General features: G+C 32.9%; 4 protein-coding genes across 8 annotated transcripts; 1 reads left to right on the top strand and 3 right to left on the bottom strand.

The window, feature by feature from the left end:
• Positions 1–9039: 9039 nt before the first annotated feature.
• LOC132751932 (NACHT domain- and WD repeat-containing protein 1-like) lies at positions 9040–20078 on the bottom strand. Its single transcript, XM_060742150.1, has 10 exons — positions 19988–20078; positions 17533–17601; positions 16718–16782; positions 16084–16133; positions 14945–14985; positions 14383–14505; positions 13890–14092; positions 10563–10733; positions 9725–9911; positions 9040–9221 (listed from the first exon to the last, which is right to left on the bottom strand). Exons 2-10 carry the CDS (start codon positions 17558–17560, stop codon positions 9040–9042), a joined length of 1050 nt encoding a protein of 349 aa, XP_060598133.1. The 5' UTR covers positions 17561–17601; positions 19988–20078.
• A 36-nt stretch (positions 20079–20114) lies between these two features.
• LOC132751930 (mitochondrial dicarboxylate carrier-like) lies at positions 20115–37353 on the top strand. The gene is made up of 8 exons (XM_060742149.1): positions 20115–20302; positions 29115–29231; positions 29640–29800; positions 30368–30409; positions 31388–31613; positions 32540–32554; positions 33088–33144; positions 34908–37353. The coding sequence occupies exons 1-8, from the start codon at positions 20198–20200 to the stop codon at positions 35007–35009; spliced, it is 825 nt and encodes a 274-aa protein (XP_060598132.1). The 5' UTR covers positions 20115–20197; the 3' UTR covers positions 35010–37353.
• Positions 25413–28682, bottom strand: LOC132751937 (homeobox-like protein HDP1). Its single transcript, XM_060742160.1, has 4 exons — positions 28666–28682; positions 26547–26690; positions 25802–25950; positions 25413–25444 (listed from the first exon to the last, which is right to left on the bottom strand). The coding sequence occupies exons 1-4, from the start codon at positions 28680–28682 to the stop codon at positions 25413–25415; spliced, it is 342 nt and encodes a 113-aa protein (XP_060598143.1).
• A 6392-nt stretch (positions 37354–43745) lies between the features above and the next one.
• On the bottom strand, positions 43746–125039 carry LOC132751936 (polycystin-1-like). 5 transcript variants are annotated; one of them, XM_060742157.1, is made up of 51 exons: positions 124820–125039; positions 118379–118788; positions 110694–110765; positions 109730–109801; positions 108197–108265; positions 104275–104346; positions 103334–103405; positions 95698–95769; positions 91387–91458; positions 90962–91033; positions 90463–90534; positions 89555–89626; positions 88906–88974; positions 88288–88451; positions 87830–87970; positions 83281–83442; positions 81714–81860; positions 81139–81264; positions 80267–80344; positions 71786–72445; positions 71040–71204; positions 70062–70256; positions 69515–69716; positions 68630–68838; positions 67964–68101; positions 67389–67520; positions 60482–65730; positions 59842–59997; positions 58775–59400; positions 58110–58404; positions 56620–57644; positions 55148–55394; positions 54558–54753; positions 54031–54339; positions 53430–53755; positions 52952–53107; positions 52169–52450; positions 51785–51915; positions 51176–51340; positions 50768–50859; positions 50256–50494; positions 49640–49753; positions 49214–49455; positions 48702–48832; positions 48248–48419; positions 47661–47964; positions 47170–47457; positions 46520–46654; positions 45805–46122; positions 45365–45559; positions 43746–45173 (listed from the first exon to the last, which is right to left on the bottom strand). In XM_060742157.1, the coding sequence occupies exons 2-51, from the start codon at positions 118666–118668 to the stop codon at positions 44730–44732; spliced, it is 15432 nt and encodes a 5143-aa protein (XP_060598140.1). In that variant the 5' UTR covers positions 118669–118788; positions 124820–125039; the 3' UTR covers positions 43746–44729. The 5 variants fall into 5 exon arrangements, with proteins under 5 accessions (XP_060598140.1, XP_060598138.1, XP_060598139.1 ...); XM_060742155.1 differs by lacking the exon at positions 80267–80344 and adding an exon at positions 76116–76196; XM_060742156.1 differs by lacking the exons at positions 80267–80344; positions 124820–125039 and adding exons at positions 76116–76196; positions 124582–124716.
• Between the last annotated feature and the right edge of the window lie 4900 nt (positions 125040–129939).

Raw genomic sequence — 129939 nt, 5'->3', positions numbered from 1 at the left:
GAAAAAGGGAAAATATGAAAAATAGGCCCTTTTACTGTCTGTCATGCTTAGAAATATGGAAAATAAATATGCAAATTCTTACTTTTTATTACTTGAACAGAAAAAACCACCAAACCTTAAAAAAGCAAAAAAAACTAAAACCAAACTGAAAAAAAATTTTTGGGGTAAGAAGTCAAAATTTTTATTTAAAACCTTCTTTATTTTTATATTGTTACAATATTTAGACAAACAGCAAACAAAAAAATACATAAACCATAGAAACTACCCAAACTTAAATATCAGCTACATTTTGTATATGTTACACCAAAAAAAATAATTTAAGAGGAATATATGCCAAACTTAATGAACTTTAATACCTAAGGATAGAAACAAAAAACCCTTATAGAGAATGAACTATGATTATACAAGACCTATAACTTTAATACATAGTCATGCTAGGGTAATATCAGTACAGTCTCACCAGGACAGTCAGTTTTGCCTAGCGACAGTACAATCTTCAACAGTCTAACTAGTGTAGATATCAGTACAGTCTCACCAGGACAGTCAGCGTTTGCCTAGTGAAGTACAATCTCAACAGTCAGCGCTAGGGTAGATATCAGTACAGTCTCACCAGACAGTCAGGTTTGCCTAGTGACAGTAGAATCTCCACACGAGTCAGGGATAGGTAGGATATCAGTACAGTCTCACCAGACAGTCAGGTTTGCCTAGTGACAGACAATCTCAACCAGTCAGGCGATAGGGTAGATATCAGTACAGTCTCACCAGACAGTCAGGTTGCCTAGCGACAGTACAGGTCTCAACAGTCAGGCTAGCGTTGATATCAGCAGACAGTCAGGTTTGCCTAGTGACAGTACAATCTCAACAGTCAGGCTAACGTAGATATCAGTACAGTTTCACCAGACAGTCAGGTTTGCCTAGGGACAGTACAATCTCAGCATTCAGGCTAGCGTAGATATCAGTACAGTATCACCAGACAGTCAGGTTTGCCTAGCGACAGTACAAATCTCAACAGTCAGGCTAGCGTAGATATCAGTACAGTTTTCACCAGACAGTCAGGTTTGCTAGCGACAGTACAATCTCAGCATTCAGGTCTAGCGTAGATATCAGTACAGTCTCACCAGACAGTCAGGTTTGCCTAGCGACAGTACAATCTTCACCAACAGTCAGGTTTGCACAGTCAGGCTAGCGTAGATATCAGTACAGTCTCACCAGACAGTCAGGTTTGCCTAGCGACAGTACAATCTCATGCAGTCAGGCTAGCGTAGATATCAGTACAGTCTCACCAGACAGTCAGGTTTGCCTAGCGACTGTACAATCTCAACAGTCATTGCTAGGTTAATATCAGTACAGTCTCACCAGACAGTCAGGTTTGCCCTAGCGACAGTACAATCTCAACAGTCAGGCTAGCGTAGATATCAGTACAGTCTCACCAGACAGTCAGTTTGCCTAGCGACAAGTACAATCTCATCAGTCAGGCTAGCGTTAGATATCAGTACAGTCTCACCAGACAGTCAGTTTGCCTAGCGACAGTACAATCTCAACGGTCATGCTAGGGTAGATATCAGTACAGCTCACAAGACAGTCAGGTTTGCCTAGCGGACAGTACAATCTCAACGGTCATGCTAGGGTAGATATCATCGTACAGTTCTCACCAGATAGTCAGGTTTGCCTTAGCAACTGTACAATCTCAACAGTCAGGCTAGCATAGATATCAGTACAGTCTCAGAAGACAGTCAGGTTTGCCTAGCGACAGTACAATCTCAGCATTCAGGCTAGCGTTAGATATCAGTACAGTCTCACCAGACAGTCAGGTTTGCCTAGCGACAGTACAATCTCAGCATTCCCAGGCTAGGGTAGATATCAGTACAGTCTCACCAGACAGTCAGGTTTGCCTAGCGACAATACAATCTCAACAGTCAGGCTAGCGTAGATATCAGTACAGTTTCACCAGACAGTCAGGTTTGCCTAGCGACAGTACAATCTCAGCATTCAGGCTAGCGTAGATATCAGTACAGTCTCACCAGACAGTCAGGTTTGCCTAGCGACAGTACAAATCTCAACGGTCATGCTAGGGTAGATATCAGTACAGTCTCACCAGACAGTCCAGGTTTGCCTAGCGACAGTACAATCTCAACAGTCAGGCTAGCGTTAGATATCAGTACAGTCTCACCAGACAGTCAGTGTTTGCCCTAGCGACAGTACCAATCTCAACGGTCATGCTAGGGTAGATATCAGTACAGTCCTCACCAGACAGTCAGGTTTTGCGTTATAGTGACAGTACAATCTCAACAGTCAGGCTAGCGTAGATATCAGTACAGTCTCACCAGACAGTCAGGTTTGCCTAGCAACAGTACAATCTCAACAGTCAGGCTAGCATAGATATCAGTACAGTCTCACCAGACAGTTCAGGTTTGCCTAGCAACAGTACAATCTCAACAGTCATGTTAGCGTAGATATCAGTACAGTCTCACCAGACAGTCAGGTTTGCGTAGTGACAGTACAATCTCAACAGTCATGTTAGCGTAGATATCAGTACAGTCTCACCAGACAGTCAGGTTGCGTAGTGACAGTACAATCTCAACAGTTCAGGCTAGCGTAGATATCAGTACAGTCTCACCAGACAGTCAGGTTTGCCTAGCAACAGTACAATCTCAACAGTCATGCTAGCATAGATATCAGTACAGTCTCACCAGATAGTCAGGTTGCCTAGCAACAGTACAATCTCAACGGTCATGCTAGGGTAGATATCAGTACAGTCTCCCCAGACAGTCAGGTTTGCCTAGCGACAGTACAATCTCAACGGTCATGCTAGCGTAGATATCAGTACAGTCTCACCAGACAGTCAGGTTTGCCTAGCAACAGTACAATCTCAACAGTAGGCTAGCATAGATATCAGTACAGTCTCACCAGACAGTCAGGTTTGCCTAGCAACAGTACAATCTCAACAATCATGTTAGCGTAGATATCAGTACAGTCTCACCAGACAGTCAGGTTTGCCTAGCGACAGTACAATCTCAACAGTCAGGCTAGGGTAGATATCAGTACAGTCTCACCAGACAGTCAGGTTTGCTTAGCAACAGTACAATCTCAACAGTCAGGCTTAGCATAGATATCAGTACAGTCTCACCAGACAGTCAGGTTTGCCTAGCGACAGTACAATCCCTCAACAGTCAGGCTAGGGTAGATATCAGTACAGTCTCACCAGACAGTCAGGTTTGCCTAGCGGACAGTACAATCTCAACAGTCAGGCTAGCGTAGATATCAGTACAGTCTCACCAGACAGTCAGGTTTGCCTAGCGACAGTACAATCTCAACAGTCAGGCTAGCGTAGATATCAGTACAGTCTCACCAGACAGTCAGGTTTGCCTAGCGACAGTACAATCTCAACAGTCATGTTAGCGTAGATATCAGTACAGTCTCACCAGACAGTCAGGTTTGCCTAGCAACAGTACAATCTCAACAGTCAGGCTAGCATAGATATCAGTACAGTCTCACCAGACAGTCAGGTTTGCCTAGCAACAGTACAATCTCAAACAGTCATGTTAGCGTAGATATCAGTACAGTCTCACCAGACAGTCAGGTTTGCCTAGCTACAGTACAATCTCAACAGTCTAACTAGCGTAGATAACAGTACAGTCTCACCAGACAGTCAGGTTTGCCTAGCGACAGTACAATCTCAACAGTCTAACTAGCGTAGATAACAGTACAGTCTCACCAGATAGTCAGGTTTGCCTAGTGACAGTACAATCTCAACAGTCAGGCTAGCGTAGATATCAGTACAGTCTCACCAGACAGTCAGGTTTGCCTAGCAACAGTACAATCTCAACAGTCATGTTAGCGTAGATATCAGTACAGTCTCACCAGATAGTCAGGTTTGCCTAGTGACAGTACAATCTCAACAGTCAGGCTAGCGTAGATATCAGTACAGTCTCACCAGACAGTCAGGTTGCCTAGCGACAGTACAATCTCAACAGTCTAACTAGCGTAGATAACAGTACAGTCTCACCAGATAGTCAGGTTTTGCCTAGTGACAGTACATTCTCAACAGTCAGGCTAGCGTAGATATCAGTACAGTCTCACCAGACAGTCAGGTTTGCCTAGCAACAGTACAATCTCAACAGTCATGTTAGCGTAGATATCAGTACAGTCTCACCAGACAGTCAGGTTTGCCTAGCAACAGTACAATCTCAACAGTCAGGCTAGCGTAGATATCAGTACAGTCTCACCAGACAGTCAGGTTTGCGTAGTGACAGTACAATCTCAACAGTCAGGCTAGCGTAGATATCAGTACAGTCTCACCAGACAGTCAGGTTTGCCTAGCGACAGTACAAATCTCAACAGTCTAACTAGCGTAGATATCAGTACAGTCTCACCAGACAGTCAGGTTTGCCTAGCGACAGTACCAATCTCAACAGTCAGGCTAGCGTAGATATCAGTACAGTCTCACCAGACAGTCAGGTTTGCCTAGTGACAGTACAATCTCAACAGTCAGACTAGGGTAGATATCAGTACAGTCTCACCAGACAGTCAGGTTTGCCTAGCGACAGTACAATCTCAACGGTCATGCTAGGGTAGATATCAGTACAGTCTCACCAGACAGTCAGGTTTGCCTAGCAACAGTACAATCTCAACAGTCATGTTAGCGTAGATATCAGTACAGTCTCACCAGACAGTCAGGTTTGCCTAGCGACAGTAACAATCTAAACAGTCATGCTAGGGTAGATATCAGTACAGTCTCACCAGACAGTCAGGTTTGCCTAGCGACAGTACAATCTCAACAGTCTAACTAGCGTAGATAACAGTACAGTCTCACCAGATAGTCAGGTTTTTGCCTAGTGACAGTACAATCTCAACAGTCAGACTAGCGTAGATATCAGTACAGTCTCACCAGACAGTCAGGTTTGCCTAGCGACAGTACAATCTCAGCATTCAGGCTAGCGTAGATATCAGTACAGTCTCACCAGACAGTCAGGTTTGCTAGCGACAGTACAATCTCAAACAGTCTAACTAGCGTAGATAACAGTACAGTCTCACCAGATAGTCAGGTTTGCCTAGTGACAGTACAATCTCAACAGTCAGACTAGCGTAGATATCAGTACAGTCTCACCAGACAGTCAGGTTTGCCTAGCAACAGTACAATCTCAGCATTCAGGCTAGCGTAGATATCAGTACAGTCTCACCAGACAGTCAGGTTTGCCTAGCGACAGTACAATCTCAACAGTCTAACTAGCGTAGATAACAGTACAGTCTCACCAGATAGTCAGGTTTGCCTAGTGACAGTACAATCTCAACAGTCAGACTAGCGTAGATATCAGTACAGTCTCACCAGACAGTCAGGTTTGCCTAGCAACAGTACAATCTCAGCATTCAGGCTAGCGTAGATATCAGTACAGTCTCACCAGACAGTCAGGTTTGCCTAGCGACAGTACAATCTCAACAGTCAGGCTAGCGTAGATATCAGTACAGTCTCACCAGACAGTCAGATTTGCCTAGCGACAGTACAATCTCAACGGTCATGCTAGGGTAGATATCAGTACAGTCTCACCAGACAGTCAGGTTTGCCTAGTGACAGTACAATCTCAACAGTCAGGCTAGCGTAGATATCAGTACAGTCTCACCAGACAGTCAGGTTTGCCTAGCGACAGTACAATCTCAACAGTCAGGCTAGCGTAGATATCAGTACAGTCTCACCAGACAGTCAGGTTTGCCTAGCGACAGTACAATCTCAACAGTCATGCTAGGGTAGATATCAGTACAGTCTCACCAGACAGTCAGGTTTGCCTAGTGACAGTACAATCTCAACAGTCAGACTAGGGTAGATATCAGTACAGTCTCACCAGACAGTCAGGTTTGCCTAGCGACAGTACAATCTCAACAGTCAGGCTAGCGTAGATATCAGTACAGTCTCACCAGACAGTCAGGTTTGCCTAGCGACAGTACAATCTCAGCATTCAGGCTAGCGTAGATATCAGTACAGTCTCACCAGACAGTCAGGTTTGCCTAGCGACAGTACAATCTCAACAGTCTAACTAGCGTAGATAACAGTACAGTCTCACCAGACAGTCAGGTTTGCCTAGCGACAGTACAATCTCAACAGTCTAACTAGCGTAGATAACAGTACAGTCTCACCAGACAGTCAGGTTTGCCTAGTGACAGTACAATCTCAACAGTCAGGCTAGCATAGATATCAGTACAGTCTCACCAGATAGTCAGGTTTGCCTAGCAACAGTACAATCTCAACAGTCAGGCTAGCGTAGATATCAGTACAGTCTCACCAGATAGTCAGGTTTGCCTAGCGACAGTACAATCTCAACAGTCTAACTAGCGTAGATAACAGTACAGTCTCACCAGACAAAAGAGCATGACAAGCATGCAGGCTAGTCTGCACATCAGTAGTGACAGACCAGATTTTTTACTGCTTGATATTAGAATTTTGACTTGAAATTCCTTTTACTACTTATACATGTACACCAATGGAAAAATTTAAAGCAGGAAAATTGACTTCTATTACAAAACTGTAGCTAGGTAATGGCCATCTGAATCTAGTAAGTTCCAATAATAATTTAACAATAAACAAATGCTATTCTTATATGGTAACATTTAATCTAAGAAAAATAAACTATGAAAAGCCTTGAGTTATTTATTTCAAGATCATGTCAAGCCTTAATATTGATGGTTTTATAAACTGTGACTTTACTTCTAACAATATTTGAAGTTTCTACAAGAAAAAAATCAAAGATATTCTTTCTAGAAACTAGAAATGTGTCATCATGCCATGGATGCCCCCCCGCATGCAGCCAAAATTTCAGATAGTGCATTAATTATTTTTTTCATTTTAAGTTCAAAGCCCTTAAAACTTTTCAATGTTAACAGAAACCATTTTCATACAATGTTCAAGGCACTGAAATAATTCAGTCTTAACCTTTTAAAAATAGCATATTGCATATTTGTAGCCAAAATAATGGCTAAAAGTATGAGTTCTGAAACTGAAAGTTCAAAATTTTTCCAACATTCAGGAAAGATAAGTTTGTCTAAAATCATTGAACTACGACCAAATTCAAACTTAAACTGCTTATTCCTAAGATGTATCTATATTATTTTCAAAAAGAAAGGGACATAACTCTGCCAAAAAATCATCAAACCATGACCAAATTCCAACTTGACCTGCCCATTCTTTTGACATATCCATATGTCAAATTTAAGTTGAATATGTAACACTGTTGGGTAGATAATGAACAGACACTGTAAATTTCATATTATTTTCAAAGTGAAAGGGGCATTACTCTGCCAAAAATCATTGAACCATGACCAAATTCGAACTTAGCCTGGGCATTCCAAAAACATATCCATATGTCAAATTTGAGTTGAATGTGTTGTACCATTGGGGAGATAATAAATGGAAACTGAAAATTTCATATTATTTTCAAAGTAAAAGGGGCATAACTCTGCCAAAAATCATTGAACCATGACCAAATTTGACCTTGACCTGTATTTTCTCATGACATATCCATATGTCAAGTTTGAGTTGAATGTGTTGTACCGTTGGGGAGATAATGAACGGAAACTGAAAATTTTATATTATTTTCAAAGTAAAAGGGGCATAACTCTGCCAAAAATCATCGAACCATGACCAAATTCGAACTTGACCTCTATTTTCTCATGACATATCCATATGTCAAGTTTGAGTTGAATGTGTTGTACCGTTGGGGAGATGATGAACGGAAACTGAAATTTCATATTATTTTCAAAGTAAAAGGGGCATAACTCTGCCAAAAATCATCAAACCATGACCAAATTCGAACTTGACCTGTATTTTCTTATGACATATCCATATGTCAAATTTGAGTTGAATGTGTGCAACCGTTCTTAAGATTATGAACGGAAACTGATGATGACGGAATGACAGAATGACTGAAGGATGGAAGGACGGAAGGATGGAAGGACGGAAGGACGGAATGACGGAACAGGGTAACACTATATGCCCCGGCCATTACATGGCGGGGGCATAAAAATAGAAGAGGAGGTGTTTATGAAGGTAAGGGTGGGTGGGGAAAGGTTTGGATGAAAGTATACTATAGAAATATCTAAATGAATGGGTGGTGATACTAAGTAATGTCACACATAAAGTTAGAGATACGATACTACTGACTTACTTGGTCTGTCTTTTGAAATAAATATGAAAACAAAACATTGTTGTTAGTACAGTAACTTTATTCTGAATATTGATTTAAAAATAAACCAATAATTTGAGATGATAGCTAATCATTTGCATGACAATTGTTCACAGGGGAAATACAAGTCATTTCCTTTTGGGGTACATTAATTCTGTTAATGGAATTTATTAAGCCTTGCTACTTATATTTATTGCTGTAATGGAATTTATTTAGCCTTGCTACTAATTGCTGTAATGGAATTTATTTAGCCTAGCTACTAATTGCTGTAATGGAATTTATTAAGCTTTGCTACTGATTGCTGTAATGTAATTTATTACACCTTGCTACTAATTGCTGTAATGGAATTTATTAAGCCTTGCTACTAATTGTGTAATGGAATTTATTAAGCCTTGCTACTAATTGCTGAAATGGAATTTATTAGGCCTTGCTACTAATTGCTGTAATGGAATTTATTAAGCCTTGCTACTAATTGCTGAAATGGAATTTATTAGGCCTTGCTACTAATTGCTGTAATGGAATTTATTAAGCCTTGCTACTAATTGCTGTAATGGAATTTATTAAGCCTTACTACTAATTGTGTAATGGAATTTATTAAGCCTTGCTACTAATTGCTGAAATGGAATTTATTAGGCCTTGCTACTAATTGCTGTAATGGAATTTATTAAGCCTTGCTACTAATTGCTGTAATGGAATTTATTAAACCTTGCTGCTAATTACTGTAGTGGAATTTATTTGCTACTTATTGCTGTAATTAAATTTATTGATTCTAGCTACTCATTATTGCAATGGAATTTATAAAAGTCTTGCTATTAAATGCAGTTTTTACTGAACACAATGTACTTTCACTACAGTAGCATACCATAATCTAAGTTAATTCTGTACAATATATAACTACCTTATCTGTTTTAATGACATCTATAAACCTTGGAATATCTTTGAGTTGTAGGGATGCATCACTTAGTATTTTGAATCTTCTTTTATATACCAGACAATGTTTGTCAACATCTAGTGCTTTTAGTATACCATCTTGAATCTCACATTCTGTCACTGGAAAAACAACAAAATATACTCCTATTGATACATGTACTGTGTATCAATACCTTAGGATCTACATGATTTGGTGTTAATATCTTAAATTTAAATTCTAAGCTAGGGTAGTGAAGCTATAAGGGTAAAATTTAATTGCCTGTGTCAATTTTCTTGAAGTGTGAAGTATTTTATTTTGAGCGTTTTTATTTAAATCAGGAGGCATTCCTCTATGAGTAATATATTCCCCCCTCTTTTTATCCTCCCCAGCCCCTGCTATGATACTGAAAATTCTTTAACTTATCTTTTTATGTTTGAAATTCTTAAAAAAACTGTTCAGACATGCAATATTATTGTTCTTATATTCTTTATTGCAATAAAATAACATAAGAGTGAAAAAATAAAATTAAAGTCTACATTATTGTAGAAAAATTTTCCTTTCAGCTTATTTGAAAGTTTTTTCCCCTCATATGGCTAAGCCCCCTTTCTCCAAAAAGTGAAACACTGTCTTGTTATGAGCATACCTGATAAGAAATACTGATGTTTTTCCTCAGCCGTCATTTTCCCATCATTGAATGCTGAGTCAGCAGATTTCCTGAGAATGTTCTGTAATGCTTCAAATGTATTCCACCAATCAGCAGTGTCCTTTATCCGGGGCTCCTCACATCCAGGTGAAAAATCAGCAAAAAATGTATACTTTGATCTGATTGGCTAAAATTAATAACACTTTTATTGATTAACATGTATATGCATATATCATTCATATCAACAAGACACCTATCAGTCCTATCCCAAAGATTAAACTTGGAAAACTGTAAGTAAAAACGTCTTTCATATATTTTATAACTCTTGGTCATGTAGTTATATTGAGTCATTTAATGATGAACAAAACAGCAAAATGTAACAAAATTTTCAACACCTTGCATTAGATTTTTTTTACACTTACACTTTAAAGGTGAGAGGTGACAAGATTTACTGGCAGAACATCCAGAGTTCCCATTACTATTTATGGTATGAGAATGTACCAAAGATTGCAAAACCTACATTGTGTAACCCAGCTCAACAGCACTCTCACTTGCATTAGTAATTTTCTTTTGGGAATCAAACTTACAAAATGATGACTGATGTTTAAAGTCAATCATTAAATCTAAAAGTCACGAATTACGTACATTGGGTTTGTCATTTTATACAAAAGCTGCATAATTGTAAATGATGCCTCATACATTAAAATAATACAGAAAAAGGCTTATTGATCCAAAAATTATTCTTCAATCCTAAAATTTTACATGTTCCATTTTTAACCTAGTATGGCCCAGTCAAGAATAGAATCTTTTTGATTGTCTTGCCATAAAATAACAATACCTGAAGCATGTACATATTTGGAACAGCATTCTCGTCTAGTTTATACCATTCCTCTAGAAGTTGTCTATTCTCCAAGTTCAGCTTGGCTGCCTCATACCTCAACCTCTCAAATGTTTTAACATTTAATTCTACTGGTATAGGACGGAAACCATAACGATCCCCAGACAAAACCTGACAATATGAAAAAAAGATGTTTTTAAACAACTAGATGATATTTATACAAGAGGGCCATGATGGCCCTGAGTCGCTCACCAGAAACAACTGGCTGCTTTTCAGTGTTGGAATGTCAATATATTCTAATATTAAATTTGAGCATAGAATATGTTTAAACAATAATTTGAAGAAATGCCATGACCTGGGGCATTTAAGCTTTAGCTTAAACGGGGCTAATCAAATTAATATGAGCAAACTTGATAAAAGACTACCAAAGAATGCTACATAGTTTGGTGATCATCTATCAATTATTTCAGTAGGAAATGATGTTCGAAGGTTTTTTTCTATTTTTAGTTTTAATGGCCCCTAAAAGAGGCTAATCAAATTAATATAAGCAAACTTGATAAAAGAGTACCAAAGAATGCTACAGACAAAGTTTGGTGATCATCCATCAATTGGTTCTGAAATAGAAGATGTTTAAAGGTTTTTCTATTTTTAGCTTTAGCGGCCCCTTAAAGGAACCAATCAAATTAATGTGGGTAAACTTGATAAAAGACTACACAAGAATGCTACAGACAAAGTTTGGTGATCATCCATTTATGAGTTCTGTAGGAGAAGATGTTTAAACATATTTCTATTTTTAATTTCAATGGCCCCTAAAAGGGGCCAACCAAATTAATGTGACAGACTTGATAAAAGACTACCCAAGAATGCTACAAACAAAGTTTGGTGATCATCCATCAATTGGTTCTGAAGTAGAAGATGTTTAAAGGTTTTTCTATTTTTAGCTTTAGCAGCCCCTGAAAGGGGCCAATCAAATTAATGTGAGCAAACTTGATAAAAAATTACCCAAAAATGCTACAGATAAAGTTGGGTGATCATCCATCAATTAGTTCTTTAGCAATAACGTTTAAATGTATATCTATTTTTAATTTTAGCGGCCCCTAAAAGGGGCCAATCAAATTAATATGAGCAAATTTGATAAAATACTACCCAAGAATGCTACAGACAAAGTTTGGTGATCATCCATCAATTAGTTCTGTAGGAGAAGACATTTAAAGGTTTTTCTATTTTTAGCCCTAGAGACCCCTTAAAGGGGCCAATCAAATTCATATGACCAAACTTGATAAAAGACTACCCAAGAATGCTACAGACAAAGTTTGGTGATCATCCATCAATTAGTTCTGCAGAAGAAGATATCTAAAGATTTTTCTATTTTTAGCTATAGAGACCCCTAAAATGGGCTATTCAAATTAATATGAGCAAACTTGATCAAAGACTACCCAAGAATGCTACAGACAAAGTTTGGTGATCATCCATCAATTAGTTCTGTAGAATTGGACATTTAAAGGTATTTCTATTTTAAGCTTTTGTGGCCCCTAAAAGGGGCCAATCAAATTAATATTAGCAAACTTGATAAAAGACTACACAAGAATGCTACAGACAAAGTTTGGTGATCATCCATCGATTAGTTCTCTAGAAATAGACATTTTAAGGTATTTCTATTTTAAGCTTTAGCGGCCCCTAAAAGGGGCTAATCAAATTAATATGAGCAAAAATGATAAAACATTACCCTAGAATGCTACAGACAAAGTTTGGTGATCATCAATCAATTAGTTCTCTAGAAATAGACATTTAATGGTATTTCTATTTTTAGCTTTTGCGGCCCCAAAAAGGGGCCAATCAAAATAATATTAACAAACTTGATAAAAGACTACCTAAGAATGCTACAGACAAAGTTTGGTGATCATCCATCAATTAGTTCTCTAGAAATAGACATTAAACGGTATTTCTATTTTTAGCTTTAGTGGCCCCTAAAAGGGGCCAATCAAATTAATATGAGCAAACTTGATAAAACACTACCCAAGAATGCTACAGACAATGTTTGGTGGTCATCAATCAATTAGTTCTGTAGGAGAAGACGTTTAAAGGTTTTTCTATTTTTAGCCCTAGAGACCCCTAAAAGGGGCCAATCAAAATAATATGAGCAAACTTGATAAAAGACTACCTAAGAATGCTACAGACAAAGTTTGGTGATAATCCATCAATTAGTTCTGTAGGAGAAGATGTTTAAAGGTTTTTCTATTTTTAGCCCTAGAGACCCCTAAAAGGGGCCAATCAAATTAATATGAGCAAACTTGATAAAAGACTACCCGAGAATGCTACAGACAAAGTTAATGCTACAGACAAAGTTTGGTGATCATCCATCTATTAGTTCTGTAGAAGAAGATGTTTAAAGGTTTTTCTATTTTTAGCTCTGCTGACCCCTTAAAGGGGCCAATTGGAATGACATGAGCAAATTCCAGTGTGACTGTCACAAGGATGCTACAGACCAAATCTGAAGTAAATCTGTTAAGTAGTTTCAGAGAAGAAGAAGATTGTTGACGCATGACGACGGACGATGGACGCCAGAGCATTCCCCTTTGATACTAATAGCTCACCCTGAGCCTTCGGCTCTGGTGAGCTAAAAAGAGAAAGTTTATGTAACATTCGCACATCTTAAACTGACGTGATCATTGTTGATGGTTGTACTCAGGTGCCTGTTTGTGCCTAAAATAATGCACTGATGGGCACCCGAGGTCTTCCTCCACAAGTAAATCTAGAACGTAGCCATATGACCTATACTGTGTCGGTGTGACATAAAACCCAATCAAACTAACAAAACATACAGACCTGATCATGATACATGTATATAAATCCGTCAGACTCACAATGGAAATCTCAAAGAAGAATAACTCTACCACAAAAAGAATTAACTCATGCAGACTACATTCAAACAGTTATTTTTCAAATTGAAATTAGCAGAGTACAAGTTCTGTTGCTTCTCTGTCTAAGTTCAGACTTAAATCAGAATCTCAAAGAAACAAGCAGCTGTGCAAAAGCTAGATGGATGTTTTTGTTAAATAATAAAAAGGAGTAACATACATCAAAATTGCAACAAAAACAAACCAGTTAATAGCATTTCTTCATTTGTGAAGCTTCATTCATAAAAAATTAGTTGAATATTTGTGAATAAAATGACAAAAAAAATCAATACAAATCTATCTTATAACAGAAATATATGAACTTCTACTGTTGTTTTCATATACTTTTTCAACAAGCTGTTTATAGTTTATTGCACATATACTGATAAGAAATCTGTGTTTAAAATATCAGTAAAGGTTTGAAATATACCACAAAGTTTGGCCCAACTGATGTTTTTTGACAATTTGCTACTTCAAGTAAACACAACTTCTCTACAGAGTGATCATTGATGCTGTCCTCCGTAACACCCCATCTCATGTCCACAACCTGAAAGTCAAGGCCAACCGAAGCGCAGTAATCACGCAGGTGGGGATATGCCTCTCGTACCAATGTGTTCCTCTCTGCACGCATATCTGTTAGTGAAGAACAATGTAGCCATATAACTGACAAATATCATTGTGATTTGAGGGATAAATTTCTAATGCAGCCTAGAATTGAATTCTTTCATGTGAAGTAGCTATTCAGACAACATTGAGAAACTTTGTCTATAGCTAGCTGGCAAATGTAGAGCTTAGCAAAATTATGACCATGGATTTGAGGCTGATATAGCTCACCTCCGAGTGTAACTTGATAAATTGATAAAAATCATTAACAGTATAAGGAAGCTGGTGCTAGACCTCATAAAATTTGGTTTTAACCTTACCTGAAAATGTTGAGCTGAGAAAAATCTTGACCATAGTTTTAGGCAAGGGAGGTAAATCTTTCAAATCACCATGTAGCATCACGTTAAACTTGCGCGTTGCATCTTGGGAATATTTTGGCTTTTCTAAAAAATCAGAATATTTAGTTAACATAATTATCTAGCTGTAAATAGTAGGAGTCAAACATCAAAATTTTACACCACATAATGAGCTGTGACAAAAAATTTATGCACTTGATGATTTATTCCTGGTAACAATTAAGATGAGGTGTTGAGACATGGCAGGGTCAAGTAACATCTAATTGAGAAATTTTGGAAACAAATATTCATTATAAAGATTTTTTTTTTAAAAATATGCTTTTTTACAGTTTAATTTCATCTTACAATAAATACAAATTTGAATCAGGTAATTTTTGTAATCTGTAATCATTTTCCTTTGCTTTATCCAAAATGAGTTCATTTCCTTGCATGTCAACACTTATTTTTGTAATCTATATTATTTATGAGTGGATAGAAAAAATGTTGAATGTTTTCGAGTTATACAGAAAACTTTTTTTCATCATACCTTTCTTAACATTACTGCGGTAATTTTTATCCTTCTCACTCCTGTTAACATAAAATAATAGGATTCATATTAGTGATATATTACACATGTATATTACCAAAGGGGTCCTACACTCTCAGTCTTAGATATGTTCATATACAAAAAATGTATATTGTAAGTAACCTGCACAAGCAATTTAAGAAAAAATAGTTGTGAGGTTATTTGAAAGGTTACTTACTCTGTACATGAGTGTATCAGACACCTTTGGTATATATCTATGTTGTTGCATATTGCATGTTTAATTACTGCCGGTAAAAAATACCTTTCTTATTTATTAGGACGGCATTAACCAATAAAAATGCACTGAACCATTTAATAATAATCAATTTCATGAAAACATTAAGATAGAGTAGAAATTGGCCAACACAACATAGCCAGGTAAGATTACACTAGAGTATAGACTGGCCAACACAACATAGCCAGGTTAGACTACACTACAATATAGACTGGCCAACACAACATAGCCAGGATAGACTGCACTAGAGCACAGACTGACCAACACAACATAGCCAGGATAGACTGCACTAGAGTACAGACTGACCAACACAACATAGCCAGGACAGACTGCACTAGAGTACAGACTGACTGACACAACATAGTCAGGATAGACTGCACTAGAGTACAGACTGACTAACACAACATAGTCAGGATAGACTGCACTAGAGTACAGACTGACTAACACAACATAGCCAGGATAGACTGCACTAGAGTACAGACTGGCCAACACAACATAGTCAGGATAGACTGCACTAGAGTACAGACTGACCAACACAACATAGCCAGGATAGACTGCACTAGAGTACAGACTGACCAACACAACATAGCCAGGATAGATTGCACAAGAGTACAGACTGACCAACACAACATAGCCAAGTCAGACTACACTAGAGTACAGATTGGCCAACACAACATAGCCAGGTCAGACTTCACTAGAGTATAGATTGGCCGACACAACATAGTCAGGTCAGACTGCACTAAAGTAGAGATTGGCCAACACAACATAACCAGATCAGAATGCACTAGAGTACAGGCTGGTCTAGCTCATGTTGATGGCATTAGTCTGCTATTATAGCCAGCAATATTTGAAGAACTAAACTTACACCACCAATGCTGCTCCTTTTGTCTTGAATTTTTGCTTTGGTTTAGCATCCTGAAATATATTCAATATTGTGAATGTATATATAGCTTTGTTTACACAAGTTAAAGCTGCATGCCTCTCGATGAGCCAAAAACTTAAGACTAGGATTTAAAGAAAAAGTTAAATGATTCAAGCTTTAAAAATATTTTACATGTTATGTGTGATTAATGTCAAATTTTGCAGTACATGTATTTATTTCATATTTCTACTGCAGGACTAATGCACTGTATAGGCTATTTTTGCATATTTTGAACTCTTTTTGCCAACCTATGTGGATTTAAAGTGACTTTTGCAATGCGTAAATGGATGTCCACTTTACAATATTTTACTTGTAAAACATTTTACAAAAATCATGACAATTAGCCGGAGGCATGCTGCTTTAACCACTTATTCAGGACAATAACATAACAGATACAAACAAGCATGATTTACCAACAAAGTAAAATATTATGTACACAATGTATTTATCAAGGCCTGGTGAGCAAATGATAAAAAGTTGTAATTTTCAAGCATTGACCAATTTGAAGATAACTATAACAGTATCAGTATAGGTTAGTTATAACAAACCAAAATAAAAAATGACAAAGAAAACATACCTTAATAAGTTTATCCCCAGACTTCAGCTGAAATGATGAGGCTCTCTGACCACTCATTCTCTTGCCTGCCAATTAATATCAAAATAATGAAACAAATCACAAAAATATCAACAGAAATTCGTCCTTAGACAGCACACTTGACTATTCTCAGTGCATTGTTTTAAAATGTAAAATGAATGTGTTATGTAAAGAAAGTATAAATAAACGGCCTTTAATGTGGTTCCACAATAAAAGAAGACCATTGTGCTTGACAGTAAGGAAAGGGGCATAACTCTGAAAAAAAGGTAAGCCATGGACCTGTGCCCATGATGTTAGTTAATCATAGTAAACAATGTCTAAAGTTTCAACCTTTTCCCTACAGTAGTTTTGGAGATACCAACTTGTACAAAAAAAAATAACCAAAGATGACGCCTTCAAAATTAATAGCCAAGTTTTGTGTAATTTTCTTTGATTTTCAATTTGTACTCGAATTTGCAGATAATGTAAATTTAAATGAATGAATTTACACACTTGACCCTTGATAAGTTGATTCATATTTTGTTTTCATTTACTTATTTTGGTATAAGATCATTTTTTGCAAAAGAGAAAAAAACTTTTACTTATACTATATACAATTTGTTTTATTTCTCCAGTTTCAGTTATTTGCATTTGAAGCTATTTTCTGCTTTTTTACAATATTTATCAATGGCAATGCTTAAAGTTGTTCAAAATAAATAATAAAAAGTAGAATGTTAGCATTATTTATTAATTTTTTTATTTATGTTCTCATTAAACGACCAGATTACTTATTTACAATTAGAGCTAAATGAACTTACCTGAGGTTTTAGAGCTTAATGAAGACATCTTGAATCTAACTTATCACACAGCTCCCATTCATTCAAACTCTAAAGAATAAATTTATGAAAAACATAAGAGACAGACACAAGATATGATGACAGGTCTGTCCTTAAAAAGCAAATATCAGAGTTGATCACACTTTAAAGTAAATTGTTATGTATTGACACTATGTTATTTTCAATGAAGTGATTTATTTGGATTAATATGTTCATGCATGTTATAATAAAAAAAAATTTATTTACAAAGTAATTTTGAAATAATTTTAAAAATATGGCAAAATAATATATTTTTCAAAAATAAATCTTCTCTTTTGTAAGCAGGATTCTTTTGGTGATTGCATGTTTTGTTTGAAAATGGCCATTCAAAATTTGCTCAAGCTAAATAAAAGTCCATAATGATCTTATAATAACCTTATTACCGTAATAAATTTCCATTGTTTTTCAATTTAATAGAAGTTAATGTTCTTATTTTTTAAATTTCATTTCTATCACCATTACTGTAAACTAATCTAAACCAGTCACTCACCTATGCAAAAAGGAAGTGGCTAGTCGTACGGGCCCGTACGGCTAGCCAAAAGTTCTAGCCGTACGTGAGTCACGTACGACTAGCCAGGACTCGCTGTATTGTCTAGCCGTACGGCACTTTTCAAAATTATATAGAAGTCGACCATGCATATGTTATTTTGTGCCTCATGATTATGATTTGTTGTTTTATTTGACTGAAAGATGTTTTTTTGTTAATTAAGCACATGGATCGAATAAATAATGATCGGAGTGAAATAAATAAATAAATACATAGAACATTGAAAAAAAAAAAACGGTGAAAAGCAAAAATAATTGTATAATTTTCAAATACAGTAGATAAATATCGAACATAAAAGCACAAACAATTAATAAGCCATAAATAAAGCCTACCCAGGGACTGACAATAGAATTTTAAAATGCGTTTCACGGAACATGCAAACTTTCCTTAATGATGGACAAACTTCTATACCGTCGGTATTAAATTAACGCAAATATCAGAGCCTAACATTGATTTTTTTTTTCATTTTAAAGGTGTCGAAAATTAAACTTTATGAAACAAAAAAGGATTATTATCAAAATTTTGTAAACTATTTCAATTTATGTGATTTAACTGCGACCTAACGCTATTTTTTTCTCGATGTCTTGAAATGATAAAAATCGATATTCGTACTTCTTTTACTGTAGCCAACAAGGCGATTAATCTCTATTTCAAGTAAATATACGAAGACAATTACTATTTCATGGTTAAAATCCTCGCTTAAAGTCACGAAAAAACATATATGTATAATTTCGACTTCTATATAAATTTGAAAAGTGCCGTACGGCTAGACAATACAGTGTGTCCTGGCTAGTCGTACGTGACTCACGTACGGCTAGAACTTTTGGCTAGCCGTACGGGCCCGTACGGCTAGCCACTTCCATGCAAAAAAAACATTACAAACATAAGATACACAAATGACTATATATTAATCATTTATCTTGAGTTAAATTCTTTTGTTTTGAAATCACTGCTTCCTTGTTCTTACCCATAGGCTACATGATAAAATCTCAATTGAGTGGCTTTTTCTACTGACTATTTACTTATATCCAGTTGCCACCCCTGTTTTTTAGTACATGTACCAATATCCTTAATGTGACCATAAATCAAATGTTTATGTTTCCCATGAAAACATTTTAACTGGAATATGTACAGTATTACTGACTTGCACATTATCGAGGCATCCTTAAAACTGATGAAATCAGCCTTTTGGAATCCAGAAATGTATCTAGTATGCAGCGCTGATTTACCTATGTCAGATTAAATACTATAAAAATACGAGCTTAATCATTTGTAATCATATAAAACTTGCACTGTGTAAATTCAAAACATAATTCCAACAACCACTAAGTAAGTTAGTTTTTGTTATGTCAGAATTAGTTCCATTTAATCAATTGTGCAACTTTGTTGGTAGACAAGTTTAAATCCGTTAATGCCGACTAACAAATACTAAGTTTAACCTATACTGGCATAGTTTATTGCTCTAAACCTAGCTAGGTTAAGGATAATTTTCCAATTCTAATTTCTATACTCAGTACACTCATTTTATCTTCAGCTAAATATTTTCACATGATTGATGACAACAACTGAACAACACTGTCACATCAAGAGTTAAAACTGTGAAATAAGAAATTCCACTTAAAAATATTCAAATGTTCCATTCAGGTAACTGATTTAGATCAATAATACCAATTAAAGAGTGCAAAGTAAGGTGAAGGCCAAATTCACAATTAACCAAACTTCATTTGATGCGCTTACAGACAGTTATTCCGTCAATAATTTTCTAAGTAATACATTGCATTATTAGACTGGATAAGTTAACAAGAAATACAACAGACTGACTATCATATCCGTATGACAGTGAAATGTTACCTCAAAAACTAAAACTAAATATAATCCATCAGCCTATTTTCAGTAAATGCTTGGTTAGCAACCCGGAACAGGGGAGATAACAAGCACCTGTTAAAAGTCTGGATCGTCAAGCGCTTAATTCAAGATCACGTAACTCTGTCGACCTTCACCTTTTGAAAGTTTTGACCCTGTAGTATACTTCATAGTAAACAAATAAGTGAACGGGAAGAAATGACAGAAAAAGTTGATAAAACCAAGAGGATAGGAAGATGGTATTTCGGTGGTGTCGCCAGTGCCATGGCAGCTTGCTGTACCCATCCATTAGATTTGCTGAAGGTATGTCAACTACATGTGTACATGTCATGTATCATATGCACACATATATACATGTAGGCCTACTGTAGAAGTACTCAAACTTTTACATCAGTGAGAGTGTAGATGTTTCCGTCTATCCAAGAAATTAAAGAAATCTAGGGGTGAATTTCCTTTTGTCTTTGTTTTTAAGGGACCAGGCCAGGTCCTCTATCACTCACAAATTTTAGTTGTGTTTTAGGCAATGCTAGATCTAGCTACAGAGACTTCAGCTAGTACTGCTACATGTAGACCTGTTACTGCCGCACAACGTCAAAAAAATGACATATTAAGTTATGGAAGCCAGAACAAGATATTGTGGTAATATATTGTACTGTGCATCCTCTGAGAACGATTGTCACGGTTCAGAACTGTTCACTATTTAGCGGAGAAAATGTGTAAGCGGCCGGATAGCTCAGTCAGTAGAGCCGCGGTATGGTATTCCGAGGGCCCCGGGTTCGAGTCCCGGTCAGGCTGCACTTTTTTCTCACCCTGTGACATTTGGTGCCCAAGGGGGGACCGTGACTGTACATAAAGCTCAGAGTTTAATTTACATTGCTCTGCAACTCTGTGAAATTCATGGACAAATTTCAATATAGCAGGGGAGTATGTCATGGTTCAGAACTGTTCACTATTTAGGGGAGAAGATGTGTAAGCGGCTGGATAGCTCAGTCGGTAGAGCCGCGGTAAGGTATTCTGAGGGCCCCGGGTTTGAGTCCCGGTCAGGCTGCACTTTTTTCTCACCCTGTGACATTTGGTGCCCAAGGGGGGGACTGTGACTGTACATAAAGCTCAGAGTTTAATTTACATTGCTCTGCAACTCTGTGAAATTCGTGGACAAATTTCAATATAGCAGGGGAGTATGTCACGGTTCAGAACTGTTCACTATTTAGGGCGGAAGATGTGTAAGTGGCCAGATAGCTCAGTTGGTAGAGCCGCAGTACGGTATTCCGAGGGTCCCAGGTTCGAGTCCCGGTCAGGCTGCACATTTTTTTTCACCCTGTGACACGATGGTCAGTGCTGGGTTTCAAAAGAAGTGTATAATTTTTTTTATAAGACATGAATCGTCTGTACTACATAAACAATTTGATTCAACCAATGATATTCTTTGAACAAATATATTTATAGACAGTGACATATCCATCATATTTATAATAAGCACAAGCAAGAGATTTAATCATTTATGTGGTTAATGTGTAATACTAGTCAATTGTAGTTCTGGCCCCTCATCCTTGAAATTCACGCTTTCTCTCGGGTTAGGACTCAGGAGGGCAGTGGTTACAGTTCACTTGTGTTAGGACTCAGGAGGGCAGTGGTTACAGTTCACTTGTGCATATTCGATTGGCAAAAATCAAATTGATGGTTGTGGCTTGGCCAAGTGTATGTAAATGAAACTTTACACTCATTGCTTAGTACTGGTTGGTTCCAGGAATGGATTCAACAGTGTTTTACAGTTTATAAATATGCTTACCCTCATACTCTGTAAGGTCACCGTCCTCAGCTTCAGTCAGGACATCAGCAGCTGGTCCTCAGGTACAAGTTCTGTTCTCTGTTATTTTTAGCCATCCCAAGTTCTTTAAACCTTCTACCAATGCCCTATGCCTTCTCTATGACATGCACATATATAGATAGTTGAAAGTTTTGGGTTAACCTACTGTATTTGTATTATGAATTTGTCATATTTTATTGGAACTGTTCATTATTAGATTGAGGGATTGATAATTTAAAATGCTAACACTAAGCAGCAAACAATTAAACCCTGATAAGTTGATAACACAACACAAATATGATAGCTTGCCTGACCTGATCAGATTACACAAATGTGATAGCTTACCTGACCTGATCAAATTACACAAATGTGATAGCTTACCTGGCTTGATCAGTTTACACAAATGTGAAAGCTTGTCTGACCTGATCAAATTACTTAAATTCATAGCTTACCTGACCTGATCAGATTTATCATTACACAAATGTGAAAGCTTGCCTTGATCAAATCACACAAATGTGATAGCTTGCCTGACCTGATCAGATTACACAAATGTGATAGCTTACCTGACCTGATCAGATTACACAAATATGATAGATTGCCTGACCTGATCAGATTACACAAATGTGAAAGCTTGCCTGACCTGATCAAATTACACAAATGTGATAGCTTACCTGACCTGATCAGAGTACACAAATGTGAAAGCTTACCTGACCTGATCAGATTACACAAAATTAATGTGATAGCTTACCTGACCTAATCAGATTACACAAATGTGATAGCTTACCTGACCTGATCAGATTACACAAATATGATAGCTTACCTGACCTGATCAGATTACTCAAATATGATAGCTTACCTGACCTGATCAAATTACACAAATATGATAGCTTACCTGACCTGATCAGATTACACAAATATGATAGCTTACCTGACCTGATCAAATTACACAAATATGATAGCTTGCCTGCCCTGATCAGATAACCAAATGAGATAGCTTACCTGACTTGATCAGATTACACAAATGTGATAGCTTGCCTGACCTTATCAGATTACACAAATGTGTTTGTTTCCCCAACTAATGTGATAGATTGCCTGACCTGATCAGATTACACAAATGTGAAAGCTTGCCTGACCTGATCAGATAACCAAATGTGATAGCTTACCTGACTTGATCAGATTACACAAATGTGATAGCTTGCCTGACCTTATCAGATTACACAAATGTGAAAGCTTACCTGACCTGATCAGATAACCAAATGTGATAAGCTTACCTGACTTGATCAGATTACACAAATGTGATAGCTTGCCTGACCTTATCAGATTACACAAATGTGTTTGTTTCCCCAACTTATGTGATAGCTTGCCTGACCTGATCACATTACACAAATGTGATAGCTTACCTGACCTGATCAGATTACACAAATGTGAAAGCTTGCCTGACCTGATCAGATAACCAAATGTGATAGCTTACCTGACTTGATCAGATTACACAAATGTGATAGCTTGCCTGACCTTATCAGATTACACAAATTTGTTTGTTTCCCCAACTAATGTGATAGCTTGCCTGACCTGATCAGATTACACAAATGTGATAGTTTACCTGACCTGATCAGATTACACAAATGTGATAGCTTACCTGACCTGATCAGATTACTCAAATGTGATAGCTTACCTGACCTGATCAGATTACACAAATGTGATAGCTTACCTGACCTGATCAGATTACTCAAATGTGATAGCTTACCTGACCTGATCAGATTACTCAAATGTGATAGCTTACCTGACCTAATCAGATTACACAAATATGATAGCTTACCTGACCTGATCAGATTACACAATTGTGATAGCTTACCTGACCTAATCAGATCACAAAAATGTGATAGCTTACCTGACCTGATCAAATTACACAAATATGATAGCTTACCTGACCTGATCAGATTACACAAATATGATAGCTTACCTGACCTGATCAGATTACACAAATGTGATAGCTTACCTGACCTAATCAGATTACACAAATGTGATAGATTGCCTGACCTGATCAGAGTACACAAATGTGATAGCTTACCTGATCTGATTAGCTTACCTGACCTGATCAGATTACACAAATATGATAGCTTACCTGACCTGATCAGATTACACAAATGTGATAGCTTACCTGACCTGATCAGATTACACAAATGTGATAGCTTACCTGACCTAATCAGATTACACAAATATGATAGCTTACCTGACCTGATCAAATTACACAAATGTGATAGCTTACCTTACCTGATCAAATTACACAAATGTGATAGCTTACCTGACCTGATCAGATTACACAAATGTGATAGCTTACCTGACCTGATCAGATTACACAAATGTGATATCTTACCTGACCTAATCAGATTACACAAATATGATAGCTTACCTGACCTGATCAAATTACACAAATGTGATAGCTTACCTTACCTGATCAAATTACACAAATGTGATAGCTTACCTGACCTGATCAAATTACACAAATGTGATAGCTTACCTGACCTAATCAGATCACACAAATGTGATAGCTTACCTGACCTGATCAAATTACACAAATATGATAGCTTACCTGACCTGATCAGATTACACAAATATGATAGCTTACCTGACCTGATCAGATTACACAAATATGATAGCTTACCTGACCTGATCAGATTACACAAATGTGATAGCTTACCTGACCTAATCAGATTACACAAATGTGATAGATTGCCTGACCTGATCAGAGTACACAAATGTGATAGCTTACCTGATCTGATTAGCTTACCTGACCTAATCAGATTACACAAATGTGATAGCTTACCTGACCTGATCAGATTACTCAAATGTGATAGCTTACCTGACCTAATCAGATTACACAAATGTGATATCTTACCTGACCTAATCAGATTACACAAATATGATAGCTTACCTGACCTAATCAGATTACACAAATGTGATAGGTTGCCTGACCTGATCAGAGTACACAAATGTGATAGCTTACCTGACCTGATCAGATTACACAAATGTGATAGCTTACCTGACCTGATCAGATTACACAATGTGATAGCTTACCTGACCTGATCTGTTTACACAAATGTGATAGCTTACCTGACCTGATCAGATTACTCAAATGTGATAGCTTACCTGACCTGATCAGATTACTCAAATGTGATAGCTTACCTGACCTAATCAGATTACACAAATATGATAGCTTACCTGACCTGATCAGATTACACAATTGTGATAGCTTACCTGACCTAATCAGATCACAAAAATGTGATAGCTTACCTGACCTGATCAAATTACACAAATATGATAGCTTACCTGACCTGATCAGATTACACAAATATGATAGCTTACCTGACCTGATCAGATTACACAAATGTGATAGCTTACCTGACCTAATCAGATTACACAAATGTGATAGATTGCCTGACCTGATCAGAGTACACAAATGTGATAGCTTACCTGATCTGATTAGCTTACCTGACCTGATCAGATTACACAAATATGATAGCTTACCTGACCTGATCAGATTACACAAATGTGATAGCTTACCTGACCTGATCAGATTACACAAATGTGATAGCTTACCTAAGCTGATCAGATTGCACAAATGTGATAGCTTGCCTGACCTGATCAAATTACACAAATGTTATAGCTTAACTAAGCTGATCAAATTACACAAATGTGATAGATTGCCTGACCTGATTAGATTACACAAATGTGATAGATTGCCTGGCCTGATCAGATTACACAAATGTGATAGCTTACCTGACCAGATCAAATTACACGAATGTTATAGCTTACCTGACCTGATCAAATTACACAAATGTGATAGCTTACCTTACCTGATCAAATTACACAAATGTGATAGCTTACCTGACCTGATCAAATTACACAAATGTGATAGCTTACCTGACCTAATCAGATCACACACAAATGTGATAGCTTACCTGACCTGATCAAATTACACAAATATGATAGCTTACCTGACCTGATCAGATTACACAAATATGATAGCTTACCTGACCTGATCAGATTACACAAATATGATAGCTTACCTGACCTGATCAGATTACACAAATGTGATAGCTTACCTGACCTAATCAGATTACACAAATGTGATAGATTGCCTGACCTGATCAGAGTACACAAAATGTGATAGCTTACCTGATCTGATTAGCTTACCTGACCTAATCAGATTACACAAATGTGATAGCTTACCTGACCTGATCAGATTACTCAAATGTGATAGCTTACCTGACCTAATCAGATTACACAAATGTGATATCTTACCTGACCTAATCAGATTACACAAATATGATAGCTTTACCTGACCTAATCAGATTACACAAATGTGATAGGTTGCCTGACCTGATCAGAGTACACAAATGTGATAGCTTACCTGACCTGATCAGATTACACAAATGTGATAGCTTACCTGACCTGATCAGATTACACAAATGTGAAAGCTTAGCTAACTTGATCAAAAAACACAAATGTGATAGCTTACCTGACCTGATCAGATTACACAAATGTGATAGCTTACCTGACCTGATCAGATTACACAAATGTGATAGCTTGCCTGACCTGATCAAATTACACAACTATAATAGCATTCCTGACCTGATCAAATAACACAATTATAATAGCTTTCCTGACCTGATCAGATTACACAAATATAATAGCTTTCCTGACCTGATCAGATTACACAAATGTGATAGCTTAACTGACCTGATCAGATTACACAAATGTGATAGCTTGCCTGACCTGATCAGATTACACAAATGTGATAGCTTGCCTGACCTGATCAGATTACACAAATGTGATAGTTTACCTGACCTGATCAGATTACACAAATGTGATAGCTTACCTGACCTGATCAGTTTACACAAATGTTATAGCTTACCTGACCTGATCAGATAACACAAATGTGATAGCTTGTCTGACCTGATCAGATTACACAAATGTGATAGCATTCCTGACCTGATCAAATTACACAATTATAATAGCTAGCCTGACCTGATGAGATTACACAAATGTGATAGCTTACCTAAGCTGATCAGATTGCACAAATGTGATAGCTTGCCTGACCTGATCAAATTACACAAATGTTTATAGCTTGCCTAGCTTGCCTGATCAGATTACACAAATGTGATAGATTGCCTGACCTGATCAGATTACACAAATGTGATAGCTTACCTGACCTGATCAGATTACACAAATGTGATAGCTTACCTAACCTTATCAGATTACACAAATGTAATAGATTGCCAGACCTGATCAGATTTACACAAATGTGATAGCTTACCTGACCTGATCAGATTACACAAATATGATAGCTTACCTGACCTAATCAGATTACACAAATGTGATAGCTTACCTGACCTGATCAGAGTACACAAATATGATAGCTCACCTGACCTGATCAGACTACACAAAATGTGATAGCTTACCTGACCTGATCAGTTTACACAAATGTGATAGCTTACCTGACCTGATCAGATTACACAAATGTGATAGCTTACCTGACCTGATCAGAGTACACAAATATGATAGCTCACCTGACCTGATCAGACTACACAAAATGTGATAGCTTACCTGACCTGATCAGTTTACACAAATGTGATAGCTTACCTGACCTGATAAGATTACACAAATGTGATAGCTTACCTGACCTGATCAGATTACACAAATGTGATAGCTTACCTGACCTGATCAGTTTACACAAATGTGATAGCTTACCTGACCTGATAAGATTACACAAATATGATAGCTCACCTGACCTGATTAGTTTACACAAATGTGATAGCTTACCTGACCTGATCAGATTACACAAATATGATAGCTTACCTGGCTTGATCAGATTACACAAATGTGATAGCTTACCTGACCTGATCAGTTTACACAAAATGTGATAGCTTACCTGACCTTATAAGATTACACAAATATGATAGCTCACCTGACCTGATCAGACTACACAAAATGTGATAGCTTACCTGACCTGATAAGATTGTACAAATGTTATAGATTGCCTTGGTTACATTTGTCAGAGTTGAAAAATAGTTGTGAACTTTAAGTATAGAAAAGTTAATATCTGTGCAATAGTAGAATTTATCTCTATCATTTATACCATTTTCTCTTTAACAACAATTTAAGAAGGAAACATATTAATCTGGAGATTAAATGCATCCTTTTGACATTTTATAAAAGTTATTTTGCATTGTCATATTTCTATCCCATTCATTTCTACATCTAAAATTAGTTTATCATTAGAGATAGTAACCTAATTTCTGATGACATAATTTAAACCAGGTTACTCTGTAAGTTGAAGAACTGGGATATGCTAGAGATAACTGAATATATAACCTTGAGGAAAATGTTATCTTAAACTGTAAATATTGATGTTTGCAGTAAAAATTATGTAGATAAATAAAGTGTCTCTTAAACATCTTTGATCTTTGTGCCATGTCATAACAAAACCAACATAATGGGTTTGCGACCAGCATGGATCCAGACCAGCCTGCGCATCCGCGCAGTCTGATCAGGATCCATACTGTTTGCTATCAGTGTCTCTACTTGTTATAGGGTTTGTAAGCGAACAGTATGGATCCTGATCAGACTGAGCAGATGTGCAGGCTGGTCTGGATCCATGCAGGTCACAAACCCATTATGTTGGTTTTGTCATGACGCGGCTCATTTCTTTTTTTTCCCCTAAGTTTGATTGCATGTGATATACTCATCCTTAATCTTGTTAAATGTTATACATGTAAAAGGAATTGTTGAGTTTGGATATGAAGAAAATTTATAATTGGTCATCAGCTTGCCAAGAGTGTTGTCCCTTTAAAGTTACACAGTCAATGTAACCATTCTCAAGTTGTTGATTGGACAAGGATTCTCTACACTTAGTGTCACTGTGACATTGACCTTTGTCCTAATGACCTCAAAATCAATTGGGGTCATCTACTGGCAATGGTTAATGTCACTACCAATTTTCATAAAACACCTTTGCTTCTCAGTTTAGTGACTGGAAAAGGATTTTCCACAAAGTAGCAAATTTGACCTTTGACTAATGACCTCAAAATCAATAGGGGCCTTTCTACTGGCCATGCCCATCCTCCCTACAAAGTTTAATAAAGACAGCACACCTAAAATATTTAACATGTTATTGAGTAGCCTATCAATGTGGTTAATGGCTGGCCGTACTAACAATGGCCAAACCAAAGTACATGTACAACCAAAATTAACTTTAGGTTTGTAATAAAAGTTTTTTATAATCATGTACATTATGATATATACCAGGTACACATGCAGACACAGCAAGGTCAGATCAGTATATTTACGATGGCTAAAAAGTTATATGGCTCAGATGGTGTGCTAGGATTTTATAATGGTCTCTCAGCCTCAGTTATGAGACAGGTAGGCATGGCTTGATAAAAAGTTGTAACACTGTTTCTTACTGTTCTATTATTTTTTTATTGAGGATTCCCATATTGAAATATTATATTGGCTGTTAAATCACTTTAATCTATCACGGTCAATTCTCAAAATTCAAGAAACTTGACTATTGATTTTATTTTTTGATTTCATTTTAACATATTAAAACCTGATAAATAATATTGTCCTAAATGACCTTGACCATCCGGGTCAGAAAAATTGAACAAAATTTAACATAATTTTCTTTTTTTTTTACTCTTCCGGACTTTGTTTTTACATATTGAAATATGACCTTGCTTCATAAATGAACTTGACCTTTAAGGTCAAATTTGAATGTTTAAGAAATTTGATTTAAATTATCTCCATGTATGTAATAGAACACTATTTCAGTTAACTTATTCGATGACAAGATTTGCCGTGTATGATATTGGTCGTAAAGCTCTCACTAAAGATGGCAGAAACATGCCGTTTTACGAGAAAGTGTTGTTAGCAGGAACTGCCGGTGCCATGGGGGGATTTGTAGGTACCCCACCAGATATGGTCAATGTTAGGTATGTTTTATATTTACAATCTTCACCTGACTATCAAGACCTTCCTGATTACAGATGGTTTTAATTTATGTATTTAACCCTTACCTTGCTGGTGGCTTCAGGTTCTACAATTGTGACCAGTGCAGACCAAGATCAGCCGGCACATTCATGCTGTCTACACTGTTCACTGTTTGCTCATTACATATTTTGAGCTTTCCTTAAAGATAATGAATTGTACTATTAAAATCCATAATTATGCTTATTGAAATCCTCCTATAAATCTTTGAGACATTTATCACTAATCACGAGAAGGGTGTCCATAGCCGAGTGGTTAAGGTCATTGACTTCAAACCAATTGCCTATCACGGCTATAGGTGCCAGGGTCTTCAGATTTTTTCCATTTAGAAAAAGCTATCAACTCTAGGAAATGTGGGGGTTTTCTAATCGGGTGCTTTTGCCCTGAAAAAAATTTCAAGGGGCATTCAGGTTTTTCCCCCCAAAGTAAATAAAAACTTTGCTTTTGTGTTAAATAAACCCCAAACCCAAAAAAAACAAAAACAAAAAACAAAAACGGAGTATATTTTGTAGGATGCAGAATGATGTAAAGCTGCCACCAGAGCAACGAAGAAAGTAAGTTTATGTTTGTGTCAGCAGTTTTGATATTTAAGCTAAGAAATTTCATGATAACATGTGTTGTCTGTTGTGTAAGTATCTGAGAATACAATATGTGCTGAATGATGAACGTTAGATTTAGTGTACAGTCATAATTGCTCAATTGGCATATCTTCTTTACCCTACGACATTGTCTCACAGAAGTGCTACGAATACACTGAAAAATACACTGTATCACTATAAAAATAAGTTTGTTAAACTTTGTTTTAATTGATTGTTATGTAGGGTTTTAAACCATACTTAGTTATAATGTAGTAAAATATAGAATTGATATTGTTGGGAAATACTAAACCAATTGAAAGAATTTATTTGTGATTCTCAATATTGTTGATAATGACATAGCTGATGGTTCAGTTCAAGTTGCATGCCTCTGAACCCAGCAATTCTTGGTTTATTCTCTACTAGGATCATGAAAATACTTGCACACATGGCACCGGTACTTGTCAGTCCAGAATGTGAACTTTCAAATGGTTAATACAACTTGTAAAGTTTTGACATGAAAAAGTAAGAAGAGAAAAAGGTTGTTATCATATAAAAGTACCTGAAAAATGTACTGCAATGTATGCATATGTTTATTACCCATGCCATTTTTGTGACTGTAAAAATGGTATTGCATGGCCGTGCATATATTTTGATGTAAAGTCATTTGCGTTATAAAAACGTAGTGTTATGAAACACAACATGTAAGCATTACACTTTAGGCACGTCAACAAAAAAGATTTGTTTGCACTTTAAACAGTCTTCATTTTGGGTATGTGATAAATAGAATATTATTTTTGGGTAAGTTCATTACTAAATTTATCAGACTCGTTGAATAAAATAATATTTTACTCGCCAGAGACTCGTATAATATAATTTTATTCAACTTGTTCAATAAATTCAGTATTGAACTAACACTCATTCAATATCCTCTATTTCTTGTTGTTGTTATTTCAGTTACAAGCATGCTGTAGATGGATTGTATAGAGTATTTAAGGAAGAAGGTCCAGTGAAAATGTTTAACGGGGCTACGATGGCCACTAGTCGTGCTGTTCTTGTTACTGTTGGACAGATTGCTTTCTATGACCAGATAAAAGGAACGTTACTGGGAACTTCATTCTTTAAAAAAGACAACGAAATTTTACATTTTACCTCAAGTTTCTGTGCTGTGAGTCTTATGTTATTTTTTGGGGATTTACCACCCTAAATTTTAAATTCTTTCAAATTTTGAAAAAACCATAAACAAATTTTAAATTTTCAATACAGATAAAAAAGTAATTTTTTTTAAAATTCCTTTTAAAATTAAGAAATTTTTTTTAAAAAAAAAAAATTTTAAATTATGGGTGTCAAGGGAAAAAGTAAACCTTTTAAAAAACCGTAAAATTTTTTTTAATCGTTTCCAATTTTTAAAAAAACTTTTTTTTCCAACTTAAAATTTGTTTCCAAAAAGATTTTTTAAAACTTTTTACTAAAATAATTCAAACTTGAAAGGGGCTTTTTTGTTCGTATATTCATAAAAACAAAAAAATACATTTTAGTACAACTTAAATCAAACATTAATACCTTTTGTAAATGGTTTTTAAAAACAAATTTAATTTTTAACCCCTTGCAATAAACCTTTTTAAACTTAAGAATTTTTTAAGGTTTTTTTTAAAAAAACCCTACCCCGTTAAAAAAAAATGAAACCCCCAATAATTTTTAAAATAAAATTTGAAATGTTTTTTTTAAAAATTATTCAAAATTAAGAAAAATTTAATATTGTTTTAAATTTAAAAGACAAACTGCAAGTTTATTTTTGGTCTTAGTCAAATTTATGTTTTTTTACCCCAATTTGTTAATATATCTTAAGAAATCTCAAACTTTTAGAATTTTTGGGGGAAATTTAAAATATTCATGAAGAATATAATGGCACAAAGTGTTGGACTTGGGTCCAGGTAAAAAAAATTTGTAAAATAGCAGAATATGGGGAATTATCTTAGAAATCCAAACTTTAAAATTAAATGTTTTCAATTTAATTGCATTTAAAACTATAATTAAAGTTATATGTTAAGGGTGGTAAAAAAGTATTTACAAAATGCCACTTGTTAAGAAGACCCATGAATGCCCCAGCCTGGTAAATATAAGGTAAGTTATCATGAGAATTATGTAATTTTAATAGAGCTCCACTTAGGTCCAATAGCCTGAAAACATAAATTATTTAATTCTTACATAGAACTTGTGTATTTAAAATGAACAAAGATGATAAAGAAAAATTCTCAGATTCAAGAAGAAAAAGCTACCTTACACAAGATATTCCAGTTTTTTAAACAGGTAAATGATGAAATCACCAGTCATTTTTTTTTAAGATACAAGTCAAAACATTACTAAGTACATAATTATGTATAATCGGAGTATATGTATTTAAGCATCAATACCAGAAGTGAATCTTGGTTTGCATTCTTATAACCATATTCTGTTATTACTAATTCTGTAGGAAAATTTTAGGATAAAACTTTGGATTCTCATATTTGTAACAGTGTGACTTTTTGACCTTGTGAAAGCTGGATAAGAGTTGATACAATATGAAAAGTCTTAGATAGTTAATTATTTAAAAGGTTATCTTCTGCTCCCTGATTTTGTGTACACTTTTATTTACAAAATATTAATATATATTACAGAATATTCTAGCATGTGCTGTAGATATAGGGAAAAATGGACCTCTAGGATTTTTCAAGGTATGTAGATGGATATATTTATATATATATTTTAAACTACTTGCTCTGCATGAGTTTTGCTTATGCTTTAGTTTTCTTTGTAATTAATATATAGCATATTAAATTTAGCTTACTTGTTTTTTTTCTCTGTTTAAATAAAATATTATTTGGTATTGACTGCACTGTTTTCTATGATTAACATACCACATACATTTGAGTCTATGCTTAGTATTTCACTGAACTGAATGTTTAACTTTCTCTTTTATTTCTTAATGTTGTTGCAATTGATTTTGTACCCTTCCTTAACTTGGGTTGGACCTCATTTATTTTGTTTGTTTGCAGGGTTTCATGCCAGCATTTATTAGGCTTGGGCCTCATACCATTCTCATATTCATGTTCTTAGAACAGATCAGATTTCATTTTGGTGATGACCCCAAACCTTGAATGTGGTTTCACCTCTTAAATCACTATGAAGAATGTGTGTTATATATGGCATAAAGTGATTATTCTTATTATCTCCCCTTTTTTGTACTGCTCCACAAATTGGTCACATAATATCACTATCCATCCCTTCTCTTCACAATATACTCTTTCCCCTGTACCCCCCCCCCACTTTCTTTTCTTACTCATGAGTTACTTATTCCCTTATAGACTTGTTTCATACACACAACTCCTTTTAGTGTAAAATAGTTAAAACTTCATGACCTTATAATCTATTATAGCTATATACCATTATATCACTATTGGTTGTGTGATTAACTTTGTATCACCTATCCCTTACTCCTTAATCATACTGGCAACATTTAGTTTAGAATGATTTTTCTAAATGAAATTTAAAAAAAAGAAGCTTAGAATCAGCCCATTTAAAATCTGTGATGGAATTTATTATAGATTATGAAAAAAAACGCTATCACACTCTTTAAGTTAAATGCACTTTAATACAATGACAGCTTTGAGACCATTTTCGTTAAATAAGTATATGCATTAGGAGCACAATGGGCATGGCATGCTAGTGTTCAGGTTATACATAGGCTACAAAAAAATAAACATTTAAACAAAGTAACTGCTTAAAATAATTAAACCAATTAATCATATTATTATAGTTATATTATAGTGTATTTGTTAAAGTTGACTGATATGATGTTTATTCAGACCTATTAAAGTGAAATCATTTAACCTTAAAGCTTTCTTCACACTTAAGTTTAAATAAATGATGTTAAACTAAATACTTCTGTTACTAATAATGAAAATATTACAGCCTCTGATTTTATTTATTTTTAAAAAAAAAAACAACAACAACAAAAAACAAAAAACTTTTGAAATACATGTATTGTCCAATGTTTCAGCTTGATATTTTGTACCTAAGGTATTTTTCAGTTGTATTTTTACACACTTTCATTCTCTTTTAAAAGTTGAATTAATAAATTTCAATTTCACAGTTTGTAGTTATTTGTTGTTCAGCAAATGTTACAGTGTATTTCCTCGTTGATTTTGCTTTTATGCATTTTATTAAGAGAAATGAGCTTCTAAAACTTAAATAGAAATTATTTAATATTATAAAAAGTAAATTGTTGAATAACAAGGAATAATTAGTCTTTTAAATATCTGTGAACAGGGTCTTTCAAATTTGAAAGACCCTGGAGTGAATGAGTTAAATTTTGATATTTTGATAAGTATTTTTTTATGAAAAATGAAAAATAAATTTCCTAAATTTCTGAAAAACTTGATTTTCAATGATGTTGCTATGGAAACATTTTGATAACAGTTTATTTGTATTATTTCAGGGATTCTTGCCAGCTTTTGTTCGACTTGGACCGCATACAATATTGACATTCATGTTCCTGGAGCAGATTAGAATGAACTTTGGTGATGACCCAAAACAATAATTAGACAGTGTTACCATAGCAACACGATTTTCTTAGCAACAGAATTTAGAATTTTGTAACTTAGCCCATCTCTATTTGAATTCTGTAATGTTTTAGGATATAGGCACATAATGGAAATAAGTTATTTTTGCAGTTAAAGATAGTGTAATTTTCTACTTCATTTCGAAACAGTTAAGGCCCCTTTCTATTAAGTCATTTTGTAGTGCAATAATTTAAAAAATCTTGCATCAACTTTCGGCAATATGCCAGAAATGAAACGGAGAGGGGTCTATATTCTCTTTATATACAATTGTAGAAATTTTATTGTTATAATATAAAAGGGTAATTGTTAGAATTTTAGATAATGTAAATTATGTTCAAAAGATATGTTTTTTGTTCAGGACTGATAATGTTGTCAATTTATAGTACAGGTTTTGGACGTTTTATTTGTATGGTGTTGCTGTAAGAAATTTGTTGTGTGAAAATCAACAGTTATGATCACCTTTGTTTTAAGTTTTGAACATTTCAAACTGCCGTTTAAAAATTTATTGTATTGTAGGATAGGTTACCTATATGTTCTTTTTCTAGTTATCTGTGTAAGAGCGTCTTGGTTTTGTTAAAACTGAAAGTTTTGTAAGGTACATATACCATTAGAATATTGGGCTTTGTAAACTCAGGGACTGAAAAACTAGTTTGCAAGAGAAAATTCAAAATCATTATCATTACATTGTGCTACATTAATAGATAACTGTTTTGTGCTGTACCAAATACAATCTTTTGATAGGCAGGTGTATTGCATAAACTGTTAATAGGAGAAGAAAATGTTAAAATAAGAAGAAAGACGTATTTTAAAGTGTTTCATGTAGTCAGTGGACTGATGGGAATTTCATGAAAATTGATGATAAGGAACATAGTAGAAATTTTTGATAGTTACAGCGAAAAACCTACACATCTAAAATTTCAATAAAAAGGTTTGTTCTTTTAGATTTTAAGTTTCAAAAAAGTCGGTTCTATTTCAAATTATTAAAGTTTTAATGAAAAGGGCTGTTATTGTCAATAAAAAAGCCATTTATTTTGAATATACAAAATGTATACAGTTTAATGAAAAGGTGTTTATTTTGAAGATTTTAAGTTTCAATAAAAAGCATGTTTTATTTTTTTAATATTTCAATCTTCAGTAAAAAAATGTGTTTTTTTTTATGTTATTGTTATATATCAGAATATCAGTCCTGTATTTTGATTGAAATATTTTAAGATTGTATTTGATCAGTTATTGATGTGTATAGGGTATTTATATATACATTGTTGCTTCTTTAACAACATTCCTTGTCACGGAAATTTGGTGCAGAAAAGATGTTTTGCTTTATGGCTTATAACCGTTCATGTAAAATTTTTGTAAAAAAAAATAAAAAAGTGTTTTATGTTTAACATGTAATGCAGTTGTTTATCTGATTTGTACATTAGTTTTGAAAATGTTTTATCAAAGTAAGCAGAGCTTTCAAAGTTTGAATTTCTAATTAATGACTTTATTGTCTGTTTGAAACAAAGAAATATATTCAAACTTTAAAACATATTTCAGTTTTCTCATGTTTTTGTTTTTAAATTTTGAATTTTGTCAGAAATTTTACAGCGCTTTTTTTTAGGATTTTTTAATGAATTCATTTGTGTGATTTGCAAGTTTGTTATAAACACATTTTATATGTGGCATTGATTTTATGTTAACATATTATATAACACATCATTTACACACCATTTTACATGTTTTTCTTACACAATGTTATAGCATATAAATCTGTTATCATTTGTCTAATATTGTAGTGGTAAGATGAGCCGCGTCACGACAAAACCAACATAGTGCGTTTGCGACCAGCATGGATCCAGACCAGTCTGCGCATCCACGCAGTCTGATCAGGATCCATGCTGTTCGCTTACCAACCCTATTACAAGTAGAGAATCTGATAGCGGACAGCATGGATCCTGATCAGACTGCGCGGATGCGCAGGCTGGTCTGGATCCATGCTGGTCGCAAACACACTATGTTGGTTTTGTCATGACACGGCTCATATATTTTTGTCTTGTTGCAAGTTACAAAGTGGTAGTTTTATATAAGTATAGCACTGTTGTTTTAATTTGAATTTTAACATTACATTATGTTTTATACAGAAACAGGCTCATGTCAGCATGAAGGTTTGAAAAAGAGACTTAGATATTTAAATGCTTAATAATTTGTTTGCCCTTTTAAATCAATTACTTACAGATTGTAATGAAACTTGGTAAAAATAATCACTACACAGAAGGTTTCTAAGGTACTCTGCAGAATTTAATGAAGAACATTAACATACTTGGTGTCTGTCACATCAGATTTCTTTATTTATAGTATTCATAATTTGAGGGTTTAGAGCATAACTAGTCCATTTTTATATAGAAATAGAAGCAGATAGATCAGTTTCGCTCTAAACCCTCGAAAATTTATTTATGTACACAGCTGTAACAAATATTATGAAATAATTTTAGTTTTGAATAATGGAGGCATGGGTGCAGTTAAACGAATTTGTTCTAAAAGTATTATGTTATATGGCTTAAAATGACTGTAGCTACTTAGCTGCTTATACTGAACCATATAACTTTTCACACACACAATTGTAACTACACAACAAAACAAGGCAAGAAAATAAGATCATATTTAAAAACTTAATTTTTTTTTTTTAGACATTTTAAATGCTGATGAACATGTGCCATGTTTATTGTATTTTATTGCTCAGCTGGACTGTTTTAAAGTTGTTGTTAGTGTTTTAGATAATAGTTTGAATGATGTGAGGAAAACATGGAGAGTGTGAGGAGTGTCTGGAATCATGACAGGATGTTACATGAGTGTCAGTGTTGTCTATTTTTATGATGATGATGATGAAAGTGTCATATTGATCTCAGTACTCTAGCCAGCCCAAAGTATATCAATTAATTATAAGCCAAAGTCTCTACAAAATGAGTAACCAGAGCTTTTCTGACTGAAGTTAATTTTCTCCTTAGATTATTTGGACTTGACCTTTCACAATAATTTAGTCATTGTAATATGGCTCAATCAACCTGATTTTATTGTCTCAAAAATATATGGTTTGCTGATTTTCATCACTTATATCTCACCACACCCCTGCGGGTTTGAGTCCTGCTGTTGATGTTGAATTCTTATGTTAGTCATTCACATTGAATTCATATGATGTAGCTATTCATATTGAGTTTTTGTCATGTGGCTATTTAGTTGAATTCTTGATATGTACGGTAGCTATCCACATTGAATTTATGTGATTATTTGTCTAGCTATAGAAGGTCAGCATTGTTTTTTTTATAATAACATCAAACATTTTCTATTCTTTGAAATGCCATTATGAAAAGAAAGATAATTTTAGCATGTAAATTATTTGTAAGATAAGACTTAAATATTTTGTAATTACTTTCTCTGGCTTTTGGACATGTAATTTTATCTTGCCATAATTGATGAGATGTAATTATATGTAGACTGTCCTTGGTAATAGCCCATTACCTTGTTAAGTTGTTAAGTTTAGCCAATCACCACATTATGTTGAGCCAATTATCTCTTCAAAGATTTAAAACATTTTTTTATTAAGCTACATAATCAAGGTTTATACACAAGGTCTGCATATATGTTAGTACAAATGTAATGGGGAAATGAAATACTTCATTTTAGACAAGGTGAACCTGTGCTTTATGTTTTAAAAGTATGAAATTATTTTATGTATACCTTTTTTCAATTTGTCTTATTATGTGTATGGTTTTAATTCAATTAAAGCTGTGTTATGTGTAAATGGACTAATTGTATGTAATAAAGATTAATTTATAAACATTGTAATCTGTTAAAATTATATTTTAGCTATAGAATATAATGTATTAATGCCATGTACATTATGAGCAATAAAGAAGTTTATGTACATGTTGTTTGAGCAAGACCTTTTTCAACTGAATATTATTACCAATCTAAAAATTATTTTGTCCATTATTGAATATATCCCCTGCTCTTGTTGAAAATCCAAAATGGCTTGATGATGACGCTGTCATTTTGTATTACAGTAATTTTGATATTCTTTCATAAAAGTAATCCAGTTAGAATTGAGACATAATAAGCCTAAATTAAATTGTCATACCTAAATATATTTCGATTATTTTCTTACGTCTGTGACAAAAAAGGTAAGTCAGACATTGACCTGCTTATATACTGGGACATATAACAGAGTAAGCAACTAGCAACTAGGTTAAAGTACTTACGTTAACATTCAAATTTGGACCCATTTGATCCACAAGTGTAGTGTTAATATCATATATTGATATGATTATAACAAAAAACCACCTTCGTTGATCATTTTTCAGAACATCGTGTAAGAACCATTCAGATACAAAAGGACTATAATATCTTGAACCAGTTGGGTAGGGTTATATTTCTCTTATTTTACAACATTTACTACAGACAAAGAAATATCAATTTACAATGGTCAACATGACAAAATGGTTGCATATGTGGCTTATTGGAAGAAAAGATAACATGGTGCTAATCCCCAGTTGCTTGTCAGATTATAATATGTCCCAGAATATTGTAAAACTAGATAGGGTCATCATAGATGTGCCATAAAGTATTTTGAAATGGGCAAGATAAAAACCTAAAAGGTCATTTAAGAATGTCAGACGTTTCACTCCCAAGACATTTCACTATTGAGACGTTTCACTCCCAAGACGGTTCACACCTAGACGTTTCACTCCCATTTTGTCAATTGTATGGACGTTTCACTCCCAATTTTTTAGATGTTTTTATTAAGAAAATTTATTTTCATTATGAAGGGGAAATTCAATTTAATGATTCATTTTGTTGAATTTGAGAGTATTGTTTAGAAGAATTTATGAATTTGAAGAATGATTATAAAAGTATAATTTTTCTGAAATATAACAGAATGTGTAATTAATCATAATCTATACAGTATAGTATCAGCTCAGAAAAGTGAATTTTGTTCCGTTTAAACAGTGTTTTGAAGAATTCCTGTTAATTATTATGAGTAAAAATGTTGGTTTCAATACGGAAATTATCAATTTATTGAACAGTAGCCATTAAACAAACTTAGATAATTGTGGTGTTAACAGTAATCTCATCACCTAGTTAGTTGTATAAACACTGAGACCATCAATTAACAGTTTGACATGACCATTAAATTAGTTGTATAAACATTGCACTTTAGCATCAACAGTTATTAATTAGTTGTTTATTGGACCATTGAACTATTTTTAGGCAATGTTCAGCCAATTAAAACCAAAGTCATGGAAACAGAAACTCCTCCATAAGTTAATTAGTTTATGTTGTAAATTATAACAAAAATAAAATAATATTTGATCAGATAATCATATTTAATATATTATGTAAGATTATCTGCAGAATTTTTTTTTTATATTGAATTGATATAAAAATATACTTAATGCAAAGAAAATCACTTATAAATTATTATCATTAACATCTTTAGAGAACTGCAACTTTCATACAATTATATCCGGTCATATATGCATATCCTTCCCTAAATAAGAATAAATATCTGAAAAGATATCATATAATCAAGTAAAATATAAAATAATAAAACTTTAAAAATTATAACATACAAACTTTCATTTTTTCGTAAAATTAAGGTCTATTGTAGTATATCATAAGTTTCAAAATAATTTTGGTATAAAATGGGAGTGAAATGTCTTCAAGACGTTTCACTCCCATTTGGGAGTGAAACGTCTTGGTGTGAACCGTCTCAATAGTGAAACGTCTGTCTACCGTCATTTAACATGTCACAATGTTGCAGGCTAAATTTCATTGTTTCTGGCTGCAGCATGTAAAATCTCAATAAACGAATAAAGGAAATACTATTCTAATTTGTGGACCATAAGTTCCCATAAGACTCAGTATGTATATTATATTTTTGTTGACATGATGAATGGGGGGGAAATAAATCAACTAAGTCAGTTTTGAAGGCAAGCAGCTGATTTATGTTTCTTGCAGTGGCGTTAAATTGTGTCAATTCTTTGTTTTAATTGAAATACCAGGAGGAATAATTTCAACAGATAAGTAAAAGGGGAGCGCTGACCTAGTGGTTAAGGTGTCTGCCTCTCAACCCAGAGACCATGGGTTCGAGCCTTACTCTGGTCACAACAATATTTCTTCATATGACACCGGTACTGGTTGGATCCAGGAACTGGACTCGAAAAAGATTAATATAAGTTGCAGGAACTTATTTCACAATCGAGCTTAAATAAATATGTTTAAACCAACAGATAAGTAACACATTTGTGGTACTTTGAGATGTTTTTATTCAGTCAAAATGCAAACATAATGCATGACCATCGTCTAATGGACTGTATCCAAGGTGTTCAACAAGATACCATAGTAACAAACAAGATTTGTCATGTACATCTACAATGTTGTTTCAAAAAAATGTATAGCGGTAAAAAATATTCACTTGATTATTAACCTTTAATAAAAAAAGAAACAAAATAAGTAGTTATAATTATGATGAATATTTTGAATTGAAATTGTCTGAAAGTTAATGGATGTCCTGACAGCAAAAGTTTTGTCACTATGGTAACATGAATAAATAAAATATCTTGAAAATATATCTCCAATATTTACAATATTTCTTCTAAAATATTTTTAACAAGTTTCAATGGTTACTGATTAAAATACATAATAATAATTATAACAATAACAATAGTCTATGGACGGATTTTTATAAAAATTAGTAAAAATTGTGAAATTTTCAAGTACAACATAGTATTTGATGGGCGGATTTTTTTTTATATATATATATAAAATTACCATGGACATATCCATAAACCTTTGTGTACTGTACTCAGGTACTCTATAGACACAATGAGTACATGGTACATAAATTTAGCAACAAAATTTTATTAATTGTTGATCTTTTGTGTTGAAAAATATTATACAAAACTTTAAAAAAAATTTCGAAAAAAAAAATTGAGTTCACTAGATGTTACAACACTTATAATATACAAAATAATACTGTATGGTATAACCAGTGGATATAAGTGTAATATGCTATATAATACTCCCATCATTAGACCAATAGATGATTTATATACGAGCCGCGTCATGACAAAACCAACATAGTGGGTTTGCGACCAGCATGGATCCAGACCAGCCTGCACATCCATGCAGTCTGATCAGGATCCATGCTGTTCGCTTACCAACTCTATTACATGTAGAGAAACTGATAGCGAACAGCATGGATCCTGGTCAGACTGCACGGAGGCGCAGGCTGGTCTGGATCCATGATGGTGGCAAATGCATTATGTTTGTTTTGTCGTGACGCGGCTCAATTATTATATGAGATGCGTCAGGCAAAAAGGTTCAAGTTGGATGTAAATTGATGCCAGTGTTAATTGTTAATTGCCAGCTTGATGCAAATAGATACCAGTTGGATTGTAAATTTATTCAATTTGGATTTTGTTGTATTAATATATATATAATAATTATTCATATGTATCAAGCTTTGACATCAAATTTTTTTTTTTCCTTTTTAATAAAAATGAAATAAAATACCAACAGATCATTAATGGTTAAAATGTATAAAAATGATATACAAGAGGTCATTACATGCAATTGATACTTTTCCTGCTACATCAAAAATAATTAATTGCATAGTAAAAAGATAGTTTAACTAAACTTATAAGTAAAAAAAAAGTTTAATCTTTTTTTTTGTATTTTGGCGTTAAACATGTTTGAGCGTTCCTATAAAAGTCCTGGCATTTTAGAAAGTAGTCCTAACCTTTACACAAAAGAAAATTTTTTCAAGCTTCCTACTCAATCCGTAAATTTTATTTTATGTAATTTATTATGTAAATGTGTGGTTTATCAATAAAATATTGTTTAAACTAAAAGAAAATTTTCTTTTTTTTTTTTTTATCAAATTTACATCTGAGATAAAAGTATAAGGGTTTACCCCTGAAATAACAAGTAACCAAGAAATAATTTTCAAATCAATTACAAAATAATGTTAGTTTAGGTGATAGAAATAAACCCCAGAAAATAATAATAAATCAAAAATATTTTGGTGCAAAATTAAAAATATATAAGTTATACTAGGAAAGTTATTTGTTAGGGAAAAAAAAATGTATTACTTACATGTACGTTGAAAATATATGTACGTTTATGTAAATTATTAATACCTACATCCAAGAGAAAGAAACAAATTCTATTCTACATTGTCAACTTTGGCTTGTTACCCAGGCAACCTTTTGTGTTGAGCTATTTACAGCACAAAAAAATAAAAATGTTAAAAAAAAACAAAAATGAAGGAAATTTTGTGATTGTAAACGTATTGAACTGTTTATGTTACAATGATATGTTTTTGTAAACAGATATGTGAGATTATATAAAAACAACTACTTAGTAGTAAAGGATTTATAAAGTTAATTATATCCATTGTGGAATATAAGAAAATATACAAATATTTGTGGGAAAAAATACAAGAGATAGTACAGTTACATTTCACTTTAAAAAAAAAAAAACAGAAGGATTTCACTTGAAATGATTTATAAACACAAGGTATTCGGTTTATAACACAAAATTTTAATGCTTCTTGAAGAAAATATCAAACTCTTTGTAAAGTGCCTTTCTGATTTTAAATAAAAGAATATCTAATTAATAATGGGTAACATAAAAAGTTGATAGTAAACTGTTTTGATGTTATTATTATATATATATTTTGTATGGAAAATAATGTAGATATACATCGAAAAATGTTTCCTTGAAGTTTCAGATATGTTATAATATTTTGTACAAGGCACTAAAATATATCAGTAATAATAAATAATATAAAATATACAAAATGAGCTAAAACAATAGTATACAGCACAGCACCAGGGGGCAGCACATATGGAGACAATATTTTAAATTTATAATTCAGTTTAGCATACACTGTAATGGTGATTTGGTTAATATTGGTTATATTTAGCACTTCTGGAATTCATATTACATGGTTATCATGAGACTAGCAAATTACATACCCCCACAACATTTTAGCCAATGATATTGCATGTTACAAAGTTGTTATGGTAACAAGATGTAACAGACAATTCCATTGGGTATTTCTGCTACTCCTCATCCTTATGAAATGCACACATAGAATTGCCTATATTGGGACATGAACAATAGTAAAACAATAAAAGTGAGCACTAATTGAAAATTGACAACAATAAAAAAGAAACATGAGAAAATCCATGAGAGAAAAATAAAATAACAACATATCATCTTGGCACATAAAAGTATCACAATAAACTGCCATACAAAAAGAATTTTATGAATCCTTCTACACATGTAAATGGTTTAACAAGACAGTAACAAAATAAACTTCTATCACATATAAAATAGTATCAGCAGTAAGTTAAGACACAGTGTAATATTACATGCACTTTGGAATGTTTTTCTAAATAACTATGAACTAAACCATCTATCAGGAAGCTGTCCACTATGTTAGCTTGTTTCACAAAAGTGCGAGTCTTTTTTCTCACATATACCTCCTCATACAGTCGATGAAAGACATTGAATTACTTTATTTGGCATTCTAGTAAATCACATTTCTATGGACAACAACTCTGTTTCTAGTTACTATAAGAGTGATGTCCCTTAAATCTTTTTACACTAATATTTTATTACAGTTAAGACTGACCATGAATGTGATTTGCAGCTCATTTGTTCCAAGCTGATTTTGATGGCTTAATGCTTCTGAAAAATGTTTGTAATTTGGACTTGTCATTGGAAGACGCACGCCTCTTTGACGTCGAGGCTGGCTCTACACGAACACCTTGATCACTTAACGGCCGTCGACCCTGCGCACCATTACCGTCATCTGCAGGGGTCGAGGCTGCAGTCCGAATCTGAGCACCTGACACTGTCGCAGGTGCCTTTCTATCCTGATTGTCTTTTGAGGCTCCAGGCCTCTTTAAAATTGATTGTCTTAGCTTTGAATCTCCTAGAGGAGGTTTATCAGAAGTTGATGGCTGGTTCTGCCAGCTTAATAGTTCTTTATGTTGCCGCTCAATCTCATTTATACGGCACTTCCAATTCAAATTCTTCATTTCATCATCTGCTTTTTTGACTAGACTTTCTTCCTCATCATCTAATGCAACAATCTGGCAACAAAATCACAGAAACACCGATTAATCCTGGCTATATTCTTGCAACAAAATCACAGAAAAATCACTTATAACTGGCAAAATTCTTGCAACAGAAAAATAAAAATAAGTTATAACGAAACATCTGATACAAAAAAATGACATTCGGTCAAATGTATAAAATAAATGAAATTAAAACGAAACTTTACCTTGTCCATTCTTCTGAGTACAGCTTGCCATGTTGGTCCCAGTCTGGCCATCATGCTACGCAGTTTAACTTCTGAATACTGCGGCCCTGTAACACTCTCCTCGCTCGGCAATGGTTCTGCACTACGATTAGAATAACTGGATGAACTTCGACTAGACACTGATGGTAACCCTGGGAAACGTACCCGACGAAATGCCTGAAACATTCAGATACAAAGTTGTAGAACTTTCTAGCATAATTTACACAATATGCTGGCATAATACAATTGACGTTACTGCATAATCTGACAAAATACTTACCATATTTGCCCATTGTTAAAAAAAATTGTAGATCTGTTTATCTTTTAAATTTTTTATTGAAAATTTAATAAAATTGTGCATCAGCTTTTAACAGATTTGTGATATTTCTTTATTAAAAAAAAAACAGACTGGTTTTACTTACTGGTTTAGGTTTCTGTAAACCAGTCAAAAGTTTGAATCTCTTCAGCATGAAGTCCACCATCTCGTAGTCCTGCATCTCGAGCGTGGCCTTGTAGTACATCTGCGACTTTATCACCTTGTATGTGCTCGTTAATATCGAAATGACTAGAGCTATCATGATACCATAAGCAAAAGTATAGTACGAGTACACGTAAAAATGACTAAACACTGGTTGATAGTCAAGCATTGGCCAGAAATCAAAACTTCCACGTATCATTACAATTAGTGTAGTAATTGAATGACCAACTGATTCAAAACCTGAGACGAATCGGCCATACATCTGAAATAAAATATTGAATTTTAATAATTTTGTTATATATATAGATCTATTAAAATTTTCAAGAAAAACAATCCAACATACATAATGAAAATAGTTCATACTTCAACATTTTATTCTTGATAAACCTTAATAGTAACAGTATAGCTAATAAATTTCACATTGTAATTAATCTAGAAATAGCATGGGAAAATTGTTTCATGTATTTTAAATTAATTGTCAAATAATGTTTTCCTTAACAATTCTAACAAATCAGCTACATGTATTATAAAAAAAAAATTATTATCAGTCTATCAACAATCATTTGTAACTAACATTATATTATCTTATGCCTTACAAGACAATCTAGAATCATAATCTAAAGAAAAAACTGCAGTTATATATAACATTAAAGACATACCAGGTATCCAACCTGGGCGTACACTAGAAGTAGTATGATATAGATGAGACCGGTGCCCAGTAGGTGACTGACGGCACTGCTTAATGTACGCTCGTACACGTACATAAACTTGATAAATCTCATCTGCTTTACAACCTAACAATAAAATATAACACAAATCATATAACAATTATAACATGTGGCGGCTTGGCAAAGTGGTTAACAAGTCACAGTAGTTATCTCATAATCTCTAGCTGTGTGGGTTCAAGCCCCGTCAGAGGCTGTTGTTTCCTTGAGCAAGAAACTACACCAACTGTTTAGTACTGGATGGTTCAAGGAACTGATTTGTGTGTGGTTATAAGCTACAAACTAAAATTAATTTCTATAACAAATCATAACAGAAAATTAAATCATACATTACCATAATAGTATGGAAAAAAAAATCATTCATTGTTATTTAAGCCTTACTTAACTTAATAATTTCTCATCAAGTTGATTGAAACTTTCATCATATGCTTTACCATTAATTTCCATCTCTGCACTTTACTTTTCCACCTGTTACTTATAACTAACTAAAATATACATTAAGGTATGTAATCAAAAATCTCTCAAAGTAACCGTACAAGTAACCATTGTTCAATAAAAGTACATGTATAACTGAAGTCACTGACCTTGAACATTAGAAGGAAGAGTAGCCAAGCATTCAGGTATCTCATTCCAACATGTACATACATAGCACGCTCGTAATTCGTAAATCCTGTCTGATTGTCGAGGAATCTGTTGAACGTATTTGTCGCCTCTACTACACAGCCGATATACATTCCCACACTAACCAGTGCCATTAATGTGGTCAACATCTCATACCAGTTCCATATGTCCTTGAAGAATTGTTTACCCCACTCTCGGATTTGTAAGGCCAAGTGAATGACAGAGTAGATGATCACCAAAAATAAAATGCACTGAAACAATACAAAAAATACATATTTTTATAATGCTATTAATTTCATTAATCAATTGCATTTCATGTAACATTAAATATCGATAATTGAAAATGCAATTAATTAATATTCAATTAACATGTTTACACATCAAGAGCCATAAAAGGCAACTTTAAATTTCTATAATTTCAAATGCAATTCATATTTAATTAACATGTCAATACCTCAAGAACCATTAAAGGTTCGACTGTATCTTTCTGGAACCAGAGTAGTTTCTGACTCTGTATCTCGTAACTTGTAATCACGCCACCGGTGAGCGGGAACTCGGCCAGTAAAGCAACCATTGAGGTAATGTCTGAGCCAGCACTGTATAAGGCAAATTCAAAGATGACAGCTCGTGTTTGAAGATCTATCCATCCTTTGTCCTTCAGATGGGCTATGATACTGTCAGTCTCAGCAGACGTTGTACCGAGACCTTGTGGGTAACCACCACCTCCGTATGTAGCTACATGTCCAATCTTGTGAGTGCTGTGAACAAACAACATTTCTAATTTCAAGGTCAATAAAATGTACATGTACGAAGGTCACTGTTTTAAACATTTAAAACATTCTTATTGAATTGTCAAGAAACTTTTGCATACATTGCAGAAAATTAGGTCAAAACATTTTCTTTTATCCTAGATCTACTTCTATTTAAGTTTGTTAAACATCTCTCTTATTACATTGTGATTTTGAAATATTATGATTGAAAAATCAAACATGGATATAAATTATAAATAGAATTTAAGGTAGGTAAAGGGAGACAACTCACCTTCCGAGCTCGCCAGCAGAGTAATGTCTCCAGGAGTAGTTAGAGTTACTGTCGTTCCAACCTTCGGCATAGTCGTCAGTATCCTCATCATAATTACCCTGTCCGTAACAAGTGCGGTCCGTGAGAGACGAGGCTCCGAGGTTAGATGCTGCGTTTGCTGCTTCACATTTGGCTAGACAAGTTAAATCACAAAATTTAGAATTGTATTTATCTATGCAAAAGACATCCACATTAGACAGTTATTATAGATATGAAAATGTTACCAAGAGTGAAAACAGTTTAAAAAAAAAACATACTTATGATTATCACATAAATGAAGAGACCACCTTTTAAAAAAAAAAGTCTGTTGTAATAATTTCCACGGCTGCTTTAAAAAAACGCAGTTATGACCGTAGGAAACTTATTGTATTGCACACTTTTTGTAACATAGAACAAAATAAATCATAACAGTTACCTGTAACTCCCCTTATAAGCCTCATTCTGGCTTCTCCAAGAAGGAACGCATGTTCCTCATCCTGGGTATTATTTTCTTTGTACAGTGAATCAATAAATACAGTCTCTGTCCACTCCCAAAATTCGTCTATACTGTAACAGAAATTGGACAAAAACACCATTATAGATTGTTTTAATTATACCTTTATCAAAAGTCAGCATCAGTAATCCCTTCTTTTAATTGCTAATACAGATTATTACATTCAACTTACTTAGTACTCTAAATCACAATCAAGTTCAAAGTAACATTAAAAACTGTTTTTAAATGGAATTGTAAATTTCTAATGAAATAAAATAGTAAAATGTCCACATTTGAAAACAATTTTATGATATTTCCACCAAAATCCTCAAAGGGAGATAATAAAATTAGACAGGAAAAAAAAGGATTTTTTTTTAAAACATTCATAAAAATCTTTTTTTGAGAGGCAGCCGCTTCCCACAGTTGCTTGTTAAAATTATAATATTGTAACTTACGTGGTTATATTGGTAAAGTTGAGATGGTCATTGGTTGTAGGTGCAATAAAGTCATTTTCTACGTGTTTTGTCATCAGATACGTATCATATTGGAAGTTCACATACACCAACACCATGATCAGCCATAGGTAGAATACGTAGGCTATAAACTGTCGAATCATAACATTCATTCTGTGGATTTTGCGGCCTTCCTCCTTAGCTTGTAGCAAAGCAAATCCAGATATTGGTTTGAATTTCACATCCTTTCAATGAAAAAGAAAATGGTTAAACATTCCAACAGAAGTCTCAGTTTGCTTTTAAAAATCCTAAGTAACTATTCAATGTAACTCTAAATCTATTTATGGATACAGTAGACCATCAGAACATTATCTGCTAATATACAAGCTTTTATCATTATATAGGAATACGAAAATAGTAAACTCTTACCTTTATTTTTTCGTTAGAGTTGTCGAAGGTCGGTTCAATGTCAATAAAATCTTCATCCTCATCCTCCTCTACTTTCTTAAATGTGGCGACCACGTACACGGCAATCAACAATGCCTGAAATGAAATAACAGTAAAGATGTTTACTACATGTTTACTGATAGAAATTTTCATTACATTATCAAAGCAAACCAAAAAATGCTTTTTGTCTCATTTCAAAGTCTCTAGTAATGATCTGAACCAAACATAATTTAGGACAGGTATCAAAGTAAAGGAAATTTTAAGTGAAAAAGTCTCACCCACTCATAGCCTAATACTTCTGGTTCTAATTTTAGCAAATAGTATTTGAAATTCAGAAGCATGCTCTACTCAAAGTATCATTAATCTTTTTTATTCATTTTACCCGATGAACATTATAATTTTATAGAAAATCTCTATATCTGTGTTTTGATTATAATAATAACACTTTATACTATATAACTACCCCCCGTCTTATAAACGGTCCGTTATATATGCGAGTAAATAAAATAAATAATGTTTGATGGCTGGGTGAAAGCCTAGGAGCTCACAACCTATTGTTGTTATAACTACATGTATATACCACTAGTATAACACTCACCTTGAGTGGCTCAATGATAAGGAAGGACAGAACAAGGGAGAGAATCAATGCCAGGACCCACTTCACAGACTCCTGGTACCCGAACCGGAAACAGTACAAGATAACAATGATGGAAGAGAAGATGACAAGCAGGGTACAAAGTGTGTATGCTATATAGATACACCATGGTGGTAGGGAGCATTTCTCCTTGTGTACGGGTATATCCCTAGATTCCATCGTCATCTCACTGTAATAACCCGCTACAAAATAAAACAAAAACAAAACTTAAGTATGAAATATTCTGTTCTATATATATGTTTTATATACACAACTAATAAAAGAGAAAAAGAAAAGGTATGATATGATTTAGAATCAGAATGTAAGCATATTATAATGGAAAGCAGCGTAGTATAAAGCGTTATAATCAAGTTAATTGAAATTGTAGTCTTGAAAACTTCCTTACATTTATCATTATTAAACAAAAGAAAAAAAGACACAAAAAAATACTGCAAAATCTAATAACTGAAACTTACGTCGAAGTCCTGAAGTTATACCTCTGCCAGACCTACCGCCTGACTCGCGACTCATCACAGACTCTCGGGATTCAGGCCACATGCCACCATTTCTGATAAATACAATTTACAGTCATCAAAAACATATAGAAACATGAACTAAATGTATTCTTATTTTATTCTTGAAACAACTGGTATACCAAAAAACAAAACAAAAAGAATATATTATGAAACAGTCACTTAATACTCTAATTATCAATATTATAAAGTAATAATACATATTATGATATTTTAAATAAATATCAATAATTATGAAAAAGTAAAAATATATATTGTGATATTTCAAATATCAATATGATAAAGTAATAATGCATATATGATATTTAATTATCAATATCATAATGTAATAATACATATTATGATATTTACCCGCTAATCCTAGGATCAGCACGGGGATTGAACTTTCCGATCGTACTCTGACTGGTTGTAGATCCTCGCTTCCTCATCTTGGCACTGCTTTCTGCTACACTCTCATCATCGGAGTGTAGAATATCTTCTAAACTGCCCCACTGTGACTTGTGCATCGTTGGCCGTCTGTTATAACAGAATCAAATATATATTTAGTACACTACTTTTTCTTTATTTATAACGTAACAATACAATATTTATCTTTCATACCCCATATCCTTTGAAACAAAATGAATTTAGAAATGCTATTCCTCACAACAGTTTGAATTAGGAAATATGTGCTTGTTATCATAAAATATAATTTCATTTGGTATAATTTGAATCTGAAGACATAAATCGCAAAGTTTGAATCTAACAGTGGACTGCTCCAAAGACAATTTATCAAATTCAGTGGTGTAAATTGTCTAAGATGTGTGATAGTAAATAAGCAAGTGATATCAGTCAGGTATTATTTTAGTTGTAGCACATACCTAAGAGTGAAGTGATATCAGGCAGGTATTATTTTAGTTGTAACACATACCTAAGAGTGAAGTGATATCAGTCAGGTATTATTTTAGTTGTAACACATACCTAAGAGTGGTTGATGATTTCTTACTGCCACTCGATTTAACTGATCTAGATTCACTCTCCTTCAAATCATGTTCTAGTTTATCCAGTTCATCCAGTAACTGTCCAGCATCACCCTTCTTCAACGTCTTCGACTTAAAGTTCAATACAAAAGTTCTCAAATTCATGATAATCAAAATAAAGAAAGAAAAAAACATCATGTCATATTAGTACATGAATGCTTTGTTGAATGATTAAAGTATGACATTATAAAACATAGCAATTATAATCATGACTCTAATTTTTTTAATAGTAAAATTTTTTAAGTTACTATTTGAATATCCTTTTTTAAATTAAGGAGGAGGCAAGCTTATCTAAACATTAGGAGAAAGTTATTTTTAAACACACCTTCCGTGATGCTCCAGGTGTGGACCCCCCAGCTTTTCCTGGTGGTTGACGTACAGACGGTCCAGCAGCCATTGTTGAGGCAGTAGATGGACGTGAATCTGCACCATCATCGTAATTTACTGACTCAGGCCATTTCATGATGTTATCTTCATTCCACAATGGTGACTTAGAACTTGCCTTTGTTACAGCAACAGACGGACGTTTTTGAATGATGCTATCGTCTGTGTTTTCTCGCTGAGACTTCGCCACGTGTCGAGAACGATGCAGTCCTGCAGCTGTATGCTGTATGATAAAAAATCATAGAATTTTGTTTTATGAATTTTAAACAATTAAAGACAAATCACAATAACTTTGATCCTTACATATGGAATTTTCTAGATAATTGTAACACAATTATGATTTAAGTCATTGATGATATCATAGGATTACACCAGTCTCACAACCTTGTATCAACCTTGTTTCTTCTTTGGTATCCAATAGCAACTTAATTCTTTCATGACCATCACTCTGATTTTTTTTATCATATTCTGATTTTAAAGTTATTCAAAATATGAGGGAGCTTAAAATACAAAATGCTAATCTGAACTGAAATATCTTATCTATCAATAACTATGTTCCAATAGGATATCACACTTGAAGAATGATTAATAAAGATTGAAAATACATGTAATGAAAAGCGTAATTTTGTATTATTCAGTTTATAATATCTAAACATATTTTGATTCTGTTACTCATGATGTAAGTGTTTCACTCACAGTTATTGAGGCAAGGAGGTTAACTTACTGGGACAGAATCGATGGTACTCTCCCTTTCAAGGTCATATGGTATGGCTCCTGTGTTTGTACTCTCAAATGATCCACTCTGCGAGTTCCCACACAGATTTTCTATCTCAAGTGTCTGAGCTGTCTGTGGTTTGTGTACATGGTCAAAGAAGTTAGGCTGAAGAATACAAGAAAATGGGATATAGAAATAGTTATGATATAAATCATTATACTACAGCATCATTTATCGTAATACTTACTATGCTAATGCTAGTTATAGACCTATAATTATAGGATAGACCTCAATTATAGTCAGTCCAGCCATGTTATGTATACTGTGTGATCATTTGATTATTTTCTTAACAAATTCCCTCGATCAGTTAGTTTGTAAATATTTCTTAATCTGTGTTCCAAATCAAAAAAGTTATACTGACTCATAAACTGTTTTAATTGTAATATACTTATGCTAGGTTACTAACAATTGAACACTTTATATTTACCTTTGATCGACTTTTCTTGAAGAGATACACCAGTCCAATACTGATAGGAAGAACCATTATGTTACTGACCATTGCCAGAACAACTTCCTCCCATCCGAAACCTTCTAACCCGAGCTCTGTGTTGTCCTTCTTTAGTAAACCATACCACATGGCGTTAACGACAACAAATGTGAACAGTATTGTGACACAACATGTGACTCGTTGTACACGTGTGAACCGACTCTGAGCGGGACGGTTGAATAGAGACAACCATAGATGTTTATCAGCAAGGGAGTTAAACATGGCTGTCTTTAGTCGGTAGCTAAATTTACTCATGTCATTGGAGCCTGTGAAAATAAAGAAAATAATATTGTAAGTATTGATCTAAAATTTCATGCTAACATTCTGTTTAACAAATACTTTATGTGATTTCTTACTAACATGGATTTTATGATGAAAGTTTCTCATCTGTTGGTGTAAATTGCAGTAAATGCTTATTGGTAAGCCACAATTAATGAAATTAGTAACAATTTTCATTTTTTCCATGTTTAATCACCCCAACAGCAACATTTCATTGCAGTAAGCTTCACTATTTCACAGTTATAATACTGAGTAAACCTACCTGCAACTTTCAGCTCCTTTTGAATTGTTCCATTTTCCTGTTCAAGTGAAAACCATGTGTTCCCAAAAAAGTAAAACTTATGATCTGTCTGAAGGTCGTTTACGATCACATGACTCAAGTACCAGGAAGGGGAGGAGCCTCTATTGTCGTGCCATATTTGAATCTTCTTAAGCTCGCCAAGGTTCACATCATAAGCTATGATGAAAGTGTCAGAACAGTTCCGCTTGAATGCACCAGATTTGATAACATGTTGACGGGCTGATTTTCCGTACTCTCCGACCAGTCGAATACCAACATGAGCTGTTGTACCTGTTATATATAACAACAATCTTTCTGTACAGAAAATATATGTAATATTACATTCAGAAAAACTTTGAACAACTACTAACGTGTCAAATTGAATTTTTATGTAAAAAGGAACAAAACCAAAATGAAATTTTAATAAAAGCTGCAAAAAGAAATAAGCATAATTAGTGCAAGCCAAACTTTAATATATAGACACAATAGTAGGTATATCATATACTAACCTGCTCCTGGTAACCGCCCCGTTACTATGGTAACCTCATATTTGAAGGAGCCATCTTTACCACAGAGAGGAATGAGGGAGATCCTTTTTAAGTCCATCAGATCCAGTTTCCTGAAGGCTACTACCAGGATTATATACAGTCCCAGGATCACACTACATGTAATGATAGCCACTGGGTTTGAGGCAAAGTCCACTTCCTGCCGTTGTCATAGATACAAATTTAAAAATTTTTCACTAAACGAAAACCTTTGTATAGAAATATTTGGAATTTTATACAGATATGTTAATGTTGTTTGACATTTAGCAATGCAAAGAAACCATTGCTTTATGGTGATATTGCTTTATTTTTTTGCTTCTTTTTTAGGTAGACTGTATATTTTGTTGATTTGTCTTCTATGAAATAATGTTACATTGTATTTACACATTATGTTACCATAATACTTGAAATTCTACAGGTTACTTTAAGTGCTATATGCATTTGTGTTTATATCTGAGTCAAATACCAGTTTATCAATAAATAGCAATTTTACAAAATCTAATGGATTTGAATTTGCACTTTAAAAATACATTTTCAAAAACAAGTTTACTTACAGAAAGGTCTGTGAAATCTAGCTCGTCAGGTGACACAAACAAACTCCCGCCAAATGAGGTCATGTGATTACACGCACATTTGATGCATGTTGCGATGGAATCTTGATGTGGCAAGCAACCTTCATTATCCCACTCTTCATTACCTTCATTAAAGAATTCACATCTTGTAAGATAAACACCAACTAGTACTTGAGTTGATTCCGAGACTCGAAGATGTACTTTAAATGCATCGTCAGTTGAGTAATCACTGAAATATATGAAATGTACCATAATTAGTCTTTAAATAATTAAAACTAATTTTTTTAATAAAATAAACAATATATGACAATAGAAATAAACAAGAGCTGTCCGTAAGACAGCGCGCTCGACTTTTTTATTGCTTGCCAATAAAAAAAGTTTTTGCAGTAAAAGGCAATACAAGAATCTCTGTATTTTTAAAGTGAACAATGGCCATGAGCATTAAGATATTTAGTGAAGAATTATTTTACTGAATTGTGTGATACCCTTGAACACTGCTTGCCTATAATACAAAACATTGACAGTTAAGGGCCATAATTCAAATAAAATCTTTGACAGAATTACCTTCTCCTGGACATGTTTGGGAATCATGATTGTAAACAAGTATTCCAACTTTCAAATTAATATCTCAAACAGTTCAGTCAAAAAGTGGACTGGTACTAAAAACTTAACCAAGATTCTAAGTCGATAAAAGGCCTTAATTTTTAAAACAAATCCTTGACAGAGTTACCTTCTCTTGCGTACAGATGGGGGTAATGATGTGAAATAGCATTAAAAGTTTCAAAGCAATATCTCAAAGGGTTAAGGCAATAAGTGGATTTTACCCATATTCAATGTATTTTCTAAGTCAAAAAAGGGGCATAATTCTGTCAAAAACCTTGACAGAGTTATGTCCTCTTGTCTGTTGATGAAGGTCGTGATGGTAAACAAGTATGGTCAGTTTCAAAGCAATACCTCCAATGGTTTTGAAATAAAGTGAGGTGGTACAAAAAACTTAACCAAGCTCAATACACTTTCTAAGTCAAAAAAGGGCCATAATTCTGTCAAAAACCTTGACAGAGTTATGTACTCTTGTCTGTAGATGGAGGTTATGATGGTGAACAAGTATGGTAAGTTTCAAAGCCATACTTGTAATACTTCTGAAATAAAGTGGGGTGGTACGAAAAACTTAACCAAGGTGTGACGCCGACGCCGACGCCGACGCCGGGGCGAGTAGGATAGCTCCCCTTTTCATAGAAAAGTCGAGCTAAAAAGATTCAAAATCTATAGAATGTTTGAACCGTTCAATTTGTTTCAGAAAATTTTGGGAAATATGTTATAATGATGATGATGATAACGGTCATTGTTCCAGTCAAGCAAGCGTGAACTGGATCAAACACGTTTAATATGTCTACAAGACAGCCAAATTGACATTTTTCTTAAAATATCTTACATTTGAGTATTACATCAGTTACCTTGGTGATATGAAGAATGTGTAAGCTGTGTGATCGTGTTTAAGATCATCCATCATGGCTTTATCTATAGTTTTCGGTCTTTTATTCGTATTGCTGTCAGTTTCACTAAATTTGATATCATTCTTGTACAATGTTGCAAACAGTTTAGCACTAGCTCTGGTGAAATTTCCACGCAGTTGAATATGAATTCCCACACCTGCTTCTGTTGGCATGTTAACATTAACTGCGAAACTGGCATCAGGACTCAGAGTTCGGCTCGAATAATTCATATGTAATAACGGGTCGTATCCTGATGAGTAGTGAAAAGCTGTGTCATTGATTGGATATGATGTAACATTATTCTTAAACATGTACATTATCACTTCATTCCCACTGGAAAGGTTATCCACTGTGACCGAGTCTCCCGATGGCTTGTAAAAACTGGTAGTAAGCGAGAGCGTATTTTTTGGTAGGAGGTTACTGAAGCCAAAGTTATACTGAATAATCTTGCTGATGTAAACAATCTGAAATACTGAAGGTTCGGTGTAACGAGAAGTTAATATATCTGACGGAAATTGAATAGATGTCCCTAAATTGCTGTTGTGATTTTGCGTAATCTTGTCCGTGGAAACGTGTCGAGCCATGACTTCGTAATCAGTTGTTACTTTCTGTATTGGGTTCTCATCAGCGACCTGTGCAAGGAGAGGCAATATCAACAGTTGTGTGCTTGACTTCATGCTCTTAATGATTAATGCTTGTGTCTGGGCTTCATCACTGGAGTACGAGGTGGTTTGTACACTAGAACTGACCTGCAGAACGTAGTCAGAAAGACTGCCAAATTTGGCAAGAGTAGCACTGTCACTTGTGACTGTTGAAAGAGATTTTAATGCCTGTTGCATGTTGGCATTTGCTTTAATCAAAGTGTTAGAGTCATAGTCTCGCTGATCGTCTCCCCTGCTTACTGTAGATTCTAGAAGTTCTGTCATCGCCTCAATTTCACTTAGAGCAGATGAAAGTGTGGCCAAAGAGACCTCCTCTGTATGTTCCTGGTGAGAAAAATGAAAGATAAAATGTACTATAAAAACAGCATTCAATAAGCATAGATAAATAATATATGAATTTGACATGTTGAAATATAGACTTACTTTTGAATTAAGAACATTTAAACTGAAAACATACATGTACACATGTAAATCAATGAAGAAAAGACTTAAAGTGTCACTTGTGTTTCAAACTTGTCAATTTCTTTATGCACATTTAAGTATAAAAATATATTCATTTTATGTATGAAGTTGATATTTTAAACATTAAGAAAAAAAAATCATTACAAAAATTAACATTTATAATTATTTAGTAATTTATTGACTTTTGATAAGATAATTATCAATAGTATAAAATTAGTTAAAAGTTAAACTAATTTTAAAATAATAGCCACAGCAAAGCTGAACAAAACTTTTCCACCGTAACATTTGTTTTGTTTTTTTAACTTATAGCAGAACATATTGACTTACAACAAGATATTCTATAGCTGTTGCCATCTGCTGAATGTTGTATATGGAAGTTAAGGGGAGACCACTTAGGGAGTTCATAATAACATCACGGATAGCCATTCGTTGAGCTAGAGTTCCGACGTTATTCTCTGACTGATCGTTGAGGTAACTGAGCACGGACATACAGTACTGGAGTAGAAGTGGAGGGTTATTCTGCCTCACAATGGTCTTCATATTGGATAACATCTGATCCACTATATAGTCTGTCTTGTGAGCCTGACTACTTGATAAGGTTGGTGCAACAAACGATACAGTTCTGAGAGACAAAAAATATTTAATTAATGTCAACATTCAAGTGCTAACTTATCTAGGACTAGGAGAATGCTTGAAAGTTCGCAGTACCTTTTAGGTCAATTAAAACATCAATGTCTCACATGACATTATCTTTAGTACTTCAATGCAGGTGTTATATTACAAAATTATAATGAAACTTAAGTTTTAAGAATCAATACTTTACAATTAAGTTCCAATAAAAAGAATAAGGGAAGTGAAACACATGAAAAGAGGGTCAGGTTTCAGTAATTTTATTAAAGACCTATATTTCGGCTATTCAATAGCCTTCTTCAGGGATGAATTAATTTCCAATTGATGCTTATTTAATACACAAGTTAAGTTACATAACCTACCTGGTATATAAGACAGTTTCAGCTCTATAGAAGTTTACGGCAGAGATCTCTATTTGTACACTGCTGTAATTGGTTCCTGGGAAAGGTACCACAAAAATACTGTTGACAGATTTTGAACCATAATAAGCAATGTATGGGGTCTTGTACGATGTAGTTGATCTAACTGTAACTTTGTAGTATATAGCCGATAATGAATCCGAGTCTACCACATTACTGCAGGAGTAAGTCGCCGTGTCTGTCAATGCAACAACACCTGCCGACGGACTAAGTGTGCATATTCCTCCAGAAGGCTTTGAGCTTGGTGCAAGAACAATCTCAGCCTGCCCAGTTTCACTTCCAACAGTGGCCTCTAATTTAAAAACATAAGCCTTATTATCTTGTATGACACCGCTAAGAAGGACAAAGTTCATCTGATTAGTGTCTGTTGTTGTTTTAGTGCTGTCAATTGTATCAGCTGTACCAGTTGAATTCTCTTTCACTGTCCACTGAAGACTTGCTGTATTACAGCCAATGCAAGCACCTTCAAATGAGACACTGCGGCTTCTTGTCAGGAAGTAATGTCCATTGGCTTGGCATGACACACAGTTAATACTTATTACAGGTGCTGTGTTGCTCAATATAGTAATCTGAAATAAACAACAGTAACACCAAACATGTCAGGTTTCAATTTAAATTGAGGAAGATCTAGTATTAAAATGTATTTTGCATTTCAACATTGTATTCTAATGGACATAATTATTTGATTAGACTGATAGCAGAAGGCCTCTGATAATGTACAAACAGTTTAAATTTAAGTAATTTTTGCTGATGGACAAGACTATGATTGATTGGTTGGGCTTTAAGTTGACATTTTTAAGGTTAAATTGCAACTTTCAAGCTTTGTTGCCCCATCCATGCATCATTCAGGCTCATGTAGGCACTGAAGTAGAATCACCAACCTACTGTAAGCTAGCTGGTGACCAACAAGACATCAATAAACATTTTTATCCTGCCTCAATAAAAATCACAAACATTTTTATCTGATCTCAATATAAATCACTAAGAGAGTATATAAAGACGTGACTTACAGTTTGTGTGAAGGAACTGGCTATTCTGCCTGTAGCTGACACTGTTACTGTGACAACATACACATCATTAACTGTCAAGGTCAAACCAGTCAAGATTGTAGATGCATTTGTTATTGCACTTATACCATTACAGACAGCTGCAGCTGCTGACGATCCCTGTTTATAAAGTAAGCAAATAAATAAATTATTTTACAATCTGTTTATCTTACTTATAATAAGATCAATACAAAGTCAACCATTTCTAAAGAATTTGCGTTGGTATGAGAAAAAAAATAACCAAGTTCAAATTTACATGGCTCATTCATATTATGATTCTTTATGACGTGAACAAAAATGAAGCTCTCTTTTAAAGTTCTCTTTAAAAGAAGTTAAAGCTACAGTTCTTCATGCCTAAGGAAATAGTTCTTCATGCTTAAGGAAATATGAATAAAACTATTTTTACCCTTAGAATATTTTATTTTTCATGTGTACATTTAGGAATGACTTTTTTTTTGTTACATATTGTATATTATTAGATATTCTATCAAGACAGAATAACAAATACATAATTATAAATTTCATGTTAGATAACCTGGCACCTTTATAACAGAGTTGATACTTTTTTTTCTTTATATATCATAAAAAAAAAATATATATTTACCATTGTTTGTGTACAGGACCATGCAAAATTTAGAGTTGTCGCAGGAACGTTATCTGGATCATAAGACTGGCTTGCATCGAGAGATAAAGTTGAAGCAACCCTCACACCAACTTTATGTCCTCCGCTCAGAACAGACACTAAATCAGACGGGACTATTGTCAAATTAAAGTATTTGAATGCCTCAACAGGAGTGTTTTCATATGTATGCTGGAATACCACACAATATGTTCCGTAGTTAAGTGTGTTGCTAAGCAACACAATGCTTGGTAAGTCTGTTTTAATTGTACTTGGAAGAGTGTACTCATTCTGAAGCGAGGCTACACAGGAGGATGCGGAATAAACTTTCCAGCTATTGGATGATGAGTAACTAGAACAACCCCCTGTTGATACGTCAACTGATATTTCCACTTCACGAGCCCTTGGTGATCGTTTATCTGTACTGCCAACCACTGTCACTGTTGGTGCACTACAACCGAGATCTTTTACCTGAAAGCTTATACTCTTTCTGGAGCTACTCACATCATTTGCAACAATCACTGTTAATGTATAATTTCCACTAGTTGTAAATGAGAGGTCGAGCGTTGGACTATTACTTGTTGTCATGTTAACTCCATGGGAAAACACCCAGGTGAAAATTGCAGGATTGATGTAGTCGCCGCTAACGTTAAATGTAATAGGATACCCCACATACTTGTAAACTGATGCCTGTAAATTCAAGTTACCAATAGGACCTTGGATAGATATCCAGCAGTTCTTTGTCTCCTGACTCACATAGTTTCTTCCTGTTACATTCACGCTGTAAATCCCAACAGTTGAATACTGGACAGTCGTAGCAGCACTTGTTACGCTCGCCAATCCTTGACGAGTCCAATCTACAGAAATATCAGTCCCTTTATATGACGATGTAAGAGTTATAACAGTATTCATCATGTATGTTCCTATACAATTCTGCACGTCAAAATCAGAAATACTGTCCTGTACGAGAATACTTATCTGGCTGTTCTCATTACTGATTAGATTACTTGCAGTTAACTGAACAGTGTATTCTGCAGCACTAGTAAAGTTTTTCTGCAAAGTTTCAGTTGCTGCCACAGATGTTCCCCCAATATTCCAGTTAAACTGCATGTATTCTGTGTTTGTTATACTGCTGGAGAAAGTTATAATAGTATTAGATGGCGCAGCATGTTTACTAATGCTTGTAATATATGAAGCGCCACTCATTGACAGGGTAAATGTTGGAACATCATATAGAGAATATATTTCTTTGTAAGCAGTTCCGCTACTTGCATAATTTTCTGCAAATAGTGTAATGTTATAAAGTGCCTGAGACATAAATTGGTAAACAAACGTTTGAGCAGTTCCTGTACTATTTGTTGTCCCTGAGACAAGAGCGTTCCAACTGTAGGAGGGACTGGTTCCAGCTGCAATCTGTGCAGTAAATGTTAGACTGGTATATACTCTCACAGCATTAGTGTAAGGCATTGTAACAGATATCTGTACTCCCGATACACCTATCATTACATTTATTGTGTAGTTTACACTGATAGGACCTGAAACAGCGTTAGAAACTTCCAATGTCACAATATACAAGCCTACCACTGAAGGTGTTATCACTATGTCTGATGTTGTTGTTGTAGGTAATACCTGTCCACTTGGTGCTGATGCATACAACCAGTTAAACTCCTTGTATTCACCATTAGTTGCACCCCCTGTTAATGTAATGCTGCTACCTAGTGTAATATTTCCATCTTTGCCTGGTGCAGGGTTAATGTAGGGTCCTGATACTGCTTCCACAACTTCCACATACACTGTGATAGACACCGGCCCCAAACTGTTTGTAACAATTGCCTCGAGCTGGTATAAAGCATTCTCATCAAGTCTGTAAGAAAGTGTCGGATCATCTTTATCAATAGTTGAGTTCTGTAAAGCATAGATAGATGAACCTGTACTTTTCTTTTTAAGACGTAAGAAATATTCCACTGTGTTTGGAACAATTTGTGACGATGTTACTGTAAATGTGATCACTTCATTTAATTTTGCCTTGTATGTATGAGTCTCATTTGTGCCAGTCAACGCGTTCCCATTTTCTGTTACTTGTAGGCTAGACCCTAGCAATTTTTCAACTACAAAAAATGTAAATGCTGATGAGGTCATGTTACCAAGGGAGTTTTTTACAGTAACAGTACAAGATTTTGAGCCTTTTGTTGGGAATTTGTGATCCCATTCATTTACTTGAGTAGTTTCCTCGATAGTGCCTGATTCACATTTCCAAATGTAATCCAAATCCATTCCAGCTGGTGTTACTGTTGCATCAAATCTCCCAGTATTCAAAATATTTAAATCTTTAACAGATGAATCACGTTTATTAGTCAGCCAGTCGTAAAGTCTATTTTGCATAGTAACTGATGTAATAGCAGCTTCTACATGAACTGTGATGTATTGTGTTACAGCCGTTGTGACCATGCTGCTCGCTGTGACAGTTACGTTATATGTGTCGATAGAAGTGTATGTGTGAAAATTTGAAATTCCTGTACCAGTTGTAGAATCACCAAAATCCCAGGCAAATGATCCACTTCCTGTTGTTGTTGTTACTTTGAATTCTGTCGCTACATTATTTTGTATGTAGTATTCGCCTGATATTTCGAGACATGATGAGCAGACAATAGTTACTCCACTTAATTCTTCTATAACAGTGACAGACTTTGTCACTGTTTCTGAGTTGACATTATTTGACACTGTAACTGTAAAGTAATATGTCCCTTCTGAAGTAAATTCAACGGGAAGGATTGCGTCTGTGGATGTAGTACCTGTTGCATTTGTCAACCAAGCATACGTCAAAGGTGATCCTGTTGCCACGGCTACAGTGACATTTCTCTTGACTGATCCTGATGAAGGGAGAGTAACGGTAGATTCTATTGACATTGTTGGAGTAGTAATTCTTTCTTGTATGCAAACTTGTTGACTAAGAGTTTCTGTAGCACTGTGTAGGTGGTACTTTGCAGTAACAGTTATAGTAAAGTTTGATGCAGTTGTAAAAGCATGAGTTTTATGACAAGTTGTGCCGGTATAAGTTTGACCGTCCCCAAAGTTCCAGTCACAGACTATGGTTGCAACACTGTAGTGAATAAGGTCCACTTTGTAACTCCGTCCTATAGTTGATTCATAGCAGCCTGAAACATCATTTCCATCAATCTTAAATCCTGATATAATAAGATCTCCAGCATTCATAACATATGCTTGTGTTGATACACTCTGGGTACTGAGCATGTTGGAAACAGTTACTGTAACACTATAGTTACCAGCTGAGGCAAAGGTATGTGTATACGTTCCAGTGGATCTGGTCACATCGAAGGCTGAGTTAGAAGAAACATACCTGTATGACAAGAAATTTCCAGAAGAAACAGAAGCTGTAAATGTGATGGGATTTCCCGTTTGTTTTGGTCCATCATTTGTTAATGCAGTGACTGTAACAGCTTCATAAACCACAATATTCATAGAAGCAGTCTGGCTGCTTGGTCCATTACTTGCTGTAACACTCACCGTGTAATTATTACCTGTGGTGAAAGAATGGGTAACTACACTAGATGCGCTTGTCTTAGTACTGCCATCTCCAAAATCATAACTGTAGTTGATGTTGTAGTAATTTCCTGGGCTTGTTGGAACATTAACAGTTATTTCTACTACTGTGTTAAGAAAAACATTTGAACTGTTTGCTGTTACTGTTATTGTAGGTATTGCATTGTAAACATTCACTGAGCCATTCACAAGTACAGCTTGGAAAGCATCCATTGCATATACAGCTAAATCTACTGTAGAGACTGAACTGAAAGTAACAGCCTGTGTCCATGACTTTGGTGATGAACTAACAGTAACATCAGCAGTAGTAATGTTGGCAGTGCTGTCACTAAACATCCAATGTGTATTCACTTCTGATCCAATTGAGCATTCGCACTGAAGCTTTAAATCAAAACTGATTCCTACCGCTGCAATATATGGAGTGTCAAGTAATTTACAGTTTGTGAAGCTTGCTTCTTGTTTAACAGATACATTGATTGACTTTGTTTGAGAGTCAAGATTGTTAGATATTGTCCCAGCAACCGTAAATGTACCAATTGTTGGAAATGAATAAAATAAAGACGCATTTCTTGAGGCCGCTGAAACACCTGCTACTTTAAATGAATAACTAGGATTTGTACCCTCAGTATTTTCCAGGTCAAATTGAGCCGTTGTACCTTTACGTATACAATTTGGCAAACGGCTTGGTGTTTTGAGACTGAATACGACTCCTGTGATTCGTTTCTCTGTTATGATGTACAAGGTATAAGATTGAGCACTGAGACTGTTGCTTACTTCAATGGTTGTGCTGATTGTTCCCACTGCTGATGTGTTGTAAGTGAATGTTGCAAAAGGTGTGTCTGACCACCACATTGAGGAGTTACAGTTGTCACCAACCTCGGATGAAACACTGGAGTGGCATGAACTGGTAAATGTAAAGGTCTGACCAGTAAGAAGAGCACATTTGAGAGACAGGTTGGTTCCCCTTCCTGCAGCAATTGTAAAATGGTAGGCAACATTCCATTCAGTGTACACAGCTCCAAGTGAGGTCAAACTTGTGTTTGTTAAACCAAGAACTGGGTAAACCAGTTCAACATCTGCTACTGATTCTTCTAAAGAAATTGACACAGTTTTCGTCTCTGTTTCGATAATTGAAATTGCCAGTTGATAGTTGCCCACTGTATCCATGTACCCTAGATTGTTTGGTAAATTCTTCGCTAAATCCTGGGTATAAACAAACTGCATGTCACATGTCAAATCTTCAGTTGTGGCGGTGGCTGGAAAAGAGTCCTTTTTCACAAGCCAGTTACTTGTAGTCCCTTTCATAACCTTCTGCTGATCTAAGCTTGATGGACGATTCTCACAATTGACAATATTTTTCCCAGTAGGATACTGTAAACCAATAATGTCACCTTCCTGAACAGCTAGTTCTCCGGTCACACCGTACCATCTTTCACCGGTGTTGGAAAATGTCACCGACAACTGAGTTATAAGTTCATAGTTTGATACACTACCTGGGCTACCACAGCCAGAAGTTGTTGTTGGTACTGATACAGAATTACATGTGCATGATTCATTCTTGAATACACAAGAGTTGCTGAGTAGACAGAAATATTCCGAGTCTGAACAGCCTGTGTTCGGCGTACATGAGTAAGTTCCAGCAACACAACTTGAGAACATGGTAGGCACACAGCCTGAAAATGATCCAATAAATTTTAATGAATAAGAATATCTGCATGCAATTTGAAAAATACCATGTAGCTCAAAATACAACAAGAGCACCGCTAGGCGGAGCATTATATGCCCGAAAGTGATTTTTTTTTTTTTTTTTTAGTAAAGATGAAGCATTTGTAAGACATGGGAATTAAATAAAGTATTACCTCCTTCAAATAACAATCCTCCTTTGAAGTTTCAATATTGTGGTCCAAATGGAACTTAAGTTATGCCCCAGAAACTGTTTTCAATTCTAAGGTAATAGTGACCTTGACCTTGTGACCCCAAAATCAATACGGGTCTTCTACCCAATATGCACAATCATCCTATGAAGTTTGAATAATGTGGAATAAATGGAACTTAAGTTATGCTGAAGAAACTGTTTTCAATTTCTAAGTAATAGTGACCTTGACCTTTGACCTTGTGACCCCAAAATCAATAGGAGTCTTCTACCCAATATGGACGATCATCCTATGAAGTTTGAACACTGTGGGCCAAATAGAACATAAGTTATGCTCCGGAAACTGTTTTTAGTTTTATGTTAATAGTGGCCTTGACCTTTGACCTTGCGACCCCAAAATCAATTGGGGTCTTCTACCTAATATGAACAATCATCCTATGAAGTTTGAACACTGTGGGCCAAATGGAACTTAAGTTATGCTCCCGAAACTGTTTTAAGTTTTAAGGTCATAATGACCTTGACCTTTGATCTTGTGACCCCAAAATCAATAGGGGTCTTCTACCCAATATGGACAATCATCCTATGAAGTTTGAACACTGTAGGCCAAATGGAACTTAAGTTATGCTCCGGAAACTGTTTTCAGTTTTAAGGTCATAGTGACCTTGACCTTTGACCTTATGACCCCAAAATCAATAGGGGTCTTCTACCCAATATGGACAATCATCCTATGAAGTTTGAATATTGTGGGCCAAATGGAACTTCAGTTATGCTCCGGAAACCAAATTGCTAACGGACGGACGGACAGACGGACATACTTAGCAGACGTGTTTGTGGGGTTATTCCTTTGATCTCTTAACCCCACAAGAGCAAATTTTTTTAACCCCATAAGAGCATTTTTAACCACATAATACATGTCTCTACGGAATGAACCCCATACAGAGTGCCTGTACATAAACCTAAACCCCATAATGTAGCTCTCGTCTGCTCGGATGGATGGACGGACGGACAGACGGACGGACGCCAGGGGGTATAACATAATATGTCCGAAATTCTTTCGGGCATATAAAAAGAAGGAGAAAATTTGTATCATCATCAAACTTTCAAACTTTTTTAAGACCTTAAGGTATTGCCATTCACCAACTACTTGTATAATTCTACAATCCTCATGTATATACGTGTGAGGGAGAAAATGAAAAAATATAACACTACCTGTCTTAAAACATATCATGGCATGAAAACAAACAAAAATTTGCTACATCTCATGCTAAAACCCGATATATCACAGTCACAGGTGCATTTAAATAGATTAAATATTGACTAGTCATACCTGTACAAATAAAACTCTTGTTTAAATTTCTTAAATAATCATCAATATATCTAAATATACTTTGAAAAAGATTAAGAAGATCTAAGTTTTAATAAATAAAATTTACCAAACAAAAGAGTTTGATACATTACCTGCTTGGTAAAGATATCCGGTGGTGCACGATGGTCGGTATATTTGGAAAGAAACATCATAGTTTCCTGACACCACATTAACTGACCGGAAATTCACCTGCCTGATAGTTCCAGATCTTGCAAAAGGTAGGCCTAAACAATAGACAAGAGCTTATCATTATGTTGCACAAATTTCAAACTGTTCCATACTAATCAACATGAATTTCAAAAATCTGGTATAGGGGAGATGTATCTAGATTCTATACAGACCATTGAAAACAAAATTTAAAAGGTGAAAAAGGCGAAATTGGTTTGAACTGAAAAATTTAAATGAAGCAGTTACCAGTATTTAGTGTAGCTAAGCTATACATAAGTATCTGCAGACTATCCATATTTTAGATTGATTTATCACTTCTACTTGACTTTTGAGTTATGCACAGAAGCCAGTGTGAGCAGAAAACAACACCTCAAAACAAAAAATTTATTCCTAGTTGACTAACCCATATAAAATTACTATCATAGTGTGGAACAAAAATAATCTTTAACCAGTTTCAAAACTTTTAATCCCTAAGATAATAAAGTATAAAATAGTGTACCTGGAAAGATGAGAATTTCCAGAGAGGAAGTAGCAGCAGATGGGAAGGTGCTGGCAGCTACAGCTTGTTGTATATCCTGGCCGGGAGTTATATCAAGGTCTGCAGTCCCGGATACGAAGCTTGGCACTGTTAATCTCTCTGATATAGAAAATATGATAAAGGTGATATCATTGATATATATAAATAAACCTTAAATTCTTAAAAATATTGAAGTCTGAAAATTGCTTATCACTATCTCTTAACATGAAAAATTCTATCTTTGCTAGGAACAGAAGAAAAAAAAAATTCAAAAACAAATTTTTAGATCCCTTGTAGAAAACCGCAGTCTACATTTCATCTGTCTGTTTATGAGAGGTGATGGAAAATGCAGCATTTGTCACATCCCTTAGCATTTTCTCAGGGCAAATTGAATCTTCAACACTATTAAAAATTTAGAATTAATGACCTCTAGGGGACTGTAGAAAAGAATTCAGGTAAATCTGGTAAAAAATATATGAAATCTTAACTTATTGTAATTCCCTGACGATAAGATGGGGATTTTATCTTCCATTTTGAAGACACAATTAAATAAATTATTAAGTGTTTCTTTGTGTTATAAGTGGAACACAGATGTGATTTCTGAAATTTTGGTATATTCTCTACTGGCAGAAACAAAGTTTAACTTACCAATTCGTTCTGAATACTGACACACAAAGTCCCGGATGTTAGTACAGTCCTGGGAGTTCCAGGTGTTAGCACTTGTTGCAACAAAACAGTCACCACTATTTGAGGTCACCGTTGGCAGGTACGAGGCAGAATTGAAATCAAATGATGAAAAATCTCCCCAGAGATACGAACCCTCTACCTGTTGATCTGACAATCCAATCCAAGCCTCACTATTCATCAAACAAACAAAATAGCTTTAATATTCAATTTCTAAAATATATTTTATCCAAAAGGAATGTTTGATTTATACAGAATTCTTTTAGTTTGATTGTGTAGGAAGCTATAAGCTTATAGACACACTTTCAAATCAGTTCCCAGAACAAACCAGTACTGAGTAATGAGTGTAAAGTTTCTTGCCTAAGGAAACAACGACTTGCCCCTGATGGAGTTGAACCCATGCAGATAGCGATCATTAGATAACTAGTCCATGCCGCCATTAAAAGAAATGTTTGTAAATTAATATCACTGATTTGCATCTGGTAAAACATTAAAGAACAATAACAACTTAGAATCAAAGTGAAAAGTAATAGTAATAACAATTGAATGTTTTAAATGTTAAAAAGATGGGGAAAAAATCCTCAATATTCTTCAATATATTGTATTTTGAAAAAAGTCTTCACATGCCACCAGTGCAGACCAAGATCAACCTGCACCTCCATACCTTCTGATCATAGTCTGCAATGTGCGCTTATTCAGTCAGTACATATTTTGAATTTTTCCCTAAAAATGATGAATATGTATCCAGACTGAATAATGGAAATATACATTTATGATATTAAGCATGGTAAGGTTTAACAGGTGACAGTATTAGATATGAGCCTGCTAGAACTATATATATATATATACCTCACACTGTGGCTTGTGAGCAGAGATGTCACTTTGGATTGCACGGCTGCGTCTGTGACATTAGTCAACCAGCCGCCAAAATAACTTGCGCAATATTGATTAGCAGCGTTCCAATTTTTAGCGGAGACTGATTCTGTACTAGCAAGTACATAACAATAGTCATTACTCAATAGATCTCCACCTTTAGGACAATCTACAGGATCTGAAAACAATAAAAATGTTATTGAAAATAATTGTTTTTAATTGTTTTGTTTTTTTTATTGATAGAGTATGATAATAATTTGGAACATTAATATTCTTCTTATACATGTACTATACCTCAAAGACAACTTTAAAAGTAAAGCATTAAATTAATACATCTCTTATGGTTAGATAATATTATAATTTAATACTTGCAGTTGTAGAATTTGGTATGTTTTACACATACTGATGTTGAGATTAGTAGTTATTCTGGTTGAAAAAAAATCACATTTAAGATAATTATATTTAACACTAACTAAATTTTACAATTTGCAATAAGAAATGAGTACATGTGATGATAACTTACCTGACATACAGACATATTTGGTTGACGTAGTGCAGGAAATGCTGGTCAGTGTACTAGAACTTCCGACTAACGCGACACAATCTCCGTTTGTTGAGCTGACCAGATCATCATCAAAGAAAACAGTTTTAGAGCCATCTGACCATTGCCATACTCCACCTGCTCTCTCAGCACCAATTAACAGAGTTTCTGAACTTGCTGCAACAAATATAGGAAATTTCATCATAAGCTCTATTTTGACAATTACTAGCTGACACAGTGAGCTTATTTACAACATTTCTAGACTTTATTTCTGTACTGGTGTTTTATATATAAGAATTTATAATGGTTTGTCTGTCTGTATTCAAGACTAAATAGGGTTTATTTACACTTTCAGGCACAGAAAGTAACTTTTGCAATTGAGCAAAGACCCTGACATGTAAACAGTCATGCCCTTACAGGGGTTTTTCTAGTTTGTTTAAACATATTTAAGCCGCGCCATGACAAAACAGACATAATGCGTTTGCGACCAGCATGGATCTAGACCAGCCTGCTCATCTGCAAAGTCTGATCAGGATCTATGCTGTTCGCTTACAAACCCTATTACAAGTAGAGAAACTTATAGCGAACAGCATGGATCCTGATTAGACTGCGCGGATGCGCAGGCTGGTCTGGATCCATGCTGGTCGCAAACCCATAATGTTGGTTTTGTCATGGTGGGGCTCATTTATCTAAGCTCGATTGTGAAACAAGTTCTAGCAACTTAGATCTATCACTTCTGAGTGTGCTTTCTGGAACTAAACAAAACATATGAGAAAACATAATCTTGATCACTTGAGAAAGGTTCAGACCCATGATCCCTGGAATGGATGTCAAGACAACTTAACCACTAAGCCAATGATCCCCTTAAAGGGTTAATTTTGAAGCCTGTAGTGGTCATAATTTACCTCTGAGAATTAAACAAATAATTGGGTCTAAACCTAAATTTAGTTTTAAACTTACCACTGAGTGCAGTAACAATCTCTGTTAATTCCTGCATAAAGCTGATCTTCAAAAGTGAGCCGTCTGCAGCACATGTTGTCTTTGCAGTACTGTATGATGTTGGAGAGGTCATGAGTTTGATACACTTGTTTCTGTGTTGTGTCCAGCCTGGCTTACAACTCTTCCCTGTTACAAAGAAAATCACAATGATAAAAGCAATAATTTAGTATTATCTGTCTAAAATAAAAGAAAAGTGTTGTAGAATAATGTGTGATCTGTTATCAAACTATCAAATCTAGCCCTGAAGTCATTTCATTCACTTGAATAAAATAAGTTCTTGTATATCAGACAGGATTTTCTACTATTTAACTCCCCCCCCCCCACCCCTGTGTTTGACAATCTGTGTCCTTGAAATGACCTCATTCCTGTGACCTTTTTATGAATGAAGTGTGTGCTTAGGATGATGTCATTTTGTTGTCATAAATCAAGTTGTAAATTCATATACTTCACTGAGAAAGATGTGCCAGATGAAGATATATATATAATAATTTTCGTATTTTCTCTCAGAAATATGATTTATATGTAATTTATGCAAGAATATGAATAAAAAACCTGCAGTTTTCACAGATGAGAATATCTAGCGCTCTAGAAACTGTTATGCAGAAACTCTGCGGAGTTCTCTTACCGCTGTAAACAGTTACCCTTGTGTAAAATTATTATATTCTCATACAACAAAATGGTCTTCAGATTCTTTACTATATACTTACGTTTTGTAACTGTGCCACCATATGTCTTTGACCACCTGTAATCTATATCATAACCCATGGAGAAAGTTGCGCTAAAACTGCTACTCAAGTTGCTGGAGACATCTGCCAGTGTAATGGCTGTCATATAGGTTGTGAGATTTACTGCTGGTACTTGTACACGAATAGGTAACGAAGCATCCTCACAAACGTTTCTAGTCGCGGCACACGCACTGACCGTTAACCAGAACAAGCCGGAATGTGTGTATGTATGCTGGGTGGTAACACTTGATGCATTCACTGTTTTTATTGTCTGGGAGTCACCAAACCTTAAATTGATCTGATCGATTGCTGTTAAGGAAGTTGTTACCGATACTTCGTGAGATTTTCCTTCAACAAGGCGCGGAATATGGGACATTCTGATGCCTGCTTCAGCAAGTGTTGTTATCGGCCCAAGATATGACCTTGATGAACATTGATCGCTTATTTTTGGACAGCATGACTTGGATGTAGTTGTATTCCCGCAAATACAAATGTTTGATCCTTCTACAAGGTAATATCTCACATTCTCCACAAAACAGTAATTCTTGCATTCTTCCTCCGTGCTAACAATGTTTACTTTGTCAAACACAACTTCCACACTGGAGGTGTTATCCGGATAACATGAGTAAAATCCACTTGGTCCTGAAAATTAGATAAAGAAATAAAATTAATTATTTTGATACAAATCTTGTTAATATGAGTTTTGAAACTTTTTTCTCTTTTGACTTTTTATGTTTTTTTAGTGTTTTTTTTGTTATAAAAATATGAAGTTTAACTTTTGAATTACAATATCAGATTGAACAGCATTTTCTGGTTTTTTTTCAAGTAAATCATTAATCACACTCTAAAATAATGTTTACACTAAATTTAAGTCTTTATCTTTTAGCTATAATCAGGTATACATTTTGTTAAAGAAATGAAAACTAGTTATCTCAAGTTGTATAGAGTAACAAATGATCTAACTGAACTTTTCTGCAGTTCTTAAGACAAAATAACCTCTGTTTCAAAAATAAACAGAAAACCAGGCTGCTTCCTAGTAAAAAAAAAAAATCAACAACAAAATTGTCTATAGATATATATAGAAGTGTCAATGCTGTGCAATAACTACTGCCTAAACGTCTTGCCTTGCCAGCGTGCTCTCCCTTCACCATGCTTCCGTATTCCTAACTTTTCAAATCTATAACTCCTACCATGCTTAATATCTTAAATGGACTTGTCCATCTTTCACTTTGGACAAACCCATTTATTACTTTTAGGGAAAAACGTCAAAATATGCACCATCTGAAAAGTGTACATTGCAGACCATGATCAGACAACATGGATTAGACAATTGATCTTGGTCTGCAAGGATAGCTTAAGGTAGTGGTTAAAAGAAATCCTAATATTTTCAAAAGCTAATAAAATCATGAGCAATTTTAGACAACAATATAATAAATGTATGTTGTTTGATTATTATATAACTGAATGTATCTATACACATTTCTAGCCCTGATATATACTATAACGTCACTGAACATTAAGTATCACCCTAGCTTTGGGGTATATATATAATTATGTATAACATGCTACAAAGTTCATAAAATATCTACATGCTGTACATCAAATATGCTAACCTAACAGATGACATGGTGCCCTCATAATAGAAATCAAATTTATGTATTCTGACATTCTTTACAAGACATTGATTATGCTTTACATAATTATATAGGAAATATATTATTGACTACTACATGCATTTTTTTTTCTGAAATAAGAAATTGAATATGTCATCTTAAATAGGACATGTTATAATTATTCTGTCTGAACATGGAACATGGTATGAGCTGTCGTAATTAAGAAAGGTGGTGTACATGCTGTCCCAATTAACATAGGACATCTGACATATGATCCTAACATAGTATAAGACAGAGGATAGAGGCTGTCCTAACATAGATGATACATGCTGTCCTAACATAGGGATACAGGCTGTCCTAACATAGGGATACAGGCTGTCCTAACATAGGGATACAGGCTGTCCTAACATAGGGATACAGGCTGTCCTAACATAGGGGATACAGGCTGTCCTAAGATAGGGATAAAGGCTGTCCTAACATAGGGATACAGGCTGTCCTAACATAGGGGATACAGGCTGTCCTAACATAGGGATACAGGCTGTCCTAACATAGGGATACAGGCTGTCCTAACATATGGATACAGGCTGTCCTAACATATGGATACAGGCTGTCCTAACATAGGTGATACAGGCTGTCCTAACATAGGGGATACAGGTTGTCCTAACATAGGGGATACAGGCTGTCCTAACATAGGTGATACAGGCTGTCCTAACATAGGGGATACAGGCTGTCCTAACATAGGGGATACAGGCTGTCCTAACATAGGGGATACAGGCTGTCCTAACATAGAGATACAGGCTGTCCTAACATAGATGATACAGGATGTCCTAAAATAGGGAATACAGGCTGTCCTAACATAGGGGATACAGGCTTTCCTATCAAAGGGGATACAGATTGTCCTAACATAGGGGATACAGGCTGTCCTTACTAAGGGGATACAGGCTGTCCTAACATAGGTTATACAGGCTGTCCTGACATGAATGATACTGGCTGTCCTGACATAGATGATACAGGCTGTCCTAACATAGGGATACAGGCTGTCCTAACATAGGGGATACAGGTTGTCACGACAAAACCAAATTGTATGTAAGATTATTATTCTACCAAATTATAACTATTGGACAAACAAAGAAATCACTATATAATTACGTCTGTCTGAATATGTCAGTCCGAAATGAATAAATCAACCCTTTTGAAAAGACCATAAATGATTTGCATGCAAGTGAAATAAAAATCTTTGAGATCATAACTACATTGATATAATTTTACAACAATAATATTACAACCATGCAATAAATACCCTTAAACCATTCAATGACTCTGATATCTAACATGAAGCAAAATCAATAATCAATTATTTATTTCTTTTTTTTCCCTTTTATTATAATGTGAAACATTCTCCTTTAAGCATTTGGCACATTTAATTTTACAATAATATAACATCAATAGTTTTTCTTTTGCCTATTAATCATTTTCTTTAGGTAATAATTTGTAACCAAAGGCATTTTTGTTTACTTACAGTATTAATTTTTGCTTTCTTATGGTATTTTTGTTTACTTATGGCAATTTGTTTACTTTTAAAAGAATTGAAAATGTTAAATGAGCATTTATATCATGTTTTCTGTGAGTTATGTTTACAACATTTCAGGCACATGTTTATATTAGTTAACAAAAGCATTTCCTGAATAAATAAAACTATATTTGAGCCGCGTCATGACAAAACCAACATAGTGCATTTGCGACCAGCATGGATCCAGACTATGCATCCATGCAGTCTGATCAGGATCCATGCTGTTCGCTTAAAAACCGTATAACAAGTAGAGAAACTGATAGCGAACAGCATGGGTCCTGATCAGACTGCGCGGATGCGCATACTGGTCGCAAACACATTACGTTGGTTTTATCATGGCGCGGCTCATATTTTCTGATTTATTTACAAAACTAATTCACATCAATGTGGTGCAACACAAAACTTTCAATACTCCATGAACTTTGGAGAACAGTTTTGTGACGGACCCTAGATTTGTGTCAGAAAATAAACCTTCGACAGAAAGAGGAAAATAACAACCAGAATAGAGCAGTACACTAGCAGGGATCAATCGTGTTTAATTCCACAAAAAGGTTGTAATTCTAATTAGCTAAGAGATCTGAATTACTACCCTTTTGGTTTTCAACTAGCATAATTATACTTTCCAAAGTAGGATGCTTGGATTATTTAACTTAATACACTTTATCCTCATGAAAACACAAAATAACAGCTCTTGCAAACAATTAAATTTATAAATACCGTATTGTTTCCATTTAATGCCCCCCCCCCCCTCCCCCCACCTCCACATTTTGTAGAAGAAAAAAATCTTAATTTATAAATTAATAATCAATAATGAAAGAGCAATCCTATATTATATAATAGATCATAATAATAAATAATGATTTTTTTATTATTGAATTGTATCTTTAATAAACATATTTTAAAACACATTATTATAGTTCTGATTAGCTTTTGAAAAAATGCAATGCCCAGGGTGCGGGGGGGGGGGGGAGGGGGCATTAAATAGAAACAATACGATCATAGTCTATTTAGTCTATTTATTGCATCTATGTATTTTTTATATTCATAAAAATAAACTGTACAATCTAAAACTTTTCTTTCTTTTTTTGCAAGACTTTATGTTTTCATGGCGGAGTTTAAGAATACTTACGACAATTATGCAGTGCGATACCGTGATTTTTACAGTAAGTTTTCAACACATGAGAATCCCTTTTGTGGCGGCCATTATCAGCTAATAGGTTAAAAATGTATGGTTTGTTAGTTACGACATGTGATATAGAAATGAGAGGTTAGTCAGGACGGATCAAGGGCTCAAAACGCAATAAATCTTAAAAACAAAATACATCAGTGTTGCCATGACAACTTATACTGATATTACTTTTAAATTACATTTTTAATTAGAATTTTAAACAAAGACTCTTTAATATTTCAAAATGCCAAAAAAAAAAAATAAAAAAAATGAGCATAATAATTATTATGCTTGAACAAAATTACAAAATCAATAAAAACCAAAAACAAGATTGCATTTGAGAAAAATGCTATGCCACCACATGGTTCAAATTTCATAGCTGTACATCAAAGGACAAGAAAGTAAGTCACATCATCAAAATCTAGGTCAAAGTTCAATTTTACAACTAAAACTGTGCACATGGTCAAAATGTCATTGCTGTACATCAAAGGACAAGAAAGTAGGTCACTGTCCCCTTGGGCAAGGCATAATTTTGACCCAAGGGTTTAATTACAATCTTGATACAGGTCCACCAAACAACATTTCAAGTCAAAAATCTAAGCTATAGCTTTCTCCCATTCAGAAAACATTTGTTTTATTTTCTGTTTTTACTACGTGTACATAATGAGAATCACTGCCCCTGGGCAGGGCCAATTTTTGACATTTGAACAACTTTGGTAGAGGACCTATAGATGATATTATATATCAAACATCAAAGCTCTATGCCTTGAACCTTCAGACAAAATTTTTTTTTTCACTATATGTACATAATGACAATCAATGACCCCCGGGGCGGAACCAATTTTGACCCCAGGGCTATAATTTGAACAATCTTGCTAGAGGTTCACTACATAATGTTTCATGCAAAATATCTTAACTCTATCCTTTGTCAATTTAGAGAAGATGATTTTTTAAGTTTTAACTATATACATATAAGATAAACCTATGGCTCCCAGGGGCGGGGCTAATTTTGACACAAGAGGCAAAATTTGATCATCTTTGGTAGAGTACCTTTAGATGATATTATTTAACAAATATTTAAGCTCTAAGCCATGTACCTTCAGACAATAAGATTTTTTTATTTTTTACTATATGTATATATTGAAATCAATGACCCCCAGGGCTGGGGTAATTTTGACCCCAGGGCTATAATTTGAACAATCTTGCTAGAGGTTTACAACACAATGTTTCATGCAGAATATCTAACCTCTAGCATTTGTCAATTGCTAGAAGAATTTTTTTTAAGTTTTTACTATATACATATAAGGAAGACCAATGACCCCTGGGATGGGGTTGATTTTGACCCCAGGGCTATAATTTGAACAATCTGGGTAGAGGTCTACCAGACAATGCCTTATGCAAAATATCTAAGCTCTAGGCCTTTTGGGTCTTTACAATAAGGTGTTTTTAGTTTTTACTATATGTGCATATAGCGAAAATCAATGACCCTGGGGCGGGGCCGATTTTGACCCAAGGGCTATAATTTGAACAATCTTGGTAAGGGTCTACCAGATGATGCCTTATGCAAAATATCTAAGCTCTAGGCCTTTTGGGTTTTTACAAGAAGGTATTTTAAGTTTTAACTGTATGTCCATAGTGAAAATCAATGACCCCCGGGGCGGGGCCAATTTTGACCCCAGGGCTATAATTTGAACAATCTTGTTAGAGGTCTACCAGACAATGCCTTATGCAAAATATCTAAGCTCTTGGCCTTTTGGGTCTTTACAAGAAGATTTTTTAAATTTATTCTTATAATTCCTTTTGGTTGCCATGGCAACCAGATTTCTGCATGGAATGAAATTCTTTGAACAACTTTGGAAGCCCTTCACCCAAGGAACAATCCTGCCAAGTATGGTTGAAATTGGACAAGTGGTTTTTCACAAGAAGATTTTTTAAGTTCACTATATAATCTATATAACACACACACACACAAACAAACAAACAAACACACACACACACTAACACACAGGTGAATCGCTATATGCCACCGCATCGTAGATGCTGCGGTGGCATAAAAAAAAATATTCCAATACTGCGAAGGTAAAACTGAAATGTAATGAAATGCAGCTATATTGAAAATATGGATTGCTGCTATAAGTTATACTAATGACTGTTTAAATTTAATATTTTGATATTGAAATTAATAATGGACAGTATTCATAGAATGTCCAGTCCATTTCAAAAGTTAAGTAGGCTACAGGTTAATGAACAAAGACATCAAGTTATTATAGTGTTGCAGTGAACTCTCAACACAAGTGTGCAAAGTAGAAGGTCAGGCATAATAAAAGTGGGGTCCTTAAAATAAAAATACTTGTATCATTACTATAGAAAATTCATCATTTGGAATAAAAAAAACTATGAATTGTGATTCTACATATAGATACAAACATTAACAAAAAGCATCAAACAGACACTTAACAAACAACATTACATTTTTGTGCTGTAACCAACAAAAACAAAATAAACATTCAGTGTACATGCAGTATTAATCTCCTTACAAAAATAGTCAGAATTAAAATGCTTTCTTGAAAAACAAACTTATCAATAATGGATAGGCAGTAATGTTGAGAGAACAGCTGAGTTATGACTTTATCAAATGATAAAAAAACTGCTGAGTCATGACTTTATCAAATGGGAAAACTGCTGAGTTATGAATTTATCAAATGGGAAAACTGCTGATTCATGAATTTATCAAATGGGAAAATGCTGAGTTATGATTTTATCAAATGGAAAACTTCTGAGTCATGACTTTATCAAATGGGAAAACTGCTGAGTCATGACTTTATTAAATGGGAAAACTGCTGATTCAAGACTTTATCAAATGAGAAAACTGCTGAGTCATGACTTTATCAAATGGGAAAACTGCTGAGTCATGACTTTATCAAATGGGAAAACTGCTGATTCATGACTTTATCAAATGGGAAAACTGCTGAGTCATGAGTTTATCAAATGGGAAAACTGCTGAGTCATGACTTTATCAAATGGGAAAACTACTGAGTCATGACTTTATCAAATAGGAAAACTGTTGAGTCATGACTTTATCAAATAGGAAAACTGTTGAGTTATGACTTTATCAAATGGGAAAACTGCTAAGTATGAAATAAAAGTCGAATCTAAAGATTTTTTACATTATCATTAAAGGGTTGGGAAAACATCTCTTTTATAATTCAATCAAATAGATAGGAAAATAGCTTATTCATGACTTTATCAAATGAACAGGAAAACAGCTGAGTCATGGTCCTATTTTATCAAATGGTTGGGAAAACAACTGATTTATAAATTTATCAAATATTAATTTGTAAACTTTAAAGAAAGCAATTTAAAATAAATATATCAATGTGCGGTTGGCCTTTTCTATTAAGCTATCTAACATCAACTGCTTAAATAAAATCTGTTAACACATATATACTAAAATTCCTAATATAGTTTTATTTAAAACTACAAAAAACTAAATAAGTAGAAAAGACAGGCACAATATTTGTGTTTACTGCTCTTAATCACCTGTTTCTACTATGTAATAATTTTCAATTTCTGCAAAACAATAAAAAACATGGAAATGTTTTAACATTACCCAAATGCTTTTGAATTGTACATAAATTTGCAAATACCATTATCAATTTTTTTCTCTTATTTTGAAATTGTCTGTATCATAAGAATGTTGCTTTAGCTTTTAGAAAAAATAATAAAGGGGTCACTATTTGGTTTGTACAGCTTGTTAATTTTTTTCATCAAAAATTATTTTGCCTGTGAAATGTGGGGATTTCATGAACTAAGGTTCATGACTAGTTCTTTGATGTTGATTTATTTCTAACCTGACCATTGTCTTTTAAGTATAAGTACATACACAAGCTCCCATTAACATGTAAAAACTTATTGCTAAACAAAATTGTTAAGGATCCTTACACCAACGAAAATTGTGTGCTGTCAAATGACTTCTTTCACCATTAATTTTATGGGAGACAAAATAATTGTTCTCATTGTGCACATTACCCAAAAATTAAGTGAACCATTCCTTAACCAACAAAAAACAATAACGAAAAAAAATTCCAAAAACCCCAGGTACGTATTTTCACCTGCGAGTATTGCGGCCGTTTGATTGGTGGAACGTTTGCCTCGTGACTGAATCACCTCAATAAATGTGTCTATTGTATCTGTATAGATTATTATATTATAATACAATAAAAATATTGTCAGCAAATTTTCAAATCATTTGCACCTGTAGTCAGTTCAGAATATAGATCTTAAAATTGTACATTTTTCTAAGACAGAAGTTTAATATGTATAAGATGGTGGGATACAGAAAATAAGAATTGAAAAAAGAATTGGTTTTAAAGTTAAACATTCTTCTGAATGTAAAAGATATAAATATTGAACTTCCTGTGGTGGATTTTAAACAAGCAATCTTGTAAGAATATAAGAATATATATATATACACATACTTAACATTATTTTGAATAATCTCTTTATTTAGTTGTGAAATCAAGATTATTTTGTGATCAGATTTTTTTTGCATGGATTTTTTTTTAATTAATTGGAAAATGAATCCAAAATGTTTATAACAAAAATAAAGATTCTTGAAGATCTTCTTTTTGTATTAGCTCAGTTTTGTGGTCACAAAATTAAATAATTTCACAAAAATTTGTGACAAAAAGAAAAAAACATTTTCCCGTTTATATCAATAAATTAAAAATGAGAAATAAATAAAACAGTGTTAGATATTAAGCATTTAAAGTGCATACTATCAACAAATAAAATACACAAATAAAAAATATATAAATCATTCTCTGGTTCAGAATAAAAATGGTTATAACTAAAAAAAATTTAAGCATCAAGTTACGACAACATTGCTAAAAACAATAAATATATAAAAAAAGAAAGAAAAAAAAACAACAAACAAACTTATATATGTTATAGAATATTGTTAAAAAGCCGTACTGATACTGACCTTTGCATTGACCTATATTGGTGAAATCATAGTAACCAGGCATGCATGAACAAGCACTGTTTGTACACTCGGAGTTGGCAGGGCCGCACTGGTAACTCTGGTTACAACTAGAGTACAGGGCAAGTACTGAAAAAAAACACACAAAAAAACATGATTTAAGCCGCGTCATGACAAAACCAACATAATGGGTTTGAGACCAGCATGAATCCAGACCAGTCTGATCAGGATCCATGCTGTTCGCTATCAGTTTCTCTACTAGTAATAGGGTTGGGAAGCGAACAGTATGGATCCTGATCAGACTGTGCGGATGCGCAGGCTGGTCTAGATCCATGCTGGTCGCAAACCCATTATGTTGGTTTTGTCATGGCACAGCTCATTTCTTTTTGGCATCATTTACAAGCATTCATTTACCCTACCCACCATATTATTAATGTAAATACAAAATGTATGCACAAAATCACATTGCATCCACAATGAAAATTTCATTAAGAGTTCCAGTTATCAAGAAAATTTGAAAAATTGAATAAGACATTAGATATTTCTAATTCTTGTCTTTATTAAAACATGTGACAAACCTTGAAGACAATCTCCACCAATGTTTAATGTACCATCGTTGTCATAGTAACCAGTCTGACACTCACAAGTGTCACTTGTTCCGCACAATGAGTAATCTGGCCGACACATGTTGTTTATACTTGTACATGGCTGTCCTAGTTCAACCTCTGAAAAATGGAAAACAAACAACAGTAAGTTTTTGAAATCAAAATATTTTTGTTCTTAACTTTAAAGCGTGAAAACAAATATTAGGAAGAAAAAGATATCAAATGCTAATTTTAACTTAAACATTACTCTTTCTATAAATAAATTGATACTTGAAAAAATAAAAATATTTCAGCTTTCTTTAAATTAAATACCAGTTTATTAAAATCTAAAAGAAAATGAATTTTTTGATAATTGTAAGATTAAAAAAAAAACCAACATATTAAGTTACAAAAACAACAAAAACAATTTCTGAATGATATATAATTTCATGTTTCATTTGTTTCATGTTTCTTTTGAATAATTGGATGTTAAAGAGTTATCAGTTAAAAATAATTTCATGAACATTAACCTAAACAAATTTCATATCTTATATTAAACTTATAAAATTCTAAAGAACAAAAATTATTTAGCTTATTTTGTATCAGATGTAAAAGAATATATCAATAAAGAATAATTTAATGAACAAACCTAAACTTATTTCATATCTTATTTGCAAACTAATAGAATTTTATAGAACAACATTAGCTTATTTCAATCTGAAAATCAAAGAACAAGGTTATCTACAGGCACACCACACAGATTTCTATCTAACAAAGGCCTCTCCATTAACTTTCCCAGTTTTAAGAAAGTCCTTAATACTTAATTTATCATTATATACATTTTTTCTAAAATATTTTTGTCAACAATTACACTAAATGGCTAATTCTACTGTCTATACCAGATAATGTTTTGCCCAACATTATAAACACTAAGACAAGAGAGATAGGATGGGACTACTGAGATATAGAAATGGCGAACAATTTTCCCATGAGTCAAAAAAAACTTTAATTTTAAGGAAATTCTGTTAATTTAAGTAAATCTTAATATGCAAATACCATGAAAAAGTTTAATTTCGTATTCTTTTTTATCAAAATATTTAACCTAAATCAAAATACATTCAACAACGCGATTCTTTTAGTGATATATAAATAGATGCAAAATGTATTCTTTTTTTTTATCAATATATGATTGTATTAGCAATCATTAATAACTACATTTGATTAATATTTTGTTCAGAAAATGCTTCAATAAAAATTTTCCATAAGGAAAAATATATGCTCAAGGACAAAATGTCACAAATACTGAGAGTTTAACTTTAAAGAAAATTTAAATACCTAGTATGTTGAATAGACATCAAAATTGTTATACATTATTAAACAGCACACCATCAAACATATTATCAACTACACTGAGGGGATTCTAATATTCTCCAACCAATACCAGCACTCAACTGTCAATAACCACAGTATTTGTAGTCAGATTAAAGGCAAGTCAAGAACAGCATACTATAAAGTGAGTTGGTTGGGGTAAGCTATAACACACGGACACACGCGGACTTACTGAGCCTACATGTACCGCCCACATACTGCGGATTATCATCATAATATGCAGATTCACACAGACAATATGTGTTGGCAGAAGACGGACTTTTGACGGCACATTCTACATGAGAGCCCATACATGCGGTATCCATCCCGGGACACTCATGATCTAAATCTACCTCTGTAAATAATTTCCATATATTATAGATTGTTATATAACACTGCACGCTTGTAACATCACTTTTCATTGGATAATCATAACATTTATATAAGCTATAAAATATAAATGCAAAGTATAGATTATGCGATATAAAGTTTACATAAATATGTGAATATATATATGTATGTGCAAAGAAAAAGAAGTAAAAATAATACCTGTTTTTAAATAATTTATATCATTACAATACTGCACATTTGTAATGTTAATTTTCATTGGCTTGTCATAATGATTATATTATCTATAATCAAAGCACTGAATGTACTGATGGGGAGGCTATGAGAGAATGTTTCAGACTTATAGTTTCTTTTCTTTTTGCTTAAAATATGCTACCAAAATAAAAAGATATGCACATTGCGCTATTTATCCTTACTGTTGTGTTCAACCATTCATATATATGGTTAATGAGGTTGACTATTCATTTTGTTAATATTCCAGAACATTTAATTAAGGTCTACATTCGGACTGTTAATCATGCAAATTTTGAAAAACCTAAACTGTCAATAATAAATGACATACCAGCAAGTATGACGACTGTTCATTATCAGATAACAATAACATTTTACAACTGACGGTTCCTTATCAAAATATTCTAGGACTGTTCATCATAAATATTTTATGTCATTTTAATATTATTGAATGATAATAACAACTGCAGTGATGCAACATTTTTATTGAACATAAAAATTATACACGTTTAGATGTACCATAATTGAGATCAATAAGATACTGTCTTGTGATGAGTATTAACATTCATGCTCTACGGACAGAAGGTTGTCTTCTTCAGAAGCAAATCTCGAATAAAATCACGTTTCAGAAAATTAATCCCATTTCATTACTGACGGCGTCGGATAATATTAAAGCTAAATATTTCTTGAAAAAATACATCTCTGCAAAGCTTATTCAAAACTGAATCAACCTAAGTGAAAATTGATCAGGAAGTTATATCTTCTTTTTTTACCGCCAACACTCAACACTCAACCAACTTATGGTAGTTAATCGATAGATTCTACGTGTATTTTTAAACCTCACTAGCTTGAAATATATACTGCGGAAAATCTGTTGTTAACAGGGTGTGCGGTTATTACGTAGGGTTTTCCCTGTCGACCATTTCCCGCAAATAGATGAGAACATCGAAGCCGTCAGTGCTATGAATGGTGTTATAAATGGCGTGTTTTGGAAGTTTTTGTTGAAACTTCTCCAAATACCTCCAGAGGCGTGCACGTCGCGGAGAAGGCACACGGAAGGTCATAGTCAAGTCATCATAAGTACCAGAGGTGATTGGTTGACCTGTCGTGGACTTACTCTGGAGGTTTGGCGCTAATAGATGCCGTTTTTGTTGTCGTCAGTCAGAAAGTTGATGCCTTGACGGTATTGTCGTCTCCTTTACCACCAAAGAACGAAGAATGGGCTTCCAGGAAGAATCTGCTTGAAAAAGACGTCCCAGATGCTATAATCTCGGACATATGGTTATTCCGGCGCCGAGTATAAATAAACTTAAAACACACACACTTTTGTTGAAAACAAAACAACATCACATTTTCTGTAGTAATTTTTCAAGTGTTGTAAAATGAATAAGAAATTCCTCTTATGCCGCCCATTATTTTTAGAACACAACCATAAAAGTTCTTTTTTTTTATTTTTCAAATAAACATTTATCACTTCAGCGCGAGCAAATATCGGTTTCAAATTAAAGTTTCGTAAGATATGTTAATGACTTCCCGATGCTCGACTGTAAGTAATTTGTATATGTATGCGGTTTTTTTTGTTTTTGTTTTTTTTGTTTTTGTTTTTTAATTAAAGCTTCTTATTCTTTAATATTTTTTATGTATCTCATAATCTGTATTGAAAATTTGAATTTTATTACAAATGGACTATCAAATTATGATGTATGCCCTAGAATTGAATAAACTTTCTAATTACACAATACGGGGTCATACTGATCTTGCGTCTTTCTCTGAAATACTTATTTCCTTGTTAAAACATATTTGACCACATATTTCTGTCAATTAACTGTTCACTTTACTTCCGATTTTGTTGTACGGAAACACATGTTTCTATTTGTGTTTTCTAATCAATTCGAATCTATAATCAGTTTAATGGGATCACCACCGGGTAAACGACTACTAGGTACTTTGGTCATGTTTTTTACCACAAATATTTGAATGTTTCTATTGGGATTAAAATGAGCATAGTTAACTAAACAACTGTTTGTATAAATTCCTGACCTGTCTAATTCTAATTATGAGATTAGTGAATATATAAGACTTTCACTACAAAATATTCCTAAACAAAAGAGCACATGTTTAAATTTATTACTATACAAATAAAAGATCAGAGTAGGGATCTGTCAATTACCAAAGATACTTTTATGTTAAAAGTTTGATTAATGAATTATGTAAGATGAAAATATAAGTATTGCTTTTTTTATTTTGCTAATGTAAAATGTAATATTGTGCTGGGATTTTGTCGGAGGTCCTTAGGGGTTTTGTAGTTAAATAGTTTTTTTTCGGCGATAATGGTTAAAGAATAAAATGTTTTTAAACTATATGTTCATCACCATCAGTGAATTTTTAGTTAAATGTATGCAAAATATTTACTAAACAGCTATATGATTTAGCGGTTTATGAGCGTTTTCCGCGTACAGCCTCCTGGGGTGTACAAATAAGTTAGTTTTCCTTAGTTATCACGCAAGCATGATCCATGTCTCTGATGTAAGCGACAGTTTACAATTATTTGTCTTTAAAAAATATTAAGGACTATTAATAGTTTATAACAACAAAAGCACATGCATGATATTGAGAATACGTAGTTGCAACGTTCTAGTTAATGACCCGTCATAAACAGTTGGTCGCTGCGTAGTAATTGGAAAATTGTTATCAAAAATAATAAAGAATATTTGCCACTGAATTAAAGCATTTACTTATAAATTTTCATTTATGCTTTTTGTTAAAAAAATATGGATAAAGTTATTATTTTGAAGGGTTTTCATACCAGAACTATTTAATACAGACGTACGTAATATGCCTAAACCTGATTACCGCGGCAGTATGACGTCACGGAGTAGTGATTTAAACAAAAATCAAGAATTTTTCAGAGAATTATTATCTTTACAAATTGCAGATATGAAATTAAAGAATGAAAATATTTTCATATTGTAAATGTCTGTGATGAGTGATGAGTCAGCTTAGAAAAAATCAAAGTACTATTTTTGACCTGATTACCGTGGCAGTATGACGTCACGGAGTAGTGATTTAAACAAAAATCAAGAATTTTTCAGAGAATTATTATCTTTACAAATTGCAGATATGAAATTAAAGAATGAAAATATTTTCATATTGTAAATGTCTGTGATGAGTGATGAGTCAGCTTAGAAAAAATCAATGTACTATTTTTTGACCTGATTACCGCGGCAGTAAGATTTGACAGACAGTTATTAACATTGGGTCGGCATAGCCTCCCCAAAAACCATTGCTATAGATCAATAAATAAAACTTTTTTCCTGAAAGAAAGGAATTGTGCAGTACTACAAATTTGATATAAAGACATTTAACAGGTTATTTGGTCATGTAAAAACAGTTGCTTGCTATTTAAAGGTGGCTCGGGTTTTAAAAGTCATACAACAGTTCATACATGCGCATATAACCTGTTACAAAATTTTATATCTCATAATCTTTTCTGATGTAAAAATAAGGAAGATTTTGTGACAAACAGTGAAACCTTCACAGAGTGACCCTTTGCAGTGCACTGAGTGACCCTCTACAGAGAAATTACCTCTTTACAGCAACCATATCATTTCTTCCCAAATTTAACCTCTATAGAGTAACAACCTCTCCAGAACAATCAAAATCTTTGAACTCCTAAAGGGGTGTTTCTTTACAGAGGTTAAACTATAATATACTATAATGATTCATCTATCTTATTTACTACTATTATTCTAGCTATCATGTCATTTGTGCAGTACTATATAATATAGTATGATTATACATGTAGTGAAAATGATAGAAAAAAAGTAATCTGTTCCAAATCACTGCAACAACTTGAAAGCTCTTTACACATATATCATCAAAAAATAGTCTTATTATTTTTTGGTTTTTACTTTTCAATAATATGTATAAGGCTTTATCTATTGCCAATGCTTTTAAATAGTTTTAACTAGTATCAACATTTTTTTAAGTGTAGCAATAGGAGAAAAGAACAAAGAGCAAGAAAACAAGCACACAGAAAAAAAAGAAAGAAGAAAAAAATGAATATTTTTTAAATTTTCTTTTTCTGATTTGTTATGACTTTCAAGTTGAGATTTTATCTAAGAATTGGAACAGATTGTATCATAGTGAGGTGACATACTTACTTGCATAACATAGTCCACCGTTTGTTGTATTTAAATTTGTGTCGTAGAAATTGGCCGGACAGATACATTTTGAGTTACTACACTGTGCGTTACGCACTTTACAATCGTAAGTAACTGTGCAGGCTGCACCAAGATTTCCAGCTAAAAATAGAATATTGTTACACATTTTGATTTATGTATTTGATCTGTAGATTCATCCTAAATAAAAAAAAATTCGGGGGGAGGGGGGAGGGGGGGGTGTTGGCACTTAGGCCCCTTGAAAAAGTTGTTTGTGTTAGTCAATTAATCTAATTTTTGAGCAAGGATCCCACTTAGAGATCAAGTTTTTCCAAATCATTCAAGTCATCTACAATGTAGTACATGTACGTTAAAAGATAGGATGAATTTAAAACATTTCTCTAAAATTGGACAGTTATCAAAAAAAATTTTTTTATAATATATACAAAAGTAGCACTTACAGCAGTTGGCGTTATCATAGTCTAAGTTGATATGCTGTTGTAAGGAAGCATCGGTACATAGAATAGCACCTTCATCTATCAGTGAGATACTTGTGGAATATTTTAGAGAAAACAGGAAGTCCCGAATATCACAGCTACATATGAAAGGATTCCCTGACAAATCCCTGTAAACAAAGTGATATCAATGCATTTTTCATAATTGAGCCGCGTCACGACAAAACCAACATAATGGGTTTGCGACCAGCATGGATCCAGACCAGCCTGCGCATCTGCACAGTCTGATCAGGATCCATGCTGTTCGCTTACAAACCCTATAACAAGTAGAAAAACTGATAGCGAACAGCATGGATCCTGATCAGACTGCGCGGATGCGCAGGCTGGTCTGGATCCGTGCTGGTCGCAAACCCATTATGTTGGTTTTGTCGTGGCCCGGCTCATATGTTATAAAAATGAGAAAATCTTCCAACTTAAACAGAATTTAAACATAGGATCTTCAGATTACTGTATCTTAGTTCTACCAACTGAGATATTAAATATAGTACAGGTATATTAGCATATTTCCTATCATAATGATTTAAAACCATGAATTATTTATTGTATATAAGAAGAATAACTTACACTTGAAATGTTGTCTGATGATCAAAAATATCTGTTGGAATTGTTGATAATTGGTTGGCACTAAGAGACCTGTAGAATCAAAATAATATACATGTAGTTGCATATATCAAATGTTTTTGAAGCAATTACTGTTGTGAAACATTATTTTCCAAAAGGATAAGAATTAAATCTTATGTTTTCAGTAACCATATTTTTTTTCTGAAAATTTAAAGATGTATCAATATTATTATTTAATCATGTATTTTGCTAAAGTTGCCTATGATCAAAATTCTGCTGGAATTAGAAGCAATAAGCATCTGCCACCAATTTACAGCCAAGCTTAGACAATAAAGCATGTATATCTGTGCTGTATGACCAGGCTCTATAATACTGGCTGACAAACTTGAAAGCTTGATCAATTCACTTGGGAATGCTTATACTTTAGACTGTACAAAATTGTACCATGGCACAATATAATGAGATGTTTCCTTTACAATCTTATACCACAAATATTTAAACCATCACCAAAAACACTTGATAGACTAGGTAAATACGATTTCCCAAAAGACAGTAAGCTCATCTCAGTAAGCAAGCAAACAAAGTAGTTGAATAATTTTAACTCATTATGTTAAGTTTTCTTTAAAAAAAAGAGAGATTTCTATTGACTTACAGGTCTTGCAAATTTGAATTGTGTTGAAACAAATCTTTGTGAACTGTTGTTTGTGCATTGTTGCCTAGATATCTAAAATAAATAAATAAATAAACAATATAACAATTGCAAAACATCTCCATTTTACACTTACTCCATTACCCCCAACAAGTTATTCCATTACTCAAGACCAGTTACTCAATTACTCCAAGTGACTCTATTACTCTAAATAAATTACTCCATTGCTCCAGACAGACAAGTTACTGCATTATGCCAAATAGATTACTCCATTACTAAAAACAAGTTACCCCATTATTCCAAAGCTACTCCATTACTCCAAACAAATTATTTAAAAACTCCAAACCAGTTATTCCATTACCCCCAAAAAGTGTCTTCATTTCTTCCAACAAGTTACACCAGACAAGTTACTCCATTACACTCTATAAGTTACTCCATTTAACTCACAACAAAATACACCATTTCTCCCAATATCTTAGACATTGCACACAACAAATTACTACATTCACCGTTAATCCATTTAACCATTATAAGTTATTTCATTTATCATGAAATGTTTCTCCACTACTCCCAACAAGTTACAACATTACTTCACAATAAGTTACTCTCATTACTCTGTTACCACTATTACTTATGACTATTACAAATTACAGCAAAAGCAATATATATGCTACTTGATTATGTCCCTTTATATACTGATCACACAGTACAGCCTGCCTGTATTTCAGTTTGCACTGGCCAGGTTCTATATATAGGTAGCTAGATTCTATAATTTAATACTGAAATTTCTTAAATGTTGAGTTCAAAGCAAGGCAAATCCATTACACAAATTCAGCTAGTAAAATCACATTTATATACATGTATAATGAAATATTTAACAAAACAATACAGTATATTAAAATGGTACTTACAAAGAAGTGAGTGAATCCAATTCCTTAAACACATCCCTGTTTAGTGTAGTCAGCAGATTTGTAGTTAAATGTCTAATAATAAGTAAATCAAAATATATCAAGATGCATACATTTTATTTATTCAAACTATTTTCAGAGCAAATAAACATATTTTAATTTACCTCACTACACATGTGGAGAAGATTACATGTACTTTATATTTAGAACTGTTCATTTAGCAGTTCATTTTAATTTCAAGTTAAATACAAAAGCAAAATGTGAATAAAAGATTTTAACAGGGGTGGCAAAATCAATTTTCTATATTGCCCATAGTTACGGTCAAGTAATTTCTTTTCCAGAATTTACTTTGGACATTGGACAAGTAAAGAAATACACACTTCAGATAAAAGGGACTTTTGCCAGCCCTGAATTAAGATTTTATGAAAATAGCATAATTTCTTCATCACTAAGAGTACTAATAAGAGTGCAAACAAGTAATCGTAATCCAAAAATTACTTACAATGTTGTTAGTGATGTAAGTTCCTTGAATATATCTGTATCCAATGATGTCAACAAATTGTCATTCAAATACCTGAAATATAATTTGATACATATACAATTTTATGTTATTTAATTATTTTTACATTATTTTACCATTTATGTACAAAGCACTTTCTTGCTTAACCAAACACTGCTGAATTATTTATGTAACCTACTTAATGAGATTCAAGTCTGACTGACATTGCTTTTGTCATGTGAAGAAACTTATTAGCCTCAATGGCTGATAACCAAAGGTGTCATTATGTGCATTATTTAATGGATTAGGCTAATTGTGTATCATTTGAGATTTACCAAAAATTTTCAGGCTTATAAAAAGAAACAGAATGAATTCTATTATTCTGAATTTTCAAACTTGCTACATATTTTTGAACAGAAATTACTTACAATATTTCTAGATATTTAAGGTCATTGAAAGTTGATTTGTCTAAGGAAGCTATTCTGTTGTTACTCAGATCCCTGAAATAAACAAGATTTATTTAAGCCTAAATTTCCATTTCTTATTCCTAAAAAAAATATTCCATAGGGAGGTTCATACCATTAGACAGTATATTTCATTGGAGGGTTTATTCCATGAGATGATTTTTGCCATGGGAAGATTTATTCTATGATACCTTTCAATCAAGAGGCTGTGATAAGTAGTTGATGAAAAAACTGTTACATTTGTATAACAATTTTGTCCCTGCTTGTCCTGTTGCACCTCAGTGCAACCTGGCCAAAATTATCACAAGAAGACATTGAGAACCTCAACTATTTTGATACTGGATGCTATTGAAGGTACATTGTGTTGGAGATCTTTTGGAATTTAATTGAATTACAATACAGCAATGGAAAAGATCAAATTTCACACAAAATTCTCACTTTAAAGTTAGATAATTTCTAGTGTTAAATAATGGATGAGGGTTGTACTGAAACAAGTGCTAAAATTTTGAAGAAAAATCCTTATCTAGTAGAAAGGTGGCATAAAAATTCTAAGTTCTTTAATGAAATTCAAAAGGGAGAAAGTTAAAAGCAGGAAAGCTCTTAAATTTAAGAAGCCTAAGCTATGACTCCTGTAATATGTCATGTGGGTGTGGTTTGTAATAAATTGTTTAAGCATTAAAAATCTTCAATAAAGAGCTTTGCAAAAACTTAAATCAGATGGATATAGGAGTCAATGTTGGGTTGAGTTGGACAGCTGTTTGTTGATATATTCAAGTTAAAAACAAGAGCAGTGACACAAAAGTGATGAATTTCTCCGAAACGGTTTCTTTAAGATATAAAGATATTATGAAAAGAATAAAAGTAACTAATTGCTTAATATTATTCTTGTAAAATGAAGTGCTATTCATAGCAAACTTACCACCTTGACCTTAGAGGTAAGGACATGGGTTTTGGACTTGACATCTTGATGTGGTAAACATTTATACCAAGTTTTTTTAAAATCCTTCAATGCATGACAAAGTAACATGTACAGTCCAGACACAAATGTAACTTGTAACTTTAAACTCTATTTGTGAGAATGTGAAAATCCAAACTGTAAGTGTGACCTTGACTTTTGACGCGACACATCATCATGTGGTAAATATTTGTGTCCAGTTTTTTTAAACAAGAGCTGTCAGTAGGACAGCAACGCTCGAATATTCTTAGTGCTTGATAGTAAAAAATATGCTTGATACAGTTACCTCCTCCTGTTTACAGGTTGGGGTCATGATGGTGAACAAGTATGCAAAGTTTTAAAGCCATATGTCAATGGACTTTGAAAATATTTGAACTATTACAAAAACTTTAACGTAAATTCTAAGTCGAAAAAGGGGCATAATTCTGTCAAAATGCTTGATAGAGTTACCTCCTCCTGTCTACAGGTTGGGGTCATGATGGTGAACAAGTGTGCAAAGTTTCAAAGCCATATGTCAATAGACTTTGAAAATATTTGAACTATTACAAAAACTTTAACATAAGTGGTTACGCCGACGCCGACGCTCAGGTGACTGCAATAGCTCTTCTTATTCTTATCAAATAGTTGAGCTAAAAATCCTTCTGCAATGCGTGTTACAGTCTGGGGACACATAGACAGAGGGACAAATGGACATACAAACGGTGCGATTTTAATATCCCATCTTCGGGGGCATAAAAAATTGCAAGGGTCAAGTGTCCAACACATAGCTGATTAATTAAAAGGTCCATGAATGTTGGACACTTGTCTTCTAAGTACTTAAACTTCATGCATGTATTTTTTAACACATATCTATAAAGACAAACAAATTGACAAAATACATTTCACTGCCACCATAGATGGACAAACACGTTTCACTGCCACCAATTAAATCATACAGAAAACAAAATATTTTCTAACACATGAAAATATCTACACATGCACCTCAACCAAGTGAAATCAGGGATATTTTTTCAGAACACTTCAAGTTGGAAAAAAAATTGAAGCAAAATAAGTTTAAAAAAAGCAATTTTTCAAGTAAATTTAAGCTCTTCATAATCAAGCAATTAGAAGTAAAAGAATTTGTTTCAATTTAAGTATAAAGCAGTTTCCTAGCTAATTTGTATTTTTTTTTAATTTTTTTTAGCAAAAGACTCCATGCAAATGAAATTTCTCAAGACTGTGTAGGATACACATATTTATATGTTATTTTCTTATATATTTAAACTAAATATATATTAAATTAAGATGTCATATAACATTCCTTTTACCCAATCTTTTTATTAAGTTTTTTTATGTCATGGTTCAGAACTATTCACTTTTTAGGGGAGATAGTGTGTAAGCGGCCTGATAGCTTGGTTGGTAGAGCCGCGGTATGGTATTCCAAGGGTCCCAGGTTCGGATCCCAGTCAGGCTGCATGATTTTCTCACCCTGTGACATTTGGGGCCCAACGTGGGGCCATATTCGAGAGTGTTGGGTTTGAGTCCCAGCCAGGCTGTACATATTTCTCACCCTGTGATGTTTATTTGCAGTTCTTTTACCAATTATGTTATTACACAAATACTTCTGTAAAACACTTTTTGTCAATATCATGATATAACTGTCACATATATATACAAATTTTTAACATATATTATTACATAAATGCTCAAGTCATTGGAAAAACATGTTACACAAACATCATTACACAGTTAATTCAGACAAACAGGTTCTATGCCAAAGTAAGTTACACAAACATCACGGTGAAAAATGTTATGCAAGTATGTTTATGGGCGTTTTATGCAAATGCTATAAATTAACATATACTTTTTGGGAATTATAATGTCCTTGCCAACATTATTACACAAATATCATATACCTTGACAATTTACACTTAGAACAATGTGAGCACCACAATCTACACTAAGCATAATTGTTACCAAGGTTGCCACACAACACAATATACAAAATTATTTTTTTACGCAATGACAGTGCCTTTACCATTTGATGCTTTTTGTTCTGCATGGGGCATTATAGTAACTACAATGTTTCTTTGGGAAAAATCAGTAATTCTTTCGCATAATGACACTGAAAGTTTAAACAGTCAGTAATTCCAAAGCAGGTTCACTTTACAGAAAAAAATGCTGATGTTTTTTTTTTCTCACGAAACATTTTACAAATTGGTTACTAACAAGAATGAATACTGGTTCTACACATATCCAATAAAATAATTTTATAATAAGAAAAACAATTATTTGGACCATTCTTTTGTACAGGTTTTCCGCCCCACACAGATCACAAAAAGTTATGTGGTGTAGGCACCGTGAGAATCTTTAATTTCTATCAATAACTTGTTTACAAACAAGTTTCAGAAAAAAAACGTTTGCCTGCTCTTTTTTTTTGGAATGCTTTGATGTCCAAAAAATAAAAAATAAATTTGAGCCGTGTCACGACAAAACCAACATAGTGCTTTTGCGACCAGCATGGATCCAGACCAGCCTGCGCATCCACTCAGTCTGATCAGGATCCATGCTGTTCGCTATCAAGTTCTCTACTTGTTATAGGGTCTGTAAGCGAACAGCATGGATCCTGATCAGACTGCGCGGATGCTCAGACTGATCTGGATCCATGCTGGTCGCAAACGCATATCGTTGGTTTTGTCATGGCACGGCTCATTTAACAAAGAGTAACAATGTTGCCTGGCTCAATGGTAACAAGATATAACAAGATAATTTTGGTAACTAAGGATCAAACATGGTTGTTAGGTAAAATTTCACTCTTACTTACAAAGAAGTTACAGACCTATAATTAAATATTTCATATGAATGAGGAAAAACACCAAATTAAATATCTTAATAATGTTACCCTGGAAACTAATAAAAAAAATTATCTTATTTAATTCCCAGAGTTCTTTTGTTTTGTTTTTCTCAAAGGATACTACAAGTAGTAAAAGAAATGAAATGTGCTATGTTTACATTATAAGCTAACGCATGGCAAGAAAGAAAGAAAATGGCCATACAACATAATACAATTAAAATAGAGTATAACAATTATGAAGCAAAAAAAATGCCTCTCATCTATTACAGCTCTTTTCAAATTATGTCTAACAGCACCCATCCCCTCTGCCCTCCTCTCAAAAAAAACTACAATACATATCAGTTTATAATTGCTGACCTTACTGAAAATCAGAGATTGCCATATAAAATAATATTACTGTAACTAAAAATATATGGTTTTCAAATAAAATAAGGACAAATGGATAATTTAAGAAGGAAATAGTTACTAATTTCAACATCATACTTACAGATTGGTCAAGGAATTCGCATCATTCAGAAAGTCCTTGTCCACATATGTAATAACATTGTGACTTAGATCTCTGAAAAATTCAAATATAAAAAAAAGTATGAAACATTTTAAATGACAAAAAAAGAGACTGGTTCCCAAGGAAACAGAATTATTTCCAAAACAATCCAATACAAAGGAAACCAGATAAAAATATGATACCCATGGTTTTTACCATGCATGGTAAAAATGGTAGTTTGATGAAATATAGATTTTTAATAATTAATATGCAATCAAACAAAACATGATCATAGCAATGTAATGGTAAAATAGAATATAATGATACAAGCAATAATTGTAATGGTGGAATTGTATCAGCTGTTTCTCACTCTAACATCCCTGATGCTTGAAAGCAGAGCCTCATTCATGAAAATTTAATAAAATATTTGAATGGTCAAAATATAGTCAAACAAAAAAAATAATATATAAATAAATGACAAATTAAACACCATTTATACATTATTCTTAAGTTCTTTTATTTTGAAAATTTCTTCACTCATCTGGAGACATGGTGGACTGCAGCTTTAAAGGGACTCCACTGAGGTACAAAAGCCTAAAACCATAAAGTTTAAAAATTCTTCTTTAGATCAACTTAGGCAAAATATTATTAACAAGATGGAAAGAATTACACTCAGAGAATTAAAATAAAATCAATTTCTATGCCATTTTAGTCTGATACAAGTTAAAAGTGTTTAAATGATTTTTTGGGTCATTTTTACAAATATTTTTCTAGAAAAAAAGAGAGTGCATGAATGATGTATATAAATTATAGGTCAAGACCTACATCAAATGGTACACAAATCTGGAAAATATTTCCAGTCCTGCTATGTCAAAAAAACTTAGTGGAGTCCCTACAAAGGAGAACTTTGTAATCTCAATATCTAAAAGACAATGCAATCTCATAAGTAACTGAATATAGAAAAGCATTTAGTTTAAAAGTCCATATATAAATATACATGTATAAAGATAAAAGTAAATGATATATGTAAAGAATATATTAACAAAACAAATGTATAAGGAAATCAGTAATACATGTTTTAATCAGTTCCTCAAGCCATGTTCATTCAACATCATTCTATCAAATAAGGTCAGATTCCTGCAACATCATTTTGTAACAATCTGACCTTATCAAAATGTGGTATTATGTGAAAGTCATTTTCAAAAGAACTCAAATCAAAGGCTCCATAAGATACCAAAAAACGGATGCTTCTCTTTGACACAGAAAAGACTTGCTGACAAACTACATATAAGGAAAATATAAAAAAAGATTTTCAGCATTAGTGACTTTGCTTGCAACAACATAAAACCTTACAACAGGAATGATGTCCATGCAAGGTATACATAGAGAAAATGGAAATAATGTTAAAGGATAAATGTGCTTTGTGTGACAAGATGAGTAAAGATAACAGAGGATGAGATAATAGAAGAGATGAGATAATAGATGAGAGAAGATTGAGATAACAGAATATATGTGATTAGAGAAGAGATGGGATAAGAGATGAGATAAGAATAGAGATGAGATAACAAAAGAAGAGATGAGATAACAGAAGATATGATAAAACAGAAGAGATGAGATAACAGAAGAGATGAGATAACAGAAGATATGAGATAACAGAAGAGATGAGATAACAGAGGAGATAACAGAGGAGATAACAGAAGAGATGAGATAACAGAAGAAATGAGATAACAGAAGAGATGAGATAACAGAGGAGATAACAGAAGAGATGAGATAACAGAAGAGATGAGATAACAGAAGAGATGAGATAACAGAGGAGATAACAGAAGAGATGAGATAACAGAAGAAATTATAAAAGAGATGAGATAATAAAAGATAAAATAAGGATGGAAAGACAGAAGGATAAATCCATTATTATGTCGGCAACCAAAAAAATTCTGGGAAGCATAAAAAATTTCAACCCACTATTTCCTTTATTTTTGGACTCTGTATGAATTACATGCCTTTACATAGATATATCTGTATGCATGTTTGATTGTTTATCCTTGCAACAAGAATGGACCAAGTGAACAATGTAACTAACATCCAATGAAATAATCTCTTACACAAATATGTTTATTGCATAAAATTATGCTAACTTATCATGAACAAACAATTGTAACCCAAAGAACAAATGGATGCATCTGACATAATTTTTTATATATGAACTATCACTATAATTTTCATGACTTGCAAAAGAAAGAAGTGGATAGGTTAAATAAATAGATAAACAAATAAACAAATAAATGAAAAAACAAATGAGACAAATAAATGAATAAACAAATGAGTAAATAAGACAGATAATGGAGAGAAAACAGTCAACAAAAAGGAAAGTCCTGTATAACTTTTCTTCCTAACAAAACAAACAAATAAAAAAAGTTATTAAAATCATAGTTACATTGATAGGAGGAAGAAATGTGATACACAAATAAAACAACAAAATAAAACAACAATTAGTTTGTTGTTGCCTCTCATGAATTCAAGTATGACAACTTTGAGATTGTAGCCTGTGTAATGTTGACCAGTCAGCCATAACCACAAAAGTCTGGATTTAAGCAAGCCTACTAAATGTTTGTAGCATTAGAATATATAGTGTTTAAAGTAACAGAGATAATGATGAATGATTACTGACTGTTACTATGTTAGGGTCATGACTAAGTTTTCTTTCTATACTGATACTAGTTCAGAAACAAGTCTCAAAAGTCTTTTTTTAATTTGTGAGAACTTGTTGTACAATCAAGTTAAGGAAAAGTTTCAAAATGAATATATGTATTTTTTAGATATGCAAGTCTAAAATGATATGGGTCAAACTTGCATTCCATATCAAGAAGGCTTAAGCTTGTTGCTGAGGAATCTATCCCTTAATTATTTTTATATTATTGTTGCAAATGGTATTTTGGTATTCTAAATGGGTCTTTTTGATATTTTAAATGGTATTTTTTGGTATTCTAAATGGTATTTTTTGGTATTTTAAATTTCTTGGTCTTCTAAATGGTACTTTTTGTTTTTGGTATTCTAAATGGTATTTTTTGGTATTCTAAATGGTATTTTGGCATTCTAAATGGTATTTTTTGGTATTCTAAATGTTATCTTTTTGTATTCTAAATGGTATTTTTTTGGTATTCTAAATGATATATTTTGGTATTGTAAATGGCATTTTGTTTGGGTATCCAAAATGGTATATTTTGTAAAGTAAATGGTATTTTCTGGTATTCTAAATGGTGCTTTTTGTATTGCAAATGTAATTTTTTGGTATTCTAAATGATATTGTTTTGGTATTCTACCTAACTTCTTGTAAAACAATCATTTTAGAAGCTTTCTTTTATTCACCTCATTTTATTTAAAGGTTATACATGTATTAGTTAAGTTCTTATGTGTATAAAAATGATTGGTGTTTGTTTTTTGGTATTTTCACTTAAATTATCATAAAAAGCAAACAATAAGTTAGTCTCTGGCGAGCATAATATTACTTTATTTGATAAGTTCAATAAATTTAGTAACAAACTTATTTATCACATGCCAAAAATAAAGTGAAACAGAACCAATTTTCATTGATGTGCCTATAATATGAGGCTTACATTAAGCGCATCTTAATGCTTATAATGTTCGTACAACGCAATTGAGGTGATGTAAAAATATATGCACTGCAGTGCAATACCATTTTTACGAAGTCGCAAAAATGGCACTGGTATAATATGATGACATCATGACAATCATCACATAACTAAGATCTTTATTTCTTTATTATCATGGTATCTTCTTCCATATCTTTTATCTCAAACCAAAAGCGGAATAAATAATGCAAAAACAACTTATCAGCAGCAAAATAAATTTAAAAAAAAAAGATTGAAAATAATGCTTAAAAACAAAGAATAATAGAAGAATTTATCACATACAATACAACTGCTTCTTACAGCTTAATTCAAAATTCATGTCACATGTCATATTATATGCAAATGAGCCACTTAACCATGAATGTATTCTTACACTGTGTGACGAACAAGTAGTTCCCTTTTTTTTTTTATTTATGAAGTATGTGTGTGATAAATTGAATACTGTTTTATTTTAGTTTTAAATTTATGGGACTTATCAAATAAAGTAGTATATGTAAGTGACAAAGGCTTCTTTCATACCATTTTATTTAACTTTTCCATTTAATTCAATACTAAAATATTCATATCCATTAAATAAAAGAAATGTTACTGAAAGCTACCCTGGTTAAGCAGAAAAAAAATACACATATTTTGTGTCTGATCACAAGAAGGTTTGGGTTATTTTGTAAGGCATAGTGGAGGTATATATATGTACATAAAGTATATTTCAGAGTCAAGATTTGAGTTGTGTACACTTACATAGCTTCTAAACCACTACAACCTTTGTATACTTTGTCATTGTCTAAGTCAGTAATGTCATTCCATGATAAATCACTGAAAAATAAAAATCCATCTTAAGTTGTTGCTATTGGCAACACATCTACTGGCAAACTTTAGCCAGGCCTTGTAATGTCATGAATGTTTATATCGTCACCTTAGTGCAATAACTGGTTAACTCCTATTAAATTCAGAAGGACTTAACCCTCCTACTGCACTAAGGTCACAAATTATGTAATCTATCCCTTCATAGAAAAAAACAATCTGACTTAATTAACTGCAATGTAAAACTTTAGATAGAAAGAAGTAGAGAAAGAAAGGATTGAAAAACAAACAAAGTCTTTAACTCAAGGCTGACAGTCAAGGTTTTTGGGATTTTCCATTATCGGCCAAATATAAGTTAATCCAAGATTGATTTCTTATATTACATGTTATATGAATCTGTAATTTTAGTGTCAAAGTTTCTCAATTAAGCTTATATGAATAATTTCAAATTCAAAACTGCAGAAATAATTCAAGTAATCAAGTTACACAGGCACACTGCTGACTTGATCGTGTTTCAGTTTATTTGAAATTTAATCTTATATACCAATAATTTAATTATCTTGTACACCTGATTTACCTTTTATATCAGGTAGGTATATCATTATACTTTGTACTCAATAATTACTTATTCCTAATATTATAATAAGTTATCTCTATTTTACTGAAATTTTATCAAGGTATTAACTGAAAAGAAAAGATTGAAAAGAATGTTACGGAAACGAAAAGATAACCAAATTGACACAATGACTCAGCACTTTTGTCAAGTTTATATCGTGTAATCTTTTATCATTTTATATAATCAAATTATTATGGTGAAATGTTATATCTAAGTTACAAAAACGGTTTTGTGGTTTATGGTCCGTCACATAAGAATCACTAGTAAATTGACAAATTATAGTATCACTGACATAGGAAATAATTTCAAAATATAGATAGATACTTTTTATTCTTCCAATATTGAAGAGCACAGTTTTTTTAGTTTTTCTTTCAACTAGCTATCTTTCTATCTGTCAAGCCGACACGACTTTTCAAGCTGTGTACTTGTCCAAATATATTCTTGTATTGTTCAGTAAAATGTATCACAACCTATATCTGCTTGATTTATTGGGTTGTATTGAATCTTTTTTAATTTTCAAATTGGAAAGTATAATTATATATTAATCATATGCCTGCTTGAACAGAAAGTGAGTTCAGCCTTTATTACCGGTTTAGACTTAGGCCAGGCTCTAAACTGTTGGCTGCCTAACTTTTGATATTGATATCTCTATAATTAATAATGTACTGTTCCAAAACTGGGAGTTGGAAAAGTTCGTTTCAGGAATTCAGCAGCCTCAGCCAGCTCAGCAAATAAAACCCCCGATGATAGATGTTGATAAATTAAATATTGGTATAAGTAAATGCATTTTTTAGGGTCATTTTCTCTGTATTCATCATGTTTTTTAAATCAATACTTTAACAAAATAATTATCTGTTAATTACCAATTAAAATGATCTTCCTGCAAGGGCATTAACTTGAAATTTGAGCCATGTTATGTACACGTACACCTAATGATTTCCTATAAAATAACTGATTTTGACTTATAAAAATACTACAGCCCACTTTTGATCAGGTTTTAAAATAGTGTCATTGCATTGCTGATTTTTTGTGTTGATTTTTTTTTTTTACAAAGGAATTGTAAAGAAAAAAAATTAATATTTGTACAGGATAGGAGAAATGAGGAATCTTAACATTGAAATTTAAAGAACATTTTATATTACATTTCTTTCCCTACCAATAATTTAAACCATTTATATAGCATTAACATTTAGTATGCACTGGAAAACATAGTCCAAATAATATTGAGCAGAATTTTTTTAAAAAGATTACTTATCAAGTATTTAACAAATATTATTGGACTGTGTCCAAAGCTGAGTGTGGTAACAAAGGTACGTTGACAAAAGTAAGGCGATTAACCAGGGCGTATTTGGTACCAGTCTTTAAACATATCAGGCTTAAAGAGACCCTGTGACACTTAATCAATTATTACAGAACAAAACAACAAATGACAGCCAAGAAAATTGGCAAATTTGATAGATTATAACCATACTGCATAAACATGCCTTGAACATTTAATAGTCATTTATATACTTTCTGAAGGTTGCGGCTATAGTTCAGTAAATATTACTTCTGAAATATTTGGTTCTTCTAATTTAGTGTGAAATTAAAAAAATCACTGACACATACTTTTTAGCATGATATAAAATCTTAGCCCCTTGACTAAAACATGCCAATTAAAGGTGACATAATAATACAGTCATGATTTTAAACACTTAAAAGATAATGGTGACATGTGTATGATTGATGAGAAAAAATATAAACTACCAAAAGAAAAAAAGGGAAATACAAAACTAGAACAATTCTATTTAAGATAATTCAATGTTTTTAACATCCTCTAAAAGAATCTGAAAGAAAAAAGTATACATGTATAATGGTAAAAGAATTAAAACCTCTACCCATTACCTGCTGGGTTTGAGTCATGGGTCAGTTAAGCCGTCCACTCAGAGATTATCGGGATTCAAATATCAAAATAGAAAAACTGGGTAACCAACAGTATAGAGCCTGGTCAGACTGTATGGATGTGCAGGCTGGCCTAGCTTTACACTGGTGGCAAAGGCTGATCACTTTTAGTTGTAGCAGGTTACAGGTATAACATTATTAATTAATGATATTGTAAGATCAAAGACACAATAACAACTAAGGGACATAACCAGAATGCACACTCTTCTAAATGTTGTAACAAACAGATCTAACTCAATACAGGATTGGAGCAGTACCTCTAGACGCTTGCAGAAATCATGATCATAAAATAGACAAATATAGTTTTTTTTCGCCGATTTTTACATTTTTCATTGATTATCATACTTAAATCGGTGTGAAAAGATGAATTAGACATAATAAAGTTCATTCTGTTGGATAGAAAGGCAATATTTTAGCATTATATGATACAAGCGCCTTGCCCGGTATATACCGAAATACGGTATTTAGTGTGGTGCTCCAATCCTTTTTTTAGTCTCACTCTTGTTACTTGCCTAGCTTAGAATTTGAAATAGTTCTTTGTGACTTCAGGGATATGCAGACTTGTGGGTTAACTAATGGCAAGTTGGTACAACCGACTACAAGTATACAGAAAGGTAAAGACTTTACTTACATCAGTCTTAGAGACTGGAGATCTTTAAACAAATGCTGCTCCAATATACTCAAATTGTTGTGTGACAGGTAACTGAAAAATAAAGGTAAACACTTTATTACATTTTATTTTAGTGTATATTTCAAGTAACAATTGAGTTGTTAGGGTAAAGAAAAGAAATTATTCACTTCCTACTGTTGAAAAGAGGACATACGCCTTAAATTAGGGAGACTTTTTGAGGTTTTAGAGGACGTCCTAACAAGTAGTATACATACATTGTATATTTCTAAGGATATTGACTGCAGGGAGATAGGAATGGTAACAAATGTTTTATCATCTTATATGAATAATTATGTAGTCAACTGACTTCACCCTGTAAAAATCATGCAGATTCAGTTCAGTACTTGCATATAACCAGCTTAAAGCTGCACATCTCCAGATGAGCCAAAATATTTCAAGATAATCAATATTGAAAAAAATGCACTAAACTTTTAAGAAAGGTAAAAACATTCAATCCAAGTTATATTTTACACGTTATAATGTGTGGTTTAACACTGATTTTGCACAATTTTATCTAATCTACTGCATTACTAACGCAGTAAGGGCTGTTTTTGCATATGTTGACCACTTTTTGCTATTTTTTGTGGATTGTTACAAGTGCCGATTGCAATATGTAAATTACTTTACTTGTTCACCTCACATTATTTGAAAATTAACATGAATCTGGAGGCGTGCTGCTTTAAGCTGCCTGATGACATAGTTATAATTGCACTTATCTAGCTTACTGAACATCAGTGATTCTACTTAGGTGCCGGGCAGTTCAGTTTGACAGTTATTATATGACCTTTAGTGTTGGTCAAATAAAAAATCATTGACCAATTTCAAGAATTATTAATGTAATGTATGTTTGTAATGTTATTTTTTATGGAGAATTGTGACACGTAACTAATATCTATACTTACAGTTCTTCAAGGTTTACAAGATTTTTGAAATGATCTCTGTCAACACTTTGTAGATTTATGGAGCTAAGATCTCTGAAATTGTAAAATATATTTATATATATATTAACCCTGAACTTTTAAATGGACTTGTTGCCCCACTTCCATTTTTGGGACTGTCCATTATCAATTTTAGGGATATTTTATTTGAATACTTAAAGTTTGTCAGCCAACAGTATAGAGCCTGGTCAGATTGCATGGATGTACAGGGTGGCCTGACTCTATACTGGTAGGCAAAAGCTTAACACTTTCAGTTCCAGCACTTCAAGGGTTAAGTCATTTACATGATTTTTGAAAGGAAAAAATAATAGTGTTACAACTAATAAATGTTTTTTAAAAAGAAAATGAATGTAAATATAGCAACTTAATTGACTTTAAGCAAACAAAAGTGCATTTAAAAAGTATAACAGTATAAATAAGGAAAGTTTACAACTAAGAATGTATTTTGAAATTTTATTGTCATTATTTATAATAAATAAATGCTATAAATAATAATCTATTACAGCCTAAAATAATGTACATGTATTTTTAACTTTAATATAGATTACAGATAAAATATATAAATATGGTGAAGTTCAAAAAATATTTTAATTCTGTATTGATTCTGTAAAAGAAAAAGTTGCAGAGAGCTGTAAACAATATATAATATAATATTAAAGTGTATCATACTAAACACAGAAAACATATAAAAGTTATGATAGTGAAGAATGTATTAGATCTGAAATACAGGTACAGGAACTCCAATCCTGCCGTCAAATACATGTTACTAGTGGTAACCCTTTAACTCCTGAAACATGGACTGCGTTTTATAGAAAGTCCTAAGTGTATCCTAAGTCCTAGGACGTATAACTAACTTTCGGACAAACTTAAGACCCTTTCAATAAATATATATCTTCAGTTAAAGACTGTAGATGATAACGAAATTCATTTTCCCCGAGAAAAGGTAAGAAATACTATGGTATAATGTGCTATAATCTGCAATACAATAATTTCCATCTGCATTGTTATTCAGAAATGGAGTCATAACAGAATACATATATACCGGGTATTAGATCATTTGTGCAGTTAGACCCACCTCTGGATTACTCCATTTTAAAACTTTCATTGTAATATCTTACATAAAAAAGATTTTGGCAGTGTATTTGCCATATGGATGATTTGAAATAAATATTCTGACCAATTCATTTACAATTACAATGTACCATATAATACAATACTATTACAAGTTTACAACAATATCATTTTTTTTAATTAAAAAGGTCTCCACTGACGTTTTTTGGACATGACAGCCAGAAAATAATTTCTTGTAATAAATTTTTCCATTGGCTGAAGGTCTAGACCAATAACTTGCAGGCAAAGTTCAGATCATTTGCTCAAAAGAAACACCACAGAATACTAATTTCAATCTGTTCCAAGTATACTAGTATTTCTTAATTATCTAATTGCATATCTTCCTGTTTCAAGTGCCCCAGCTGATTAATGAAATGTTAATTTTATTTTTTTAGGTAATAATAGTGGACCTCAGTGGAGTTCCTTTTAATTCTTAAATGTGAAATCAATATAATGAGTTTCTATAAGTCTTATATTATGTTTGCTTTACTTATTCATAACTATAATAGGAAGTGGCACAAAAACCTTTTCAAAACTGGGAGAATAATATATATTGGTAAAGTTCTAGATTTTATACTTTTCACACTAAAAGGATAAATATCTAAGGATCTTCTTTGAAGTTATAAAATACAATTAAAGATAAAGTGTATATGATTTATATTGTACATCTCAAAAATCCATTTGTTGTAAAAAAAAAACATATAAAAACATAAAGACTTTAAATGTTGATTCCATTAGTTGTATTACATACAGAGAAAATAGAGTACATGATATATAGAAGCAGAGTTACATGCACATGACACTTATTTTGACATATTGTTTACCAAAAAGACCAATATCTTTATATATACACATGTGCATATAATTATTACTTTAGGAGAAAAAAATGTCATTTCAGACATCAAATTCTGTTTTTATTTCTTATCATTTTAAAATAAAGTATTAAACTTATTTTAAGACCAATTGTAAAACAGAGATTAATTACAGTAATTACTTCTAATATTAAAATTAGACATCTCGACTTCATGATTCAACCAGAAAGACTAAAGTCATTTTGATTTTAAATAATATAACAAGAGCACCATATGCGCTGTTAACACTTGTCTATTATAAAATTAACCAATTATGACAAAGTTGTAGAGGAGACCAACTCCAAAAGTAAGCATTTCAGAATTATGCCCCTTGTCTAACAACTGCACCTTGTCATATTATAAGCAGGTTTGAGATTGATACCTTTTGAAATATTTGAACAATCGGCTACATTTAAGTTATTGCACGATGACAATGTCAACGACACTGACGATTCAGCTCAAACTTTTTTTCTCGAAACATACAAGCTTAAACTGGAATAATTTTTTTTTTTAAAGTTTAAGGTTACTTTTGTATAATTAAAAAAATGTTACCCAAATTAATTAATTGTAGATTACATTCAACAGAAACAAAACGATACTTTTAGTTTGACAGAAACAGAGAAAAAAAAGGAAGAAAAAGAGTCTAACTACTGGAAAACATACAAAACACGTAATGTTGTTGATCTCCTGCGACCAAATACCAAGTGTGGGTTCTTTGAGACATTGCTGTGAAAAAATACACATTCTCAATTCTTTTTGCATGTCGTATAGTAACAATACAGAAATACATATGTTAAAATAAAGTTAGGTGTGTTTAATTAAATATATATGAAAAAAAAAACCCCAGTGATTTTCGCTAAGTAATTAACTAAAATTTCATATGATAAATGATTAATAATTTTTTTTTTTTTTTTCAGTGAGTGATATACAACTGTACAGTGAGTGATATGATTAATATCTTACTGACAAAATCCAGTTTGTCATGTTGTACAAAAAAACGTAATTAATCATGTATCATTTATGAAGCGTAAAACTCTAAGATAATATAATAATGCAGGTGTTGCGTAATGCAATTATCTACTTGATATGTCACAGACTTGGTGCCAAATTGTTGTAACTCAAAACTGACATAATGATAAAAATACAACTATTTTGCACCAATCCAATGATATTATCTACAAAGCTCTGATTAAAGCACAAATTAAAAGACTAATAAATTAAACAATTTAATACAAAGCTGATTATAATCTATACTTTACTAAACATTTTTTTATAAAAATGTTACCTCACATGCAATTACAAGTATGTTTTAATGACATTTATGTACTTAAATGATATTTCACACCAGTTCTCAACAAAATTCATCTTATAATCTTATGTTATTATGTATTTTAATTTCCTTAATGTATCATAATATAACTATGTATTCTATTTTTTTTTCTTGTAAAATACCTATATAATGCAATGAAAATGAAAACTTCAGTCTCAAATTATTTGTATTTATTTTGAAAATTAATCACAAAAATCAATATCATGAAATTTCCCCCAAAAAATATCAAAAGAAGTTAATATCTCTAAAAAAAATATGAAAAATACCTCAGTGCTCCCAATTCGTTAAAGTTTACTCAATCACTCCTTATAAGGTAAGACTACATTCAAAATACTGTACAAAAACCAACTCCAAATAATACTGAAACCCAACCATCAAAAAGTGTAAATTTAACTGAAATATTAGTGAAAATTACTTTTAAAAAAAACACACACACATTTTGTGAAAATTTCTACTACAAGCTCCTCATTAATTTGTGAAAAAATACTCAAAAACTTGTCATAAATACGTGAAAATTACTCAAAAATACACGACAGATATTGATTATAATTTTTCTGTGATGTGAAACACATGAACATGTATGAGAAATACTTACAATGTTGTAACAGAGATGGATGTGAAAGTTCCTGAGGGTAAAGTACTAAGATTGTTCCCCGCCAAGTTCCTACAATGTACAGACATGATCAACACATGGTCAGAGACAAACAAACAAACAAGTTGAACAGACAGACAAAGGGTGTCATAAAAAAATAAAAATGAGTCACGTCACGACAAAAACAACATAGTGCGTTTGCGACCAGCATGGATCCAGACCAGCCTGCACATCAGGATCCATGCTGTTCGCTATCAGTTTCTCTACTTGTAATAGGGTTTGTAAGCAAACAGCATGGTTTCTGATCAAGCTGGTCCGGATCCATGCTGGTCGCAAACGCATTGCGTTGGTATTGTTGTGACGCGGCTCTTTAATAAGGATTGATGGGTAGGAGCAAATACATAGACTGAATTTGACACTAGAATTTAGCAACTTTTAATTTCATTTAATTTCATTAGTATTCATTCTACTTCTATTTCAAGTTTTGGTAATGTAATCTTTTTCACTTATAAAAGGTATTAATCAATATCATGAAGTAAAATTAGAATATATTTGAACTAAGCATTTGAAAACTGCCCTCAAATAATCCTTACAATAAAAACTTTTTATGATGATTAATTCATAATGTTTACACTGATATTACAGGCAATTATTGGATCTTTAAAATTCTGGTGTCAAATGGTTCCAGTCTCAAACCCAACTACCACTTTAACCCTTGTCCCCCTCTGCACACAGTATTATCTAATGCAGATTTTTTATTTGCCAGAAACAAACATGAACTTCAGTGAACAACCACTACAAACATAAGCTCAGCTACTGCTATCAATTCAATCTCGCCTAAATTGGCCTATATTTTTCCCACTACATCTAAAACATGCAAAAATGACAGAATATCATCTACAGAATCATGTGGAAATAAAATAAATAAAGAAAAACAGTATCATAATAATAGGCAATTTGTAATTTATAAACCTATAAATATGTAATAGTGTAATCAGTTATAGTAAGTAAGCAAGTAAGTAACAACTTTATTTAATGACGCTTACACATTTGGTTTCAGATCTTCCATGTGGGCCTCATTTGACTATTCTGCCTTTTTGTTAATTATTCATTTCTCAAAAAAAAGTATATGCATTTAATTATGTGTCAATAAAAATAAAAGAAAAAAACCCCAAAACAACTACAAACAAAACATCAAAATATACGCAAATTATAAAAAAAAACTTTCTAATAAAACAGAATTTAACTACAGAACTCGGCTTTTTATTCCAAGAGTTAAAGATCACTTTTATCCCTTATTACCCTTAAACTGATGCTAAAACATTTAATTATGTTGACAGTATTAGATTGATAATTATCTCATACTAAAATTTATCCGGAATGGTTCTCTACAAAATAAAATAAATAATATTTTTGGTAAGAAAATCCTGTACACCAACCCAAGCATTGCGGCAAAAAGAACAGAGAGCATTACTATCATACCAATCCAAATAAGGTGCCCGCACCAAACAAACAATCACTAAATAAATTACTTACAAAAACTGGAGGTTCGTCAAGTTGGTGAAAGTGTCAAGATCAAAAACAGAAATCTTGTTATTCGATAAATCTCTGAAATTTAAAAAAGGGTAAAATGGTAAATGAAATAAAAACTATTTTTTAGCGTTTTTTATACATAATTCTAACTAAACATTTATTTTACATAATTTATGCAATATGCATAATCTTAGAATTTTGTAAAAGATATTGAATGCTCCATGCAGAGTGAATATATGTCTGTCTTTTTAACTTCTGAGCTTCACGTTTGTTCATTGCTACAAGATTTCGAGATTTACAATTTCAAAACGCAATCTTTGGTTTTCACAGAATCATTTTCTTTAACTTTAAAGTGAAATACTACAATATTAGAACCTTAGCTCATTGTTTTCTGTTGTTTTTTTTTGTCAGTGAAGACTGCGAAATTTCAAACTTAACCAATTTGACATTAAGCACCAATCAACTGTTGACCATGCATTGTGGGGGATATGGTTTGGGAAATGAGTCAAAATTTCATTGCATTATCAGTTCAATTAGATTGCTTTGTTTTAGTGGCAAAACTATTGACTTTAATTATGTGGAAAAATGCAGTGGTATTTATAAAAGTGACGATAGTAGTATTAACAATGTAACTGTCCCTAATTTACAGGCCTTTAAAAAGTGGGAGGAAATAGGGGGTGAAGTAGGGAGGGTGCTGATTGTATCATTTTGATTACATCACTCACTTATTACTATACAATGTCCCAAACATCATTAAATAACAGCTTTTGTGCTAAAGAATTTAAAGACAAAACAAAAAATTGTAATGTAAATATATGTCATTATGATAATCTTATTTGGACACATATTTTCAGTTTTAATACTATTTCCATAAATTTGAAAAAAGTACTTATTTTGTATTTCACCAATTTAATATAAAATTATAATTGAATATATGTTAACAAGTATATAAAACATAGATACTTACAAATCTAATAAGTTGGTAAAATACTGAAATTCATTGTTTGACAGGTTTGAAATTAGGTTGTCTGCAAGATCACTGAAAAAAGAAGAAAGAACAATTATTTTGAACATAATGTAGATTTTATCATGTAAACAGAACAACATACATGTACCAATTTAAAAAAAAGAAGAAGGAAATTTCAAAATTTAAAGCCTGAAAAATGCATGAGATGTGAGATTCATGATTTTTTTTTACAGCAAGGAATTGTCACAAGGTTGACACATCATATCCTTATACAAATGTAGTACTATTGATTACATTAGGGAACAAATGAAAGAAATATTGTATCATTGTCATATAAAAGCATAAAAGGTTGTTTATCAACTACAGCTGAAAATAAGTATCATAATTTTTATCTTTATATATCAAGAGCTGTTGACAAATTTTATAAGTCTCAATTTTCAAGTTAACACAAGAAATTGTGGCAAAAAAGGAAAGGGGGCAAAGAGGGGAATCCTTTTCACAATTTGTGGTCATTTTTTGCCCCCAAAACAGCAAACAAAACAATTGAATCATAAGGAACAGCAACATTATAAATGGCACCAATCCTCAGAATTAAAGCAAACTCCAAATTTAAGAAGGACAACACACTGCAGTACGCAGAAAGATATGGCATTGCCTTATATCAGGTCAAACAAGATACAGACATGAAAATTGATTGGTACTTGGTAACTTACTAAAATTGTCTTTTTACAAGTGAATCAAACTCATTATAAATATAAATACATTAACTTTTGTTATTCTTTTTCTACATTACTTGCATTCTTTTACATTAATATATTTTGATATCATGTCTTCAAATATCTGTTGGTATTATATACATGTATTATCTTTAACTAATAAATCATTCAAGTAATGCCACTAAACTTTAACAAATAAATTACTCAAGTAGATCTAATGACCCTTTTTTTAAAATTGACACAATTTACTAACAGTGTATGATGGAAACATTGTAGATTTTGTAGTTCTGCAAAATTTCATTGATTATTTACGAACTGCACCTTTCTTTGTAACATGTTCTACTTCCTCATAAATTAGACTAGATCTTTAATAATTATGTTTGTCAATGGTTATAATAGTGCTAAATTCATTTATGTTAAAGGATAGAGACGGGCTCTTACTGTCAAAAACTGTGCTTCCAATCTAGGATATGAAAATGAACTGAGAAAGCTACCCTTTTGAAGATGTAGATTAAAGTCCCAAGTCTCTTTTAACAAATGATATTAATAAGACTTCATGAAAGAAATCATGCTCCTAAAATTATTGACTTACAAATTCAATCACGTAAACCGGGCATAATATTAAACCTGGGAAAAACAGCATTAACATTTTGCTGTACAGTTTTAAAGGTGAGCATATAATGATATTATTCATAGCTTTTTACTACACATATTTTTGAATTATAATCACGTGCGAACACGGCTTTAGCCGTGATGTGAATACAGAAGAAATCAATGACGTCATACACTCGATGTCAACAGATTTGAATGTCACACTGACTGCATGTTCTCATTTTCATTGCGCGTTCTAGCATATCATGTCAATTGATCGATGATCAAATCAATATCGGTTTATATTTATGTATTTATTCTCTGATGGTTAACAAGTGATGTATTATATTCTTTTTTAATGAGGCATAAAGTCACCACGGGCTTGAAAATGTGAAATGACGGTTAGGTTGTCAAATATTAATTAAGTTTCAACATCAATTAAGCATATCCATGTTGACTTTGGGTGTACTTGATTTTTATGTAAACATCTCAAGGAGTCAAATAACAGCCCACAATCGAATTTACATACTTCATATTGCTCGACATCAAACATTGAAATTTATTATGGCCGCTTTCCTCGCCACTGAGCTATCATTTCCTTGAACAAGTCAGGCCTACATATCCAACAACAAAATTGTACAAACAATATGACAATTTCGAGTTCAAGCGATTGCCTTGGTCTCCTAAAGTTATTTTCATTTTGCACGTTTTTTTTTCTTTTCACTTTTTTCACTATGATTTAATGATCATTCTTTTTCAGCTTTCTTCAGAGATATTAAGAGTTCCGTTTTGTAGTCAATTTCTAAAAGGCTTTTCAGTTAATGAAAATAATACACTTTCGGCAGTTTTCGATTAGAATGAAAACGGATTATAAAATGTTATATTGACAGATGGCAAATATAACTAGATTGAGAAATAGTCCGTGTGAACAACACACATAAGTTCAACAGTGGGTTACCCTTTAATGTAATATAACAACTAGACTTACAATATTGTAACATATGTATTTATGTATTGTTTGTTCTGCTAAGTTTGACCATATACAAAGTCATAAATGTACAAATTCTCGCACCACCAACGAGGTTCCGTTTATACAGATAAATAGCAAAACAATACCATTCAAAAGGTCATGTTTATTTTCACTCCTGGTCAAAATTGTGAATGAATTCTCATCGATTGCTAGTATGAAGTAAACTTAGACTGTCTTAAAATAGAGTTTGCAAATACTGTTTTACTTGCAAATCAGAAAAGAGAAAAAACATCAAAGGGATAATAACGGAACAGTCTTGCTTTCTTCTTTGTCTTTGCATACTAAAATTAACCAAACATCAAGGCAAGCTGGCTTGTAGGCCACATGTAAGTTAGTATCTTAGTCCTGCCGTCATCACATTTAATCATGATTCCATCTTTTCTATATAAAATGCTCAGACTACGAGAGAGCAGACGAGTTTTGTAGACTATTTAAAATCGAATACGAAGCTTTCATTTGTCATAGTCTACGCCATTTCCTTTATAGAGTCCGCTATATACTGTCAAAAGTTGCATCAATTATATGTATTTACATATATTTGTTCCATATTATACATACATTCGTAATTTGGCAGCTTCTTAGAGTCGACCGATAATTTGAAATAAACCAACTAGACCCCCACCTACCCCCACCAAAGAAGAAACAAATAAAACAACAAACAAACAAACAACACAATATTATGAAAGATTTTGTTCATCTTTATGTATAGATATCTCTGACATAGCTTTGTTATCTGTTGTATGATTACAAGAGACTTTTAGCATTTTATTTTTAAAACTGTCATCATACTCTGACAACGTGTATTCATCATTGTAAATAAAACATTTACTGTTAAAATTTGTATTTCTTTTCTTTTTTAAATTCAAATAAGACGATCTGATTAGCTGATCTGATTCCGTAAATCAAGTAAGAAATTTGTGTCATAGCCCAAATAACAAACAAAAACTTATTATAATTTAATAACGGTATTTTTATGTTTAAATTTTGTATAAGCTCCAACTATATTAAATACTTTATTACACAGAACAAAGACCTATGGCAGTATTTATGATTGTACGTAAGTTTGAATTGTGCTATATTCGTCAAAGTTTTAGATGTTATTGATATATTTGACACATAAATTGTCTACAGACCGCTGTTCTTCACAAAGAAGGAAACAGTCGACCTGCAAATAATGACCGATCTGCGATAGCTTTCAGAGTGACAATTTCCAAAAAAAATTATTCGATTAAGGGGGAAGCCGCGTGAAAAACTTGAACTGACTAACCCACGTAATTACCGCATATTAATGACATTGGGAACTGTCGTACTGCAAATGGTCTATTAAGAGAGCACCTGTTTATTTCAGTTATGAAGAACAAGTTCGTTGATTCTCAATGTCAGAATGTGCCGATATTCTATTATACATTGCATGTGTACAGTAAATAGATTTGTTTTCATTTACATGCACGTATGTTATATATATGTTGTTAAATAGAATAAATCATTTACCAATATCAACTATGCCACTCAAATTGCCTTCTTGAATTATGACAAATATAATTTTGCATAATTTTGCAAATCATACAATTGAAGGACACTGAGTAATTTCAATTCAAATATAATAATTAGAAAATTATATGGTTTGATTTATTATCAACAAAGCACAAGGCTTCATGGTACATAAACTATATATCTTAGTCAAGGATACATCCCTATCTCAACAGTTTTAGGTCAATCGTCCATTACATTAACTTTATTTAATTTCAGATATGTCAATAAGCTTTCTATAGTTAATTGTGTTGCATTATAAACGGAATGTCATGCTTTATCGTTACCATTAACTCAGTTATTCAACTATTCTTATTTCTTTCATTTTTTTATACCTTTTCGTTAAATAGCGGACTACGTTCGATTTAAATATATTGAGGAAAAAAACAAAACTGTGCTATCTGTTTCATATATGACATGTAACATGTTACATTATGGCTATAAACGTTCACATAGAGCGTTATCTCGTTTTTTCACCAAGAGAAATCAGGCCTTAGTCCAACTGTTCAAATAGTTGTTTATTGGTTTGACGAATAGCATTAAACTGTTCACTTAGTTATGTACAATATGTTTAATTATTTATTAAACGCAAATGATATCTTTATTGATTTGATTCAACCTTTCTTGTTTATTTTTTTTTGTCCCGATATCGTTTTCAGAAAGCTTTGGAGTATGATTTGAAATTGTTCCATTCGAACGTTAACACTAAACGTATTGATTTGCCCCCTGAATGTAATTACCGTACGTTGTTGCAAAAGTGGACCAAAAGATGGGACAACAAAACAATCCTTGTCAAATATTGATACTGAATACTTTTTTATACATAAAATATTATCGAGGACAATTTCAGTTTTTGCCTTTGACAAGTGATCTAAAAGTTATGGCTATCGTTTATGAAAGAACGCTGTAAAAAAAATGAACGCGTATTAACAAAGTAATGGAGCGCACAAAAGACGACGCTACAAAAAAAAAGCAACATATTTATTTCTTCCGATTGATGTGAATCTTCCGTACATTCTGATTCCTTTTAACGATTACCTGTTCGATTATCTATCATTCCCGACGACAGATTTCCTACTGAGTTACCGGCCTAGTTAGACATACTTGACCCGAGTATATTTTATGGGATATTTATGTGGCACTATAGGAAACTTTTATTGCCCAATGTTTAAACAGAATTTGGACTATTTTCCCATCTGTTTGTAATTGAATTTGAATTACACATTTTAAAAAGATCAAAACATTATTAATTAATTGTCATTTCGATGTTGTTATTTATATTTTTTGTGGGTAGCAGTTTTAAAATATTTCCTTTTCCTTGTTTCTTCCGCCGGGATCATTATTTTCAATACTTGTTGAAGATTAAGTTGAGCTTAAGCCGGTGCTATGGTGCGTAAGAAATACTGCACCATTAACAGACTCGATGAAACTGAGTCTGTATTTTTATTTCTGTTTGATTGTTTGCGAACCCATAAATAGTTGACATATATTTTGAATGTGAATGTTTGTCAATTGTTAAAAAGAGGAAAGCCACTTGTTCAGCGATAAAAGGTAATTTGTTTGTATTGTAAAAATAAGATGGTGAACAACGTTAAGATAGAATATAGAAGCCAGGTTTCTATTTTCATTTCCATTTCTTGTTCAGGAAGAGCTCAAATACCGCGGAAGTTTTACTTCGACTTTATTTCTCTTTCTTCAATACACAGAACATTTCTTTTTAACATTTCAACTTCGAATTCAAGGAAGAATACATTGAACTTAAAAAGTTACTATGAACAAAAATGGATGATATTTTCTTCAAAATTCGAATTGTGCAATAGAAATAATTTTGATATTCTAGAAATACATTATAGAGATTGAGTTTGATCATGACCATACAAAATTTGTATCCAACGACCGTTTTTGAGATAAGAAATCTTGGTTGCCAGAGAAATGTTTTATAAAGTTCTTTTTGAGTACTTTTAGATGTCGGAAGAATTTTGATGTATTCAAATGGAGAAACATACAGTGTTAAATAAACAGCTACATTTAAGTAAATGATTAGGCATTATCGTGTTTTTGTAAAGGGGGATTTAACTTCAATTTGGTCTCTGTTCCATCGTTAAGCACTTTCTAATCTTTTTTGGTATTATTAGTTAAGCGGATTTGGAAGATCACACAAGTTCCTTATGAACTGGGTTTACTAGAATGTCCTAAGTTTCAATTAAACGAGGTATAATCCTTCTTATGTAGGATCTCTTTTTGATAATTTAAGAAAATAACAAAAATAGGTATCAAATTGATTATTCGCCAAATATTTTGGCAATCCTAAAGCATGTTTTGGATGTTTACCCCCAAAATGCAATGTCTACACTATGGCCCTGTAAAATTTGTATTGTGTTTAAACGTTGCATATAATATACTGTTAAAATGCAATTTATCGACCAGCATGTCAAATGTTTGGAGATATATTTATAAACCTTATTATTGGTATAGTAGGCTAAAAGATCTTTGGGCTAGTTTTGTACCAACGGTCCATAAAATGCTTTAATACACAAGAATGTCTATATACACCATGCACTCATTTACTAATCCGGGTCTGAAATTTTTCGGCCTCTTATCTTATTTTGTATAATGACTGACTGAAAAACAATATTTCACAATGATTTTTTTATGAAATTCAAAACAAGTCATTGTTTATTTTTTTTTTTATAAAATAGTTGTCATATGAATAAATAGAATATAAATAAACATAGGGTAAAAACAAGTTTTGATAATATTTTTATTAGTGTGTAGTCCATAAATTCAGTTTTATGAAACGCTATAATTATTTTCCGAAATAACAAAACCATTTTGTTAAAAAGCCATTTCCTGCTACTTTTGTTTGTAGTATAATGCGTCGGTTGAACTTGATTAAAAATTAACAACGTTGCTTTCCACTGATTATTACATAGAATTTTCTTTCCTTATACATGTAATACATGTATAAAGTAAACAATGTGTTAGCTTTTCTTAAGAATAAAAGGCATTTTGTTCAACTTGAAAGATAAACAGTGCACTGAGAAAAATCGATCACTATGTGACGAATAAATAAAGATGATCGAAAAGTAGTGAAATAATATAAATGTGCACAAAGTATGAGACTGTTGCAAAATAAACAAACGGCCTTTAGTGAAAGACAGTGATTTCAGAAACAGGTAATAAGTTGTAATTAATTTATATTAAATTGTTATCCCTACATGTCATTAAGAGGGTCGGTCCGCTACAGCAACAAATCAGAACATATCAACCAAATGACTCAATCGCAAAAAAAAATCACACAATGAATAAGGTCTTCGTAGGATAAAAGTTGGCCAAATTAATATGTAACGTCTTTCTCAAAAGAAGAGCCTTGTGAATAATTTAAAAAATGAGTGAGTGTTGACAGAAAGAATGAAGGGAAAAGGTAACATAGATCCTTGGTAAATGTAGTGAAAAATAACTTAAATTGAAGAACATGAGTCATGAAATCAAACATAAGAACTTTATCAACAAAAACTCTTGTTATGTGTACACAAGTTGTTTATCACGTTATGAGCGCAGAATATTGTTATTTCACACCATTTAAATTGCAGTGACATAACGGTTATACTAGTGTCTTTGCAAAATAGTTGTCTTTTTTAAATATGACTACGAACAGATTTGAGCCGATTTACGACAAAACCAACATAATGGGTTTTGCGACCAGCATAGATCTAGACCAGCCTGCGCATCCGCGCAATCTGATCAGGATCCATGCAGTTCGGTATCAGTTTCTTTACTTGTTTGGATGCTTTGAACATTTGACCTGTAATACTTACAGCCTAATAACATCGCTGCCTTCTTTGGCGTCTGTTGGCACTGATAGTAGGTTCTGACCCCTACAGGAGATGTTCTGCACTTTGTTGTTTTGGTAAATCCATGTTGAGCTGGTGCAACCGGCAGGCGGTGTAAACACCGCTTCCACATAGTCCGGAGCGAAAAAACATAATAATAATCCGAGCACAAAAAGTGTAAATCTCCAAGAATGTGACACCCCATGATGGTTTCTTGCACTTTGTGAATTGTTCTTCATACTAAGTGGGCAAAACAGAGGACTTTTTCGCGGCATGAGTATCAGTTCGATTTTTTATCCACCGCATAATTCACATTTCGATGTACACATTAATTCCGTGAAGCTGATTTTACGAAACCACGTTTATGTTAGTGACAGTTGAGCTAAATAGGATGTCTGGAAAAGTAAAAGAAAATTCAATTTTTAAGTTTTACACTCTTTACATATCATAAGTATATATGTAATCATAAAACAATAAAATAATACTTATTAAGCATTAAATGTTAAAACATTCAAAGCCATATCAAATATGAAATCAATAAGCATATCTCGACAATATGCTATAATATTATTAATTGATTACAAAATCGCAGTAAGGGGGGGCTTGATTAATTCTTTATCAGAAACATATCCAAGACAATCATATATTTTACAAATTGAATTCATCTTAAAGTAAATCACATCTATTGAAGTTATCCAGGGAATAGATACTAACACAAAATCGTAGAATCTATGTGTAACATTATAGTGAAAATAGTGCCACTTTTTTGATAAAAACCAATACAGAAATTAACATTTTATCGTAAAAAAAGGTTTTGAAGTCGTATCATTCAAAAGGTTTTGTAATAATATCGTACAAAAGTAATCATACGAGTATAATATAAAAAAGTTTGCAATAATATCGTTTCTTATATGATTATATGAAAGGATCTGTAACCAAATTGTTCAAAGTTTTTGTAATCATATTGTACAAAAGTTATCATATAATACAAAAAGTTTTATTATAATATTGTACATAAGGTTTTAGTTATAATATTATATTAACGGTTTTGTAACCATATCGTACAAAATTTTAATGTAAGTATATAATACAAATAGTTATATAATGATATCGTACAAAATGTTTGGTAATAATATTATATAGACGGTTTTGTAATCATATCGTAAAAACCACATATATCATGACATTTTTATGTTATTGTCGTTTAGATGGGTATAATTACAGTAAGTATGTCGCACTACGTCGTACATTTCAAAAGATGTAACAAACCTTTGCAACATGTACTAACTTTTCAAAGAAAAGTTAGTTCAAACCTAAACTTAAGACTTTCAAACAAAACTTTTTAGACACAGGAAAAAAATAACACTCATATCTGAGCAGTTAAGAAGCTATTTTACATACATGATAATAATGACAGTAAAACACCTTAAGAGGGACAGAGAGACGTTTTTAAAAATACATGTATTTCCACGTATTCATTATATTTTTTTGTTGTTGATAGTCACCAGCGTTACTGAGAATATGCTATGTTTAGAAGTTTGTCCCAATCACAATGTCGATTACGGTTCAATTTTAATAAACGAAATAGATATAAATAGATATAATTAAAATTGAGACCATATTCTCGGATTACCGGTTTTATATTCCGGGTTTTACACGTGGATTAAGTGCAAGTATAAAACAAATACACCATCTCAATTTTAGTGTCAAGGTTTAATTTTAAACCTTTATCAAAAAGATTAATTACCCGTGTCTGTAGAGTGTAATAGATATATATTTATTACAATATATTACCTCTTTCTTGCGACCTTTATTAGAATCATGTTTCAATAAGTCATTAAGAAATGCGTTCACTTACAAATATAGCACTCCGACCGAATTGTTTGTTCAAATAGACGGATTTCGGCCAAGAAAGAGAGCAAATAAGTCCCGACCAAAACATAGATTATTAAGAACAATAAAAGTTAACGTTTTTCTTTCAAAAGTGTCCTTTGTTTTATGTATTGTTCTTTTTTTTAAGTATAATTTCACCGTTTATAAAAAAAACTTTGCGTATAATGCGTGTTCTGGATTATCAACAATTTAACATTTTTGTGAACGTTTCACTTATTATTCTTGTGAGATAGGTTGTAAAACCATATGTCGTAGGGCCTAGGGCTAAGATCTTTTATCAGCGGATATTTTTAAAGTTAAAATTCCACCATTTCCATGTCTAAATGTTTAATCTTTCTTAAGACGGTGCTAGGGTGCGTGCAATTATCGTGCAGTCTAAACCAGGCTCCTCTCTGGAGGTAGCTTGTTTGTTGTATTTTTATGTGTTGAAACCCCCTCCCCCCATTAGAAACGGATTCAAAGTAGAGTATGTTCATTACACACACTTGTCTGGTTAAGGGTTAAAGTAGATCTAATAACGGTGAATATAATGATAAAAACATTCCTCGAGACAGTTAGTGAATTTCTTTCTTATTCACCAGAGAAACGGTACGCAACTAAGTTATTCTTAAACAAAGTAATCAGCTATGCGCTCTCTAAAATAATGTGATTACAACACTCGGAATAATTCTATTAAATAATTATCAAATTGTTCAATGCCATATGTATATTTTAAAACACCGATTAGCTACTATTTATGGAAATAAAATTATGAGTAGTTTGTTGGAAATGTGACTAACTTTATGTCAAGGGGAGATGTAAATTTCAGTTATACGTATATTTTCATTTATACATTGAATTTATCGTGTTTCAATGTGTGATATTATTAATACCATTTATAAATTTTTATGGTAATAGTTAAATGAACATTTGTAACTTGCTGTTTGATTTTTTTTTCATTTTTATTTATGAACTATCTTTTCATCTTTACAAAGTTCTGATACTTTTCGAGCGCAGTGGATATTTTATATTATACAGGTCCTTTTATAAGCTATAATTGGCTATATTTCATTGTTTGTGAGAAATTCTCTTATATAACCAGATAACATGCTTTCAATTGTTTGATTATGCTTGTCAATTTTTTTAATACTTCACACTGTAAGTTTAGCAATAAAAAATGAATAATGCCATAAATAATTATTTATTATTAACACAAGATTTTGCTCTCCCACAAATTCACTTTAAAATTGATCCACAGTCTATTACGTAACTATATATATCATTATTTCTTTCATAGTTGTTCATGTCCATGCGCTTCGTATGGATCAAAAATAAATGAAATTCACGTTGTGTCATTGTTCTTCTCATGAATTTATTTCCATGACAATTCATCTTAGTTATGTAAATGATCAATTTATTATTGTTTTTAGTTTTCAAATTTTTTATAAATGTCTGTTAATGAGCGTCATCCAAAAGGTTTCTAAAAGTTCTTAGGTCAATGCCGACAAAATATGTATAAATAACACACAGTATGTTTAAAATAAAATTAAGCAATTTTATTTCATTATTTTTGTATGGAATAATTATTATTTAACATAAATGACCGTTAAGAAAATATTAATTGGTGTAGAAAATATATAATGTACATTGTACAATGCCATGTGTGTGTTTTTTTGGTGTTTTTCTTTTGTCGTCGTTGTTGTTTTGGTTGGTTTTACGGCACACCAACACACTTGAGGTCATATTGCGCCGAAACAGGAAAGATGATTTTGGCTATCCTCGGGTGTTACAAAGGGACACCAGGGGTCAAAACCACCTTACCCGTTGGAGCTAAGAGATGCATAGACTCCAATAATTCGAATTTAATCGCCTCTTACGATCACGCAGGGATAAACGATGGCTGCAATTCTGATGCCGATAACCCCTCAGCCACGAGGGGAAACAATGTTATACCAGTGGCATTGAATATATAATGAAGAAGCCGGTTGAAAATTATTGAAAGCCGGCAAGCTGGACCGACCGTCATGATACCTACAATGTGATGCAAATCGCCTTAATACGTGTGTTGAGAATTAAATGTCAGTATGAAACGTTTATTCATAAGTAAAACAATATATTTAGATGCTTGATTGCAATGTCTTAGCATATCTTGAAAACCATATATATGCATGGTCATTTGTAAATATAGAAGTTGCCTTAAGAGGACTCCATTAAGGTATTTTGACATGACGGGACTGGAAATATTGTCCCGAGATATGTGTACTGTTTGATGTAGGTCTAAAGCAATTACTTGTATGGAAATTTTCAGATAATTTCTTCAGAACAATCATTTTTACTTTGCAAAATGACAAAAGAAAAAAAGCGTTGCGACGCTTTTCACTTAAATCGGGCTAAGAATTGCACAAACTATCTTTTTTTCAATTTGAAATTTAATTTTAAGTATGTCTTTTATTATTACCCTTTGCAGATATTTTCATATTTTACTTGCTCTATGAACAATTTCAAATTTTATGTTTTTAGGCTTTTTGACCTCAGTGGAGCTCCTTAAAGTAGATTTTGTAAATAACAAACGTTTCAAAAGCATGCGTTTTTTCACAGATTTGATCACTGTAGTTTCATATGCTATGTGACAATAAGAATAGCTGTAACACATTATTTCGTTCATTAAAGATCCTGTAAGCTTTGTTGATTGATATTGTTACTGTGTGTATACCACACTTGCATAAAATTATATATGTATATAATTATGCAGATAAAACAATTTTCAAACATCGAAGAATATGTAAAATATGTGCTGCAATATTTGTGCACATAATATCTAATCAATAAATTATATGCATTCATTTCTTATTGGAAAATTTGACTTAGAATTTATAGAAAATAAATTTCTAATTACCTCCATTTATTTAAATGAAAGTTTAAATTCGGTAATATCTTTATAAATAATGCTTTTGGAACGTACAATATTGACATATCATAATTTGAGCATCATATTTATGAAATAAAACCATGAAAAAAATGTGTTACATGATCTTTAAACATGGACGCATTTAAAGTTCGAGTCCGCAAGTTGAAGGCTTTAATAATGAGTTTCACCAGTACTATTTTGCGTATATTTTCGTATAGTTTTATGTTGCACAAACATGGTACAGAACTACAAAATAAAGTACAAACAAAAAAGACTATGGTACAAAACAATGATAATGTTTTCTTTCTTTTTTAGCGTTTATATCAAATTTGTATTTACATTCAATAAATGATGATATGAAATGGTTTTAATATATAACAATAACGTTGTAGTAGGGGAATTAGGGTATTTCATTAATTAAGTAAAACGAAAACCTTAAAGAACGCTCAAAGCTGAAAAAGTTACCGGTTCAATTTTGTTTAACCTGTCCATGACCGACAGCGGTAAGCGCATGCTACCGTCCCTCCCCCAGCGCAGGTTTAGGCAGAACTCAACATTTGTGAAACTTAGAATACAAAAAGCATCTGCAGATGTGTTCAAATGGCGGGGATTTGTTTACATATGCAGCATATGAGTATGCAACAAAACCGTTATATGGTTATACAAGTTAAGTATTTACATATTATAGTAATTTACATGAAAAGATAACACTAACAATTTCATTTACGACTTCATATTTGTACAGTGCAAGCGTATACTATATATTACAACATAAATAGATGTTTTGATTTCCTTAGAGGAAATGTTATGATACATATTTCAAATGGTAGCTGTCCGCGTTCATTGATATAGCTGATATTTCAAGTTTACTAAAGGATCTTCGTGTAATCATAACAAGTATTTCCCTTCGAGAGGGCCGCGTTATCACCTTAAATAAACAAATATTGAATCTTAAAAAAAATATTCAGTTGAATTTGTTAGCATGTAGATATTGCAATTCTAAATAAGTACGCGGTATTTTTTTGCACTTTTATTCCAGAATTAATCAATTTAATTAAGTCAATTATTTAACAATAAAACACATTCATTAACGTACGTTTTAAATATAGATTCGATATTTTACCGTCATTTTATTTACTTCGTGTTTATAACATTTAATAAAATGGGTTAATTTGACAGTAGACATGAAACAATAAATGTATCATTAATTTTATAGATTATAAACCACATCTACGGTATTTACTATGAAAGTAATAAAAATATGGTCACTCTATAAATATAGTTGTCTAGAGTATTTTACGATCATAAACATTGGAATAACATTATTACTGCCCGAGTGCGATATAGTTTAAAGTTTTATGGTATAAATAGTTTTATACACCGGGCAATATATCACATAGAAACATACCCGTACAATATAAGAAATTCCAACACACGTATACTTTATCTGTTTGAATTTTAAAACAAATCCATTAAACTGCTTTAACATCAAGTTTCAATCATGAGTTATATAATTAAACACACGGCTCTGTATTTGGTCGTATTAAGTTTCATGTCGGATCAAGTTAAGTTAAACTATTCAGTGCAGAAATCAATAAATCGACCTATTTTTAATCTACTTTTTACAAAATAAAATGAATACCCACCACAATAGATAAAATCCACGGCAAGTTTAAGTTTATTTAACTCACATATTCCTCTTTAACTTTAATTATAACTCCATCATCAACCGTATTTATTTATCGTAGCATGTTAAATATTAAGTGATCTTTCACGCCGACTTGAATATGTCAGTGTTTAATACAGGTATATACAGATTTAACATGCCCACGACAAACGACACACGTATATTTCAATTTGTCAATAACCGTTCTTTCAATTGAACAAACAGTCACGTGGTATTGGAAGGACTATATAGGAGGTAGCAGTGTACACTCTAATATTAACCCCAGTCTTTCAATGGTAACCAGGAGACTTTATGACGCGAGTTTTAGTCGCTCTATTGTTCAATACATGTGTAAATATACAGAGTCTTATAGATAAGATTTTTTTTAAACTTTCCATAAAGAAAATGTTTACTATAATTTTTCATATCTTACAAACGTGACCGTGTTAAGCGACCTATGTTAAATGTTTTAAAACTTTAAAAAATGATAAAAACGAGTAAAATTTTGTTGTATGTTACAAGTGTTGTATATGAATATATATATATATATGTTGTATGATAACCGCTATATGAACACATCTGCGGATGTTTAAAAATTCAAAATTGTTCCAGTTCATGTTAAATGTTGATTCTGCTTAAACCGGTGCTAGGGGGCGTGGACGGTAGTTTGCACTTGACAGTACCGTCCATGAACAGGCTCAATCAAACCGAGCCTGCAACATTTTCAATTTTGCCGTGTTGGGCTTTCTTTAGGGATTCTTATTTTCTCTATTCTATTGTATATAAACCTGGAAATGTTCCACTATATTTAAATACCTTCCACTTCCGGTCTCATTCTATCACTTGTAAGTCATTATCATTAAGTTTTTAATTTTAGTTAAGTCCAAAAAGTCAATTAAATGCCATTTCAGAACTAAAAATCGAACGTTTTTTTTCTTTAAAAAATATACTTGAATTACTTCATTTGGTTTATATAAGGCCAAGTATTAGCTATTACTCATAAAAATGATAAAAATGATATTACAAAACAAATGTGCACGCATCTTTAAATATTATCTTTTCTGGTATATGCGACAGGTATTTTTCATAATAAGCGTTCAAGTCCCTTGAACGCTCAAAGAGTGAAATTCGTCGAGTTGGTCTTAAAGAAATCTTGTAAAGCATTTTATCTAATTGTGAACTAGACCAAATTTCTAAGGGACGTTTAATCGCAGTGTTTAAAGACGAGCAAAGGGTGAAAGGTATTTATCAAGCTTAATTGTTAAAAGAATTTTATAATGAACCATAGAAATAAGAAGGTCCGGTTTTAAGGACAAATATAATGATTTGGTTAAACTGATTTATTCAAAATAACACGGCGAAGGACTTTTAATAGAAATTTTGTGTGAAATAATAATATTGTCTGTTTGTCTCTATATATATATTCTCCAGTTTTAAATTTAAAATGTAGATCAAACTGATGTAATAGTGTTTTTTTTCTATTTTTGATAAAAGTTGATCGATATAATATAAGAAATTTCTGATACAATCAATTCATTTTGACATGGTCGTTAATTAAACAAGCAAACTATGTATCAATTTGGCATGACAAGGCTGTAATTTCTCTATACATTTGACCTTCAATTTTGACAAATTATATTTTTCCTTATTATAAAGTTAAATAAAAAAAGCTTATTTTATTCAGCTTAACACAAAATACAGACATAATGTCCGGCATTCAGGTCTGAAGAGAGAAAAAAAAACGGCGGACAAAAACAGCTTTTTAAAATAAAGTTTTACTCTGTTCGTAGCAATAATTTTCTAAGTCGCAATAACATAATGCATCAATAAATAAAACAAAATATTAAGTTATGGAAAATTTAAAATTAAACATTAAGCATCGGTTAAATCTCATATTGTGAACGTGATTTACTCTGAGTTTTATTTTTTTTCTTAGTAATCGTTGTAATAGTTGCTCTCCATTATCTCTTATTTTTAGTCTTTTTTGTTTTTGGGTCATTAAAATGACATTTTCATGATATGAACAAAATTTATTTCAGAGTTTGTGGATGATTAACTTAATAGATGGAAACCTTTAACATCCTCAAAATACGGTAAAATTAAAGACTGTTGCAAGCTCGGTTTGGTAGAATCTGTTTTGTTCTGATAAATGCAATAAAATACCCAAGGCCCCCAGCACCGTCTTATATAAATCTAAACATTTAAACATGCGCAAGATATTAAATTAACATTTTAGAACATCCTCAAATGGCAAAAAATAGGTTAAAGAATATGTTCTATAAGTTAGGATAGTCATGCTTTACAGTGATTTTTAGCAATGTCATGATTGCAATTTATATGTAACATCAGATAAAAGTAAAAAGCGGTAGCCGACATAAAAAAGTTATAATCAGTTCATAATCTTTTCTTAGGATATAAATTATGAAGTAAACTTTAAATAAACAATACAAAACCAACAGCAAATGAATAAACACCAACTATTATAACATTGTTATTTTACTTAAGAAAAAACAATTTGGAATAATTATTTCAATGAATTCAATCAGAAACTCCTGTCACTGTAAACTGTAGCAAACGATTATTTTAATATAACGATTTAGAAAAAAAGTTAAAAAAAAGCCCGCTTTGCAAGAGTAAAGCTTTTACCGCTCCAAAAATATTGTACAGATTATCATAATATCTCTCTCATAGCAGCATTCTTTGCGTGTTTAGATATTAGTCATAAAAATATCACCTGCACATTCATTGACTCACTTTATTGTGTTATCTCGATGGTTTTATGTCAATGTGTTATCCTAATATTCTAGGGCAAGGGGCATTTTCCTGTTATTATTTTTGAGGGTGTTGTGCTGTCTAATGCTATAATTTCTAATAAAATAATAATGGACATCGTAAAGATCGTCCAGCACGTCAAAGATGAACATTGTTACTGAGTTTGTCCATGGACGACAGTGTTATAGGAATGCTATCATCAACGCCACACTAACACCGACGTTAGTAGAACTTAATTAGTCTGGATTCCTGTCCATAACTTCTAACACACAGGGTCAGGTACACACCAAACGTGACAGCCTAAAGGTACTGTTTGAGGTTAGGTAAATTTTGTGTTACACCGATCATCTTGAAAACAAATGTTTTATTATTGAATAGCTATATCATTGTCTTCATTACAGATCTTCTTTACACAACAATCAGACCAGTTAATGTATGAAAGGGTGGGATAAATTCGGACGAAAAAGTCATTAGATTTACGTGGCATTTCAATAACCGTTAAGATCGTTTTGCAAGTTTTAAATATAGTACAATTTACATTTCAGAAAGATCATCATTACAGATTTAGAAAGACTGGAAATAAACTTTGGTAGATAGAACCGCTGGTCAAGATCATAACAACATATAACAATTATAATCATATTAGTTAGCTAACATACTTTTATAATACAATTGTAAGTGAACTATATCCTACTGTGTGAATATTTATATATCCACATTATAATTATGATTGTTGCTCTTTGAAAATGAAGTAATGTTTAAGTTGCATAAAATAGAGAGAAATAAAGAATCACTAAAGAAAGCCAAACAAGACAAAATTGAAAATGTTGCAGGCTCGGTTTGATTGAGCCTGTTCATGGACAGTAATGGAATTTCAAGTTACCGTCCACGCCCCCTAGCACCGGCTTAAGCAGAATTCAACATTTAATCATGGCAATGGTGAAATTTTGAATTTAGAAACATCCACAGATGTGTTCATACGGCGGTTATCATGGAACCTTCAATGTGACACTTCCGTGTCATTCCATTAAAAGCGCCGTATGATCCCCAAGTAAAAGAATGTGTGTGCCCTAAACGAGAAAACAATGGGCGGAACTAAATAAAATGGAATTTTGTTTGGGGATCAGAGGTTATGAAGCCTGCATATCACAGATATGACGTCAAATTTAAAAAGGAGGCAACATATCCTAAGGGTGGTTCAACATTATTCAAGTAGGAATATTGGAACCACCCAACTAGAAAAATGCCAAACAGTGAAAACTAAAAGTACCGCAAACACAACAATCATGTCGTGCTGAGCGATCTTTAAGGGTCGAAAATATAACATCCCTGATTGAATGTACGGGGCGACATTTTACAGCCTCCACACGGCACAAACAACGCTGATGTGGCGATAAAAAAGAGAAAAATAAAGAATCCCTAAAGAAAGCCAAACAAGACAAAATTGAAAATGTTGCAGGCTCTATTTAGTTTTCAACAAATGTGCAATACTCGTATGTAAGTAAAAGTGATTACATTACAAGAACTATTACATTTGTAATTTTATTTACACTCAAGGACGACTTTTTTTATTTCTAAGTTAAGACTTTAAATAATTATACATTTTATGATACTTATTACAAGTCATTTGAAATGAAACATTTTACATGAACAAATTTGTTATGTTCTGTAAGTAAGACAAATAATTCTATAAATTTTGGTGTAATAGATCACATTTATTGCTTTTTCGTGCTATTTCATCTTATATTATTTGCCCATAGTTGTTGTAATTTTTTTTAATGACAAATATTTTTCTACAATGTATATTTTTTCAAACAATAAAGTAATAAAGTAATATAAAATATAGTAGTCTATTTTTAAGGTGACTTATAAGCCCATGGGGCCGGGTGTTGACTTACTCTATTTTGTAAAAATATATTCATATTGTAGAAACACATTCCACTTTAACCATTCATCTATCTACTAAAAGGAAAACAATGAAGCATCTGTGTAAAAAACGTTAGTCACATTGAGTGAGATAAAAAATAGCTAGAAATTTTATTGTCACATAAATCTCAATATCAAATACTTTTTAACAAAATGAAAAAACAAAACAACAGAAATTGAAATGTTAACAAGATCCATATACATAGGAACTGTTTTTCATAAACTACATACATGTCAGCAACGATTTTATATAAGCATATGTCAGGTACAGTAAAAACTTATATTAATTAAATGGATGAAAATCATACGGCAATACGTTTCTAAATAAAAAAAAAAACATTTCTGATTCTTGGAGTTACTCCGACTTGATATAATTATTGTTTTAATGACTATTTTAGTCCT

The sequence above is a fragment of the Ruditapes philippinarum genome, unplaced genomic scaffold (assembly GCF_026571515.1).
Source record: "Ruditapes philippinarum isolate M1 unplaced genomic scaffold, ASM2657151v2 ctg533_1_1_1_1, whole genome shotgun sequence".
In the NCBI taxonomy this organism is placed as follows: domain Eukaryota; kingdom Metazoa; phylum Mollusca; class Bivalvia; order Venerida; family Veneridae; genus Ruditapes; species Ruditapes philippinarum.
The sequence above is the reverse complement of the archived record's forward strand: the minus strand, read 5'-3'. Positions and strand labels throughout refer to the sequence as shown.

What these genes read in the sequence shown, in the direction of transcription:
- LOC132751932 (XM_060742150.1), bottom strand. Translation starts at nt 17,560, where the DNA reads ATGTCTTCATTAAGCTCTAAAACCTCAG. An exon ending in AAAGGAGCAGCATTGGTGGT is followed by an intron (nt 14,986 to 16,083) that starts GTAAGTTTAGTT and finishes TTATGTTAACAG; the next exon opens with GAGTGAGAAGGATAAAAATT. An exon ending in CAAATATGTACATGCTTCAG is followed by an intron (nt 9,912 to 10,562) that starts GTATTGTTATTT and finishes TATTAATTTTAG; the next exon opens with CCAATCAGATCAAAGTATAC.
- LOC132751937 (XM_060742160.1), bottom strand. An exon ending in CATTTGTGTAATCTGATCAG is followed by an intron (nt 25,951 to 26,546) that starts GTCAGTTAAGCT and finishes TACTCTGATCAG; the next exon opens with GTCAGGCAATCTATCACATT. An exon ending in GTGTAATCTGATCAGGTCAG is followed by an intron (nt 25,445 to 25,801) that starts GTAAGCTATCAT and finishes TAATTTGATCAG; the next exon opens with GTCAGGCAAGCTATCACATT.
- LOC132751936 (XM_060742155.1), bottom strand. Translation starts at nt 118,668, where the DNA reads ATGCCGCGAAAAAGTCCTCTGTTTTGCCCACTTAGTATGAAGAACAAT. An exon ending in CGGATATCTTTACCAAGCAG is followed by an intron (nt 65,731 to 67,388) that starts GTAATGTATCAA and finishes GATCATTTTCAG; the next exon opens with GCTGTGTGCCTACCATGTTC. An exon ending in TTATCATTGAGCCACTCAAG is followed by an intron (nt 49,754 to 50,255) that starts GTGAGTGTTATA and finishes ATTTCATTTCAG; the next exon opens with GCATTGTTGATTGCCGTGTA.
- LOC132751930 (XM_060742149.1), top strand. Translation starts at nt 20,198, where the DNA reads ATGACAGAAAAAGTTGATAAAACCAAGAGGATAGGAAGATGGTATTTC. An exon ending in ATCCATTAGATTTGCTGAAG is followed by an intron (nt 20,303 to 29,114) that starts GTATGTCAACTA and finishes GATATATACCAG; the next exon opens with GTACACATGCAGACACAGCA. An exon ending in CAGCCTCAGTTATGAGACAG is followed by an intron (nt 29,232 to 29,639) that starts GTAGGCATGGCT and finishes ACACTATTTCAG; the next exon opens with TTAACTTATTCGATGACAAG.